This window comes from Grampus griseus (genome assembly GCF_964374135.1).
Source record: "Grampus griseus genome assembly, chromosome: 9".
Lineage (NCBI taxonomy): Eukaryota > Metazoa > Chordata > Mammalia > Artiodactyla > Delphinidae > Grampus > Grampus griseus.
The window spans coordinates 90,343,643-90,487,821 of NC_139003.1; positions in this window are offsets into that span (position 1 = coordinate 90,343,643).

Consider the following 144,179-nt stretch of genomic DNA (forward strand, 5'->3'; position numbering starts at 1 on the left):
AGACTCAGGCACTGCCTTCTGGGCAGCGGCAGGCCTACTGCTAACAACTCCAGCACGCTGTTGTCAGGGAAATACACACCCAGTGTTGTAAGACCACCTGATTCTTTTTAAAAGGCAGAAATACAAATTTTTATATAAAATCAACTGTTTTAAAAGTGGTAGCAACTAATTTAAAAGTGCTGTGTGGTTAGAAGTCTGGGGCTGGTGTCCAAGGCCAGATGCTGTCTAGACCTTGGGCTGCTACTAAGTAGCTACGGGTCTCCTTGGGACTGGTTCCTTACCTGAAAAACACATGTCCAAGTTTCTCTTGTCACCAGGTGTCTATTCTGGTACTTTCATGTAATAAATTTCTTTAATTGTGAAGAAAATGTATCAAAAGTTAATTCTCAGTAAGTTAGAGTACTGAAATAATATCAACATCAGAAAAGACGATCTCAAAACACTGATGCAATCTGAGTCTTGGAGAACTGATTGCTAATTCAGGAGTGTGATCTCTCTACAGAAATTAGTGTCGTTAAATATGCCACATTTACTTAAGTGAACAATTGCCAAGCAATTAGGGACATGAAAGAAGTTTCCATTTTCGAGAGACAGTGCCTCCTAGTGGTCGAGAAAACACACTGGAACCAGCCTGCTCTGGGTTCAAAGCAGGTTCCCCACTTCCTAACTGTGACTTATTCAAGGTACTTCAGGTCTGTGTGCTTCAACTTCCTCATCTGTAAAAATAGGGAATCACAGTTCCTACCTCATAGGGTTATTCGGAAGGTTAAATGAGTTAGCATAGTACTTAGAACAGTGTTTGACACAGAAAGCATCAAGAAAGAATCAGCTGTTGTCACTACTACTGGTGTGAAACATATTAACAGCTAAAACCACTAATCTCCTACACTGGTTGAACTAGCATTTTACTCTAAAATATCCTAAAGAAATTAAACCCAATCTTCATCCTATCAAGGCCAGAATCAATGGACTGCCTAAACAACTCCACTGGCAACTTGTAAATGAAGCCCTAACACGCCACAATTCACAGAAATCTAACAGGGGTCAGTATAGGCACTGCGGGTTAATGCAGTGGAACAGGGGCCATTCAAAATCAAAGGATGTAAATGCCTCATCCTCGGTTTCCACCCCCTTGTGATTAATTACAGCCTTACTGTCTCCACCCGCCAGCTGTATCCTAGCTCACAGGTCTGACCCCAACCGAGGACTACAACAGTCTAATGAAAACTGTGCTTCTAATTGTCCAGCGGGTGATCCTGGCTTGGCTAAGAAAGGCTCTTTTCACTCTCCTCCTTTCTGATTAACTAGATGGCTTTATAAATCCCCTTAATAAGTTCATTTGTGTAACCCAAGGCTTGCTGCCCTTCCTTCCTGCTGCTAAGAGGGCTCAGCTGCTTATCTTTGAATGTGACCCATCAAAAGAGAATTGTTAAATTTTTTTTTAATCTGCTAAATTCACAAGTACCAGTGGTCTCACATCTCCCCCAATTTAGTAATTTTTCGGTATCATAAAGGAAGTCTAAGTGCGTGCAGCAAATCACGACACTGGCAGAAGTCTTTTCTAGTTTATTAAAAAGGCCTTTTTTAAAAAACATTTTTATTGGAGTATAATTGCTTTACAATGGTGTGTTAGTTTCTGCTGTATAACAAAGTGAATCAGCTATACATATACATATATCCCCATATCCCCACCCTCTTGCGTCTCCCTCCCACCCTCCCTATCCCACCCCTCTAGGTGGCCGCAAAGCACTGAGCTGATCTCCCTATGCTATGCAGCTGCTTCCCACTAGCTATCTATTTTACGTTTGGTAGTGTATGTATGTCCATGCCACGCTCTCACTTCGTCCCAGCTTACCCTTCCCCCTCCCCGTGTCCTCAAGTCCATTCTCTACGTCTGCATCTTTATTCCTGTCCTGCCCCTAGGTTCTTCAGAACCATTTTTTTTTTAAGATTCCATATATATGTGTTAGCATATGGTATTTGATTTTCTCTTTCTGACTTACTTCACTCTGTATGACAGACTCTAGGTCCATCTCCCTCACTACAGATAACTTAATTTCATTCCTTTTTATAACTGAGTAATATTCCATTGTATATATGTGCCACATCTTCTTTATCCATTCATCTGTTGATGGACACTTAGGTTGCTTCCATGTCCTGGCTATTGTAAATAGAGGTGTAATGAACATTGTGGTACATGACTCTTTCTGAATTATGGTTTTCTCAGGGTATATGACCAGTAGTGGGATTGCTGGGTCATAGGGTAGTTCTATTTTTAGTTTTTTAAGGAACCTCCATACTGTTCTCCATAGTGGCTGTATCAATTTACATTCCCACCTACAGCGCAAGAGGGTTCCCTTTTCTCCACACCCTCTCCAGCATTTATCGTTTGTAGATTTTTTGATGATGGCCATTCTGACTGGTGTGAGGTGATACCTCATTGTAGTTTTGATTTGCATTTCTCTAATGATTAGTGATGTTGAGCATCCTTTCATGTGTTTGTTGGCAATCTGTATATCTTCTTTGGAGAAATGTCTATTTAGGTCTTCTGCCCATTTTTGGATTGGGTTGAAAAAGCCCTTTTTTAAAAAAAAATTTTTAGTTTATTTTTGGCTGTGTTGGGTCTTTGTTGCTGCATGTGGGCTTTCTCTAGTTGTGGTGAGCAGGGGCTACTCTTCGTTGAGGTGCTTGGGCTTCTCACTGCTGTGGCTTCTCTTCTTGTGGAGCATGGGCTCTAGGCGTGCGGGCTTCAGTAGTTGCAGCATGTGGGCTCATTAGTTGCGGCACGCGGGCCCTAGAGCATGCAGGCTTCAGTAGTTGCAGCCCACAGGCTCGGTAGCTGTGGCTCACGGGCTGTAGAGTGCAGGCTCAGTAGTTGTGGTGCACGGGCTTAGGTGCCCTGCAGCATGTGGGAACCTTCCCAGACCAGGGATTGAACCGTTGTCACCTGCATTGGCAGGCGGATTCTTAACCACTGCGCCACCAGGGAAGTCCACATTAAAAAGCCCTTATGATTGTCTCATCAGCAGTGAATTTGGTAATTGCTAACAGGTCCAGTAACTAACATTCACATAGGTCTTTATCGTTTCTAAATGCTTTCCATATGCATTATCTCATTTAGTCCTCCCAACCACTCTGTGAGGTAGTACTATTATTATTCTCATTTTACAAGCGAGAAAGCTGAGGCTCAGAGAGGTTAAGTAGCACAAGATCACATGACCATTGAGTGTTAGATATGGGCTTGATTCCAGATCTTCAGATATTAAATCGAGTACTCTTTCCATTATGACATGTGTGTCAATCATCGATTGGTTGCCTTTCAGCCCCACACCTGTCCCACTACACTTCATCCTACTGGGGCTAGGAGTTTGCAAACAGTATTTCCATGCTCCTTGACCAACTGTCTCTTCATTCGGTTTTGCTTATTGGAGGTCCTGGTGGGCAATACCAAAGCATGATAAAGACAGAAGATTATTTCTTCTGGTTCAAAATGAGGCAGTTGATGGCAGCTGCTGTAGTAGCAGTAGGGCTGCTATGATTCTGGACTGCAGCAGGCCAGAAAGGCCCAGCACTTTTTTATTGGTTCCAACCCTGTTAGAGACAATACCTCTTGAGCAGAACCAGGATCAAATGTAAGCATCTCCAACCCACTTGCAGCAGCTAGAGTGGGTTCATGGGCTCCAGCCCAGGCATGTTAGCTGCTTCTCATCTAGGTATCACCTCTTCTTCCTTTTTGCTCCTCCAACCCCTCTCCCTCTCTTTTTGGAGCTCCAGCCTTTCCAACACATTCCCTTGTTTAAAATACCTAAAGTGGCTTCCATATTCCCCTGTACTTGGCCTTATACAAATATACCTGCTAAGTGGCAACCCTTCGGGAGAGGGATGTAAAGCAGAAGACATGATGCCCACCCTGCAGAAATCTATAATCTCTCTGGGTAACAGAACATTTAAACTAAGAGTCAACAGGACAAAATATATATATTCAAGGGCTCACAATAAATGGCACGCAGACCATTGTGTGATGGGAAAGCACCTGCGTACTTCGTCACAAACCTGATTTGCTGGGGTAAGGAGAGGGATGGGTACTTGGGTACTTCCTTCAGCATGCAGTCAGGTCTGCTCTCAGCCAGTCCAGAAGCAGCCCCATGTCCAGCCCACCCTTCTGGTCTTCTGAATCACTTCCCCTTTTCTGGACTTCCTGCCCCGAAGCCATCTCTGGTGCCAAGTGGCCTGCCCCATTCCTGTTCAGTTTCCTGTTCATTAACTTCCGGCTCATTACATTAGCATCCCTGAAATCCACATCTGCATAATCATACAGAAGAATCTTTTTGTCTATAGCAAACCAGGGCCACAATCACTACCCATATATAAACTGGGACAGAATGAGCCATTACAACAGAGATTGAGAGGGAGAAAAGGGATTAAATGATTGCTAGACACTCACATTTTTCATCCCTTTTTTTTTTAACATCTTTATTGGAGTATAATTGCTTTACAAAGTTGGGTTAGTTTCTGCTGTGTAACAAAGGGAATCAGCTATACATAAAGCCCCATATCTCCTCCCTCTTGTGTCTCCCTCCCACCCTCCCTATCCCACCCCTCTAGGTCTTAAATCTACTAATTTCACTTTTCTCTCCCCAAACATTAAAGAATTCTATATCATTTGGGACTGAGGTATTTTTTTTTCAATTGAAGTATAGTTAATTTACAATGTTGTGTTATTTTCAAGTATACAGCAAAGTGATTCAGTTATATATATATTTTTCAGATTCTTTTCCATTATAGGTAATTATAAAATACTGAGTATAGCTCCCTGTGCTATACTATATATATATAGTATATATATATATGTAGGTCCTTGTTGTTTATCTATTTTATATATAACAGTGTGTATACGTTGATCCCAAACTCCTAATTTGGGATTGAGTTTTGTTTATTTTTAAAACAATAACTACTCTCTGCTGAGGGCTTACTCTGAACCTGGTACTTCTTTCCTAAACTGTGGGATGTTTTCTCACTTTGCAGATGAGTAAAGTAAGGCCCATAGCAGTTAAGTTCTTCTCCGTTTTCCTTACTTGATACTGACACAGCCAGGACTCACAGTGTCTGATTAGGTTGTCTGACTTCTGAGTTTGTGCACTTGAAAACAACCCTAAACTGCCCATTTCCATGGATGGAGAACAGCACGTGACAACCGCCCAAGTGCCACTATGGTCGTGTCCTGCGCCAGGGGATAGCATCACGGGACAGAGCCTCTTCAGGGCACTGAGGAGAGGCTCACGGGAGGGGATCTGGAGCAGCTTAGCTCTTTTTTTATGTCCTGGGATTCTGCACATCACTCTGTTTGAACAGGGCTCCACTGAACCCGCTGAAGGAAAGCATGGAGCTAGTGCAGCCTTCCTGGAGGTGGTTTGCAAGAAGCAACAGTTACTTCTGTTTCACAGTTATTGGTGGAAATTAGCAGTTCTTCTGATAGTCTCTGACACACTTCAAGGTTTAGAGAGGATGGAAAAAACGAGATGACTCCTCAGGGAACCATGGGTTTTCAAGTAACTGGCATCCTTTTACCCCTGTAACCAATGGGTAAGGCTGGGCCTCTGTAAAATCTTAGAGCTGTGAAAGTTTCTCTCTTGTACCTTCCAGTTATGTACCTTTTCTTACACAGGTGCTAACCTTTCTCTCTCCTTTCAGGTATTCAGTATCCTGATATCTTTCCCAAGAAAGAGCTAAAACGTGGAACCACTAAAGTATTGCATACAGATGAGACCTCAGAGGTTTCATTTCGGCAGAGACCAAAGCTTAAAGTCCCCAGCTTATGCGAGAGTATACAGGTGACTCAGGACACTAATCCTGTGTCTGATACGTGACTGAAGCAGTAGCAGCTCAATAAATATAGCGGTGAATTAAGGAAACCCAACTCTAGCAGGAGAAGTTTAAGTATTAGCCAGTAGGCTGGGAAATGCTTTTAAGAGAGAGGGGGATTATGGGAGACTCCTAGCATCCTGAAATCACTCCATCAATGCAGCATCCAGGGCAGGCCTGGGAGGTGAGGAAGATTTTTTATTGCATTGATAGGAGACACAGTGACTTCAATGTTTGTACCACAAATCACAGAAACAGCAATTGGGAGACCATTAGGAACACTGTTCTGATTCTTATGGTGTTTTTACAACTAGCAAATTAAATGAATTATTGAAAAAAGAACACTAAAAAGTAAATAATGATAATCCCTCTCCCCAAGTAATCTGTTTCCCTCTACCATTAGAGAAACTGCTGTGACTTTGGCACAATTCTTAATGTTATTTATATCTCAAGCAATGCATTACTTTAATCCAAAAGAGAACACTAGGCAAAAAAAAAGAATCACATTTCTTTGAGGACAAGGGTCTTTACTTAAAATATATGTGGCTGGGCCAGTGAAGGGCCTCCTCTGTGTCTCTGCCAGGCATTAGTCACAAGCCAAGTGCCCAATCAGTTTTTGTAAACTTATGATTCGCTTTCATCCCAACAAAGCCCATGTTTGTCACTAGGAGACTTGCTTCTTCGGCTACTGGCTAAAGCATCACTGACATACTTCAAAGATTTGGGGAACAGTTTCTATTCTTTGCGAAGAACATTTGTTCTCTCAAAAACAAATGCTAGATTTGTTCATGTGCTCCAAATAAATGAGAGGAACATTTCTTTTGATTGTTTTCCAACTCCACCTCCGCGTTGAACAATGGAAAGCCACAACACCCTCTCCTCTTGCGAGCAGAATTTGTGAGTGAGCCGAGTACTAAACCGTGACACTGTGGAACCTTGGGAAATCAGAGTGTGACACAAAAATGAGGTGGAATTTCTTTAGCTAATGACATTATCTGACAAAGGGCTGGAACTTTAAACTTTCATAAGACTGCATTCATTAATTCATTCACTGAGCAAATTAAGCACCTACTACATGCCAGGCAGTATTCTTGGTGCTGGGGTATATTAATGAGCCCAACAGACAAAAGGTTTTGCTCTCATGGACCTTATGTTCTAGTGAAGGGAGACAGATAATAACAAAATAAACAGTAAATTATATAGTTTATAAGGTAAGTACTATGGAGGAAAAAATAAAACTAGACAGGGAGATAGGGGTTCCCAGGTATGTGTGTGTGTGCATGTGTGTGTATGTGCATGTGTGTGCATATGTGTATGCGTGTGTGTGCATGTGTGTGTGTGCATACACACAGGTACACTTGCTTACCAGAGGATCAGGAAATGGCTCTCCGGAAAGTGATATTTAAGCAAAGACCTGAAGGAGGGAGCAAGCTATGGGCACACATGCAGGAAGAGTGTTCTAGACTGAGGAACTACTGTGCAAAGGCCCTGAGGTGGCCTTTGTTCAAGGCTGGCTTGTTGAAGCAACAGCAAAGGGGCCAATGTACGGAGAGCAGAGGCGGGGGAGAGGAATAAAAGTGAAGTCAGGGTAAGAGTCTGGGCTTTGCACAAACTTAATTAGGATAAAAAAAACTAAGTATTCTCTAGAATGAAACATTTGACAATGAGATCACTTTAAAAACTAAATACAAATTTAAATAAAATGCAGGTTGCAAAGCCATACTTTATTACTTTTTCAAAAATCTTTTTCTTTTTTGATTGAAGTGTAGTTGATTTTCAATGTTGTGTTAGTTTCAGGTGTACAAAGTGATTCAGTTATACATATATATATTCTTTCCCCTTATAGGTTATTACAAAATATTGAGTAAGTTCCCTGTGCTATACAGTAGGTCCTCAATGATTATCTATTTTATATACAGTAGTGTGTATATGTTAATCCCAAACTTGCCATAGTTTATTACTAATGGTCATATTTAAACAAAAAAGTATGCATTTATCATGATCATTCTCTAAAAGGCACCACTGAAATAACTATAATCTAAGTGGGTGGGAGATTTATGAGTAGATAGTTTTACTGTGTGTTGATTTCAGAATTTGTGGGGCAGGGCTCTTCTGGCCAAAAAGGATAAACCCTCTGCCTGGAATTTTACTACTTGAGTCTAATGATAAGATTTAATTGTTCCTTCTTCTATATCTTCAAGCTATTTTCCAGATCCTTCTATTAAAACACAAACACTGGGTTAGGATGGGAAGGGGGCAGGGAAAAGAGTGGGAAATCACATCTAAAGCACTGGCCAGGTCATTTCGGAGAAGCGGTAGAACTAGGTGCCTTCAAAATCCTGTGTGGATAAGACACGGCTTGGGTTCCTGTGGAAGAGCTCTGGGAGGGAAGAGGCTGGATGGGGAGTGGTGACAAGGTACAAAGAACAAGTGTTAATTGTGACTATTTTTATTCATGTGGACAAATGTCATAGCTGTGAGCAAAGCACACTGACACTAAAATTCCAAGAACTTCTTTTTCAGATAGAATCAGCCTCACAAGAGATAAGAATGGCCAAAACTACTGTAGTACTACCTTGAAGCAGGCAAGCATCCCTAACCATATTATATTGTTTGGCCTAGAATTTTTGTCTTTCTGTAGCACCCACTTATTCTACACAACATGCATGAACATGGGAGAGATATTTAGCACCGCAGGTGCAGTGTAACAACCTTGACAGCCTTTAGATTTATTATTTGATGGAATGGGCAGAAGGGTAATAGCTTTGACTCCCCTATGAGGCCTTATTTGTTATGAACACACAGTACCGTGACCAGAACTCCCAAGGCCAAGGGCGTCCCTTATTAACTAATCGAGCATTCTGGTGGGCACCTCTCTTGCCCAAGCAGAGGTGCGGTGGTGAAGCACACAGGCTCTGGAATTAGACTCACTTGGGTTCTGAACCCCTGTTCTACCATTTACTAGCTGTGTGTCCATGGGCAATGTATTTAACTTCGTACCTCAGTTTTTTTAATCTATAAAATGAGGATAATAACAGGTTACTGTGAGGATAACATGAGATAAAACATGTAAAGTGCTTAGAACATGTCTAGCACTGAATAAGCTTCCTAAATGGTGACTATTATTAATAGTAGGACATAATGGTTTCTAGAATAGGTATCACTGGGAATATTCAATTCCACTATTAAGTTGTTACTGTCTACATACAAATTTAATCCTTCCCAAAACTTCTGTTGGCTTTTTTATAGGCATGAACAGAAAGAAAAAAAAGAAAGAAAGAAAGAAAGAAAGAAAGAAAGAAAGAAAGAAAGAAAGAAAGAAAGAAAGAAAGAAAGAAAGAAAGAAAGAAAGAAAGAAAGAAAGAAAGAAAGAAAGAAAGAAAGAAAAGGAAGGGAGGGAGGGAAGGAGGGAGGAAGGAAGAAAGAAAATTGATATAAAAAATACTGCTTAGGGCATATTCTGATTATTCTCAGTTGTTACTATAACATTGGTAATTTTACCTTATTAAATATTGAAGAAGTACCATCACCATTGGGAAGACATTAAAATATATAATATGAAATTAAACTTGTCTTTATGGAATACAGCCAGAGAGGCTCCCAGATGTTATTTTTACAGTAAACAGCTATTTTCCATAAAGGCCCTCATATCGTACATATATGCCAACAAAACCCAGAAGCAAAGGACAATTGCAGCCCTGGGTAAGATGAGATCCTTGGAGAACATGACTTAGCTCCATGTTGCGCTAAACAAGGAGCAGCAGTAAAACAGGAAGGGGGCAAATGAATGGCAAGAGTCTTCCTTGGTTGAGGCACACAGGCCAGGACAAAATAGAAGTTAAATAAACGGACCAGGCAAAATTTGCATCAGGTCTGGCTTTACAACCTAGAATTTCTTCATTTTCTTTTCTGATTTATTAGAACTAGGGAAGAATTGGTACCAGGCACCTGGGAGGTTATTAGCAACAAAAGGACCGGACCAGTTGAGCTACAGAAGGAAACAAGCAGGGTGCCCCCGTGGCATGAACACATGGCCACTCACTAGCCCATCCCATGTGTCTGGGATAAATGAAAGGAGTACCAAGTCAGATCTGGGATTTTTTTTCTGCTTATCCTATGCACATGAAAAGTAGAAGGGAAATTAGATAATTGTTCTATTTTTAAAAAAACTACAGTTCTTTTCCATTTGATTGGCTGAATGGACGATCAATGGACAGTGGTATGAGTTTTGATTAAGAAATACCTAGAAGTTCAAAATGAAAAATGTATGAATATAAATTATGATTTGGGCATTTAAAATTATGATTCGGGGCATTAATTATGCCAGAATGTGTCCAAAAGTACACATGAATTCCCTCTGCAGCCAACGCATCACTTTCTGAGACGTGTGATTCATCTTAGCATATGCCCCAGGGTTAAACTGTCTTTCATCTAGAAATCTGAAAGAATTATTAAAATGGAAACGTTTCATGGAAATACCACCTCAGTCATTTGGCATGTATCTAACTGGTCACCCTTTCCAAATAGTTATCACAGGACAAAAAAAAAAAAAAAACCCCACCATGAACGTAACAACAGAAACAAAACAATGGAGCTCTTTTCCCTGACACTGGACTCAAATTTGTGTGTTAGTAATAATGACAAATTGTCCCATGTTATTGCTTCAAGAACTGTTTCCAGTGACCCTGGGGAATGCTGTGTACTTGCTTTCCTTCATATTTGCCCTTGGCAAAATTTTCTTTATTCAGATCATTCTCTGAGAAAGTCATTTCAGTCTGAGTTGTATACATTCTAGGCCGCTCGGTTAATAAGAGTTTTTGGCCTTGTGGTTTCTACAGGCAGTTATTCTCTTGAAGATGATTGATGGCGTTAATTCTCCTCACACGTGGTCCACGGGTAACCGGTCCCCTTCTTCAAACAAAGTGTACTCATTCTGAGGACAGCCTGGGAGGACCAGGTATCACTGCTGCCAACCCAGTTCTCTGAGTTCCAGGGATAGGACTCACCTAAGGCAGAGATGGCTCAGCTAGGATTGTACTCATGGAATCATGCGACAAAAGCTCCAAACCATGAAAGGCAAGGGGCTGCTGTTCTCTGGCATCTCTACTCACCAGGCCTGCAGCCTCTCTCCTTGTTTGGGGATCTCGGTTCTCTTGCATCTATACAGAGAGTTTCCTAACAGCTTTCCTCATCTTCAATGTGCTTTCATTTTCCTAAAACACCAATGCCGAATTAACTTTCTCGAAACAATGGTGGGCACACCTTACTTCTCACTCGGGAACTTAACAGGTTCATAACTGAACCTAAGTCAGACTCAGTACAGTATATTCACCATCAGACGTATTTCAGATGCAATAAAATCATGACGGAATCTTCCCTCTTCACCTCAAAAGCAGCCCTTCTGCATTTTCTATTCCGGTCAGTAGCACCACCATCCACCCAGTCTCTAAAGCCAAAGGTCAGGACTTGCTTTCCCTCATTCTTTGTTCCTTTGCTGAGTGGCATATAGGTCCACTCAAATACACTGTAAATGGTCCCCTCTGCTAGGATCCTAGGTCAGGCTCTCTTGCTTCTTCTCATTTCTCACCTCTTACTGGTTTCCGGCTTCCAGTTTCACCCATCTATTCTACATACAGCTGACAGAGTACTTGTTCTAAACTCAGATCTAATCATGTGACTCCCTTACTCAAAATCCTGAAGTGGAATCCCACAACCTACCCCAGACTCCTGGCTCCAACCCGCCTTCACGGCACCTCCAGCTTCTCCATCTTCAACCGTACCAAGCTCTCCAAGTGTACCCACCGCCAGGCTTCTAGTGGTATCTGCTCTCCCTGGAATGTCCCTCTCTACATCTGCCCAGAAGATGCCTACTCGCGTCTCATGTTCCTTCTCAAGGATTTTCCTGATGCCACCACGCAGAGCTGTCACATTTGCCTCTGTATCACCATATCCCTTTATACGCACATATACACACACATAAATATATATATATGTATTATTTTTACCTTTTTGGGACTAATTACACCATACTGCAATAACTGTGCTATATACCTGTCATGTATAGTATAGCCTGCCTGTTACTCTTTTTTTTTTTTTTTTGGCGGTACGCGGGCCTCTCACTGCTGTGGCCTCTCCCGTTGTGGAGCACAGGCTCCGGATGCGCAGGCTCAGCGGCCATGGCTCACGGGCCCAGCCGCTCCGTGGCATGTGGGATCTTCCCAGACCGGGGCACGAACCCGCGTCCCCTGCATCGGCAGGCGGACTCTCAACCACTGCGCCACCAGGGAAGCCCTGCCTGTTACTCTTTGAGGGTGTCTGAAACATAGTAGCTCATGGACAAGTGAATAAATGTTTATTCATTCATGAAAAAAGGAAGAAAGGAACAAACAGCTCTCCAAAGCCACTTTCAACCACATCTTAGGTCTACCTTCTACTTTAAACTGGTTTACTTATTTTGTCCTTTGGCGATGCAAACACCATGGTTATCTCCCATCCCCCTCAAGGCTGCCATTCCCCCACTGTAACATCTACTCTTTTCAATTTAGTTTTTCTGAACTAGTCTTAGAACTATTCTTCCTTCAATGAACAGTTTAAGTTCAAAGTGGTCATAAATCTCTGTTAGCCTCTCAGTACGTAGTAGTCACCACTCCTCTGAACTCCCAGGGCACTTTCAGCCTTTCCCACACATTTAACAGTCAGTAATGCTACTCTGTGCTTTTTTTTTACGCGTAGACCTAGTACATACGTGTGTAGGTGAACGGTTGATTTATATTTATGCAACTAAAGAGTGTGAGTCACAGAAGGGCCAGAGTCATATCTTACAATGCAGACTACATCATCAGAACTTCTCATAGCTCCCTATACACAAGAAGCAATCAGTAATGTTTAATAACGAAGATGGTCATCCTATAGGCACTATATGTAGGTCCTATAGGTTAGTATTTTATTTGTATTAATGAAACCCAAATAACTCCAAAATAAACTTTGATTTATTGGTGAAATATTGGTGAGATTCTAGGTTCAAGTACGGGCAATGGTCCCATAAGTCATTCAGTGGTGATTCAATACCCTACTCGTGCAGAGCTATGTTTGGCTCTCAGTTGAGGAAAATCTGTTTTAGAAAAGGAAGTCTTTCAATTGTTTCCCCTTTATGCAAAGATCTTTGCATGCCCCTCCTGTATGTATTGAATCAAGGCAGCTACGATTCAGTAATAAAAATAATTTGGACAGAATCAGCAAGTCCATTATAAGATAGATACTTGAAATCTACTTCCTCACTAAACTTGGGGGTTGCTCTACAGAAGAAAAATCCTAGTGTGCAAAGGTTTGTTTTCAGGAAAATGAAAATTTTATGTCATGTATTTACCATAAAGCTGCTCTGGGTGGTCAAAAACCATCAGCAACAAACGGAAAGACCCAGAGAGAAAATTCGGGGCAAAGTTCTCTCTAGGGATGACTTCTGGTTTTGGTATATAACAAGTATTCATTTCAACTCAACAAATATTTATAGAGCATGAACTCAGTACCCAGGATGGTGCCAGAGGCTGTCTAAGACGTACTTATTTTTTCCTACTCCTCTAGGTAAGAAAGCTTTTTATTATTTTGCACAAGAAACAAATTGGAAGACCTTTTTAAAATATTAAAGCATATCTATAGTTGGATTCTCTGTAAGAGGGAAATATTACATAATGAAGAAATATTTTACACATACTTTGAACTTAGACTGATATATTTTTCAGCTCATTTGAATAATTTGAATATGGTAGCTGTGTCTAGTTATATTTGTCAAATTCTATTTCTCAGATTTTTTTTTTTTTTTTGCCCCAGGAAACAAAGCCATTTCGGAAACTACATTAACGCCACGTTCTCTGTGCTTACTGACAAAAAAAATAAATACAATAGAAATTGACAGGAACCATTTTCTCTGTGCCCCTTCTCCATGTAGATTGTTCTCTGCCGTCCATCCTCTCTTTTCATAACCTGTTCCTATGGCCTTTCCTTCACAAGGCTAACAGCTTCTGTCAGCAAGGCTTTTATTCAGTACTGTATCAAGAGCTTTGCAGAAAAATGTTCATCATGTTCGCTGCTTCTCTTTGTTTACCCCTTCAATTCTTGTAGAATTCAAGCTAACCAGGAAAACGCATGTCTAATCACAAATGTGAACTCCCTCTTAGGCAGTTATTTTGGTGCATTTCTCTCCTAAACATATCATATAATTAGAGGTTCTGTGAAAATCAAATAAGATGAGTTTCCCCAAATATGTCTTTCACATCAAGTATGTATTATAATGACTCAAACACGTATTTTGCGTACCTTGAGTTCCAAGAGAGGAGCTTATGTATGCCTGCCAAGGAAGTACTTAAATATTTTACTATTTTTCCACAAATATTCCTTGTAAGGCAGACATAACTAAGCATTTTAAAGTAATAGTAAATTGGGGGTTAGATGTCATTAATCAAATAAAAGAAGTCATGTATTCTATGAACCTTCCGAAGTAGACCTCTGAATGGTCTTGTCACTGCTAAGTCTAAATGGAATAAAGAATCTTCACTCAAATCCTATTCTTGAAAATATCAGAATGTCATCGTTCACCATTAATTTCATGCCAATTATTAAATAGGATATTGGTGACACCACTACTTCTCTATATAATTGTTCCATACATGAATTCTCTAATGTATAAAAATTCCTTCTTGCTCAGAATGAACTTGTTCGCTTTTTTTAGAAAAAAATTTTTTTTTCTTAAATAGCCTTTCCTTTGTTAAAATGCTATAGCTGGAACCTCAAGACGCAGTGGTAACACCCACCACGCCGGCACTGCTGGATCACTTCTCTGATGCTCAAACCTTCTCTCACCATTTTAGAACATGGCTTTCTCATCATTTTTGCCATCTTGCTGAAAATTTTGGGGTCAGGAAGTTTTAAAAGTAGCAGTAGAATTCTTATGTCTCAAATAACAAGTATGAGATACTAAACAAATAAAAACTCTCAAACACAAATCTTTTTCAAACCGTGAGACAAGCAGAACCCCATCAAGATGAGACTTTTTGGAAACAAGCTACGAAAAAAAAAGTGGTTTAATGGGAATTCATAATACAGCAAGAAACGTCACAACCCTGAATGAAGCTGACTGGAAACAGAATTACCCTGGCCCGGATGATGGCAATCCCTGCCTCTGGGAAGAGTGGATTTCCAATTAAGTTGCCAAGTTCACCAAATGTCTAATGGGTTGGCCCTTTGCATAACTCTTTCTGTATTATTCAAGTGAAAATTGTACTCCATAGGTATTTTCTGCTTTTTTTTTTCTTTACAAAAACTTTGAGAAGAAGAAAAATGAAAGTCAGGGCAGGATTGCCCATAGGACAGACAGATGGCATCAAGGATTTACGTTTAGCTGGAAGACCATTCCTTCTACAAACCTCACAGTTTTATAGAGTTCCTGCTAGATTTAACATAGAACACTTCTGCCAGAGGAGAATATTCCTGTAAAAAATCTCCTCGATCTGTGGTTTTATTTACAAAGGCGCTGGTGTGAAATATACACCCGGAAGACCCATGTGCAAATGGGCCCACGTGAGCGACACACAGCCGGTGAGACGGCACATCCCGCACACCTCAGGTGCAGCCTCGGCTTGAGGAGGCATCGCAGGAACACATTAATCAACACGTCCAAGGAATGCATTAATCAACCCCGCCCAGTCGGCTGGCATGCCCCATTGTTTCACCGTGCATTGCTAACAAACGCACAGCAGCAATATGAATGTGAATTTCCACCATGCTGCAAGAAACAAAACCCTTTTCAGGACTGGCCCCATGCACCATACCCCACTCGACTCGTTCAATAGAAATCATTCTCTCCTGGATGCGTGCTAGTTTATGGACTTGCTTTTTGCAACAGTCAACCAGAAACAAAGACGCTTTACAGACCAGCTAAGTTTGACAAAAGCTGTAGAAATGCCTTCTGCAGATATGAAAACTTGAATCCTTCTAAGAGCTTTTTTTTTTCTTTGCCTTACAAAACGAATTGCTGTCACGAAAGACAAAATAAAACACAACAAAGCAAAGCAAAAAAAAAAAAAAAGTCCAAGCATCTGTGTCTGCACTCAGATGTGACGGCAACACACTGCATTCCCAGCAGGGGCCTGGGCCTGGCCTCTGATCCACACTGGGATTCATTTTCCTCCTGGGTAGTTCCCTAGATAACGGTCCTGCCAGGATTTGGCTCCCTCCAGAAGCAGCCCCGGAAGAAATGTCCAGATGCTGGGAGGAAGGGATCTGATAAAGCACCTTCAGAACCTGGGCACACAAACCTACCTTTGTGTGTTCAGAGTTCTGTGGACCTGAGCATTTAAGGCTTTCCAGTACTGTTAACACTCAGAGCATCTCACTCAGTAGGTTAGGGGGAGCAAAATATTGATTTGATAATGAGAATGCTGAATGTAAATATCATAATTCGGAATGAATAAGGGATGCCCTTTACTATGATCATTTTGAATAAATGTGCTCCCAGGGGCAGAGTTATTTCAGTAGCGGTTTTACTGCTGGGAGCCAAGGTCACAGGGCAGTGGCTCCCCTCTCTGGTGGTCCAATTCCAGCCCTTCAGTGAGCCCCCCACATTAAAGTTCGTGTTCCCCTGATCCAGCCTTGTCTTGTCACCAGTTCTAATTCTGATGACCCAGAAAGCATTTAAAAGCTGCAAGCCAAAAGTGCAGCAGGGAAAACAAATCCGATCCAGTAAGTATCTGTTGTAAAGATAATCCCATCAGCCCTCTGGTGTATAAATGCTAAGTCGCTACACATATCCAGTACTGGGGTGACTCAGGCAATGTCCTCCTTCTAGTCCCAAAACAGGTATTTCTCCCCACTGGACCACAGTGGGAGGAGAGGGGAGGGATGCATGCAAGTTGCAGAATTCCTTCTACTGACTACCAGCACTGATTGCTACTGCCACAGGACACAATGCCACCCTTCCCATCACTCTCTCACCCACCTCCCACTATCTCCCAACAGAGGATGCTGATGTCTTTCTTCAGACGCCTTTCCACAGCTCTTCCGGAGACAACTACCAAACTGAGCAGCCCGCAGCAGTGGGAGGCAGATAGGGCGGATTTCCAGAGGAAAATGGTTGTGTCTCATAAGAATCACGAGGACAGGATGCAAGGGGCAGAAGGGACTTGATCAACAGAGGCATCTCAATCATGGATGCCGTAATGACTCAGAGATAAAGATCAGGAAGTGTATTATAACTCAACCTCCCTACAGAAACACTGTCCATGGGATTTCACATGCTTCCATCTGACTCCAGGTCACAGGGTGTTACTCAGACTCCATACAGAAATGGAAAACTGAGCAGTACCCCGGGATGGAAGGAAAGAACCTACATCCCCTCTCATTCGGCTTCCAGGAATGCTGCTCTTTGTTAGTGAGCTGTCATTCCACGAAGAAGTTTGCCGGGACCACAGGGGAGGGACGGTCCAAGCTCAGTAATATTTCTGGAGATGCTGTCACTGAGTGGAAAGCTAGAGCTTGCCCTCATCATAGGTCAGGGGAAGACGGAGGAAGTTAATAAGTATCAGAAAAGATTGTTCCGGTTTTCTAGTTGATTCAATACCCCAATTTTAACTGGTATAAAACCCTTTGCTTAGATTTATGTCCCTGTCTTGGTTTTTGGAAGTTCTGGGCTTCCCAGGGTAATTGCTTTTATTTACTTATTTATTCAGGGTAATTGCTTTTATTGATGAGCTTTTCATCTCTAGTTCCGTAGGCAAGTATTCCTTTTGTGGATGACGTTTGTCTCCTAGGTTTGTCTGGTGTCGAGTAAACACGAAATGAAACTTATCAGCCTTAAAATGATCCTGTAGGACAACATTTTGATAGATCTCTATACTGTCAAAAAGTATCCAAAACAGTAGTCCCAGCTGGACTACTGTGTAAATATTGATTCTCATTTACAAATCAACTTAGTCATAAGAGAAAGTCTTTTCACTGTTACCAGTTTTACTGTTATCTACTCAGAATAGAACTACCAGTCTCCTAAGACATCTGCATCATTTAAAAAAGTTAGTACCACGAGTCCAAGGGAGAGAACAACTTTGAAATCATCAACCAAAAACAATCATTAAGTAACTCCAATAACCTGCCAGATTCTCCCTCTTCTACACCTTGCCCAATGGGAACGTGCTTTAAGGCACAGCACGAGCATGATGCTTCTTCAGACTCATCACGGTTACAACCAGGACCCAACCTACATAAGCGCAGCGAGAGCAGAAAACCAGTATTCAGAGTGATTTTGGGGGGTGCCCCCTGCAACTTGGGTTGCTTATAACAATTCCACCATTAACTGTCCCTACATTTCAGCTCAGGGTTTTCAAGTCAGGTAGAAGGCAGATTTTCCTTGGAGAGAACTTACACATTAGTGCTGCTGGTGAACGCGAACGCAGTTTTCACATGCAACTGGACACAGGGAGGGGTAGCACTTTCCAGACAGAGGGATGTGGGGTGTGGTGAGGCTTCACAGACCATGGCTCTGGCTGCCCACATCTTTCGGATACCACAGCCCGCTAGCGAACACGGAAAAGCCTACTGAAAACTCTAAGTAGTTTCCAAAACGCTTTCTATTCTAATGTCAGAGGCCGAATTCTTGAATAGCCCGAGGACGTTCTGAATACAAGTGTGCTTTAGAGTTTCAGGAAGTTCCAGGGCGTCTTTGTGAGGCAAGGGAGAGACACAGGAAGGCAGTCAGTGTTTAGTTTCCACCAGATGAAATCCTCCATGAAGATAAAATGAGATATTTTTGTGGCTCTGCTAGAGCCTAACGACTAAAAGTTCATTGTAGTCATCTGACAAAAGTGCAGCCGAGAAGATAACTGAGAAGAATGTACCGAGAAAGGGAGAATTGAACTTTTTCACTTGTTGCCCTAGAAGACAGAGATCTGAAGTCAAAGAACTCTCATGCAGTGAATGGATGAGAAAATAATGCAACCAGCCAGGAAAACTCCCTGAGGAATCACCTTATGGAGCCCCACTGCTGCCACCTTACAAGGGCACCACGCACACCTTCCCAGCGGCCCCTGTGCTTGCCTTGTCTTTGTGTATATGCCCCCTTTCACTAGAAACCACCATTTACAAATAAGCTCCTGGTCTTTTGGTCTTCCTACTTCTCCTGAGTGTCACACAACATGCTATCTACAGAAGAATCTGCTATCACTTACTGCTGGTGCTGGTGTTTTATGGGTAGGCCACTTTACTTACCACTGAGACAGGAAGACAAGAGTACAGCCATTTTGGAAAAGGACCAGGGAACGGCTTTGAGCAAAATAGGCCTTGGAAGCTAAAGAACAAAGGTCCTGGGGGCCTGAGTCCCATAGAAAAAAACCAGGCTGGCAGGAATAAAAGATGAACCTTATCTCTGTCACACTCACGAGTATACCTAGTTGCAACAAGACTCAACTATAAACTTTATCCTTATCCGTTCCGGTACTTTCTTGCAGAAAATTCTGCCGCGCTCCTTTCCCCGCAAAGAAGTACTCCTTATTCCTGCCAGCCACCACGGAGCCACCTGCTGCCGATCAAGAAGTTTGACAATTTGTGGAAATTATCAGTGATCATGAGACCAGCCCTCTCTATTGTTATAAAAGCAACTAGCCCCTTCTACTCAGGGAGCTGGCCTTCTTTCTTGTGCACAAACTCTCTCTTTTAGTAAAAAGCTTTGCTTGCCTAAGAGTCTTGTGGAAGCGGTACTCACTTCTATGGTACTGCTGTCCAAGGATGTGGAAAGTGTGTGCTGACACCACTGTTACTACTAATTCTTAGTTCCTAACAACTGTGGTTCAGTGTAGGCAAACTTCCACATCCCTGCTAGAATGGAGGGGTCTCTCACGTTGTCTCACCTTGCAGGTGTATTTATTTTATGAAATACGGACACTTGTTGGAGGAGGTATGTCTAGGTATATCAAAACTTTATCAGTCATTTTCCGTTGACGAGGGAGCTTTCAATTAAAAGAGCCATTCATACAACATTCAGGCTCTTTCGGTATTGGTCAAAATTATCTAACTCAGCAATGTTGCTAATCTTTACTCATTTTCACTTTGAGAACTCTCCAAGCAGAACAAAACGTGTGCTATTTGATTCACAAAGCAGCCTCCTTAGTTTCCAGGCTACTGATCTGGGGATTTCTGGCGCGATTTTGAAACATCACAAAAGCTAGTTAGTCATATACATTTAGTTTCAGTACAACATAACGGAAGCAAATTCAACTGAGGCATGAAAAATACAAAACAACATATGGATGGATCAATTTCAGACTTCTCAAGGACAAGGGACAACATCTTGTAAGATTTTACTACCTCAAAATCTTGCCTACAATCTTCTTTTCTTAATTAAATTCCATGGGACTCTACTTGTTAAATAAAACCTATGAGATAAGAGACCTAACTGCTGAACAATCATGCTTTCATAAATTCCTTAAGGAAGCTATTATTGGGTGAGATACAGTTGTCTGAACTGTGTTCCAGATCGTCAAGTAAGATATTTTTCATCAAGTTCAATGGCCTTTGAGAAGGCATCATTGGCCTGGCAGAGTCTGTTCTAGAGCTGATAATTCAAATGATATAAATTGGACTAGGGTGGGAAAGAGATTTACAAAGCAGAAAGCCTGTATCAAAGTAACACTGAAACTTTCCAAACAGACTTTTGTATTACTTGGACAATATGTTCTCAGGAGATTTTTGATAGATGATTGAATCAAAAAGAAAACTTTCTTACAAATAATTCCTTACCGTTTTAAATCTTTCATTCCATCAGAAACCTATTGTTTACTAGCAATGCTTTTATTCTGCTATCTATTTTCTGAACTTTGTACAATTCATGATTTAGAAAAACAAAAATCGTATTACTATGAAAAGACGTGAAGAGCTGGTTTTCTTCCCTGTGTATTTGATCCATCCTCTCTGACATACAGTATGATTCATGTTTCTGCGACCATTATCCCTACTCGCTGTCTTTCATCATACTCTCTGGATGGACAGTATTAAACATGGTGATACTATTACATAAACACATCATTTTATGGTATAATTCCCTTCTTGAACCAATTACTAATTCAAACCTTTTAAGAAGATAAGCTCCTACCTTTGAAGAAGATCTTCTTATTTGAAGGGATTGTTCTTCTTTTGACTTCTTTAAACCAAAAGTCTTGGCATTGCTCTGTGGGTGGAAGAGAGGGGAGAATGTTAACAAGACATTCGTCGTCAATCACAGCAGATTGTCCATACATTAACTCCAACTGACTCCCTGATGGGAAACTCAATTACAGGAGGAGCCCTACAAGGAAAGACAAATTATGAATAGATTTGCCAAAACACATCTCTGCTGGTTTCAATCAAAAGTGACAGCAGAGAAGTGACTAAAACTCTGGTGACCATCCCATTAATGGATCCCAATCGAGAGAGTCACGCCTGGTGCCTTTCTTCAGTTTATGGAAATAGAGGGTTTTTTGGTAATGCATGTGTATAGCGTGGCTAAAATACTTCCATATTGTGTGACTATTATTATTATTATTGAAGTATTTTATTTAGTAGAGTAGGAAATCTTCTCTGTTTGAAAGGTCCCAAGTTTTCAATGAGGGTCACAAAGAAATGATGGGTGCAGCGTAGAGCAGAGAAGACCCACCTGGGCTGTGACAAAGGGCCAGCTATGGACAGTCCAGAGCTTGACCATCTCCAAGTCTCCTCTCCTCAGCCTGAATGTTTCCTTTGCAAATATTCCAGCTGAGAAATAGCCAGCAAAGGACAGCACAGACCGGGAGGAAAACAGTCACAGCTGAGTACATTAGGTCTCTCTTCTTTTTTTTTTTTTTTTGAGACAACCAGTTCAGGGACACCCATGGTTTGCTAAAAGAGGATTTGTGGCTTTTGGGACTTTGGGCTTTTGGAAACAGAAGTCATACTATCAACCTCTGAGAAACCTTTCAGAGAAGAGAAACAAGTGTCAATTCAGGAATTCCTGGCTGCACTCAAATATGAAGACAACTATCAATTGCAAAATGATTCTATTACTAAAATCAAAAGATATGTCCTCATCTCAGATGCTTTAGTTTAGGCACGTGTTACAAAATATCTTCTGTATTCAGTTGCGAAAAGCTTTATCTTAATTACATGTAAAACCACTCCATCGATTCTCACTGGATCTGCCGCAATGACATTTTATCAGGACAAAATGCTAATGTTGCAGTGGTTAGTGATCCTCGCATGGAATTAAAACCAATTTTAGGGTAAATGAGGTTTTCTTTCCTTGTCATTTAGTTCCCACTTACAAAATCTCTACAGGTGTGTAGGAAAGAGTCTACAAGGATTTGAAGCTATTTCTACAATAAAAACAATTCAACCAAATATACTGAACATTTCATATGTATCTGTCAATAGACTGGATAAATACAGATAAGAAAACGGGAATTAAATAAGACGTGTTTCCTACATAAGGGATCGCAGTCCATGCACTGATGGGAAAACCAGAACTACCACCAACCACCATACAATGCAGTATTTATAGAGTATACTATGAAACCACAAAAGAACAATTGATTCTACAAGGGGGCATCAAGGAAGGCGTTCCACAGGACACAAGGCTTGAGTTAAACTTTACAGGTGGGTAGAAAGGGCATTCTGAGGGAAGGGCAGAAACAAAGGAACGGCAATGACCAAGTGGGTGGTATGTCCACACCAGCAGAGCAATGGAGCTACAGGCACAGTGATGGTGGGAGTCCAGGTATATGGCCAAGAGGGGAGGCTACTGAGGTCATACGCTACCAGAGTACAAAGGGCCTTGAGCACCAACCAACTGACAAGTCTGAACTTGAACTTGAGAACAATGCAGGCCTACTGGGGGTATTAGGCAAGAGGAAAGAACAGTTGTCAGTAGTGTAACTGCCCAAGAGAATAGAGATTGGAAAGGGAGGCTGCTTTGGGGATGTTTCAGTCACCAACATACAAGATTCTTGGCTTGTAGGGGTAACCCCTGGCTCTTCTCAAAGCCCACCCCCAAGATGAATCAGAAAACACAGATGGAACACTGATGTAGGGATAGGAACATTGATTTGGTCAAGACATGCAATCCTACTGCAAAAATAATAATAATCTAATTTCACTAATGGAATGATTTTATGACTTTTCATTATCCTAATATGAGTACACCTTTCGAGGTGGAACTTGATCAGGTCAGCATGTGGATGGGGTCTAGTTTCTCTCCCCTCCACCTAGCCATCTCTCCATCTTTCTGCATCTCTCTCCCCCAGGGCAGCTCGACTTGCTTCGGGCCCTGCCCGGGACCTGAGGCAGGTGGGGTAGCCCAGTGCCAGGCCTGACACTAAGGAAACCTGTCCTCCTGAATCCTTTCTTTCTGTTATGGGATGTGGGCCTTCATTAGTCTTCCTCTCCACATTGCAGTGTTAATGTCTGACACTGGTTTGGGCTTAAAGGAATCAGCCCTACTTAATGGGTATTGCTTCCAGGCCATTACTCACCTAGGGGAACGGAGCCTGTTGCCTCTTCTAGCCTAGAGTAACAGAGCTCTGCAGGGGGACTCAAGATCGAGGCTGCAGCTTCTAATGCCTCTGTATTTCGTCTTGCTTTGTCAATGTCCTCACTACAAGCATCTCCTTTGGGTACCACAGAGGTAGAGCAGAAGATAAGCATTATTGGGTCCTCTGGCCAAAATACACCACAATCCTTTATCTCCAAATCATCTTGGTAAGACAGTTACGCTACTCAAAAGGTAGCCTGTTCCTACCTTCTTAAAGGCTCTGCTAAAACAAATTTCTGTGTATGGCAAAATCAACAGAAACTTAGAGAGTGCTTGAGTTTGCCGAACTGACCCCTTTAAAGGCATCTTCACCCCACCTATTTGGTACCCTCACTGTGTCTGAAACACCCACACCACGTTGCTGGGGAGCTGTTGCTGAAAATCTATATCACAGCTGACCGGAGGCTACTGCTAGATATTGGGGAGAGAGTCCAGTAAAGACACAGGTCAATAAAATGAATTTTACTATAACTTTTACCTGGAAGACCTAAGAGAACTAACATGTAATAGGCTACACTGTGTCCCAGACACGCAGGTGATGCACCAGTTCTATAAGCATCATTATTGCTTTGACACAGAGGCAGAAACTGAAGCACAGAGAGGTGAAGTTAATGGCCCTCGACACACAACTGGCAAGTCATACGTTTGGAACACAAGACCACTTCTGTCTGAATTCCAAACTCGGGCTTTTTCTACTTCCTCCTGCGGCTTTTGAGGGAGGACAGGACAAACTTGGGATTGCGGATGCTAGCGAGATGCAGTTAGAGGGGAGCAGGAAATTCTCAGAAAGAGTGGTCAGACTGAGTGGAAGAGCCAGAACTAAGGAGCCAGAAATAAAAGGGTCAAGAGGGGGACCACACCTTGGTGCATGGTGTCAAAACCTACAGGAAGGACCCAAATGGGGAAACTCAGCAGCTGGGAGTGGGAAGTCCCCGCAGCCCTGAGCTGGTACTACCCCCCCACCCCCATGGCCTATGCTTTCCTGCTTTCAGCGACACCTGCTGCACTAGCATTTCTATGTCCCTCTGGCAAGTACACTGTTTACTAATAATGTCTCACAAAGGGGCAAGTATGAAAATACTACTGGGTATGGTATGGAAGATGTTTTGAACACGGATTTTTAAAGAGGAGGCAAAGGAATGTGGTTCTTTTGATAAGTTTGAATCGTTTTCAGAATAATTCAATCCAGGGCAAAACACCCTAAAAAGAACACTTATTACGTAATTTCGCATAGGTATGGTTTCCCATACGCATCATGTGGGAAAATGATTTCATCCTTGCTTATGTGTATTATTGAAAGCCTCATTTTTAACCTCCCTGTGATGATGTAAGCCCTCAAGCCTTTGCAAAGACCACCAAAAGACTATGTACTAACTATTACCATGTCAGCAATTATGCCAAACATTTCTAGGGAATGAATGTTTGTTTGCTACATTCGTTATTCTTGCTTTGACAACTGTGTCAATGGCCTTTCATTGCCCTGAAACATTTAGGTCGACGGCACAGGATAATACATCATTGCGAAGGATTATTTTCCCAATAACAAAGTAACATTAAATTTTTTTAAACCAAAATACAATCAACTTATCCGATTAAATAAACCCAGTCCTAAGTCAAAAGGTCAAGGTGAGATCTGATGTCATTTAAAAGTCGCCTTCAGAAAAGATGAATAACATCTAGGTGAAAAATGTAACAAACCCAAAGGCCATGGTACACACAGTAAAACAATTAAAATAAAAACAATTCAATGGTGCGTAAGTATAATATTAAAAATTTTCTACACTTCAAGAAAGTGAATACTCGTCTTAGCCGCTCATAGAAAAATAACATCATAAAATTCCTAAGAGCTCCAAAATAAATCGAACTATTGATTGGCATTAATTTTTGGCAGGATTTGTTTGTTTATTTTCAAATGAGAATCCACAACCTTCAATACAATCAAAAATCTATGTGGCAAACGCTGTTAGGAAAAAGTATCAGCGAGCAAAAATGCTCAAAATCTCATTTAGTTTATACTCTCTGGCACAATTGTGAGGACATTAAAAATGCTTACTCTTTAGTTGCTGTGGGGTTGATTTCTAAAAACTGGCCTTAGTGATGATAATCTACCCTTTGGGGTAGACTACATCAAAATATCAAGCATCTGACTCCTCAAGCCAATTCTGTTTTCAACTGTGACAATTATTTCCTGTTTATACTCTTAAAAAATAAATATAGTTGATAAACACTTCTGAACGCCAATTCTGAAAACCTTACACGTAACGATATATTTATACACCTGCACTGGTATGTATTTATGTCTCACGCAAAAGTGTTTTGTGCTTTTATCATGAGGAAATGATAGTAATTTACCAAGTTATTTTTAATCTTTGGTCTTAACAAAACTTCAGTAGTAAATCATGGACTAACTCCCAAACTCCTTTTTTTTTAACTTCCTGCCTTTGACATGATTCTTGGACTGAATCTGGGGCTCATTCATACTTATTAACTGGAGAGAAAAGGATAAACAAACAACCCTATTAAAATTGGCATTGATCTTTGGTTTCTCTGGGGTATGCCTGTCATCTAGCAGCCTAATTCAGCTTGGCATGGCAAAAAGCCAAAATCATCTTGAAAGCCGGTTCTCCCCGTTCCAGCAGCCTATGAAACAAAATACATTGCAAAAAGCAGAGAGTATGGTCTGAAATAAAGCAGGTTCTCCAGCTAGTACCTCAAAGAGATGGCGCCCAGAGGGGCCCACCTCTACCACAACCTGGCTGGCGGGGCTTCTGGGGACACGGAGTGCCGACTTCTAATCCCAAGTTTAGCATCAAGTTCAGCGTACTCTTGCAAGACCAATCAACTTGTTGGGACTTGGGACCAGCTCCATGACCTCTTCAATGTCAGGGTGGCGCAAGGCAGGGATCCATCCTGATGGGAGACTTGCAGGTGAACCAGTGTGCATCCGCCCTTACCATTCAGAGAAATGAAACCACTGGTCCCTTGATAAATCAAATTAAACAGATTGAAGATGGACCATCCCCAGAAGCTTTTGAGTGTTTCAAGTGACATCGTCATCTGCTACCTTGTAAACTGGTGCAAACAACCAACAGTGGGCAAATTACACTGATGCTGGATAAATGCCATCTTACCGTCTGTCAGTGCACTGGCCATCATGCTGTCACATACATTACTGGAACATTTCATGGTACCTCGGACATGGCACATTTCATGGTTTTATAGGAGGAATAACTAGAAGTAGAAACCTAGAGATCCAGTGGGAGTACTGCTAGCTGTTCACCAAAGAGCCATTGTCCCTTCTGTCACGGAGAGGGGCTGTGAGGGAGAAGCTCCTGTCCGGGGTCTACATTTCCAGCTCCCCTTGTATCTGGGCAAGACCTTGAGATGTAAGAGAGCTAACATGTATCACTTCTTTGCCCAGATGTTTAGGAAGCAAGTGTGTGTTTCCCACACCTCTTATCTCTCCACTGTTGGCTGGATGTCAATGCCCAATGTGACTTTGGAAATCACATGGCCTGGCCTGTGTCAGTGGAGGTTCCTGAAGGGTGACAGGTAGAGAGCCTTCCCTCCATGCAAATGGTCTACATTACTAGCACTGGACCGTGATATGAGTTAGAAAGGAACTCTAATTCAGTGACATTTCTACAATTTAGGGGATTGTTCCAACAGCTAGCTCTGCTCTATCAGCGTCAGCATGTCATAAACACAATAGAAACTTTAAATTAAATCTGTTCCTTGTTGGTCCTTTTTCTGTGTCTATAATCTAAGAGGCGTAGATTTAATTTTATAATATTAGTCCATGCAGAGCAGTACAGCAAAAGTGATTAAAGGATATTAAATAAGTCCTCTTAAAGACAATTAAAGTAACAGTGTTTTACTTTGTTTAGGGAATAAAAAGCATAAAGGAGGCTGGTTAAACTGTCAATGAATATACGAAGGTCCTAAAAATTTTATATTGCAGATAGTGAGAAACTATTTCTCAACTTCCCTAAATATAAACCAAACAAATACCAAAGATTTACATGATGGTATAAAAAATAACACTGTACCTAGACCACAGGGAAGACTGAAAATAGAGTTTTTGAAACTTATAGTTACCAGTGGGGAAAAGGGAGGGAGGGATAAACTGGGAGATTGGGATTGATATATACACACTAGTATATATAAAACAGATAAACAACAAGGACCTACTGTATAGCACAGGGAACTCTTCTCAATACTCTGTAATGGCATATATGGGAAAATAGTCTAAAAAAGAGTGGATATATGTATGTGTATAACTGATTCACTTTGCTGTATACCTGAAACTAACATAACATTTTAACTCAACTTTACTCCAATAAAATTTCTTTTTTTAAATGGTAGCAGCATAGTAAGTAGTGGGTTAAAACCTCAGCTTTTTCTTTTCTTTTCTTTTCTTTTTTTTTTTTTGGTGGTACGCGGGCCTCTCACTGCTGTGGCCTCTCCCACTGCGGAGCACAGGCTCTGGACGTACAGGCTCAGCGGCCATGGCTCACGAGCCCAGCCGCTCCGCGGCACGTGGGATCCTCCCGGACCGGCAGGCGGACTCTCAACCACTGCACCACCAGGGAAGCCCAAAACCTCAGCTTTTAAAATTCACCATCTCTTTGACTCATTAAAAGCAAATTAAATTTTTTGGGAGAAAAAAAAGAAAATAGAATTTTTGAGAGAATCTCTTAGTAGGCGAGGCTGGAAATCCACTTTTCTAACAGGCACCCCCAGGGGGTTTTGATGTATGTGGTCATGGGCCACACCACGAGCAATGTGGTAAAGATGGTTAGACAGTGAAATACGCCACTCTGTGAGGTTGTCACATTTCCTTCCTAGAAGAAAGCAGAACTCATCCACAGGGTGGAAAACAAACATCGGTCGACAAATATTACAGACCTCTGGGAACCCAGACAGGTAAGACATGACTCCATTCCTTAAGCAGCCCACGGTCTTAGGAGAGTGACTGTGAATGTATATCCGTGTATGTGTGTGTGTGTGTGTGTGTGTGTGCGCGTGCGCACGTGCACACGCGTGCCCATATGCAGAGTAGGTTGTGAGGAACAGGAGGGAACCAAGATGATTCCAGGTTAAATTGGGCGAGATAAGCTCTCACCCTGTGGGTGGGCAGATGTCCTCCAGTGTGGCCCCTGGTACCCCGATCTCTCCCGGGCATGCTTGTCCTGGAACACAGTCTCCAGATAATGTTACCACCAACCAAGATACAGAATGAAACAGAGGCACCCAACCCTATTCAAGAAGCAAAAGCAGTTCACTTTTACATATTTTACATATCAAACTTCCATGTGAAAGTGATGGGAAGAAAAGATGCTAAGGCAAACAAAAAACAATGTCTAAAACCACAAGGCTGTATGGGGAGCTCCTGTTAATGGGTAGTTTCAGTCTGGGATGATTAAAAAGTTCTGGAGATGGATGACGGCGATGATCATACAACAATGTGAGTGGACTTATTACCCCTGAACTATACACTTCAAAATGGTAAATTCTGTTACATATATTTTACCACAATAAAAAAACCACGGCTATAAGAACTAGACACAGCATAGAGAACCGTGTGGATACCAAGGGGGAAGGCGGGGTGGGATGAATTGGGAGATTGGGATTGACATATATACACTATTGATACTATGTATAAAATAGATAAACTAATGAGAACCTACTGTATAGCACAGGGAACACTACTCAATGCTCTGTGGTGACCTAAATGAGAAGGAAATCCAAAAAAAGAGGGGATATATGTATACATATAGCTGATTCACTTTGCTGTACAGTATGAACTAACACAATATTGTAAAGCAACTATACTCCAATAAAAATTAAAACAAACATGGTTATAGATTTTCCTTCTAACTCCATAAGTTAATGAATATAATAGGATAGTTTCCAGAAAAAAAATTCAAAGTACACCTTACACTCATCAATACACTCTGTGTCCTTGAAAAGTCAGGAAAACATTAATTTATTCAACAAATATATATATATATTTTTTTGCGGTACGCTGGGCCTCTCACTGCTGTGGCCTCTCCCGTTGCGGAGCACAGGCTCTGGACGTGCAGGCTCAGCGGCCATGGCTTACGGGCCCAGCCGCTCCGCGGCATGTGGGATCTTCCAGGACCAAGGCACGAACCCGTGTCCCCTGCATCGGCAGGCGGACTCTCAACCACTGCGCCACCAGGGAAGCCCTCAACAAATATTTAATAAGCAACCACTATGGCCCAGACACTGTTCTAGGTACTGAAGAGACAGTAGTGAGCACAGTAAAATCCTGCCCTCATACAGCACTTATTTCTTCATCTCCTCATACACTCAACAAATATTTATTAAATGTCTATCACTTGCCAAGTTCTACACTGGGCACCAGAGATATAATGGTGAAAACACAGTGAAAATATCCACAAACCAGACCCTTCCTTGCCCTCATGAAGCTTCTAGGAGACTGCAGGAGACAGATATTGATTAAATAATCACAGAAATGAGTATAACATATCAACTTTGAAAAGCTGTCAAAGCAGAGATGCATGGAGCTCCTAGTGTGTGGTGATGGGAATTGGCTTCGTCAAGGAGGCTGGTCTTTCTGAAGGAAAGAATGACTGAGCTGAGTTGTGATGAACGGGGCTGGGAGGAAGTGTGGCCTGAGCAGAGCAGAGGGAAAGGGGAGTGGCCCCAGGGAGGCTGGAGAAGCAGGCAGAGGTCCGGCCGTGCGGAGCCGTGGAGATGTTTCAGTCTTTACCTAAAGGACCCTGGGAACCCATGAATGCACTTTAATGAGGCTGGGGGTGGGAAACGAATGATTTCATCAGAAATAAGATTTATTTTGCTGCTCTAACAATTTTAAAATGGCCAACTGAAAATGAGGCCAGAAACAAGTGAATTCCTATACCGTTATAAAAACAGGTGAAACTCTGAAGCTTTCAGATGAAGGGTAGTATTTAACATATCAAAGAATTATCATGATCAGATGAGAAATTAGGAACAGCACTCTTTTTTAAAAATTCTTTAGTGTTGATCAAAACACAGTCTCTCTATTCTATAATCTACTAATGAAGTTGAATTTGATTAAAAGTGAGTCACCTGAATTTGCAAGCCTGGTAAAGTAGGTTGCCTACACTTGATTAATACTGTTTCAAGTGGATACTTTGGCGGAAAAAGGGAAACCATTTGATCAAAGAAATGAAGTGTATTAAACTTCACAAAATGTGATGACTTGGGCTTCTTTCATTAACACGTAAGGTGCAAATGGGACAGTTAACTAAACACTGCACTAATTTGATTAGTATTTAAGAACTTGAACAAAGAATCAAACGCACAGCATTTCTTCATTTAAAATATGGTTATCAGTGCTGATATACACTGTTGAACGGGAAAAAAAATTCAGACTGGCATAATGCTGTGTGCTAAGAGCAGATATATAAGGGAAAAGGAAAAAACTCTACCTTCTGTATATAGTCAGGTTTGCCATATGCTGCCTATTTTAATGTGCACAGATTTAAACATTCAATAAGTAGGCGACAGACATTTCTGCATTTCAAATTCTGGACAAAAACAGGAGGTAAGGAAGCATCAAACTCTTGATTGTGTAGTTGAGCTGGTGTGACCCCTGAACAACATAGTTCATCCCAGACTATCTCTCAAAGTTCAGGAAAGTTGTATAGACTTGACCCATATAATTTGCACAATTCACCTTTTCACCAAATTGTCATGATACAATTCAGATCTGTCAGTTCACTGTTCTGCTTAAATTACCTTAAGAATGCAATGTAGATAGCCAGAAGAATGCTCCCAAGGATGCTTTAGCCACATTTTATTATAAACTACCAAAGCCCCCTTGATTTTATAGGTGCTGGGAACTACGGCTTATTTGCAGAGGTCTCTACTACTATCACTTTTGGGGACATAGCCTTAAATTTAATCTGACTTGATTTAAAACCTAGTAATTACATTCTATCAATTTACACTTTGGTCCTACAAATTTTAAAATAATTTTTAAATTGCATGTGCAAAATTCTTCTGATTTTAAAGCAAAGTTTTAAATGCCCAATGAAGTTGCCCAGTGGTATCAAAACTCTAGTTCATATTCTTAGCAGATGTTACAAACAATAAGTCAGATTGTAAAGAAAGGGATGAAAATGCAGTAAATCAGATTTAGGAACAGTATAGAAGAATGAATGCATTTCCCATAAAGGAAAGGGAGAAAATCTTTTTTTAAAAATTAAAAGTATAATTTGTGCATCTTTTGCTGTTGTTGGCACTAAACCTATCTCACCAGAAAGATGAAATGAGAAGAGGTTTGAAAAACTTGGAAACATTCGAATAAAGACTAGACATTTCTTTTTTCTTTCTTTTTGCTATCAGTTTTCAAAGTTGGCAAGTCCTTTTTGTTTCAAAATTCTCTTTAGATGCTCTAGTTTTCTAGTCTCTTCTTGATACGGGCATGAATTCACAAGCAGTCCCCTCACTTTTACTCTTCCCCACGACTTCCTGAGTAGTTGCCATGCTCATTGAACTGAATTTGAGGTCTTTTCATAATACTGCTCTGGAAGGAGAAAGGAATGAACCACAACAGAAACAAAACTAAATGGGTTCCAAATACAACTTTGATGTCACTTCAGTGATGTTTCCATAATATTGACTAGCACCCAGGACCTCCAAATGAGGACTGTGCCTCCATTTCTCAGTTGTCTATGCAAGCACTAATTTTCAACCTTAGTTGTATTGATTTTTTGAGCCAAAGGGAACTTTCTGAGCATAAAAAGGAAACGAAACAAAAAGCAAAGGAATCAAACAGGATTTCAGTTATGGCTTGGTAGAACCCCAAATCATACCTAAGCCTACCAATATAGATTTCTCCCTAGGAGTATCTGAGTTGAGTGGCCTAATCCTGGTCAATACCAAAATGGCTTTGGGAGTCGCAGACCTCTCAGGTCTCTAAATCAGCCTCCCAACTTGAGAGTTTGAAACCCTGGTCTTACAGAAACCTGAATACTATTAGTTCCAGGTCACTGACCAAAGTTAAGTCCAAATATGAAGTTGTCCATTTAAAAAGAGGTCATCTTTCATGCAACATGCCCTGTATTAAATGAACCATTATTTCTAAATAAAGCAATCAAATTATGAATTCAATAGCTTACCAGGTGACATTACACAAATCACTTCCTCGCTGGGTACAAAACGGAGTTAATAACCCTGACCTATTGCCTAAGGTCTCTGGGAACAATTCATTTAGGAATTGTCTAAGCGCTGTATAAATGTTACTGGCGTTATGAAAGCTTGGTTTTATTGTCATTGGAACACCGCCATCCTAAAAAGGAATTCAGAGGTTTGGTCAGAGGTGAACTAACAAGGCAAGGTCTATGCTAATACAAGTGCCCTCTGACCTTGGATCACTGAGCTTGAAAAATCACACAGATCAGAATGTAAATGAAGTTTGCATTTTCAGAGACACAGTTTTTGTTAATTTCTTTCCTATTCAAGTCCTTTGCTTTGAAAATCATTACTCTGGAAGCAAAACAACCATTCCATTTTCAATTCCCCCCCCCCTTTTTGTTTTGTATTATTCTCACTGCTATCCCCAGCATCATTTGCATTAAAGCATGACACTGAAGGCATCCAAGGCCTTTCTTTCTGAATCAACTATCTGGCACACCCAGGAAACATGCCTGTCAGTAGACATGGGCTGTGCAGAAATCAAATTTCTTTCCTTTTCAGGTTTTTAAAAAATTATGTGATTCCCAGACTGTCATCACTTTTAGAGAAAGTCAGTTCCCTTTCCCCAGTTAAATTTCCATGATCCATTTTGTTTATCTGACAAATAGTTACTGAGTACCTAGTCTGTACCAGGCACTGTCCCAGGTGCTGGAGAGAGCAATGAATCAACAAGGCAGAAATCCCCGCTCTCATGTAGCTTATATTCTAGTGGGTGAAGACAAGTAGAAAGCAAGATAAATAATTCAATAAACAGAATATGTTCGAATTAAAAAAGTACGGTGAGAGGATGGGAGGGCAGAGATGGGGAGGGGTTGACATTCTAAATATGATGGTCAGGGGAAAACTTGAGAAGGTGTGATCTGAGTACAGCTTTGAGGGAGGTGAGTGTGAGAGCTACTGGGGAAGGGTTTTGCAGGTAAGGCGAGAGTTCCAGGGACATGGAAGGGCCCTGAGGTATGAGTCTGCATGTCTGAGAACACCAAGAAGGTCAGGGTGGCTGAAGGGAGTGAGCAAGGGAGACAAAAGCAGGAGATGAAAGCAGAGACGGAATGGGGTACCAGATGAGCTTGGGCTGGTACATCATTGCAAGGCCTCTGGCTTTCACTCTGAGTGAACTGGAAAGCCCTTGAGAGGTTCTGAGAAGAAGAGTGACATGATCTGAGGTCCATTTGAAAGGCTAAAACAGGCTGCATTGAGAATAGGCTGCAGGGGAGCACAGGAAAGACAGGAAAAACAATGTAAAAGGCTACTGCAATAGCTCAGAGCAGATATTAGTGGCTTGATCCACTGGGGGTGGCACAGGGGTAGAGCTTCACAGCTTCCAGTCAGTAATCACATCCTCTTCTTCATCTAGCTGTGGTTTCTTATGTGAATTAGTTCACTCTCTGAGAAAGTAATTTTTCTTTAAAGCATTCCCTTCCATACCCTTCCTGTCAATAATAACGCTTTCCCTCCCATCACAACATCTTAGGTAGGGTCAAAACATGCCACATTTGGATGTAGTCAAGTCAGCAAGTAAACTACAGTTAAAAGATAAACTGAGGGGGCTTCCCTGGTGGCGCAGTGGTTGAGAGCCCGCCTGCCGATGCAGGGGACACGGGTTCGTGCCCCGGTCCGGGAAGATCCCACGTGCCGTGGAGCGGCTGGGCCCGTGAGCCGTGGCCGCTGAGCCTGCGCATCCGGAGCCTGTGCTCCGCAACGGGAAAGGCCATGACAGTGAGAGGCCCACGTACCTCAAAAAAAAAAAAACATAAACTGAGGCATGTTAAAATTGTTTGAGTTTATTATTTGAGAGAAAATCTATTAAAATCAGGCAACACCCAACCTAGCAGCTAAAAAGGGGCTCCAAGGAGCTGTGCAAAATGAAAGACCTTGATAGGCAGAAGGGAGCAGGAATAAGGAAGTTACACCAGGAAAACAGCAGGTTAGTTATTACAAAGTTACTTTCCTTTAGGAGTAGCAGGGTCTATCAGGCAGGTTACCTCACTAGGGCTGACCAGGTAACTCCTCATTGGCTGGTTTAAGATTCCACTTCTGTGCAAATCAAAACTACAATGAGATACCACCTCACACTGGTCAGAATGGCCATCATTAGAAAGTCTACAAATAACAAATGCTGGAGAGGGTGTGGAGAAAAGGGAACCCTCCTACACTGTTGGTGGGAATGTGAATTGGTGCAGCCACTATGGAAAACAATATGGGGGGTCCTTAAAAAACTAAAAACAGAGCTACCATATGATCCAGCAATCCCACTCCTGGGCACATATCTGGACAAAACTATAATTCAAAAAGACACATATGCACACCTACATTCATAGCAGCACTATTTACAAGACATGGAAGCAACCTAAGTGTCCATCAACAGATGAATGGATAAAGAAAATGTAGTAGATGTATATACAATGGAATACTACTCAGCCATAAAATGAAATAATGAAATAATGCCATTTGCAGCAACATGGATGGACCTAGAGATTATAATACTAAGTGAAGTAATCAGACAGAGAAAGACAAATACCATGTGATATCACTTACATGTGGACTCTAACATATGACACAAATGAACTTACCTATGAAACAGACTCACCTAGAGAACAGATTTTTGGTGGCCAAGGGGGAGGGAAGTGGGAGAGGGATGAATTGGGAGTTTGGGATTAGCAGACGCAAACTATTATATATAGACTGGATAAACAACAAGGTCCTACTGTATAACACAGGGAACTATATTCAATAGCCTGTGATAAACCATAATGGAAAACAATTTTTAAAAGAACATATATATGTTGTAAAGCAGAAACTAACACACCATTGTAAAGCAATTATACTCCAATAAAGATGTTAAAAAAAAGAACATATATAATATGTATACATATATATGTATAACTGAATCACTTTGCTGTACAGCAGAAATTAACACAACATTGTAAATCAACTATACTTCAACAAAATAAATAAAAAAAATAACAACAGGTGATACAAAAAAGATTTCATTTCTAGGAGAGCTGAAACTGCAATTAAGTCTCAGTTTGGTGACGTTAGGCTTATTTAGCATAAGTGACTCCATTTTCAGCCTGTTGTCTTTTATTTTTTTGAATTTTATTTTATTTTTTTATACAGCAAGTTCTTATTAGTTATCTTTTTTTTTATTGGAGTATAACTGCTTTACAATCATGTGTTAGTTTCTGCTTTATAACAAAGTGACTCAGCTATACATATACATATATCAGCATATCTCCTCCCTCTTGCATCTCCCTCCCACCCACCATATCCCACCCCTCCAGGTGGACACAAAGCACTGAGCTGATCTCCCTGTGCTATGCAGCTGCTTCCTACTAGCTATCTATTTTACATTTGGTAGTGTATATATGTCCATGCCACTCTCTCACTTCTTCCCAGCTTACCCTTCCCCCTCCCCGTGTCCTCAAGTCCATTCTCTATGTCTGCATCTTTATTCCTGTCCTGCCCCTAGGCTTTTCAGAAACTTTTTTTTCTTTTTTTAGGATTCCATATATGTGTGTTAGCATACGGTATTTGTTTTCCTCTTTCTGACTTACTTCACACTGTATGACAGACTCTAGGTCCACCCACCTCACTACAAATAACTCAATTTTGTTTCTTTTTATGGCTGAGTAATATTCCATTGTGTATATGTACCACATCTTCTTTATCCATTCATCTGTTGATGGACACTTAGGTTGCTTCCATGTCCTGGCTATTGTAAATAGAGCTGCAGTGAACATTGTGGTACATGACTCCTTTTGAATTATGGTTTTCTCAGGGTACATGCCCAGTAGTGGGATTGCTGGGTCATAGGGTAGTTCTATTTTTAGTTTTTTAAGGAACCTCCATACTGTTCTCCATAGTGGCTGTATCAATTTACATTCCTACCTACAGTGCAAGAGGGTTCCCTTTTCTCCACACCCTCACCAGCATTTATTGTTTGTAGATTTTTTGATTATGGCCATTCTGACTGGTGTGAGGTAATAGCTCACTGTAGTTTTGATTTGCATTTCTCTAATAATTAGTGATGTTGAGCAGCTTTTCGTGTGCTTCTTGGCCATCTGTATGTCTTCTTTGGAGAAATGTCTATTTAGGTCTTCTGGCCATTTTTTGATTGGGCTGTTTGTTTTTTTAATATTGAGCTGCATGAGCTGTTTAAATATTTTGGAGATTAGTCCTTTGTCTGTTGATTAGTTTGCAAATATTTTCTCCCATTCTGAGGGTTGTCTTTTCATCTTGTTTGTACTTTCCTTTGCTTTGTAAAAGCTTTTACGTTTCATTAGGTCCCATTTGTTTATTTTTGTTTTTATTTCCATTACTCTAGGAGGTAGATCAAAAAAGATCTTGCTGTGATCTATGTCAAAGAGTGTCCTTCCTATGTTTCCCTCTAAGAGTTTTATGGTGTCTGGTCTTACATTTAGGTCTGTAATCCATTTTGAGTTTATTTTTGTGTATGGTGTTACGGAGTGTTCTGATTCCATTCTTTTACATGTAGCTGTCCAGTTTTCCCAGCCCTGCTTATTGAAGAGACTGTCTTTTCTCCATTGTATATCCTTGCCTCCTTTTTCATAGATTAGTTGACCATAGGTGCATGGGTTTATCTCTGGGCTTTCTATCCTGTTCCATTGATCTATATTTCTGTTTTTGTGCCAGTACCATATTGCCTTGATTACTGTAGCTTTGTAGTATAGTCTGAAGTTAGGGAGCCTGATTCCTCCAGCTCCGTTTTTCTTTCTCAAATGGCTTTGCCTATTCAGGGTCTTTTGTGTTTCCATACAAATTGTGAAATGTTTTGTTCTAGTTCTGTGAAAAATGCCATTGGTAGTTTGATAGGGATTACATTGAATCTGTAGATTGCTTTGGGTAGTAGAGTCATTTTCACAATATTGATTCTTCCAATCCAAGAACATGGTATATCTCTCCATCTGTTTGTGTCATCTTTGATTTCTTTCATCAGTGTCTGAGTATAGGTCTTTTACCTCCTTAGGTAGGTTTATTCCTAGGTATTTTATTCTTTTTGTTGCAATGGTGAATGCGATTGTTTCCTTAATTTCTCTTTCTGATCTTTCATTCTTAGTGTATAGAAATGCAAGAGATTTCTGTGCATTAATTTTGTATCCTGAAACTTTACCAAATTCATTGATTAGCTCTAGTAGTTTTCTGGTGGCATCTTTAGGATTTTCTATGTATAGTATCATGTCATCTGCAAACAGTGACAGCTTTAATTCTTCTTTTCAAATTTGTATTCCTTTTATTTCTCTTTCTTCTATGATTGCCGTGGCTAGGACTTCCAAAACTATTTTGAATAATAGTGGCGAGAGTGGACATCCTTGTCTTGTTCCTGATCTTAGAGGAAATGCTTTCAGTTTTTCACCATTGAGAATGAAGTTTGCTGTAGGTTTGTCATATATGGCCTTCATTATGTTTAGACAGGTTCCCTCTATGCCCACTTTCTGGAGAGTTTTTATCATAAATAGATGTTGAATTTTGTCAAAAGCTTTTTCTGTATCTATGGTGATGATTGCTGTCTTATTTTTAACACTACTCTCCAAAAGCACAAATGGGGCTTCCCTGATGGCCCCGTGGTTGAGAGTCCACCTGCCAATGCAGGGGACACGGGTTCGTGCCCCGGTCCGGGAAGATCCCACATGCCGCGGAGCGGCTGGGCCCGTGAGCCATGGCCGCTGAGCCTGCGTGTCCGGAGCCTGTGCTCCGCAACAGGAAAGGTCACAACAGTGAGAGGCCCGCGTACCGCAAAAAAACAACAAAAAAAAGCACAAATGACTTGATACGGTTCTACTGAAGTTCTCAGTAAAGACACCTGCCACTCTTCAACAAGTACTGCATTGCAGTATAGACTGTGGAGTGAAAGCCTCCCTCTGAAGAAGGTGGCGGGTAAAGAGGGATTGGAGTGGGTAGAGAAGTCTGGGATGAGGCCAGTAGCTCTACAAATGTGCTTGCATTTCAAGTTTATTAAGTTCCATCAGTAATGCACAAAGACATGTTTGGAAGCAAATTGTTATTCTGTTTTCATATGCTCTTATGTGTGTATAAGCCAAAGAAATGCTCACTGCCTTTTAACTCTTGTGTGTGTAAAACTTAGTACTCCTTTTTAAAAATCTTTAGCTGGGGCTACTATAATCAGACACCATGTACCAGGCAAATCTAAGCCCTGAGCCCTGATTGCCAAGAAACAAGGACAGACACTCCCTTCTCCAAATAGAAAGGAGGTGGCTGCACTCAAGCATAACTCCATGTACTCTAGGAAGGTGATTGGCCATGCCAACAGCCAAAGAGAAGATTCTGAAATAGCCCTTGTGGGAAAAGGAGGAAACCACATCACTGTTTTCAACCAACCTAGAGGGAAAGTTCTTGGCAACTTCAGGACCTGTGGTGAAGGAGGAATGTGTAACAAGAGTTCTTGGAGTACCATGGCGTGTTCTCTAGGTAGGTGGGAGAACTCTCACTTCTTATCTGGGTCTCATTTTTTGCAGAAGAATTGAGCATGAGAATTTCTTTTTTTTTTAAATTTATTGTATTGAAGTATAGTTGATTTACTATGTTGTGTTAATTTCTACTGTACAGCAAAGTGATTCAGTTATACATATACAGGTTTCTATATATTCTTTTTCATATTCTTTTCATTATGGCTTATCACAGGATATTGAATATAGTTCCTTGTACTATACAGTAGGACTTTGTTATTTATGCCGAGAATTTCATTCTGTAAATGAAGTGGTATGTGGCCTTTATAAATGGATTATTACTTTAAATAAATTATCTCTTTTATTCATTTTGGGGGACCAGAAAAAAAATACATCTTGACATTTAGAAAAACAAAGTTTTCCTGAGTTTGGGGTCCTATACTGTGTTCTAGTTCCTCCGAGTATTTGCATTGCCTGCTCCCTCATCTCCTTCAGGGTTTGATTCAATGTCATCTTCTCGATGAAACCTTCTGTGGCTGCCATGTCCCAAATGGCAACCTACATTCAACTCCCTATCTCCTTTACCTGCTTTATTTTTCTCTTTAGAACTAATCATCTAACATATTACATATTTGATTGATTGATTCTGTTTATAGTCTTGTGCACTGGAACATAGCTTCACAAGGACAGAAATTTTGTCTGCTTTGCTCATGCCATATTCCCAGTTCCTAGAAAGATGACCAATACATCAACAAATATCTACTGAATGAATGAATGAGTTCCACAGAGTGCATCAAATTAACACAGTGTTAACTTGAAATGTTATATTTAAAAGATCAGTTTTGGCTAGCACATGCATACAAAGTTTTTCTGGAAGGATACACAGGAGACTGAAACTAGCATTTACCTTGGGGGAGGGTTGAGGGGGAGAAATTTACATATTATTTCATAGCTGTGCTATTCACATCTTTAGATCATTGGAATTTTTATTGTCACTGAGATGTCTGGGTGATGTGAATTATGGGCCATTTAAAATTCTTTTTAGGTACACAAATAAGAAATGCTGGAGAGGGTGTGGAGAAAAGGGAACCCTCCTACACAGTGGTGGGAATGTTAAGTTGGTGCAGGTACTATGGAAAACAGTATGGAGGTTCCTCAAAAAAACTAAAAATAGAGTTACCATATGATCCAGCAATCCTACTCCTGGGCATATATCTGGACAAAACTCTAATTCAAAAAGATACATGCACCCCTGTGTTCATAGCAGCACTATTCACAATAGGTAAGACATGGAAACACATAAATGTCCATCAACAGATGAATGGATAAAGAAGATGTGGTACATTTATACAATGGAATACTATTCAGCCATAAAAAAGAATGAAATAATGCCATTTGTAGCAACGTGGATGGACTCAGAGATTACCATACTAAGTGAAGTCAGAAAGAGAAAGACAAATACCATATGATATCACTTATATATGGGATCTAAAATATGGCACAAATGAACATATCTATGAAACAGAAACAGACTCACAGATAGAGAACAGACTTGTGGTTGCCAAGGGGGAGAGGTGAAGGAGGGATGGATGGATTGGGAGTTTGGGGTCAGCAGATGCAAACTATTATATATGGAATGGATAAACAATGAGGTCCTACTGTATAGCACAGGGAATTATATTCAATATACTCTGATAAATCATAATGGAAAATAATATGAAAAAGAACATATGTATATGTATAACTGAACCACTTTCCTGCAAAGCAGAAATTAACACAACATTGTAAATCAACTATACTTCAATAAATAAATAAATAACATTATTTTTGCAATGTTCAACAGTAAGAAAACTAATAAATGTCCATTTAACATTAGTTAACCACATATATGTGTAAAAGACTACACATAAAGATACCCAGTGTATTTGATGAGACATGCAAAGTTAATACACAAAGATACATTGAATAACTCTTCTACTTTTTGAGTGCTCAAAGATCTCAAACATAACAGGATTAACAAATCTGGCTTGAGAGGTATGTTGGTACCAAAGACAAGTGTAGCTAACAAGGACTTCCCAATCATCAGTACGCTCTGAACTCTGAAGAAGGAAGTAGGTGAGCGCATTCTTACAATTTTATTTACACTAATGACATGGTAGCGAGTATTTCAATGGAGGCCAAGGCTTGAAAGCATTTCAGTTCTCATTTGAATTTCAGGGCAAGGCTATTATGCAATAGAGTATCCATAATAAGATTTCCTGAGAAAAACGAAAGGAACTATGAAAAGCAGAGTATAGTCAGGAAAGTCAAAGAGAAGTAGGTTGACAAAACAGAATTAAACTCTAAGAGCATAGTTACTTAAAGAGAAGGAAAATTCAGAATGAAAAGAAGGCAGACATGGCAACTGAATGCAACTTGTTAATGGCAGAAGTAAATACTATTCTCAATACACCTCAGGGAAGCATGAGTCTTGGTAATATAAAGGGACAATTTATTGATTTGATAGTTTCTTTTCTGGAAAGGAATGTAAATATCAAATTTGAGAAAGATGCCCTGGACTCCTGTTTGAAATTAACAGAGCAATGCAAATTTCTCAAAAGAATCCAGGGACAAGGGAGCAAAGCCCTAAAGGGATGAAGACTTGTTTTGCACAGAGAAAAGGAAGGAAGCATGAACCTCATGAAATCATTTTGCCCTTCTCCCTCAATTCTTTCAACATCACTATGGGATTCTGGTACCTTTTTTCCTTTCTTCTCTCACTGGCTTGATTATTCCACTTTCCAGCCAAGGGCTTTGATTTTATTTTTAATCTACCTAACACCAGCTGTTGCCAGAGCCTTCCTATTAAAGGGCTTAGTTCAAAGAGTCTGATCATTAAAGCAAACACTGAGCACATGGAAGCAACACAGTGTTTTGGAAAGAGCGCGGGTCCGAATGCCCAAGTCAGAATCCAGCCCTGCACGTTCCTCGTTGGAGAGCTTGGAGCCCACTGCTGAATCTCACTCTTCTCATCCTTAAAATGGGTATAATAAGACCTGTCCTCTCTAGAGAGGATGCTCAGGAGGATCAAACTAGACAATGCAAACTGAAAAGCACTATAGACGAACGTTATTTTTATGGTGATTTTTATGTTATTTTACTATTCCCAATGGAAAGTATGAACAAAAAAAAAAAAAAGAGGAAACTGACCCAGGAAAATAGCAGAATGTCTTCCAATACACTACTACTCTATGTCTAGCTGTAAGGAAAGTCAGATATCGGGTATTTTCAGGGATGTTTTCAAGGATGCAAAACTTTGTTGCATTAGTATAATCACACCATGTTTCATCTCATGAAGGTCAAAAAACTGAGAGGCATTGAATATAATCTCACAGGTGGTCTCTGAAGATACTTCATGAGCTAAAGCTAACAAATCCAATTATGGCATTTTAAAAAATGGGCTCCTAATCTAGCTTTTCTTATTCTCTTGATCTCTCTGAAATACAGGAGAACATGTGGGAAATTCTTGAGCTAGTGCAGAAAGAATGACAATAGGATTCTCTTTTTAATCAAAAAGGCAAATGGCTAAAGCTTATACCACACTTTGTGCATGGAAAGTACTGCATTACAATATAAAGAACAAGAGGAATGGAGCAGATAAGGGAGAATAAGGCCTGGCTGGAAAACTGTTTTCAGGTAATACAAGTACGGCCCATGAGACCACTAAGAACAAATATCTATACACAGGATACCAAAATACATTAAAGTGACATTAACACATCCTGCTGCTGTACCCTGATAGAAAACAGAAACCTACCAGCACTTACTTTTCCCTGAACTGTGCCCACAGTTGACTAGCAGAAAATACTTGAACTAAATCTGTCATGCCCACACCCAAGTCTCTCTTTTAAGTGTTGAACAAGCTATGTGAAAGACACTGATTTTTGATATAAACTCCACGCACCAGATCAGCACACTAAATGAAACCAAATCAAAGAACAGAGACCAGACAGCTTGAGACCAGCCTTTACGGTTGGAATACAATTCTAAGTTTGGCTTCGGTTTTAAACAGATCATTAAAACGATACCTGAGAGGGGGAACCAAGATCAATCCATCCCAGGAAGCAGTCACACCTTGCTGCCCTCTGTACAGAAGCAAGCACAGATATTACCTTACAGAAGAAGTTATCTTACTGCTTCCCGTTTCTGTCCAGGAGCAAAACGAAAATCTCAAACAGAGCGCCCATCCCAGCCCATTTCTGCAGATAAAACACTGGCATCTGATCCCTGCTGTGGCTGGACCCTGTGCAGTAAAATGGTAAAGTCCTCTCTGCGGTGATCCAAAGCTGCTCAGACCTCCGGGGCCTCCCAGGGTGATCAGCCTGGCTTTGTGGCAATACTATGGGGGTTAAACATTTCCCCATATCCACTGAGAAGCAAAAGAAATCTGATTAGCTGCTCAGTTATTTAGCCAAATGCACAATAGGTTACGGTTTGGTAATACCATTGTTTTAAGAAAGTAACTGCCTTGGGATTAACAGATACATACTACTATATATAAAACAGATAACCAACAAGGACCCACTGTACAGCACAGGGAACCCTACTCAATATTTTGTGACAACCTATATGGGAAAAGAATCTGAAAAAGAATGTTTATAAATATATAGATATAACTGAATCACTGTGCTGTACACCTGAAACTAACACAGCATTGTAAATCAACTATTCTTCAATAAAACTTTTTTTTTTTTTAAAGAAAGTACCTGTCATATTTTCAGCTATAAGGGGAGAATGTAAGGTGTTACATAGTTTCTTCTTTTTTTGAAACCTAGTGTTAACTTGAAACATTTTAGAATTCCTCTCTGGTCACTGCTTAAATATATTCTTTCTTTACAGGACACAATAACTCCTTGAGACGAGCTTGTTTTTTCAGCATCAGGACCTACTTCACAAACATGTGTAGCCTGCCATCCAGATGACTCCCAACAGTCATTTCTGCCTTTTTTCCTATCACGGCAGCCTAGAAACTATGTGCTTCAACTAATGTAATGTGAGATCCTAGTAAAAACAAGTATTATAACTATTTTTCTTTGTTTCCTTTTCCCTACCAACTTATTTCTCGATTTCATTCCTCCCATGGTCATTAGTATTTGCCTATCCAAGCTGTAAAAACTCTAAAAGGTTGGCTATTATTATTCTTGTAAGCCAGGTATTGTTTTTTATTAAGCCTTTATTGAATTTGTTACAATATTGCTTTTGTTTTGGTTTTTTGGCTGCGAGGCCCGTGGGATCCAAGCTTCCGGTTTAACCCACACCCCCTGCATTGGAAAGCGAAGACTTAACCACTGGACCACCAGGGAAGTCCCAAGCCAGGTATTACTGATACATAAGTACACAAATAAAAATAATAAACAGTGAGCAGGTATTTTCATTAGAGTGCTAAATCCATCAGGGTTATATTTCATGTTAAGAAGACCTAAAGAAAGTAATGGAGAGTGTTCTAAAATATAGCATGTATTTTTATAGTAAGACCTCATTGTTGGCATTGCCACAAATCCTTAAGCCACCTGTTTTGGGTAAAATTTCTAATGATTATTTTCAAGCTTCAAGGTTCTCTAGAAAAGCTTCAAGAAAAGAAGTTTATAAGTCATTCACCAGCTATGATTCGAGATTAGAAAGTGTCCATTTACTAGATTTTCAATTACAGCGATTCACTTCCTAGGAACAAACCGAAAAATCTGTTCCCCATTTATTATAGTGACGGTCAGGAACAATGGGTGGATATATTTCTTTGAAGCTCTTTTCAGCGCTTCTTAAGACTTGCTTAGAATCGTGCTTTTCTTCACAAAAGCACAACCAACATGTAACATCATCTCCTTCAAAGCATATTGTCAGGGAAATTAACAGTAACCAGAGCCACATGACCTTGGAAACCCAACCAAGTAGGGACATCAGAGAATCCTGACGGGGTTCTACCTCTGAACATCTGTTTCTCTGTCCTACTGAGCTTTGAATCATGCTTTAAAAAAACTTGAAGAATGTAAACTAATTTTCAGATTTCTTTTTTACTCTTTTAAAAGATAAAACAAGTAGAGGGGGAAAGTCTTTAAAGTTATTTCCTCCTAATGACATATCTGCTGCTCTGTATGTATGTTATTAATGGTACCAGCTGATAGGAAACAGAAAAGAATCAGCTCCCCAAGTCACCAATATGGCACACACTGCTGGGGACAGAATCTAGGCTAGAGAGTAGGACTGCTACTTGTTATCCTTTTGGGTATTTTCCATCATTTCTTGGGAGTGAATGCTCAAAATTTAAACCTTCCCATTGGAAAGTAGAATGTGCCTATGTCTTTCTATTAATATGTTAACGTAACCTTTTATTTTCCTAGTGGGCTATTCCCACAGGTAGAAAAAAGGCTCACACACCAATCTGAAAGAAGGTTGTATTTTAAAGGACAGCGTAAGGACTACTTAAAATGGTGCTTTAAAGGGCAATTGTGTTCTGAACAGTCAGGGCTGAAAGGAGGAGAGACAAGTCTGATTATGCAGCTTGACTGACCGAGCCTAATCAGGATTATTTCAGCACACTGCTTCCCTACAGCCACAGACCCATTAAACGCTAAACGCTTCTGCGGGCCCACATCCCGCTCTGTCTCCCACTGTGGCCTGTTACTTCTCCACAGCAGCCTTCTCAAGACATTTTTTGGTAAACGGAGGTACTGGGTTTAACAGGCTCCTCCAAAGCCATCATCAAATCTGTCATTTTATGACAAGAGTGGGTATTGTCCCACTTTAAAACAGCATCATTGGGACTGCCCTGCAGAAGGGGGCCCTTAGAACTAATTCTTTTACCCTGCAATATATTTTTATTAAGAAAAGTGGAAGTCGACAGCTACGCCTCCTTCCACAAAAGTTGCTCTGGCTTTGAAAACGTAATTTTGCAATGTCTCATTTTAAAATCATGAGGCTATGAACTCTTATCACCCTGCTGACCACATCATTCTCAAAAAAGCTCCAATTTGGGGACCAGGTGACGGCAACTTACAGCATTGAAATGTACATTCTGCTTTCTGTTTCCTGTATCCAATCCTTCAGACTGTCCAGGGACATCTGGACATGTAACTGATTTCTGGTATGTAACTGGTTTTCTGTATGCTGTGACTTGGTACCCATTTTAATTTAAGTACATAAAATATTAGATGTGCTTTGTAACAAATATACTTCATCATTTAAACCTACAATTATGTATCTAAATTTTGATTAAAATATGTACAGTCAGAAAATTTCCGTTTTTTTAAATTGAAGTATAGTTGATTTAAAATGTTGTGTTAGTTTCTGGTATACAGCAAAGTGATTCACTTATACGTGTGTGTGTGTGTGTGTATATATATATATTCTTTTTCATTGTTATTTTCCATTATGGTTTATTACAGCATATTGGATATAGTTCCCTATGCTATACAGTGACACCTTGTTGTTTATCTATTTTATATAGAGTAATTTATATCTGCTAATCCCAAACTCCTCATCAATCCTACCCTCTTTCCCTTTTGGTAACCATAAATTTGTTTTCTACGTCTGTGAGTCTATTTCTGTTTCATAAATTAGTTCATCTGTGTCATATTTTAGATGCACATATAAGTGATACATAATATTTATCTTTCTCTGTCTGACTTACATCACTTAGTATGATAATCTCTAGGTCCATCCATGTTGCTGTAAGTGGCATTATTTCAGTCTTTTTTATGGCTTTTTCCATTATATATATACCACACCTTATTTATCCATTCATCTGTTGATAGACACTTAGGCTGCTTCCACGTCTTGGCTATTGTGAACAGTGCTGCTATGAACATAGGGGTGTGTGTATCTTTTTGAATTAGAGTTTTGTCTGGATATATGCCCAGGAGTGGAACTGCTGGATTATATGGCCACTCCATTTTTAGTTTTTTTGAGGAACCTCCATACTGTTTTCCATAGTGGCTGCACCAATTCACATTCCCATCAACAATATCGGAGGGCTCCTTTTCTCCACACCCTCTCCAGCAGTTGTTATTGGTAGACTTTTTAATGATGGCCATTCTGACTGGTGCGAAGTGATACCTCATTGTAGTTTTGATTTGCATTTCTCTAATAATTAGCAATGTTGAACATCTTTTCATGTGCCTATTGGCCATCTGCATGTCTTCTCTGGATAAATGTCTATTTAGGCCTTCTGTCCAATAAAATTGCAGTTTTTAAAAATTTATTTTCTATCCAAATCTTAAAGTCTGAAATATCACAATGCACATGTAGAATAGTCAACCTCTGTGCCTCTGTATCCTCATCTGTAAAATGCGGATAATACAGGACCCTCCTCATAAAGGTGCTATAAGAATTAAATGAGTTAATATTTGTAAATCACTTAGAACAATGCCTGGCACAGAGCAGATGTTATGTGAGTGCTTGTATTAAATAAATGAAAATAAATCATGTACCATCTATAAATGAGCGAATTATTCTTTCAAAATGGAAGAGTCCTACCCTGAATTCTTAGTTTACCTTCATCATTTTTATCTTTGTCATTATTCTGCAGGCTCTTATATCTGCCCAACTTCACATTCACTGCCAGTTTCCTGCAACATTTTATAAGTTCTCCCAGTGCAGAAATGATGGATGCTTTCCTTCTGAATTCCTTTACAGGAAGAAAAAAAAGGATGCCAATTAGCTAGTTGAATGTGAGATGAAGAATTTTGCTAAAGTAGGCCTAGAAAGCGAATGGAAAAAATGAATTAACTAAGTGTTTCTTTCTCCCACCCTGAAATTCTATGCTAGACCCACAAGCTCACAGGCGGCAGCGGGCATGTTTCTCAAAGCTGTGAATATGCATGGTGGAGACAAGTTAAGTGCCATGTCATTTGGTGGAAGTGTCACAAGAGCCATCTGTTTCTGTAAATACAGTACAGAGACCCAGGAATCCCACAGATAAATCTGCTGGCACAGCAGACTGGCATCCTATTGCTTTTTCATAATTTACTGATGGGAAAAATGCCAAGATTCTAGAAAGGCACAGTGACGCTGAGTTAAGGAGGGAGATTGAGAGAAAATGTTTTTGAGGTGAATTGGTACACTTTTTTTTTTTTTTTTTTTTTTTTTTTTTTGCGGTACGCGGGCCTCTTACTGTTGTGGCCTCTCCCATTGCGGAGCACAGGCTCCGGACGCGCAGGCTCAGCGGCCATGGCTCACGGGCCCAGCCGCTTCGCGGCATGTGGGATCCTCCCGGACCGGGGCGCGAACCCGTGTCCCCTGCATCGGCAGGCAGGCTCCCAACCACTGCACCACCAGGGAAGCCCTGGTACACTTTTAAATATTTCAAGAGAACAGACTCTTTCTGAGCCTATGCACTATAAAAACAACAAAGCATTCATTAATTCTCAGCTCTTTCTCTTTCTCTCAATCCCCATCTCCCTCCCACTCCTGCCTCACCTATTCAGAGTATATACAGATTTTCCAAACCACTGCTTTTAAAAAAGAATTCTAGTATTGTTACAATTAAGAATGATTTTGTAGGACTTCCCTGGTGGCACAGTGGTTAAGAATCCGCCTGCCAACGCAGGAGACACGGGTTCAATCCCTGGTCGGGGAAGATTCCACATGCCGTGGAGTAACTAAGCCTGTGTGCCACAACTACTGAAAACAGCAGGCCTAGAGCCCGTGCTCTGCAACAAGAGAAGCCACCGCAATGAGAAGCCCGCACACGGCAAAGAAGAGTAGCCCCCGCTCGCTGCAACTAGAGAAAGCCCGCGCACAGCAACAAAGACCCAACGCAGCCAAAAATAAATAAATAAAATAAATAAAAATTAAAAAAAAAAAGAATGACTTTGTAAGGGGCTTCCCTGGTAGCGCAGTGGTTAAGAATCCGCCTGCCAAGGCAGGGGACATGGGTTTGAGCCCTGGTCTGGGAAGATCCCACATGCCGCAGAGCAACTAAGCCCGTGCACCACAACTACTGAGCCTGCAAGCCACAACTACTGAGGCTGCATGCCTAGAGCCCGTGCTCTGAAACAAGAGAAGCCACTGCAATGAGAAGCCTGCGCACCGCAATGAAGAGTAGCCCCAACTCACCGTAACTAGAGAAAGCCCACACGCAGCAACAAAGACCCAACTCAGCCAAAAATAAATAAATTTATTTTAAAAAAAAAAAGAATGATTTTGCAAGAAGAGTTTTTGCAAATGAAAGTGGTCAAAACGCTGGACGCCTTTAATAAGAGTACTAAACTGAACCAGAATTTCTTACACACTATATCCCTGTAGCACTTTATATAGAGTTCCTTTATGGCTACTCATACATACGTCAGGATACTATACAACACGCATTTTATTTAAAATGTATGTCTAATCTCACTGCAGTAAAGTCTTCTTAGAATTGTCTTTATATACATGAAACTTTATCAGACAATTTAAAGAACAGAATGGCAATGATGTAATCATAGCTGAAATTGATGGGGTGGGGGAGGGAGGGATTGGGAGTTTGCGATTAGCAGATGCAAACTATTACATACAGAATAGATAAACAACAAGGTCCTGCTGTATAGCACAGGGAACTATATTCTATATCCTGTGATAAACCATAATGGACAAGAATATGAAAAAGAATATATATATGTATAATTGAATCTCTTTGCTGTATAGCAGAAGTTAACACAACATTGTAAATCAACTATATTTCAAAAAAAAGAAATTGGGAAGGATTATAACAAGAACGGATAGAAATGAATAGACAAAAAGGAAGGTCATAAGGAACAGGAAATATATTAGGGGTCAAACCATATGAAATTGCCCTTTTGCAGGTCAAAAGAGGTCAGAAATCAGTAAGGAACAGGAAATATATTAGGGGTCAAACCATATGAAATTGCCCTTTTGCAGGTCAAAAGAGGTCAGAAATCAGTAATCTCACAGGATGCAACCTAATTATTTCCCTGGGATTCTCCACCTCCAGTAACATCCAAATTATTTAACACAAATATAGCCAGGGTTCCCAGAGCAAATAATTTCCATTTCCATCACTGGCTGTAAAACAAGACATTACCATTTTCTGGAAGTTTCAGGTGCTATAAGCAATGACCTCCCAAAGAGCCACCACATATTGCTGATGTGTGGTTGAGTGTCAAAGTAATTTTTCCTGCCTCTTCTCAATTATATATTTAAACACACACACACACACACCCCTTTTCTAGACTCAGTGTCACCCTAACACACATAAGTTCATTTTTCACAATGACTTTACTTCTGATATCTAAAACCTTATTTGAATAATACAGAAGCAATTCATTCATAAAACTAAAATAGAAAGAGGTTTGATAATTCTACTCTAACAAAATCCACCAAAATCACCCCAGCTGGAAGAGATCTTTTTAATCACACATTTTCAAACCTTTTCTGAACTGTAAAATCTACCATCTCTTCTTAAAAATAACCTTAATGAATTCTCTCATTACTGTTATTACAGTGATGCTTGTGGGACACATTAAAAATCAGGCTTCCTTAGGTTATTTTATTAGTCCAAGTACTAGATGAGTCATGAACAACTTTAAGAATCTGTTGAAAGTTATGAAACCCTAACCCAAGAAAATTCAGAAACCCCAAAATATCTATTGTTCATATAATATGAAGTTCAAGAACTCAGGAGTCCCTAAAAGATCAATGCAACTCCCTTATCTGATTTTACCTCTTCTGTTGTCACAAGTCACCCTTCTCTCATCACTCATCTTTCTTTTTCTTAGACAATACTAGAGGAAACAATAAAAAAATCTTACAATCCCATCTCCAAAGTATCAGGGTTTCCTTACAGTTCTTATCTGAGAGAGAGAGAGAGAGAGAGAGAGAGAGAGAGAGAGTGTGTGTGTGTGTGTGTGTGTGTGTGTGTGTGTGTAATTTCAACAAAGCTGAAATCTTGAAATTTTTAAGTTCTAAGCTAACATTATGTCACAAATATTTTCATATTGTTAATAGAATTCAGAACTATAATTTCAAGTGAACACACAACATTCCACTGAAATGCTGTGCCATAATTTCTATCACCAGTCACGAAGGTTTTTTGAAAACTTTTTCTTTTTTCTCCATGTGTAAATGGCCCTAATGGTAATAACCTAGAATCGCACAGGGAAAAATATCACAGTGCATGCAAAGCATTGTCTTATTTATTAGTAGATGCTTAATAATGTTAACTTTTAACTATCACTTCATATCTCACTTTATATCTTTATAATGATCACTTTATGTCTGCTGATTTTATAAATTATTTTAAAATTATGTCACTTTCCTCAGTCTTATTTTCTTACTATTTATCATACAAATCCTCTCCACCTTTCTTTCCTTTCTTCGTTGTAAACTGAAAAGGAAAATGGAAAACAAATATAATTATTTGGTAAAGAAAAACAGTGCAATGAAATGAACAGAATAGAAAGACAAATCTGGAAGCAATTTTGTTTACCTGTAACTCTTTTATCCAGGACTTTCCACTAGCTTTTTCCTTTCCAAGTTCATTGCATATATTCTATTTCATATATATGTATGCATGTGTGTGCATGTATATCTATCCACGCCTGTAAAGCTTACACAGTTCCTTGACTGTTTTTATTCATAACCATATCCCCAAATATACTGTATGTTCTAGTTGGCATTTCTAAAGCCCACTGCCGTACAAAGCCACCCTTTTAAAGTGAAAAAAAAATAACCGCAGAAGAAATAGGAAAACGATGAGATGTTTGCTCATCTCTGGGAAAGAACACGGGAGGTCCTCCAAGATGAGAAGAACAGGATAAGCAAAGGTGAGGGAGGGTAGACCTGGCCTGACCGGGAAAGAGCATGGATCAATACCGGGCTTTGTCATCTGTAGTCAGCATGGGAGGTGACCGGCATGATCAGATCACAGTCTCGCCTGACACGGAGGCGTGACCCACTTGGACAGCCTGTGTCTGTGAGTCACTCGTGCACACGTTCACGTAGGGCTTGCTGCTAAACATCTCCCTCCCCAATGGATTTCTTTCAATCATTTCAAAACAAATACAAAACAATATCTAGTAATCAAGAGAGGATAAAATGGGATGCCCCTGATATAGTTAATATTTTAGATCAGATGAGCAATGAGAAATGAAGAGATAAATTAGAAGAAGGGGAACTGTGCCCATTTTGCTATTTATATCTTAGGACACGGTTACGTAATTAAAAAGTGTCATTTCTTGGATCCTTCTATCACTGCTTTAGGCACATGTTCATCTATTAACTAATTTAATCCTCGCAATAACATGATGACGTTATTTCCAATTACCCCCACCATTTTACAGAAGAGGACACAGAGAGTCAGAGAGGTTAAGTGACCTGCCTAAAGTCACAGAGCAAGAAAACTGTGGCTTTGGGATTGGTGAGTGTACACACCTGAGTGGTAGTGTTTAGTGTGCATTCCTTTAGACCACAGGTACCATCACAGCACAATCTGTATTAAACTTCAAATTGACCATGTCATTCAAATCATAACTCACAACTGGGCTTTATAAAGAAATCTATGCTTCTGCAACTGATGCATTTCCCTTCACAGGACAGATAGGAGATTCTCTATTTTTTTCCCCTCCAAGCAGAAAGAAAATAGAATACAAGAGAGTGGATTTCAATTCCACACCTGGCTGGTTCATGTCCCACCAGCCTTTTAAAATTTTTTTTAGTTTTCACTGCAAAGATAAGGGGCTGGCTGGCTGCCAAATGAGGGAAAGTAACTTTGAGAATGCTCAAGAGATCACAGATTTGACTATTTTGATCCCTCTTCCATCCCTATGGGATGCGGAAAGTGTTTAGTTGCTTATCTCACCCAGAAGTCTCCAAAAATATGGGCAAGGTTTTGTCCCCTTAAAGTTAATTCCAGAGTGGTAGAGTGAAAAAATGCTCTTTACTGCTTTTCAGATTTACTTTCTCCACCAGCTGAAGCACAGAAATCTTAGTGTAGCTACAAACTGACCGCACAGTGTCCTCCCCGGCCTCAAACTATTACATATTCGTCAGAAAGATACCAGCTCACACATAGGACGATGCATGACTCCACATCCTTCTATTAATGGTCCACTGCTTCCCTTTGTTGCTAAACTCTTTTTCCTCTTTCTACTTTCCCCAAGCCACAGAAGGGGATACCACGGATGGGGATGAATATCAAGAACAAAAGTATATTTTCAATTACCTATCTTTCAATCAAAACACTAATTCTGAAAATGCCTCTCTCCCATCTATTTGATTTAAAATGACCTACACACAAATGGAACCCCATAGACCTGTTTTGTTCTGGTCTCTATATGAATTGCTTGCAGTCCATGACCTCGGCTTCGTTCAAATGTTCTCTCTCTAGTTCGAAGTTTTGCTGACCTTATTTTCTGTAGTTAATTACTCATATTTAAAAGGTGGTTTAATACCACCCAACTCATTTACATACCAGAGGCAGGCAATCCATGATGGGACTATAAGTTTCTTCCACCCTCTATGTGCCCCCTTCCCGCTGTCTAATCCAATTTTAAGCTCTCTGTGGTGGAGCATCTGTCATCTGGTATGTTTGTATCCATTTGTATGCAACCAGAAGAATGGATAGAGTGTTTTCAAAATCTAATAAGGAAAAGCATAGAAGGCTTTGAAAAGGATGCAAACTAGAGAGATAGGCTGATTTTAAATTATCTGTAGGAACTAACAGCTAAAACTATTTGCCTTTAAAACAATATGTTCATTTTTTTTAAGTGCTAGATGCTGATTGCAAATATATTAAAAGTTACAAGATCTTCTGGACTTGCTTTCTCCACCCTCAATACTGTGCTAGCCAACCACACAGCTTCCCAGATCCTTCTAGGGTTCACTAGAAGCTTACAAAAGTTCTAAAGGATTTTTATATGAAGAAAATATCCACCTGAATGCTATGTAGGTCCACTAAACTCAAGCTCTCTCATCATCCTGATACAACTTAAAAATTTTCTAGATACATTGAAAACTCTAGTAAAGACCTAAATGTAGAATCATTTTTACCTTTTAAATGATAGCTTTCTAATCTCTTAAATAATTATAATTGGGTTTCCCTGGTGGCGCAGTGGTTGAGAGTCCGCCTGCCGATGCAGGGGACACGGGTTCGTGCCCCGGTCCGGGAAGATCCCACATGCTGTGGAGCGGCTGGGCCCGTGAGCCATGGCCGCTGAGCCTGCGCGTCCGGAGCCTGTGCTCCGCAAGGGAGAGGCCACAACAGTGAGAGGCCCGTGTACCCCAAAAAAATAATAATAATAATAATTATAACAAATAACTATAAACCATTAAATACATTCCTTTTTAAATTAAGAGAGAATTTTAGTTTAACTAGATAAGACATAAAATCCTTAGAGGGGCTTTTCTGGTAAATTATTAATAATAAAAAGAAATAATAATAAAAATAAACATTGTATATTATACTGAAAAGCTGGTCAACACATCTGATGTTTCCATAACTCATTTTTGCTGTTATGGAAAATCATAGCACATATTGCTCTCCTAAAGTGGCAGAGATTCAAGCCAATGAACAGTAAAATTCAAGGAACTGTTCATAGGCTTTAGTATTACTGACATTTTGTTCCATTAAATACCAATTTCCTAAATACTTACAGAATGACGATTGTGTGAAATGTACCATTTTAGGGGCGGCTGGGGATAGACTGAAATTTCATAGTAGGAGAAGCCACTGAAATTATTTAGTTTACCTTTCTCATTTTATAGTTGAGAAAAACCAAAGTAGACAGAGAGGATCCGAAGCTGGGGGGTGAACAATAAAGTCTTAACCTTATTTCTAAACAAAATACAATGTTAGAAATCAGGGCCTCATTCTTGCTGTCTTTATTTATATGAACAAGAACAGGGAGACGCCAAGAAGGAAGGTTTGATTTTGACTCTACCCAGAGAACAGGATTAAACCCAATCTAGGGAAGATTTCGTGAAACAAATTAGCAGTACCTGATGAACTGAGGATGAGAAATATGGGCCGCCAGGATAGATTTTATGTTTTATAAAGAAGGAAAGATGGTAAATTCAAATAGCAAACTGATCCTTTTACTGTTTATATTGTACACAGACATAAGAGAGAACGAGTGTGAGAGTATGAAAGAGTATGGATTCCAGGTTCCGCTATGAACCTTTGTGTGCTGTGTGATGCTGGTTAGTTACTCTACCTTTCTGGATCCCAGTTTCCTCGATTATTCAATGAGGTGTCTGACTAGGTAATTACAAAGATTAAATCTAGCACAAAATTCCCAAAATCTCATGGAAAGAGTTTTGTCTCAAAATAAGGAAAACCTGCCTAAGTACTGAAGTTGTTCAAAAATGACATGCACATCATTATAATTATTCCCCAAATCTCCTTGAAAACCAATCCACTGGCTCCCTGCTATGGACTCAATGTTATGCCCGACCCTCCCAAATTCATAGGTTGAAGCCCTAATCCCCAATGTGATGGAGATGGGGCTTAAGGGAGGTAATTAGGTCATAAAGGTGGACCCTTCATGAACAGGATTAGTGCCCTTATAAGAAAAGACATAAGAGAGATCCTCTCTTTCCAGGCCATGTGAGGTCATAGCAAGCGGGAGTCTGCAAACCAGGAAGAGACTCTCACCAGAAATTCAATTGGCCAGCATCTTGCTCTTGGCATTGCCAGCCTCCAGAACTGTGAGTGATAAATTTCTGTTGTTTAAGCCTTCCAGTCTGTGGGGACTTCCCTGGTGCTCCAGCGGTTAAGAATCCACCTTTGAATGCAGGGGACGTCAGTTCCATCACTTGTCGGGGAACTAAGATCCCACGTGGCGTGGGGCAACTAAGCCTGTGTGCCACAACAAGAGAACCTGTGTGCCGTAACTACTGAGCCCACACGCCACAACTAGAGATCCCATGCACCGCAACTAGAGATCCCATGCACCGCAACTAGAGAAGCCCATGCACTGCAACAAAAGATCCTGCATGCCGCAACTAAGACCTGATGCAGTGAAAGAAAGAAATAAAATAAATATTTTTAAAAAAGAAGCATTATGACCTGACCTTAAAAAAAAAAAAAGCCTTCCAGTCTGTGGTACTTTGTTACAGCAGCCTGAGCTGACAAAGACAGTCCCCAAACCTATGTCATACCCTAGCAGCTGCACCAGTCCAATAAAGCAAGAACAGGGGGTGTGTGTGGGGAGCCCAGGAGTCAAAGCTGGGGAGCAGATAGAAGCAGCCCATGCCAACTGCTATGGCCTGTAGAAGCCACTGATGGACATCAACCACGAGATGGTAAGATTTTTATTTAGAAAGGTTTCTTTGATGGCAGTGTGGAGAACAGGACAGATTTGAGACACTGCTGGGGAGACTAGATGTGGTAGCTCAGAAAAGAAATTATGCAGGTGGAGAGAAAACAAGGCTGTGGAATTTATTTTAAGAGGCAGAGTCAACATGACTTAGGAAGAGTAAGAGGAATTCACAGACATCCATCCCAATCCCTTTATTTTACGGATGAGGAAACTGAGGGCTAGAATTTACTTGTTTAAGAATCTAAAACTAACTAGTGGCAGAACTGAAACTAAAATTTCAGTCTCCTACCCCAAACACTCTCCCCGCCTGCCCACACCCTGCAACAGAATACACTATTTAATACTTTAAAATGTTTTTCAGGGGAAGGAGCCATATTATCCTCCTTAGCATTCATTTTCCTCACTATGAAACAGATCTGTATAGACTAAGTATTTTGTCTTCCCTCATTAATCCATTTTCTACTCACTCCAGTCAACTAGATGGTTAATTCCATTTGGGTGATTTATACACACACACACACACACACACACACACACACACACACACACTTATTTTGAGACTTAAACATTCTTCCCTCCTACCACCTACTCAGTTGTAAACAGAGGACAGAAAGTACTCGGTTTGATATCACCTCTTACGGGGATGGTGTTTTTCTGGCCAAAATACATGAAATTTGGAAATACTAAGGGGTAGAAAGGCTGGAGTGTGAGTAAAGACAGGCTTTCTAACATCCAGAGCTGTGCCATCCAACCCAGCAGCCACTAACTACATGTGGGAACAGAGCACTTGAAATGTGGTTGGTCTGCATTGAAATGTGCTGTATGAGAGCATATATGCCGGGTTCTGAAGATTATTAGGAAAACCAGAATGTGCAGGATCTCACTAATTTTTTAATATTCATTACATGTTGAAATAACATTTTAGATACACTGGGTTACAACAGCCAGGACATGGAAGCAACCTAAATGTCCATCAACAGAGGAATGGATAAAGAAGATGCGGAACGTATATACAATGGAACATTACTCAGCCACAAAAAGGAACAAAATAGTGCCATTTGCAGAGACACGGATACACCTAGAGACTGTCATACACAGTGAAGTAAGTCAGAAAGAGAAAAACAAATATCATATAATATTGCTTATGTGTGGAATCTAGAATAATGATACAGATGAACTTACTGGCAAAGCAGAAATATAGACACAGATGTAGAGAACAAACTTATGGATACCAAGGGGAAAGCGGGGGTGGGATGAATTGGGAGATTGGGATTGAAATATATACACTACTATGCATAAAACAGAAAACTAATGAGAACCTACTGTATAGCACAGGGAATTCTACTCAGTGCTCTGTGGTGACCTAAATGGGAAGGAAATCTAAAAAAGAGGGGATATATGTATATGTATAACTGATTCACTTTGCTGTACAGCAGAAACTAACACAACACTGTAGAGCAACTATACTCCAATAAAAATTTAAAAACTAATTTCACCTGTTTCTTTTTACTTTTTTTAATGTGGCTGCTAGAAAAATTAAAATTCCACATGTGACTCAAATTAAATATCTTTTTTTTTGGCTGAGTTGGGTCTTTGTTGCTGCGTGCGGACTTTCTCTAGTTATGGCGAGCAGGGGCTGCTCTTCATTGCAGTGGGTGGGCTTCTCATTGTGGTGGCTTCTCTTGTTGCGGAGTATGGGCTCTAGGCATGCGGCCTCAGTAGTTGTGGCACACGGGCCCTAGAGCACGCAGGCTTCAGTAGCTGCGGTGCGTGGGCTCGGTAGTTGCTGTGCGTGGGCTCTAGGGTGTGCGGGCTTCAGTAGTTGTGGCGTGCGGGCTCAGTAGTTGTGGCTTGCGGGCTCAGTAGTTGTGGCTCGTGGGCTCTAGAGTGCAGGTTCAGTAGTTGTGGCACACAGGCTTAGCTGCTCTGTGGCATATGGGATCTTCCCGGACCAGGGATCGAACCCGTGTCCCCTGCACTGGCAGGCGGATTCTTAACCACTGTGTCACCAGGGAAGTCCCTCAAATTAAATTTCTATTGGACTATGTTACTCTAGAAATGTACAACATAACTAGAGAAAGAAAATAACATTCATAAATAACATCGTAGCTGCCAGGCAGGTGGTAAAAAACGGCTGAAGAGATAAATTCTGTCTAAACTAGTCAGGAATCACGCTCCAATCCCCCAAAGCCTGAGAAAGAAAATCCCAATAAAATAAAGTCCTGGTTTCCATCTCAAATTCTAGAATGAGAACTATCTCCTGAGAGTTTGATCCAAGAGAACCTTCTAAGGTTATGAATTCCTCAACTAATCTTCAATCCTCAAACCCTGCAAGTTCGTAAGTTGAAGGAGTATTTTCCTAACTCTGAGGGATCCAGGACATATCTAACCAGGGTTCCTTTAAGCCAGAAACTCTTGCTTGTCAGGACAGAGCCTAACAGAAAGTTCTGAGCTGCTTCCAAAAATGTGAGGAATGCTTAAAAGGCTGGTGCATGAGACGCTCTCCTTGGTACTGGGACCTCTGCTTCTGGTTGAGCTCAGTCTTGGCTCTGTGCCTGCGGGCTGAACCCCTGCGCCTTATTTGCTCTGCTTGAACACCCCCATCTCCATACCCTCTTCATATTTCAATCACTGCACTCACCTTGTCCTGTGAGGGTATATTTATGCACTCATCTCTTCCACTGGACTGAGCTCCTTAAGGCTAGCAACTGCATTCTATATTCATCTTTGTACACCAAGTACAGAAGCTGGTATGAAGTAGGCACTCAATAAATAATGTTTAGCTAATACTTTTACCTGTGCTACTTAACGATCTGCTAAGTGTCCTCTGCTGGGCTGCACCAAGTGTAGGAGAGGCTTTAAGAAAGACACTTGAGATGCAATTTTTTTTTTTAGGCAGAGATGCTGTGTGTGTGCGTGTGTGTGTGTGTGTGTGTGTGTAGGAGACACAATGGAAAATTCCAGAAGAGGGAAAGAGAAAGATCAAAGACCCAGAGGGGTAGCAACAAGGTATGTTCAGAACATGACAAGCCCTGTTAAGCTGAGTTTGAGGGCTGTGAGGGAGGGGTGGGAGAAAAGCCTTATCTAATGACTAAGGAAATTGCTAACCTCAGGCAAGGAATACAAGCCTCAGAAAGATTTTATTTACGGTACTGACAGCGTAAAAGTATTTGAGGGAACAATGGGCTGTGGGGAAGAGGATCCGTGGCAAAAACAGCAATTAAATAGTTACCAGGATAATGAAGGGGGGAAGGGCACCTTGGGTTTGATTTTATGGGTAGAGTTTGTAGAAAATTAGAACTGGGAAGGAAAGTCTTTAGGAGAAGGCAAGGAGTGGGGGAGCTACCTGAGGGGAGGGATGTATTGGCAAAAGAGCATTTGGGAAAGTTCTGCTATGTGACCAGCAAAAATTCCGACACACAAAAACTAAACTACAATCTAGACGATTTTTCAGAAATTTCACAATTGGGCTGATGTAACTGAATGTTACTCTATGTCCTAGAGATTGGCCAAGGAGAGCACCAGCGCACCAGGTTATAGCCTGGTTGCATTTTATTTTATTGCTTTAAGCCTCTTGGCTCTGACTTTCTGCATATTCAAGTCACTATACTTGCTACTGCTCTTTAAGTGTGCACTCAGTTACTTGTTCTTAGTCAACGATCCCATCTGTTTTTAGATGCTGTCTGCTACCTATTTCATCCTTTTATTATTAATGGTTGGGTACCAATCCTGTGTGAACAGGAAGCACTCTCCTTTACCATAAGAACATCTCTTACTGAAATATTTCTATTTCTCTGCTTTAAGCCACAATAGCCTGTCACCCGGATCGTTACAGCAGCCTCCCAGTCCAGCTCCTGTTTCTCCTCTTATTCCCATACAGAGGCCACAGAGGTCCTTTAAAATAAAACCAGATCACACATACTGCTCAAACCCTCTAAAAGCTGCCCATGATATTCAAAATAAGCTCCCAATTCCCTGCCGCGGCTATGAGGTTCTACGCAACTGGGCTTTTGTCTGCCTGACCAAAGGCATCCCCTGCCATTTGCCCCACTGTTGACTACGCTTCACGCATAATGGCTCCTTTAGTTCCGTGGACTCAACAAGCCCTCTCCCAGTTCAGGCCTTTACACTAGCAGGTCCCTCCGCTGCAGATGCTTCCCTTGGGTCTAAGTGTGCTTCAGTCCTCAACATTCAGGTTTCTGCTCAAACGTCACTTTCTCAAATGCTCACGTGTCCCACCTCCCACCATACTCTCTAACATGGCATTCCTCCTCCCATCTCCACAACTTTGCTCCACTTTCCTTCCTTCATGATATTTATTATAATCTCAAATTACTGTTCAACAATCTTGAGATGCTCATTGGTGTTCCTCCAGCATCTCCTTGGCACTCACCCTTCCAGGCACACTGATGGCTTCCTACTGTCAGCATCTGCCACTCTCCACCTGGAGGGTTTCCCTGGAGTGCTCGGCCCCTGTACAGGGCAGTCCTAAGAACCGGGAGCTGACACGTGACCTGAGTGGACACTCATCCAATGACCAATAGGAGTAGGTAGATAAATGTCCCAGCCTTCTTATCACGTGCTTGGGACAACATTGAGGCATATTCTAACCATCTCCCAAAGCTCACGATGGGACTGAGTTCCACATGCCCACAGGTAATAAGGTAACCTGCTCAGTATTATACCCCAATTGGCTTTCTCTCTTTCCTAATCTCAAGGCCCCACTCCCATCGGTGCTTCCTGGGACCAGCTCCCAAATAAATTATTTGCACTCAAATCCTCATCTCAGAGCCTTCTTTTGGGGACCCAGCTTCTTTTTATCCTTTTCTTCTCTTCTCTTCTCTTCCCTTCTCTTCTCTTCCCTTCTTCCTCTCTCTCCCCACCCCTTACAATTGAATATCTTTGAAATTACAATCAACTTCCAGTAGATGGTTTGTCATAGTTTACTTGGTAGTGTCAAATGACAAAATTAAAACAATTTAGTAACAGGTTTGATGGCCTTTATTCAAGGGGAAACAATCCACAAACTGGGGAAGTACAGTGCCTCATAAGCAGCGGTGCACTGTTCCCAAGGGATTTGGGGCCAGAGTGGGTTTTATAGAAAGAGGCAACTCAGAAGTAAGGCATGATTGGCTAGGAGGTCGGGCATTTCCTTGTAAGGCGAGCAGGTCCTGTTCTCTAGAGTAAGGTAAGTTAGCTAAGCTGAGGTGATTGGTGTAAGTTAGGATTCCCTGACAGGTGTTTCCTGTAAGTGCAGGCTGACTTAGGTTTAGATTTGTGACATGGGCTGGGCCCCTGGGTCAGCCTCTGTTTCCTAGGTCCCTATATATAAATTAACTTCATCAGTAACATCTTTCTTTTCATGATGTTACATAAAAGAGATTACTTGTCAATTACTTGTTGACTGGGACCCCTGGTAGACTACAGACCACGCAGAAGCTTGTCTGTTTTGATGTTTATTCTCCACTCTATTCCCGGTATACTGAACAGTACCTAGCACAGAATAGATGCTTTATTACAACACTTGATCAAGTGTGGAAGGGAGGGGATAATATCGCCTCCCTTTCAAAGCCACAATGCACTCCCCAGGAAGACAGGACATCGAAGTCCTTTATAGAGCAGACTAGCTTCATCATGGGACTGCAAAGGACCAAGAGGCAATGCTGGTGGCTGCGAGAAACAACAGCACTATTGGGCTGATCAGATAAGGGCTCTCTCTACTGAGCACAGCATTTGGGATAGACTTTAGGATTGGAGTTCCTAAGACTTCGTATTTGTTTCACTTTAGTATTTGACAACTCAGAAGGAGGGGTGAACCTGGGGAGGGAGATACTGGACTTACTGCCGCTATGACAGGTTTAAACAATCCATTAGGGACTTCCCTGGTGGCGCAGTGGTTAAGAATCCACCTGCAATGCAGGGGACACGGGTTCGAGCCCTGGTCCGGGAAGATCCCACATGGCGCAGAGCAACAAAGCCTGTGGGCCACAATTACTGAGCCTGTGCTCTAGAGCCTGTGAGCCACAACTACTGAGCCTGTGTGCCACGACTACTGAAGCCCGTGCACCTAGAGCCCGTGCTCTGCAACAAAGTGAAACCACTGCAATGAGAAGCCCGTACACTGCAACAAAGAGTAGCCCCCGCTTGCCGCAACTAGAGAAAGCCCGCACGCAGCAACGAAGACCCAATGCAGCCAAAAATAAACAAATAAAATAAATAAATTTTAAATAAATAAATTTAAAAAATACTCTTTAAAAAAAACAACAAAAAGACAATCCATTAAAGATTTGCAGAGATGACACAGAAATTGTAGCTCAAGACTGTACAGCAGGTTATCATTTTTTGGCCTTTTAATAAGCGATTTATGGTTATTTTTGGAACCAAATGGAATAGAAGCTTAAGAAAATAAAATATTTGTCTTTTTGCATCTCCAGTGCAAACACTGCCATGCAATTATGTGGATGGTACAGACCTATTAGTCATCCATTGTGAGGGCCCTAAAAGACAATCTCACAAAAAAGCAGAGACAGCTGTGCCGTCACCCTGAGAGTGCCTTGGGGCCTCAGGGACCCCTCTCAAGCAGAGATTAGAAGACCACTCACTCTCTGGCAGTGGAATCGTTTAGTCCTTGACTGGCACTAGTAATAAGGCTGCCATTACGTGGATTATTATTATTATTATTATTTGTAAGCATGGCCTATCCCCTAAGAATTGATCTAAGACTACCTCTTTCTGCACAGGTCATCAAAAGCTTGCAAAGTTAGGTTGCCAGACAGGTAAAATTGTAAGTTTTGCTAACTTGGGACGCAAGATGTTGCATCCTATTATCAAATCCCTGGAGCCCACCAGTCCATTAAAATAATGAGACTTGTAATGTCTCTCCTGCAATATTAAGAGCATCTTAATTATTTAATCTCCAGTGAGTGGCAGACATATAAATTTTATGCATAATCTAATCAGAGAAGTACTGACCAGTGTTCTTTGTTAAAGTCAAAGAGCATTTTCTTTCAAAAGTGACCCTTCGTACGCCAGCAGCAGAACTACTCAAGAAAACAAATATGACAGAGTGCCAGATTTGCTTGGAGGCCAGAAACACTGTTCTGTGATACAGGTTTTCATATTTACAATTCTATGGAGGAAATAGATTTTTCATGTGACACTTTTGGGAGCTGCTGTAAAAAAAAAAAAAAAAAAAACCACCCGTAGAAATCATTTTTTTATATATTGTAAAATTTTTTCTGACAACGTTTTACTTGACAGGTACTAACAATAAATATGAATCCCATCTGGGAGCAATGCTTAGATAGGGAAATGGTGATCAAGAGAAAATGCCCATGTTTACACACATATGTCTTCCTTCAGTAAAAAATGTACTTAACGCACTTGGTAGCGGCCCCCGTATTATAAAAATATTCCATATTTCTACAATGAAAAAATAATTGAAAGTAAAAAGAGAAAGTTGATTGGTCAAAAATATAGCTCTCCTTACATTTTATATTTATTTTTACCTAAAATAAATGTTCTTTTTATTCCCTTTACACAAATTCATAAATATTTGGGCTCATTCAAAGAGGAGAAAGCAGTGAGGCTCAGACTATAATGAGAAGCCTGAGAACAACGGTGGCTCATTTTTTTAATGATGATCAACTCTTATTTCCCCTTGGGGGAAAAAATCTGGTCCTCCCACAAACATTCTGATTTCAGTAAAGAGAATGGCTTAGTTGTTTAAATTCAAAAAACTAGAAGTCAGCCTGACTTGTTCTCTTTTCCCACACCTATTTCTCTACAGTAGTCACAGCTATAAAATGTAAGCTAAAAAAAAAAAATCCCTAACATTCACCCACACAGCTAATCCACCAGCAAATCCCATTGATTATGCTTCAAAAATATATCCCAGATCCATCAATGTCTCAGCAACTCTGCTGTTACCACCGCAGCCAAGCCACTATCATTACCTGCCTTGAAGATTGTAACAGCTTCCACTTTGGCCTCCTAGGGTCTGTCCTCCATGGAGCACCAGAGTCATCTCCTTAAAATATAAACCACATCATGCCTCCCCCATTCTGGAAATCCTTCACTGTTTTCCATTTTCTCTTGTATGAATTTATGATCTATCCCTCGCTACCAGAATATAAACTTCTTGGAAACAAGCACCTCTTCTGTCTTATTTTCTACTATACCCTCAGCTCCCAGAACACATGGCAGCTGTGCAACAATTATTCGTTGAAAGAATGAATAAATGAACAAGTTCTTCACCATGTGTCAGGTACTGGGCAAAGCACTTTCCATGCACTGTTGCTTTTAATCCCCAGCAGCTCCATGAGGTAGGGACTGTTATGATCTCCACTGTCCAGAAGACCGCTGGGTTCATAAACTAGGAAGTGGAGAATTGTACAAACCCAGGAAGTACCAGCACTTCGCATAACTCTGTTTCCAATGTGTGATGTTACATTGGTCATTTACCGTTTTCGGGTTTCAGTTTCCTCCCATGAGGGAAAAGTATCAGGTACCTATTCCTCTCCAAGTTTTATATAAGTCAGGGAGTCCTTAAAAATAATCACAGAATCATGGAGCCGCAAGTTATTTTAGATAGTCTTCAAAGTCTAGCTCCCAATTCCACTAGATATTGCTGAATGAAATATGCAACAGTGCATAAAAACGTACACATTTAAAATAGATTTTCCAAGGAATATATAACTGGTTCACTATTAGAAAATACATTAAAACAATTCACTCTATCACAATATTAAAGGAGAAAAATCATATGCTCGTGTCATCAACTGCAGAAAAATATTCAATAAAATTCAATACTTACCCAAGAGAAAGGTTTTAGAAAATCAGAATTAGAAGGGAACTTCTTTAGCCTGATAAAAGAAATTTACCAAAACCTTAGAGTAAACATCACAGTTTATAGTGACATGTAAGAAGCACTGCCTTTAAAAGCTCAAGAACAGGGCTTCCCTGGTGGCGCAGTGGTTGAGGGTCCGCCTGCCGATGCAGGGGATACGGGTTCGTGCCCCGGTCCAGGAAGATCCCACATGACGCGGAGCGGCTGCGCGTGAGCCATGGCCGCTGAGCCTGCGCGTCCGGAGCCTGTTGCTCCGCAACGGGAGAGGCCACAACAGTGAGAGGCCCGCGTACCGCAAACAAACAAACAAACAAAAACCTCAAGAACAAAAAGAGGATGACCTTTATCACCACTGCTAATCAACAGTGTACTAGAAATGTATGTATCCCTCCTTCTTCTAATGGTCCAACAGCAAAATATTATGTGGCCACGGTCCAAAAATTTGTTTAACCACGAGCTGAAAAAAGATTAATTGTTAAAAAAAATTATTACAGCCTGCCAAAATATACATTTTTCAGGCCAAAGAGGAGCCTGAGGGCTTGACTTAGATTCATTTATAAATCACATGCACAACACAATGTATCAGAGATTCTGAACAAATATTCAAAGTTCTGTAGTAATGTTTTCCCCTCCCCCTGCTAAGGTGGCCCATTTAAGACGGGAAAGCATGAAGCTAAACTATTATTCCCTTGGCTAGCAAGGTCCCCCTCCACTTGAAAAGGGTAAGTACGGCGGGAATAGTACCATATCATCCATAAAAACTGCCTTGCTCTGACAGACTGTGTGTAAGAAGCTTATAAAGGAAATCTTAATAAGCCAGTTATGAACATCACAAATATTCCTTTTCCCCCACAAAATGTTCTTCGGTCATGCTTTCTTTTTAAGGGTTCAGAAGTTTCCTGCCACCTTCTTAGTATTCCTCCGTAAAATAATTTATTTTTTTCAGGGGGAGATGTTGGCTTTAGTTTCATAAGTTTCACTTGGAAGCTTTGCCAATGTCAGGTGATGTCGAATTTGCATTTACAGACAGATGCCCCTGACCCATGATGCACCGGCTCCTCCTAAAAGATGGTATCTCTTGAGCTAAGTCAGACATTTATGCCTAATGACTGCAAAACTACCAGATCTCCATTTCTTGAGCTTCAGCCTACTTCCTGAACACTGTAAGTCACTCCCTCCTGTCAAGGGGAGCTGGTTTACCCTATTAGCAAAACCAATTGAGTACCGCCTCTGGGCAGCATCAACGTACCAGATGCCTCGGTTGAGAATTACTACTGCCTGAGAACAAAGTCTGAAGGCACTGCCAGAATGACGACATCCTAAAACCCCAGGAGTTGGAAGATTTTAATGGGGAAAATGACTTAACAGACGGTATGAAACTGTTTAAAAGTCATTCCAGGAGCTGTCATGTTCTTTTTAGATTTGCATAGATATGTTTATAAGCTCAGGACTTGACTGATAGCCACCAAAATTTTATTTATTGCCTGTCATATTTCATCTCATTCATCATACCTTACAAATAAGACGTAGGGTATGTTAGAGGTTTTTTTTAAAATGCTGAGATAGCTTCCCCTCCCCAATATTCCCCATTGCCCCATACCCTCCGATTAATTCATCCATCCATCCATTTCCATCTATATGTACATCCATTTAAAAATGCTTATCTAAGTTCTGTGGGTGAAAGAAACAAGGCAAACGTAAGTCTTGCCTTTAATGGAACTTACAGGCTAAAGTGGGAACAGGATGTTGACAAACAGTGCCAGGCACATTGTAAACACCACAGATATAGATGAATGGATAAAGAAGATGTGGCACATATATACAATGGAATATTACTCAGCCATAAAAGGAAACGAAATTGAGCTATTTGTAATGAGGTGGATAGACCTAGAGTGCTGGCAGAAGACCTCAGACTTCCCAAAAGGCAAGAAACTCCCCAGCTACCTAGCCGTGTGGCTTAAAGGGTCTTGGTGCTCCGGCCGGGTGTCAGGCCTGTGTCTCTGAGGTGGGAGAGCCGAGTTCACGACACTGGCTGACCAGAGACCTCCAGGCTCCATGTAACATCAAACAGCGAAGGCAATCCCAGAGATCTCCATCTCAACGCTAAGACCCAGCTCCACTCAACGACCAGCAAGCTACAGTGCTGGACACCCTACGCCAAACAACTAGCAAGACAGGAACAAAACCCCACCCATTAGCAGAGACACTGCCTAAAATCATAAAAAGGTCACAGACAACCCAAAACACACCACCAGACTCAGTCCTGCCCACCAGGAAGACAAGATCCAGGCTCATCCACCAGAACACAGGCACCAGTACCCTCCACCAGGAAGCCTACACAACCCACTGAACACACCTTAGCCACTGGGGGCAGACAACAAAAACAACAGGAACTACGAACCTGCAGCCCACAAAAAGGAGACCCCAAACACAGTAAGTGAAGCAAAATGAGAAGACAGAAACAGCAGATGAAGAAGCAAGGTAGAAACCCACCAGACCAAACAAATGAAGAGGAAATAGGCAGTCGACATGAAAAAGAATTCAGAGTAATGATAGTAAAGATGATCCAAAATCCTGGAAATAGAACGGAGAAAATACAAGAAATGTTTAACAAGGACCTAGAAGAACAAAAGAGCAAACAAACAATGATGAACAACACAATAAATGAAATTAAAAATTCTCTAGAATGAATCAATAGCAGAATAACTGAGGCAGAAGAACGGATAAGTGAGCTGGAAGAAAAAATAGTGGAAATAACTACTGCAGGGCAGAATAAAGAGAAAAGAATGAAAAGAATTGAGGACAGTCTTAGAGACCTCTGGGACAACATTAAACCCACCAACATTCGAATTATAGGGGTCCCAGAAGAAGAAGAGAAAAAGAAAGGGACTGAGAAAATATTTGAATAGATTAAAGGGGAAAACTTCCCTAATATGGGAAAGGAAATAGTCAATCAGGTCTAGGAAGTGCAGAGTCCCATACAGGATAACTCCAAGAAGAAACACACCAAGACACATATTAATCAAACTCTCAAAAATTAAATACAAAGAAAAAATATTAAAAGCAACAAGGGAAAAACAACTAATAACATACAAGGGAAGCCCGATAAGGTTAACAGCTGATCTTTCAGCAGAAACTCTTTAAGCCAGAAGGGAGTGGCAAGACATATTTAAAGTAATGGAAGGGAAAAACCTACAACCAAGATTACTCTACCCAGCAAGGATCTCATTCAGATTCGACAGAGAAATTAATACCTTTACAGACAAGCAAAAGCTAAGAGAATTCAGCACCACCAAACCAGCTTTACAACAAATGCTAAAGGAACTTCTCTAGGCAGGAAAAACAAGAGAAGGAAGATATCTACAATAACAAACCCCCCAAAATTAACAAAACGGGAATAGGAAAATACATATCGATAAGTACCTTAAATGTAAATGGATTAAATGCTCCAACCAAAAGACATAGACTGGCTGAATGGATATAAAAACAAGACCCGTATATGCTGGCTACAAGAGACCCACTTCAGACCTAGGGACACATACAGACTGAAAGTGAGGGGATGGAAATAGATATTTGACGCAAAAGGAAATCAAAAGAAAGCTGGAGCAGCAATTCTCGTATCGGACAAAATAGACTTAAAAATAAAGACTATTAAAAGAGACAAAGAAGGACACTACATAATGATCATGGGATCAATCCAAGAAGAAGATGTAACAATTGTAAATATTTATGCACCCAACATAGGAGAACCTCAATACATAAGGCAACTGCTAACAGCTATAAAAGAGGAAATCGACAGTAACACAATCATAGTAGGGGACTTTAACACCCCACTTTCACCAATGGACAGATCAGCCAAAATGAAAATAAATAAGGAAACACAAGCTTTAAATGATACATTACACAAGATGGACTTAATGGATATTTATAGGACATTCCATCCAAAAACAACAGAATACACTTTCTTCTCAAGTGGTCATGGAACATTCTCCAGGATAGATCATATCTTGGGTCACAAATCAAGTCTTGGTAAATTTAAGATAATTGAGATCGTATCAAGTATCTATTCCAACCACAATGCTATGAAACTAGATATCAACTACAGGAAAAAAATCTGTAAAAAATACAAACACATGGAGGGTAAACAATACACTACTTAATAACCAAGAGATCACTGAAGAAATCAAAGAGGAAATAAAAAAATACCTAGAAACAAATGACAATGAAAACATGACAACCCAAAACCTATGGGATGCAGCAAAAGCAGTTCTAAGAGGGAAGTTTATAGAAATACAATCCTACCTCAAGAAACAAGAAACATCTCAAATAAACAACCTAACTTTACACGTAAAGCAATTAGAGAAAGAAGAACAGAAAAACCCCAAAGTTAGCAGAAGGAAAGAAATCATAAAGATCAGATCAGAAATAAATGAAAAAGAAATGAAGAAAACAACAGGAAAGATCAATACAACTAAACGGTGGTTCTTGGAGAAGATAAACAAACTTGATAAACCATTAGTAGGACTCATCAAGAAAAAAAGGGAGAAGACTGAAATCAATAGAATTAGAATTGAAAAAGGGGAAGTAATAACTGATACTGCAGAAGTACAAAGGATCATGAGAGATTACTACAAGCAACTCTACGCCAATAAAATGGACAACCTGGAAGAAATGGACAAATTCTTAGAAAAGCACAACGTTTCAAGACTGAACCAGGAAGAAATAGAATATAAACAGACCACACAAGCACTGAAATTGAGACTGATTAATAATTTTCGAACAAACAAAAGCCAAGAACCAGATGCCTTCACAGGCGAATTCTATCAAACATTGAGAGTAGAGCTAACACCTATCCTTCTCAAACTCTTCCAAAATATAGCAGAGGGAGGAACACTCCCAAACTCATTCTACGAGGCCACCATCACCTTATACCAAAAGCAGACAAAGATGTCACAAAGAAAGAAAACTACAGGTCAATATCACTGATGAACATAGATACAAAAATCCTCAACAAAATACTAGCAAAGAGAATCCAACAACACATTAAAAGGACCACACACCATGATTGAGTGGGGTTTATCCCAGGAATGCAAGGATTCTTCAATATACGCAAATCAATCAATGTGACACACCATATTAAGAAACTGAAGGAGAAAAAGCATTTGATCATCTCAATAGATGCAGAAAAAGCTTTTGACAAAATTCAACACCCGTTTATGATAAAAACCCTCCAGAAAGTAGGCATAGAGGGAACTTACCTCAATATAATAAAGGCCATGTATGACAAACCCAGAGCCAACATCGTTCTCAATGGTGAAAAACTGAAACTATTTCCTCTAAGATCAGGAACAAGACAAGGCTGTCCACTCTCACCACTATTATTCAACGTAGTTTTGGAAGTTTTAGCCATAGCAATCAGAGAAGAAAAAGTAATAAAAGGAATCCAAATTGGAAAAGAAGAAGTAAAGCTGTCATTGTTTGCAGATGACATGATACTATACATAGAAAATCCTAAAGATCCTACCAGAACACTACTACAGCTATACAACGAATTTGGTAAAGTAGCAGGATACAAAATTAATGCACAGAAATCTCTTGCATTCCTATACACTAATGATGAAAAATCTGAAAAAGAAATTAAGGAAACACTCCTATTTACCACTGCAACAAAAAGAATAAAATACCTAAGATTAAACCTACCTAAGGAGTCAAAAGACCTGTATGCAGAAAACTATAAGACTCTGATGAAAGAAATCAAAGATGATACAAACAGATGGAGAGATATACCATGTTCTTGGATTGGAAGAATCAACACTGTGAAAATGACTACTACCCAAAGCAATTTACCCATTCAATGCAATCCCTATCAAACTACCATTGGCATTTTTCACAGAACTAGAACAAAAAATTTCACAATTTGTATGGAAATACAAAAGACCCCGAATAGCCAAAGCAATCTTGTGAAAGAAAAATGGAGCTGGAGGAATCAGGCTCCTGGACTTCAGACTATACTACAAAGGTACAGTAAAAAGGACAGTATGGTGCTGGCACAAAAACAGAAATATAGATCATTGGAACAGGATAGAAAGCCCAGAGATAAACCCATGCACATATGGTCACCTTATTTTTGATAAAGGAGGCAAGAATATACAATGGAGAAAAGACAGCCTCTTCTATAAGTGGTGCTGGGAAAACTGGACAGCTACATGTAAAAGAATGAAATTAAAACACTCCCTAACACCATGCACAAAAATAAACAAAAAATGGATTAAAGACCTAAATGTAAGGCCAGACACAATAAAACTCTTAGAGGAAAACATAGGCAGAACACTCTACGACATCAATCACAGCAAGATCCATTTTGTCCCACCTGAGAAATGGAAATAAAACCAAAAATAAACAAATAGGATGTAATGAAAATTAAAAGGTTTTGCACAGCAAAGGAAAACATAAACAAGACGAAAAGACAACCCTCAGAATTGGAGAAAACATTTGTAAATGAAGCAACTGACAAAGGCTTAACCTCCAAAATTTACAAGCAGCTCATGCAACTCAATATCAGAAAAACAAACTACACAATCCAAAAATGGGCAGAAGACCTAAACAGACATTTCTCCAAAGAAGATACACAGATAGCCAACAAACACATGAAAGAATGCTCAACATCACTAATCATTAGAGAAATGCAAATCAAAACTATAATGAGGTATCACCGCACACGAGTCAGAATGGCCATCATCAAAAAATCTACAAACAATAAATGCTGGAGAGGGTGTGGTGAAAAGGGAACCCTCTTGCACTGTTGGTGGGAATGTAAATTGATACAGCCACTATGGAGAACAGTATGGAGGGTCCTTAAAAAGCTAAAAATAGAGCTACCATACGACCCAGCAATCCCACTACTGGGCATATACCCTGAGAAATCCATAATTCAATAAGAGTCATGTATCACAATGTTCACTGCAGCGCTATTTACAACAGCCAGGACATGGAAGCAAACTAAGTGTCCATCGACAGATGAATGGATAAAGAAGACGTAGTACATATATACAATGGAATATTACTCAGCCATAGAAAGAAACGAAATTGAGTTATTTGTAGTGAGGTGGATGGACCTAGAATCTGTCCTACAGAGTAAAATAAGTCAGAAAGAGAAAATCAAATACCATATGCTAACACATATATATGGAATCTAAAAAAAAAAAAAAAAAAAAGTTCTGAAGAACCTAGGGGCAGGACAGGAATAAAGACACAGACGTAGAGAATGGACTTGAGGACACGGGGAAGGGTAAGCTGGGACGAAGTGAGACAGTGGCATGGACTTATATACACTACCAAATGTCAAACAGATAGCTAGTGGGAAGCAGCCGCATAGCACAGGGAGATCAGCTCGGTGCTTTGTGACCACCTAGAGGGGTGGGATAGGGAGAGTGGGAGGGAGATGCAAGAGGGAGGAGATATGGGGATATATGTATATGTATAACTGATTCACTTTGGTATAAAGCAGAAACTAACACACCATTGTAAAGTAATTACTCCAATAAACATGTTAAAAAAAAAAACATAGGAACCAACTGAAAGAGCTCTCAAGAGCCAAAATGGAAACAATTTGAGAAATACGAAGAATAAAGCAGTATTGGATTATAATGCATAGCGTAGAGTCAATATGCATGAGTGCATAGCAATATAAATAAATAATTGAATCAATTTTAAAATGAATGGAAAGAGACAAATTTCACATACAGAAAAACTGCAAGTAATTTATGTAGATACTCCATCTTCAAGGAGGTGGAGCCTACCTACCTACTTCTTAAATATGAACTCATCACAGTGACTTTCCTCCAAAGGGTACAGTATGGAAAGGTGGGGAGGGGCGGCAAAGGATCACTTTACAGTGGAGAGACTTGACAGTCACTACCTCAGCAGGGTGACTGAGGTCAACATCAACCTCGACGTCGAGTTGATAACGTGTACCCTGGATATGATGTGATGAAAATGGTCTTCTATCATCGTGGGCTTCCGTCCCCAAACCAATAACCCCATTCAAGTAAAACATCCAACAAATACCAATAGAAGGACATTTTAGAAAACATCTACCCACTACTCCTCAAAGCTGTCAAGGTCATCAAAAACAAGGAAAGTCTGAGAAACTCAAGATGAACCTAAGGAGATACAACAACTAAATACGCGGATTCCAAATGGGCTCCTAGAACAGGAAAGCAACATTATTAGGTAAAAATCCAGGGAAATCTAAATAAGTACGAACTCCCTAATAGCGTATCGCTATTGGTTCACTAATTGTAACAAATGTACTGTACTAATGTGAGATGTTAATTATCAGGGAAACAGGGTGTGGTGTTTACGAGAATTTTCTGTACCATTGTAGCAAGTTTTCTGTAAATATGAAAGTGTTTGAATAAAAACATTTTATTTTAAAACATGGACAAAGGATTTGAACAGGCATTTTTCCAACCAAGTTACACAAATGGCAATAAGCACATAACGAGATGCCCCATCTGAACACTGAAGATGTGAATAAAAGAACGCAACAAAAATTTATAATTGCTTCAAATTTAAATATCTTCTCTAAATTCAGAGGTGATTTAATTTTGTTTTCTGTGAAAATGCACTTTCTTTGGTTATTTGTGGGGTTTGTTTTGGCCTAAAATTGTGCTTTTCCTTGTTGGATATTTAAGTAACACGTAAAGGTTTTAGGCATAATACACTGGCCCTCTGTGTCAGCAGGTGGTGCATCCATGGGTTCAACCAACCATGGATAGAAAATATTTGAGAAAAAAATTCCAGAAAGTTCCAGAAGGCAAAACTTGAATTTGCCACACGCTGACAACTATTTACAAAGCATTCACATTGTATTAGGTATTATAAGTAATCTAGAGATGATTAAAGTAAATGGGAAGATGTGTATAGGTTATATGCAAATACCATGCCATTTTATATAGTAAAGGATTTGGCCATCCATAGGTTTGTTACCCAAGGGGGTCCTGGAAGCCATCTCTCTTGGATACTGAAAAATGACTGTACATATCAGATTCATTACTTTGTGTCACTCTGGTTACTAAAAAAACAGATAGAGGTGTATTTAAAGACAACTACATATAAAATTTATAACCCTGCCATTGAGCCACTAATGCAAAAGGCTTGTGAAATTACATATTCTGAATATTTGCTTATTTTTAAAAGTTATATAGGAACATATCTGTTTCCCAAACAGAAGTTTACCTATGTAATGCAGAGATGAAAGACCAATTCCACTGTCAGATAACCTGAATTTAAAATCTCAGCTCTGGCTCTTTAGTCAAGTTATTTAACCTCTCCAAGTTTTCATCTCCTAGAAATAAACAGCTGGATGTAGCAGAACAGTTATACTGCTGGAATTCACACCCAGATCTGTCAGATTCCAACTCACTGGATTATACCTAATATAATGATCCTTTATTGTCTTAGAATGAAGCCTGGGAGATCACTAAGTAAACCCTGGACCAAAAGACTAAAGATTTACCAACCTAGATCAAAAGGCATTCTCTTCCATATTATTTTTGTGCCCTGGAACAACTGTATCCAAGGATAAATGAGAAGAAACTAATAAAGTAATTTAGGGAGGAGATATCATAAACCAAATCCCAAATGTTAAAATAACATTTCTTTAATTCTGCGGCAGTAAGCTACCTTAACTAGGATGGGAAATAAGGAAGGCGAAAGTGGCTTTCTCAACTTTCAAAGGGCAGGGAAGTCACACAGATTATAACATTAGAGATGCCTGTAATAAAATGTGTCTTCTTGACTCCAGTCAAATATTTTGATTACTACACCCAAAAAGCAATTGTCTTGAAATACTATTCTGTTAAAACTCTTGGGTTCATATATTTAACACATAAAATTGAGTAATCACATTAGATAAAATTATATATATAGCATTTTCATTTAATATTTATACCCGATTTAAGCTTGAAGGAGGTGTTTGATTTATTATGTGGCATCTTACAAAACACCTGAGTTTTTAAGGCTGATTGATTCCAAAATTAATAACTCAAGTTCTATCTATAAGGCTCTTACATCATTCACTAAGATTTTAAAAAATAAATAAATCCATTGTTTGCTCAGTAACAGAATTATCTATATGGCAACCCATAGGAGTTTGGGGCAGGTATTTCATAGGCAGAGTTAAGCTAGATTTGGGGAATTTGCTGAAATTTTTCATATTTAATGTTTTTGCAAAGCATGATCTTATCTCTAAATTCAATTTCCTTTTCTTGTATATCTAAAAGCAGATTCTCAACGAAGAACTATGTGAAAGATCATATTTTGTAAGTGAAAATACTTGGAGGAGTAAAGAAAAGTCTTTATACAAATGCAAGGTGTCATATAGATATCCATTCATCCAAAATGGTTGGGAAATGAGAAAATCCAGTTAGATCAAATATTTTCATTTCTAAACATTACCATACAAACCACACATTGATTATCTATCAATGTCAAGCAACTATATTAAAAAGACCCAAGTACAAACACACTGTACAGTTGCACATTTTTCTTTCATGTTTTGAAGAAGTTCAGAACCTTACTGTTCCTCAGTATCACTATGATGCCTTTTAATCACCATACACAGTTTGATGAAAATGCACTCATTGTTTGAGCTTTGAGGCTGACTTGCTTCCAAACAGAGGGGGCTTAACAGGATTGTTATTTTTATCATGATTCTCACCAGGTTTCAGATGTTCTGCCTGGATCCCACTGTGGTATATTTAGCACCTGCCCTTCCTACAGCAGCCTGGACCACACGGAATCACGCTTTCACACCCCACTCACCACGGCTGAATACAGGATCTAAACCCTGAAACACAGTTCCCGAAGGATTAATTTCTACTCCCAGAAATATGGGGAAAACAGTTTTTCATGTGACTTGACTTACCAAATGAAGTTTATGAAAGCTTGTCAAAAGCCATGTGACTTGCTAAGTATACACACACACAGAGATACACAGAGAGATACACACACACACACACAAGCTCAATGTTTCTTAAATAAAGTAAGAAATATTCTCCATTGAAAAAGTGAAAGGATTTTCAGGGACTAGACGAGCAGCTTGTATTTTAAACGTCCCTCTCCAGATCACACTTCTGTGTATGTTTGGTTTGTAACAATAGCCCAGTAAATGTGACCAGACGTATATTGCACTTAGATGTTGCTATGGAACCCTCTCCTCAGTGAAAATTAAATTTCTCCATCTGTTTGCATGACTGTATTCACTGCAGCACAGAGGGCCAGCTGATCTAACAAACACCCCACGGAACAGATTCCTCAAACCAGAAGAAAAACAAGCACAAAGTGAGCAAATACCATGAGACAACCTATAATTCTGAAAGACTCAGTCTCCAAAAGGCACCCTAGTGTTGATAAAACTGGTGGAACTTTATTTAGGGACACCCTCTCACGCGGGCAACATAGGATATAAACTTCTCAACAGTACAATGAATACGACCTGCTATAAATCCAAATGTTGAATTGTCCTGTGATGAACTAAAAAAGGGCGGCATTTAACAGATAAGTTGGTCCTGATTTGGGCTGTATTTTAAAAACACCAGAAAGATAATAAACCATAAAAAAATACTAAACTGATTCCATGTATTTCCCCACTTTGTAAAGCCAACTTGAAGATACTTCAGGAAAACAGAATATTGCGATACGATGAATACAACTTTAACTTTAATTGTGTAACTTATCACACATTTATAATGTAATTCATGTTAGCAAGTCCCAGAATTTTCAAAGGCTATAAGCCTATTCCAATTAATTCTAATTATCTGAGTAATTCTATATTCATAGGATTATAATTACTAGACTCTAAACTTATCTACCCACGAAACACATGAATTTTATGACACCAATTTATAATTCTTGATTATTTCCAATATTAAATTTGTAAATTCATCAAAATAGTATATAGAATGAATTACCGACAATATACTATTGGAAAAGTTTTAAAGTATTTCATGAAGTAGAGTTCACTAACAAGTCCTTGAAAGTGTTTTCCTTTAAAAGATTAACAAAATTTTCAATTAATTTATTTAAATTCTGTTCCTAAAGAGAAACCAACAGATATTTATTAACTCATTATTTTTCTCCTCTTCAAATATTTTTTGTTCCCAATAGTTTCTTAGCTATTTGTTCATACTATGCTTGCAGGATTTGTTTTCTTTCATAAAGGTAATTTTACTATGGACAAGTTTTCTTTCCCCTTAGTAGCCTAAGAAGTCCTGAGAGCAAAACATTATTGGGCCTTACATAAAATGTTTGTTAAAATGAGTTATCCATCTTTGACTTCTCCCATACCAATGAACTTATTTTCTTATGATAAAATGTATGTTTGCTCATTCACTGTAACATATAAACTTGTACGAAATTTTCCTTTTGAAGCCATAATGTTTCAGGTGTTCAGGAAACAAAAATTTAAAAGAGGGTATATAATTTTTCAAAGTCTTGAACTTGACCTCTAGCATCATTTGGAGAACACGCTATCTGATAAATAAAATAAGCAATTTTACCTGACAATTTTATAGTAATCAGAACTAAGTTGGTTTTTTTTTTTCAGATTTCTTAAGATTCAAAAATTCATTCCAGCTGTCTGAAAATACTTAGAATCATTCACCCCAGTGGGACTGCTGACTTCTTTTCTGGACTGGGTGAATGATTCAATCATATTTCTCTATATCTTACCATATTTTTTTAACATAAGATTATCTGAAGGTATCTCAAAGATATAATGTGATTAATGCAAACAATTACTGGGAAGGAATTAAATATAGTACTACAATCTTGGGAAAGATCCAACCTTGAGCCAGTGTTTTCCAAAGTTCCAAGTTAAAGCTGTTCTAGACAATCTGGGTTTGGAGGACATGATTATTTACTTGGAGGGCTTTCTTTTCATCTTACTTCTTATGTCAAATGTCTTAGACACCCTCAGAAATAAAATCAGAGAGTCAGGCAGCAGAGAATGCTGTCATGTATGGATTAAAGACTTCCGCTGTTTTCTGGTCCCACTATAAAAGTATCATTTCCAAAGATAAGAGGCATGAATGGCAAAGAAAAAGTATTCTTTTAAGAGTTATTAAGTAAATATGAGAAGAATATTTGATCAAAATTTTCTTGGACAATTAATTAGCAATCAGCATGCCATTTCTACAAACATTAACAGAATCATAACTTTTTCAGATAGCCAAATATTTCATTCATTAGCCCCCCTCTTTCCTTGATATTATAATAAAGAACTCTTTCTGTGTTTTGCAAAGTAGCAGCAAAAGTAGAATGGATAAAAGTCCAACATTTGCTGCATCTATTTCTGTAACACATCTCCCACATTATACATACAAGCTTAAGCTTCCAGACTGTGGTTAATTTTAAATCTAGTCAATATGGCAGCCCACCCACGTTTCCAGGCTTAAAATATAACGTCTTTCATAACTGCTTCTTCACACCTTGCAGAATTCATACATGCTTGCCCTCATACTAAGGATATTTCTCCAACCAGCTTCTGCTTACATCATCCTCCAAAGATTTGCTTGGTTCTTTTGTACTGATGTTATCTACTGGAAGTGGATTTCCTCCGCAAAAAAATGAGTAATCTGTCACATGCTACAGATGTACATGAAATAGAATTCTAGAAATGCCTTCTGCCTCCTATAAGGACAAAATTTGGTTTTTCAGATGAAAAGTAAAACCAAGGATAAGATATTCTGAGATCTTAAGCAATCTTAAGTTATAAGATGAGAATGAATTTTACCTAGTAGATGTCAGACACAAACCTGCTGGTCATAAAAACACCTTAGTGGAACAGTTACGGTAAGAAGGCCATGAAGAAAGGGGAAAATTGGGCTAAAATTTATTTTCTTGCGATGAATATTCTCCTATGTTGCTGATAGGAAAATGAATTATTTCATTTGGGGAAAATAATATTACAGTGTTTATTAAAATCCAAAACATACATATCTTTTGATTCAGCAACCTGACTTCTGGTTGTTTTGCTGAAAAAAGAGATGCAAACACTAACATGTAAAGACACCCTATATTGTACTTATGTTTAATTGAACATATTTGTGGTGGCAAAAATTGGAGAAGAAACCCGTTTTCCATAAATAAGAGAATGGCTGAATAAATTATGGTACACCATGGATGATCACACCATTATTTTTAAGCATGACTTAGAATTACTTGTTTATAATGGTGGATGGCCATTATATACACTGTAAAGCAATTCTGTTTTGATGAAACAAATTAATAAATAAATCTCCCTGTCAACTTGAACTTCTGTGCATCTTATTGAGTAAAAAGAGTTAAAAAATTACATTCAGCTGATGACGACATTAATAAATAAATAGATGTTAAAAAAGTAAAATAAGATTTATTTCCTTGGACATTTCTTGAAAAAATGGGAATAGGAACTTTGTTGCTTTAGTTCTTGGTCAAGCAGACTTTCCCTTTCTATCATTTTGCTACTACAGAGACTCTAGGGGGAAGGGGGAAAGAGGAAAGAGGAGAGGATGAGAAGGTCTTTGGCCCCCTCTATACTTCTCCAAGTGGCCTACGTGAGTAATACCCTCAGGATCCTCTGATGGTCATATTTGAAGCAAGAGGCTCTCATAAGCCTTGGGCCTGAGCCACCTGCCCTGGCCCAGTTTACTACAGACTTCTGCTTTAGTTTATCAGCACAAGCCTAGCTTTTCACAACAGAGTAGAACTTGATTCCCAAGATTCTGTTCCTTATGCTGAGATAGTCCTTGGGAATCTCACAGGATGCCAAGGCTATATTCATGCGTTCCTGCATCCCAGGCACAAAGCATCCAAGAGAATGACAGTCCCTATCGTGAACAAGGAAAACAATAATGTGGCTCTTCCACAAAGCAATTAATGTGACCAACAGACACAAAGGCCACATGGCTGGCCAGCTCACAGCACAGACTCCAGAGCATGGAGGGCGTGCTAATGCACAGATGTGTCTCCAGGGCTGCCCTGGGGGAAATGACAGGTTTCCTCTGTAGCTTCAAGAGAACCTGATGCCATTAAAGCATTCTCTAAAGTTTGGGATAAGTAAACATATTTTTTGTAAATTTTTAACAACTGCTTACTGAACATCCCCAGATGCAAGGCGCTAGGATGGCCACGGGGAATATACAGATGAGTAAGATGCTGCCCTTCATCCAGAAGCTTAGCCAGCTGGAGCTGGAGCTCCATTAATATAAGTTACACAGATGGCATGGAGGAGGTGCTGTAATAGAAGCCAGGTACTTTGGAAACGCTGGGGCAAGAGGGTTAATCCTGAATTCAGAAAAAAAGCAAAGGCTTTGAGGGCCAAGGAAACAACCATATAAACAAAAGCATTTTAAACTACAATTGAAATGGATAAACCACAAGGTTCTACTGTAGAGCACAGGGAACTATATTCAATATCCTATGATAAACCATAATGGAAAAGAATATGAAAAAGAATATACATATATATGTGTGTGTGTGTATAACTGAATCACACTGCTGTACAGTAGAAATTAACCCAACATTGTAAATCAACTATAACTCAATAATTTTTTTAAAAAACACAATTTAAATGCATCAAGAAGTCTCACTCTTTAAATAAACTTCTTAATAATTTTCTGGTAAATGTGAAAAAGCCTCTTCAGAAAGAGGCAGAAGGACACTGACGTGAACAGAACCTCTGTACTGGGATCCAGACCTGTTCAGGGGACATGGGAGCTGCTGTCTCTTACTTTCAGTTGCAGACCCGAACCTACCATGAGGTGGAGTCGCTCCTCCCACAATGGGTTCACGCTAAAGCATGGGGGCCAGAAGGGTGAAAAATGGTGACAGACCAAAGTCATTTACGGTTGCCAGTGTGCTGATGCTGTACCAGAAAATCCTGCACCAGGCAGGCAAAGGAGCCACTGAGCATGCAACTGCCTTATCCACGGTACTACGTAATAACATGAGAGCAAGGCTTGTGAACTGTAGAGCTACTGGTGACTACTGGGATGTGAGCAGACCACCTGCATTCGGACTTGAGGTGACTGAAAGGCAACTTCCAAAGTACCGCGTGGGTGGAGGATGTTTAATGACGTTCCATGGGAAGTGTCATGGCAACCACATTTATTCTAAATGGGGAACACATTTAAACTCAGATTTTAAGATGGTCATCTTCTGGCCAAGCAGGTTTTTAAATGTCTTTCCCATCAATAAAGAGGCAAAAAAGGACAGTGATGCCAGCAGAGAGGAACACAGCCACCAAAGAGAATTAAGAAACAGCCTCCCAAGGCAATAGAAATGAAAGCAAAAATAAATAAATGGGACCTAATCAAACTTAAAAGCTTTTGTACAGCAAAGGAAACCATAAACAAAACAAAAAGAGAACCTATGGAATGGGAGAATATATTTGCAAATGCTGCGAATGACAAGGGCTTAATTCAAAAATATACAAACAGCTCATACAACTCAATAACAACAAAAAAACCCAACCCAATCAAAAATGGGCAGAAGACCTAAATAGACATTTCTCCAAAGACATACAGATGGCCAACAGGCACATGAAAAGATGCTCAACATCGTCAATTAGAGAAATGCAAATCAAAACTACAATGAGGTACCACCTCACACTGGTCAGAATGGCCATCATTAAAAAGTCTACAAATAACAGGGACATTCTTGGTGGCACAGTGGGTGGGAATCCGCCTGCCAGTGCAGGGGACACGGGTTCGAGCCCTGGTCCAGGAAGATCCCACATGCTGTGGAGCAACTAAGCCTGTGCACCACTAATACTGAGCCTGTGCTCTAGAGCCCGCGAGCCACAACTACTGAAACCCGCAAGTCTAGAGCCTGTGCTCCACAACAAGAGAAGCCACCGCAATGAGTAGCCTGCGGACCACAAAGAAGAGCAGCCCCTGCTCGCCGCAACTAGAGAAAAACCTGCGCACAGCAAGGAAGACCCAACGCAGCCAAAAATAAATAAATTAATTAAAAATTTATTTTTAAAAAAAAGTCTCCAAGTAACAAATGCTGGAGAGGATGTGGAGGAAAGAGAAAAGAACCCTCCTACACTGTTGGTGGATATGTAAATTGGTGCAGCCACTATGGAAAACAGTATGGAGGTTCCTTAAAAAACTAAAAATAGAACTACCATATGATCCGGCAATCCCACTCCTAGGCATATATCCAAAAAAGACAAAAACTCTAATTCGAAAAGATACACGCACCCCTATGTTCATAGCAGCGCTGTTCACAATAGACAAGACACGGAAACAACCTAAATGTTCATCAACAGATAAACGGATAAAGAAGATGTGGTATATATACATAATGGAAAACTACTCAGCCATAAAAAGAATGAAATAATGCCATTTGCAGTAATATGGATGGATGTAGAGATTATCATACTAAGTGAAGTAAGTCAGGCAGAGAAAGACAAATACCATATGATATCACTTATATGTGGAATCTAACATGTGATACAAATGGACTTATTTACAGAACAGAAATAGACTCGCAGACATAGAGAACAAATTTATGGTCACCGGAGGGGAAAGGGGGTGAGGGAGGGGTAAATTAGGAGTTTAGGATTAGCAGATACAAAGTACTATATGTAAAATAAATAAACAACAAGGTCCTACTGTAGAGCCCAGGGAACTATATTCAATATCCTGTAGTAAACCATAATGGAAAAGAATATGGAAAAGAATATACATATATATATATGTATAACTGAATCACTCTGCTGTACACTTGAAACTAAGACAAGATTGTAAATCAACTATACTTCAATAAAAAAAAAAGAAACAGCCCATCCAGACCAGAGAGATAGAGAATTGTTTCACATAGCCATTTTCAAAAGCAGGGAGCCAGTAGTTTGCCATGAACATTGGGGAAAAGGAAAGCCTCACATTAATGTAATCTGGTTCTTAGTACTTAAACACTATTCTTGAAAAGTGCATAGGTTAAGAGTAACCTATAACCCATGAGTAATTAGGGCTCTGAATTAAGAAGCCTCCCAGTAGAACAAAACCAAAGTGGACCATGCAGGACCTGGAGGAGAAGCTAGTCTAACCAGACTCAGTCACAGTCACTACAGGTTACCTATCACTAGACCTTGGTGAGGAGGAACTGAGAACTGGTCAAAATCTAGCACGCGGGCTTCCCTGGTGGCGCAGTGGTTGAGAGTCTGCCTGCCGATGCAGGGGACACGGGTTCGAGCCCTGGTCTGGGAGGATCCCACATGCTGCGGAGCAACTAGGCCCGTGAGCCACAACTACTGAGCCTGCGCGTGTGGAGCCTGTGCTCCGCAACGGGAGAGGCCACAACAGTGAGAGGCCGGCGCACCGCGATGAAGAGTGGCCCCCGCTTGCCACAACTAGAGAAAGCCCTCGCACAGAAACGAAGACCCAACACAGCCAAAAATAAAAATAAATAAATTAAAAGAAGGCTCAGCATTAAAAAAAAAAATCTAGCATGCATACTCAGAGTTTGTGGCAAAGAGTTAGGTATACTGCATCACTCCAATTACCAAGGCAGTGTCTCACAGCATCCCAAGCAAAGAACCTCAGTGTTTAATGTCCGGATACCTGGAGCAAGATGATAACACTACCTAAATATTGTATCAACGCTCTGTTCACAAAGGGAGCAACAGCAGGACCTCTGGATTTCTGGTGGAGTGTTCTCCTGATGAAGCACGCTTCTATGTGAGCTTGCTCAAATTAGAGCAGATATTAAGCATGTATAGAAAAATGATGTATCCAAACTATCAAATGAGATTTCAGTTGAACAAACCTTTCCTGAGCTATGTGTAGGATGCTGTGTCAACCACTGGGATTACACAGACGAAACAAACGCCGTGCTCCAAATGCAAGGTAAGCCCATGAGGAAAAAGATGCCATGAGACGGAACAGGCGCCCGAAGAGAAGCAGAACTCAGAACATAGTGTGGGACTGGGTAAGGTCATGGTCAGTGACCAGGGAGAGGTTGAAGAAGGTGTCTGTGAGCTCCAAGGAGAGACACATAGTGACCGCCAAGAATGACAGCTCTGCAGCTCTAGACATCAAATATTGATTGAGAGTCAGCGCAGGGACTGGTGTAGGTGCCAGGAATTAAATATACTAAGTGAAGTCAGTCAGACAAAGACAATTATCAGAAGATATCACTTACATGTGGAATCTAAAAAAATGATACAAATGAACTTATTTACAAAACAGAAACAGACTCAAAGACATAGAGAATGAACTTATGGTTACCAAAGGGGAAAGGAGGGGGAGGGATAAATTGGGAATTTGGGATTAACAGATATACACTGGTATATATAATATAGATAAACAAGGACCTACTGTATAGCACAGGGAACTATATTCAATATCTTGTAATAACCTATAGTGAAAAAGAACCTGAAAAAGAATATATATATATTTTATATATATATATATATATATATATATATATATATATATTTGAATCACTTTGGCCCAGGGACAGCTTATCCCTAGAGAGACTGCCGGAACTGGTTATCTTAGAATAGAGAAAAGTGGTGATTTAATGAGTATCTTCAAGACTATGATTTTTTTAATTTCTAGGCTCATTTTGAGTAGTTTTAAACCCTCAGAGGTCATACAACAAGAAAAAAGTGTGTGTATATAAAAAACAAAAACAAAAGTAAATAAACAAAAATATTATCTCTAACACCAACTATCAGAAAGCTAGAGGCAGGGAACCCAGCCACACAGCCCAGACTGCTTGTCTCAGTAGGTTTAGCTCATTTTCAGTACTGATAAAACAATGCCTCTTTTTTTGACTGTGGAGCCCCTAGCTAGTGGTACACGTAGCTATTTACACGCCTGTCTCCTCCTGGTAGACCATGAGCTGTGTGAGGGCTGTGACACAGAAAGTGACACACAGAAGTCGCTCAGCATCTGAGTGTTGAATGAATGACTCTATACAGCACCTAAAGCACCATTCGCTCCCCCCAAATAACTAATCCCTACCTTTAAAGTCCTTCAAGGGAGAATGTGTCACAACCTCTAAGAATTCACATGTTCTTCCACATGATGCACCTTAATGAAAGGCTAATGTTAGAACATTTCCTTGCTGTATGACCTCTGAAGGCTTAAAACTATTCAAAATAAGCCTAGAAAAAAAAATGATAGTCTTGAAGATACTCATTAAGCCACCACTTTTCTCTATTCCAAGATAATCAATTCCCACAGAAAACAAGACACAAGAGATAAAGGGACCGGTGTCTCTCTGGAGACATTTTGAACTTCGCCAAACCACAGTTTATCTTGAGCCCTGATCCGATACACAATCAAAACAAGAATATCACGATTACTTAACCCCATAAATATCATTATGCTTAATAGAGTCTTCATTCCACTGTCCCCCAAACAAGTTTTTCTATGCCATTGGGTAGGCACAAGCATGTAAAGTTTAAAAAAATGTCATCTGTCCCATCTCTTGGAGAGGAAATAATGAGAACTGAAATGGCTAAAGGGCAAAAGAAGTAACAAGAGGAGAAAACACATCTGAAAGGATCTAAGAACTTACTAATGAACCCCAGAAACACTTAGAATTGACTGTGTTAACCCGATGTATTGTCGATGGTTAGTCTGATTTTGATGTTAAGCTGCTATTGCCTCAAACATTCCAGGGATTCACAGTGAACCTGAGATGGACATCTGTCGGTGTTTGGTTGCCTCATACCCAAGCCTTGTTTCTAAGGGCACCACACAGTTCTTTCAGGGTTGATTCAACTTCGGGTATAATCTGGAGCGGCTCTGAATCCAGTTCCCTGACCTCCCCTCCCCCTGCCACGGGGCAGCTACGGAACCCACACTCGATCAGTCAGATACCTGCCTGGGATTCAAGTCCTGAGCAGAGTGCCTAGGTGACTAAAACGACTGAGGTTCATCCATTTGATCACCATCCCCCTGACCAGACTGCTCTGCTGTAAGATAACATTATTCCTGCTTCCTGCTCTCTGGAGGGGAGCCGGTTCCCGCCATATTCAAGTCTGGTGACTGAGACATCCTGTAAATTCTGTGCTCTCCTAGTGGCCATCCAATAAACGGCCTTTCCTTTAGGTTAGTCAAGGCTGGGGTTTTGGTTTGTTTGTTTGTTTTTGCTACCCTAAATTTTTAATATTTTCACATTACGTTATAGTCAGCCTTTTTTGGTCTTTACTTTTTACTTTATTGTTTTTTATTGACGTATAGCTAATTTACAATGTTGTGTTAGTTACAGGTGCACAGCAGAGTGATTCAGTTAGTCATATAAACATATATTTAATCTTTTTCAGAATCTTTTCCATTATAGGTTATCACAATATACTGAACATGGTTCCCTGCGCTATACAGTAGGTCTTTGTTGTTTATCTATTTTATATACAGTAGTGTATATCTGTTAATCCCATACTCCCATTTTATCCTCAGTTTCGTTATGAGTAAGACGAATGTGGGCTAGTACTTGCTGTCCTCCTGGGAAAGGGTGAGTGTAAGGCTGCGGGAGAGGCAGGATACCTGTTCTCGTGTTACTTTAAAATCATCTGGCAGCCTGAATCTGCCAATGAGTATATGCAAACCGTGCTGGGGAACTCCTGCCTCATTCTCCTTTCCTACTTTCTTTTTCTCTGTCCCAGTTAAGGCCCAGTTAAAGATGAATGTTAGGCAGGTTCATACTGAGAAACTGGTGAGAGGACCATCCAATGTCTTTCTATAATCTGTCTTAAATCCTAGCAAAACTCAATAGTTACAACAAAGCTACTGTTGAGCAATTCTTTCCAAAATAATGTGTGACTAGGTGATCTCTCAAGTGATAGTCTGTGGGCTATCTTAGTAGCGCTAGCAGCGCACTGAAAACAGAGAGTTAAGAGAACAACATTAATGGAAACTGAATGGAACATACAGACTTACACCTATCTGCATAAAATAGTCTCAAAACAGAAAATCTGAGCATCAGGAAGCTCCTAGCAGGACAAAAAAAACAAAACAAAAAAAAACTACTTAGCAAACAAGACAATTCCCAGCTGTAGCACTTTCACATTTGGGAACCTGGTTTACAGTCTTGTGAATAGAAAGACATATGAAAAGAATAATTAAAAGACATCAGAGATGAGTGTCAACAAATGCGGCTATAAATATCTTCCATGAGAATGTTGAATTTCCTTCGGGAAAGTATTAGAGAGTGGATAGTATTAGTTAACAATGGGAGAGATCAAAATTAAGAAAATGGAGGTAATATTCCGGAAACCAAAGCAATCCCAGGAGTTTCACAGTGTTATTATGGCCTCACCACTAATCCCAGAGACTCAAGAAGTCAGAAAGGTTTTTGGACGGATGAGAATACTGCTGCCCTTCAGTCCTCCCCACAGCAAGAGTGCCAGCCTCTTTCCTTACTTACCAACATCAGAGCAATACTGTTTCAAATACTGTTGACAATAGGAAGCATTTTAAATGCTCAGAATTGCCATTCCCAGCAATATAGCAAACTACATAGTTTGAAATCCAAATAAACACCAAAATATTCTGGATAAAGTATAAAAGACAATCTTGTAAAAGAATAGCTGAGCTATAAGTAATTAAAATGGAAATATCAGAGGATAACAGAAAAGTGAAAACACTCATCATTAAAGGTTAAGCCAGAACTGAAACCAGTAACTACTTTAAAGGTATTTTTCCATCACCAATTTCTGGGAAGGAGGGGGAGGGTGGAGGTGTCAAGAGTACAGGTCTTATACAGATGGCCAACAGGCACATAAAAAGATGTTCAGCACCCCTAATTATTAGAGAAATGCAGATCAAAACTACAATGAGGTATCACTTCACACCTGTCAGAATGGCCAACATCAAAAAGTCTGTAAACAATAAATGCTGGAGAGGGTGTGGAGAAAAGGGAAGCCTCCTACACTGTTGGTGGGAATGTAAATTGGTACAGCCACTATGGAGAACAGTACGGACGTTCCTTAAAAAACTAAAAATAGAGCTACCATATGATCCAGCAATCCTACTCCTGGGCATACATCTGGAGAAAACCGTAATTCGAAAAGATACACGCACCCCATTGTTCACTGCAGCACTATTTACAATAGCCAGGACGTGGACAACCTAAATGTCCATCACTGGATGTATGGATAAAGAAGATATGGTACACACATACAATGGAATATTACTCAGCCATAAAAAGAACAAAATAATGCCATGTGCAGCAACATGGATGGACCTAGAGATTGTCAGACGGAGTGAAGTAAGTCAAAGAGAGAAAGACAAATATCATATGATATTGCTTGGATGTGGAATCTAAAAAAATGGTACCAATGAACTTATTTATAAAATAAAAATAAACTCACCAAGCAAACTTGTGGCTGCCAAAGGTGGGGGGAAGAGATAAACTAGGAGTTTGGGATTAACAGATACACACTCTTATGCTTAAAATAGATAAACAACAAGGACCTACTATATAGCACAGGGAACGATATTCAGTATCTTGTAATAACCTATAATGGAAAAGAATCTGAAAAAGAGTATATATGCATATGTATATATACACACACATATGTATATGTATAACTGAATCACTTCGCCATACCCGTGAAACTAACACAACATGGTAAATCAACTACATTTCAATTAAAAAAAAAAAGAGTATGGGTCTTGGATCTGTATCAGGAGAAAAGTCAAAATAGAGGCAACTGCATGAAAACTGGATTCCCAAGGGCTCTGCCCTTTTTGAAGTAGAAAAAAAGTTCACCATATAAAGGGAAATGGCCAAGAAAACTGTCCCTCTTGACTCTGATGTTGAGTGAAGGATAAAAAAGCCTCCTTGAAAAGCTGTACTCATAAGCCACCAGACCCTCCCCCTCTGGGATTTCAGGTCCTAACTTACACTCTGCATGATTACCAGAAATCCAAGGCCAATGAATTAATTTAAGCCAGTCCTATTTCCCTTAAAACAAATCGAAATCTTCCACGGAGAAACACACCCTCAAACCAGACCTTACAGAATTCCCACAGATAACAATTTAAAAAAATTAGATGATATGAAAAAGCAAGACACCATGAGTGAGAGTCAGCAGAAAGAATACATGGTACAACCTGTCAAGACTTCACGTGTTGGAATTATTAGAATCAAAATATAAACTGTCTGCTATCAAAAACATTAAAGAGGAAACTGAATACATAAGCAAAGAATATGAGACGATGAAAATGAAGCTGATGTGAAAAAGAACCAAACAGAATGTTCTGAAATAAAAAAATATAATTATTCAAGTGAAAAATTTATTGTGTTGGTCAACTAGCTAATAAGACACAAAACTGGGAAAATAACCAGCTGAAACAGAAAAAAAAACTAAAAAAAGAAAAAATGTGTAAAGAAGGTTAAGAGGCGGGACTTCCCTAGTGGTCCAGTGGTAAAGAATTCGCCTTCCAATGCAGGGGACGCGGGTTCAATCCCTGGTCGGGGAACTAAGATCCCACATGCTGCGGGGCAACTAAGTCTGTGCACCTCAACTACTGAGCCCATGTGCCTCAACTAGAGAGAGAAAACCTGCACACCAAAACTAGAGAGAAGCCTGAGTGCCGTAACAAAGAGACGGTGTGCCACAATGGAAGATCCCACATGCCTCAACAAAGCTCCCATGTGCCACAACTAAGACCCAACACAGCCAAAAACATAGGAAAATAAATAATTTTTTTAAAAAAAGTAATACTGAGGAATTGTATTGAGACAAAATTAAAAAGAAAAAAAAGGTTAAGAAGCATGAAGGGTAAAGTTAAAGGAATAACATATATAATAGGAATTCCAGAAAGAGATAATATTGAGAATGAAGGAGAAAAAATATGTAAAGATATCATGACTAAGAGTTTTCCAGAATGGATATAATATACAAACTCCCAGCTTCAGGAAGCAGAATAAATAAAAAGTAGGATTTTTTTTAAAAAAGCACAAAAATAAATAAACTAAACATAGAATACAGTAAAACTTCAGAATTCCAAAGGCAAAGAGAGAATCTGAAGAGTAGTCAGACAAGTCAGCCAGCATAGTGAATGAAGAGAAGGGACGGTGAAAAAGGAAGAAGGAATAGAAAAGATAAGGGAAGAATATTATGGAAGAGAAGGGAGGAAAATGGGGAAAAAAACAGCTGAAACCAAAACAGTGCTGATTAACAAACACGGGGCAGAGTGAAAGCTGAAAAAGCCTGAGGCCACTGCGAGGTAGGGGCTGCTCCTGAAATCTGATATTAAGCCTGAAAGACTAATGCAGTTCCAGATTGGTAGCATCCAGATTCCGGACAGAAAGAAGTTAATAAAATCCTCCTTACGATAGGTCTCAGGATTCCCAGGTATGAAGTTCATTCTATTACAACCTCGTAAAGAACACCACCAAACATAGAACAACTACCACGAAGGAAAGCCAGCAGAACAACAGATCCAGATGCCCAAAGATGTCAAATATTATAATGATCAGATACTAATAAAAATTATCATATCTGAAATGGTTTAAAAAATTTAAATGGTAATAAAACTCACAAAGGAATTTACAATGCAATATTACTCACCCTTAAAAAAGGAAAGAAATCCTGACATATGCTACAGCATGGATGAACCTTGACGCCATGATGCTACGTGAAATAAGCCAGACACATAAAGACAGATATTGTAGGATTTCATTTATCTAAGGTCCCTAGAAAAGTCAGGTTCATGGAGACAGAAAGTAGGACGGAGGTTGCCAGAGGCTGGGCGGTGGGGGAGATGGGGATGTTTAATGGGGACAGAGTTTCAGTTTTGCAAGGTGAAAAGAGTTCTGGATTGGCTGCACAGCAATGTGAACATACTTAACTGAACTGTACACTTAAAAATGGTTAAGATGGTAAAAAAAAAAAAAGTTTTAGTGTATTTTACCACAACTAAAAAAATTAAAACACAAAGGGTAAAATGTTATAAAGTTGACCAGACAGATTTACAAAATAACATGAAACTTCTGAAAATGAACAATAAAATCAACTAACTTAAAAAAGTTTCTTTAACTCAATACATGATAAACATCATATAAGACACAGCTAAAAACAGTATTATTTAAAAGAAATAGAGCTCAATAAATGATCCATAATACAGCACAGGCAAAAGAAAAATATGAAAGAGAATTTAAGTCATAGAAAATAAAATGAGAAGGTTTAAGTAAGTCTAGTTAGAGTTTCAAAGGGGAGGAATGAAAGTGAGGGAATGTTCAAAGAAGTAATAGCTACACTTTTTATATATGGGAAAACTGAGGCACAGAAAGATTAAGTGGCTTTCCCAAGGTTCCAAGCTAGCACATGGTAGAGCCCAGACCAGAATCTAGGCAATCTGTTTCCATAGTAAACGGTCCTGAACACTGAGCTATTCTCCCTCTCTTTTGTATATGGGTAATATTCCATTCTAAAAAAAAAAAAGACTTGAAAAGGAGAAAAATGGTTGGCATTAATGCCCCAAGGACTAATGCCATTAAAAATGTTTCGCAAAAACCTAAGTATGTTGTGTGTGCATCTATATATGTGTGTGAGTGTAACAAGAAACACGCATCGAAAAGTTAATAATCAGGGCTTCCCTGGTGGTGCAGTGGTTGAGAGTTCACCTGCCGATGCAGGGGACACGGGTTCGTGCCCCGGTCCGGGAAGATCCCACATGCCACGGAGCGGCTGGGCCCGTGAGCCATAGCCGCTGAGCCTGCGCGTCCGGAGCCTGTGCTCCGCAACGGGAGAGGCCACAGCAGTGAGAGGCCCGCGTACCGCAAAAAAAAAAAAAAAAAAAAAAAAAAAAAAGTTAATAATCATTTTACCTGCCTTATTTTATTTTCTTCACATTTTTCTTCATTTTCTAAATTATCTGCAGTGAATGTGTGTTACTTCTATATTCAGGAGGATAAATCAACATTATTTAAAAATACTCCTGCCCTTGGCTTTTTTTTAAAAAAAACCATATATCCTAAATCACATGGTAAATTGCATAGGAAGTCTAATTACATCTTGCCTGGCAGATAACAGACAACTCTTGAGTGTTACTAGGTTCCAAAAAAAGGGCCTCCATTTTGTATCCGAAGGCAAAGAGTGTTTTAGATTTCAGCAAAAATTTTAAGAGCCTGGCACAGACTTGCTTCGGGCTGGTCTCAACATGCGCAGATTTATGTGGCTTTGGGGCAATGCCACCCCTATCCAAGGCAGAAAGGTACCCAGGAGGGGTCCTCTGTCCACAGCCACTAAGGTGAATAAGGAGAGACACAGGCGGAATTTGATGCAACGATCAAGAAACAGACTCACGATACAAAGAAATTAGCTGCCTGATTAGCAAGTTTAGAAAAACAGCCCCTAAAAGGGTGCGTGCGTGTCCTGCTGACACTCAGGAAAGCATGGGAGGCTGCAAAGGGGGTGCATGAAAACTGCTAAGTGTGTGAGCCCGCGGGGTCACCTAACAGTTGCATCTGTTTTGTTTTCCAGAGGAAGCGGGGAAGGAACGCATTTCTGCAAAGCAGAGCTTTCTTGAAAGTGGGGGAAAAAGCTCTACAGACAGAAAATGGTAGAGTTGTTACCCAGTAAACAAAGCACTAACTAAAAGGGCAATCCATGGAAATACTGGGTCAATCCCCTGGCATCTAAGGGCCAGCGCCCAGCCTCAGGTTTTTTGTGTTTTTTTTAATTGGGGTATAGGTGCTTTACAATGTTGTGTTGTGTTAGTTTCTGCTGTACAACAAAGTTAATCAGCTTTATGTATACATATATGCCCTCCCTCTTGGACCTCCCTCCCACCCATCAAGATCACCACAAAGCACTGAGCTGAGCTCCCTGCGCTATACAGCAGGTTCTCACTAGCTGTCTGTTTTACACAAAGCAATGCACATACGTCAATCCCAGCCTCCTGATTCACCCCACCCCCTCCTCCACCATGTCCACACGTCTGTTCCCTACATCTACATCTCTATTCCTGCCCTGCAAATAGGTTCATCTGTACCATTTTTCTAGATTCCACATATATGCTTTAATATATTATATTTTTCTCTTTCTGACTTACTTCACTCTGTATGACAGTCTCTAGGTTCATCCACGTCTCTACAAATGACCCAATTTCATTCTTTTTCTGGCTGAGTAATATTCCATTTGAAGTGAGGGTGGGAACAGCAGGCTCCCCCTTCCAGTAGCCCAGGCATAGTAACACTGTTATTAACAACTTAATACACCAAAACAAAAAACATATTGACTTTCTAAAGGTAATAACTCCAAAACTGCCCACTATCAGTTTCTACAGAACAACCGGAAGAGCACCGTGGAACACACATGTTTCATAATCTGTTACCACCACTCCTCGGGTTACTAGCTTTGTGGATTGGAGCAAATCACTCACTTTTTCTTAGCTTTGGTTCCAGGCTTGTAAGATGGATATAATAACACCTGTCTCACAGAGCCCTTGTGAAGATAAGGTGAGACAGTGGATACATTGCCTAGCGCAGCGCTCCTGCTAATGCTCTGGAAATACTCTTTCCACTCCTGTCCCGTTTACTCACCCGCTGAGCCGCAAGCCACACCACACACACACACACACACACACACACACACACACACACACACACACACACACACACACACACACACACACACACACACACACGCAGAGCCTGTGCCTCCTCAGAATGATGTAGCCTAGGAAAACAGCCTTCAAAAGTCACTCCTGTGACTCACGACCTCCAAAATAAAGATGAACAACTCAAGTGTATTAAAGTGAGTAGTGGGAGCTATCTTTTGCTTCAGATTTCACTTAAAAATTACAAATTACCGAATAGTAGCTGGAAAGGGAAACTGCTAATGAATATTTATGAAGTCCGCTAACCAGAAACAAAGACAAAAGCTGCCTTTTCTTGTCACATTAAAGTGAAAACAAACAAGACATGGAAGAGGTAGCTGGGGGGCCCAAAATGAAACTTTCATTTCAGGGACTAAGACAGGAATTCGAAGTCTGATAAAGTATATAGCTGGGACAGGGGGATACACAACCCCTAAGAATTCTAATGAACACAGTCCGCAGGGACTCGAATGGAATTCCATCTTGAACATCCAAGGGCAGTCATTTGGCTAATGGTGAACAGATCTAACTCTTGGCTTCCAAGCCAAAGAAGGCTGAAAAACTTAAATAAAAATTAAGAACAAGAGGTTGAGAAATGTTTCTTTTTAATGAAGTACAGTCTCATACTTTATCAACTTCAGTTTTTGCCAAAGACAACCAACCATAAGTCATCCTTGGGCCAATAACCTGGTGGAAAATAGTGAATAGAGACTGAAATGTCTTGGTTACTTTATGCTGGGTATGTGTGCTTGGTTTTTATCTCTCTTTTTTTTTTTTAATATTTATTTGGCTGTGCCGGGTCTTAGTTGCAGCATGCGGGATCTTAGTTGCACCATGCAGGATCTAGTTCCCTGACCAGGGGTCGAACCCAGGTCCCCTGCACTGGAAGCACGGAGTCTTAACCACTGGACCACCAGGGAAGTCCCTGGTTTTTACTTCTGAGTTTCACTGAAGACTGAGTGGGGCAACTGAATTTCTTATTCTGAAAAAACGAACATCATCATGATACATCACCAAGAGTCAGAACTTGGAAGTAAGTACATTTGGTTTAAGAATAGGCAAAAAAAGACAAAAAAACAAAAAACTTTTGAAGGGCACAAGCTAGGCTGGGGTAAAGGAAAGCTTTTCTTTCCATGTAAGTTTGAAGCTTTAAAACTGGACTACAGTGTATGAAACTTATGAAAAACCTGAAAGTAACTAAAAATCTATCAGATCTGCTCAAGATCTCTTCAAAGAAAAGGGAGATTTGACAGAAGAGATTTGATGGCGGCAATAGGAACAAAAATTTTAAAACCTTTTTCATGTTTGTACCTCAGAGGCTTATTAAACCGTTCTTATATTACAGTACTTCTTCCACTTTAAAGTATGTATGAATCCCTGGGCATCTTGTTAACATGTAGATTCTGATTAAGCAGGTCTGGGGTGAGGCCTGAGCTTCTGCATTTTTAGCAAGCTCCCAGGTGATGCCCACACAGCTGGTCTGTAGATAACACTTTCAGTAACAGTTTAGTAAATAAAATAGAAGCCAGAAGATTTGAGTTTCAGTGCCTGCTGTCACCTTAACACATTAAGATGTGAGGGCATGGCCCCAAGCTCAGTTTTCTTCTTTTTTTTTTTTTTTTTTTTTGCGGTACGTGGGCCTCTCACTGTTGTGGCCTCTCCCTTCGCGGAGCACTGGCTCCAGACGCGCAGGCTCAGCGGCCATGGCTCACGGGCCCAGCCGCTCCGCGGCATGTGGGATCTTCCCGGACCGGGGCACGAACCCGTGTCCCCCACATCGGCAGGTGGACTCTCAACCACTGCACCACCAGAGAGGCCCCCAGTTTTCTTCTTTGATAGATAATAGCTTACCTTGATACCTTATGGGTCATTGTGAAGTTCAAATTAAAGAACATGCAAAAGCACTTTGTGAAGTGCAAAGAACAAAGAATAGCAGTATTATTACAGTTATTAAAAAGATCATAAAGGATAAATAACTTGCTGATGAACGCAAAGTGAGAGGCAGAATTAGGCTTAAAACCTATACCATCTGGTCTTAAAGTTCTTTGAGTTTTAATGTGTTGCAACTTAAGGTAAGTTTTATTTCCATCCATGTTGCTGAAATGTATTTCCAGAATACATTTCCCTTCTTATCTTAATGCATATATTACATTGAAAATTTACATGTGGGGATGATCCCAGCATGCCTATTTCCCCAGGCGAGTGGTGGTCACACTGACTGCTGTACTGTTCCCTGATGCCCCAGGGGGCGAACATAATACTATGCACACACAGTCTACATAACACCATTGTCAAACTGGGTACAATGTATTGTAGACTCGTATAAATGCCCACCCGTGCAAGAGAATTTCAACATGGTCCTGATTACTATGGGCTGGAGTAATTGAGGAAGGCTTTGTGGATGAGGTGTGCTCAAAAGGAACGGAATGGCTTGGATAGCTTAGAAAGGCAAAGCTGACGCTGAGCAAAATCAGAGAGGAACTCGATTTCATGAGCTGCTTGTGAGAGCACACACAGTCTCAGGCTCTGTATTCGATAACCAGATCAAGACAGTCTTACGTTTGAAATTGACATGCACACACTGCTATATATAAAATAGATAACCAGGGACTTCCCTGGTGGTCCAGTGGTAAAGAATCCGCCTACCAGTGCAGGGCACGTGGGTTCAATCCCTGGTCCGGGAACAAAGATCCCACATGCCAGGGTCAACAAAGCCTGCGTGCCACAACTACAGAGTTTGCGTGCCTCAACTAGAGAGCATGCGTGCTACAAACTACAGAGCCCACGCGCCCTGGAGGCCCTGTGCCACAACTAGAGAGAGAAACACCGCACGCCACACCTAGAAAAGCCCACACGCGGCAAAGAAAATCCCGCATGCCTCAATGAAGATCCCACCTGCCGCAACTAAGACCCTACTCGGCCAAATAAATAAGTAAATAATGAGTTAAACATTGAATTCAAAAAAAGTACGATAGAAATGTGAGGCAATATAAGAAAAAATAGATAACCAACAAGGACCTACTGTATAGCACAGGGAACTCTGCTCAATATTATGTAATAACCTAAATGGAAAAAGAATTTGAAAAAGAATAGATAGATACACGCATATGTATAACTGAATCACTTTGCTGTACACCTGAAATTAACACAACATTGTTAAACAACTATACTCCAATATAAAATGTTAAAAATATATTTTAAAAATAAAATATTAAAAACATAAATTATACAGGTTATTTCACAGAGGCCATATCTCCCCAGATAATGAAACATTCTATCTCTTGAAGTAGTAAAATAAAAGTAACACCTGCTAATAATAGAAAAAAGTATCAGCCATAGTTACACCACCTTTAAAGGGCCAATGTTAACATTTTGGTGCATTTACATCCAGTCTTCTTTGATGCGTATACATTGTATATTTGCATAGAGTGTATATATACATACATATATATATATATATATATGAAAATATGAAACTGGAATCATATTGTTTGTACAGCTTTGTACTCTGCTCTTCTAAATTAACTTGTTAATAAAATTTTCCAGACTTCAAAAACAAAAGAAAATCTTTTTTTAAGTGTCTTTTTTTTTGTTCTTTGGGTTTTTTAAATTTATTTTTGGCTGCGTTGGGTCTTCGTTGCTATGTGCGGGCTTTCTCTAGTTGCAGTGAGCGGGGGCTACTCTTCGTTGCCGTTGCCGTGCCCGTGCTTCTCATTGCAGTGGCTTCTCTTGTTGCAGAGCACAGGCTCTAGGCATGCAGGCTTCAGTAGCTGCAGCACGCGGGCTCAGTAGATGTGGCACAGGGGCGCTAGAACATAGGCTCAGTAGTTGTGGCGCACAGGCTTAGTTGCTCTGCAGCATGTGGGATCTTCCCGGACTAGGGCTCGAACCCGTGTCCCCTGCATTGGCAGGCGGATTCTTAACTACTGCGCCACCAGGGAAGTCCCCAAAAAAGATAATCTTGTGTTAGAACACCGAGGCCATCTCCACTGCTGCGGCAGTGGGGGAGGCCAGGAATACCGGGGTAAAGGTTGTGTATGTTTTCCCTCATGAGACAGAGAGCCATTTGAAGAGTTTTAATATGGCAGTAACAGAAGGAATGAAATTGGCTATTTCAATGGGATATACCGCGGAGAGTATTGACGACATGGGATCAGTAGGAATACATGTAAAACTCATGTTTCCATTAATGGATGCATTTAATCAAGTGAAAACTTAAACAGAACCTCTATCTACCTGTGTATGCTTAAAAAATTAAAATAATCAATGAATTAAAGCAGAGCTGCTATACACATATTGTTGGCTGTCACTAGCAGAGTTAGAAATTATTATTTGGTCAGTCTTACTTAATTTGAAACCTCTAACTTCCTACTGGAGTACAATGCAAATCCCAGACATCATATAATTTTACCTATAAATTCTTCACCCAAGAATCTTTCACAGATAAGAATGCAGCACCATTACTGCTATTAGCAAAATCATATAATCATAATCCTTATACTGATAGCTAAATAATATTCACTTTGTTAAAATTTTCCCAAATAGCTCACAAATATTTGATGTTTCAGACTTTTTTGTTTTTCTCTTCCCTTTATCAATGGAATTTTAGATTAAAAATTATTTAAAATAAGACTGCTTTTAACGTGTTTGTGCATGTTTTAAAAATAAATAAATAAAGCAGAACTGCTTTAGGTCAAGGTGTGATGGGGCCCCCAGGCTGGGGGCCTCAGAGGTTGAACCCTCAGGGGTTGAACCCTTAGGTCTGCTGGGTTTCTTTTGAGAGAAGATACCATAGTGTGATGAGAATCTACAATAGGATGCTGCGATTAGAGATCCAAAGGGAATCTGTGCAGATATAGTTCTATGAGAGAAGAACAGACCATTTTTGGCTGTGATGGAAGCCCAGGCAGGCATTTTGGCCCGGAGTCCAAGGCTCCTTCTCCCACCTCATTCTGTCTCTGCCTATGACTATTTGACAAGACATGCCAAGGAGAAAATGCAAAATCCAATATACTTACTAGTAACTGAGAAACATCTTAGTGGCTTCCTCTTATCTTTCGACTCTGAGGACTTAAAAGAACATTAAAAACCTAGTCCCCTATCTTTAATCTTATCTCTAAGCCATTAATTGATTGAAAAAGATGTTCTCCAAAGTTCCACACTTCTTGCTGGGGTTCTAAAGCCCTTCAGAGTGATTTAATACTCATGAGTGCTCATTTTAACAATGTCATGCCAAGATCCGAGTCTCAAAAGAACTTACCCTGGATATAGATAAATGGCCCAGGATGGTAGGCTTTAGTTTATTTTTATATAGAATATAAAGAGATGACATACAGTGAGATTGAAAATTGTGATAATACCTGTCAGATTTTTAAATGGACAGAAAGACACCTATTCAATGAAAAAGATTTACTAAATTATCAGAGAACCACATACGAGGTGCCTATGAACATTTTCAAAGATACCATAAAGAAATTTAGTTAAAAAGAAAATGAAAGTGGTCAAACAGTAGTTATCTTCCATTTGCAAAACAGAACATATGTGTCTGAGTTTCTAGGAAGCATCATTTCTGAAATCTGATATCAGAGAATCACAGAGTTCAGAGTTCTCTATAAATTCTCTGGGAAGCATCTCAGTGATTCAGGACTGAATGTTGTCTTGTCTTTTTTTGAAGATTTTAAAAAACATATATTTTACAAGCCCCTTCCTGTGTTTTATTGCCCAAGAACAGAGGAATTCCCTTAATACAAACCCAACTATCTTCCTCCTTTAATTTATGTCCGTTTTCTCATGTTCTGTCCTCTGTGAACATGGACAAAACACATCCAATAGTCCCCTCATAAAAGACTTCCACTTACTTGAAGCTAGAAGGCAAGTTACCTGTCAATCTTCCAATCTTAATTCCAGAGCCTTTCATTTTTTTTCCCATAGGACTTTCTACTCACCTCTTTCATGACTTCAGGTTCCCTTTAGAACCCTGCCCAGTTTCTTCATGTACTCAATAAAAGAAAACTAACAATGAGGAAGAATTATTTAAATGTACAGGTGGTGCATCTTTGATTAACCTGATCCTCTACTAAAATAAATATTGTCATAAAAATGACATTAAAATACATTCTGGGGGCTTCCCTGGTGGCGCAGTGGTTGAGAATCCGCCTGCCGATGCAGGGGACACGGGTTCGTGCCCCGGTCCAGGAAGATCCCACATGCCGCGGAGCGGCTGGGCCCGTGAGCCATGGCCGCTGAGCCTGCGCATCCGGAGCCTGTGCTCCGCAACGGGAGAGGCCACAACAGTGAGAGGCCCGAGTACCGCAAAACAAACAAACAAACAAAAAAAACATTCTGTATTGTAATCAACTGGTCGGAACTACTGCACTATTTATGGATTATCTGCAGGCAATTACAACAAAAGCTATAATTTATGAAGAGCTTCCTGTGTGCCGGGCACTGAATACTTGCTATCAAATCCTGGCAACAACTCTAAGAGGTTGGTATTGTTATCCCCATTTTTCACAGGGATGGTGTGGGCTAGACTGTCAGAGATCTTGATTATGACTCTAACGCCAGTGTCTTTTCACAGTGGTCTACAGATACATGATCACACACTCACACATGTATGCAGGGCATGGTCCAGGTATGGGGGCGGCTGCAGGTCAGGCTTCCTGGAACCAAACTCTGAGATGAGCATTTACATGTGGGGGTTTCATTGGTGAGGGCTCCTGGGCTCAACATATAGGGTAGAGTGAACAAAGCATACAAGGCACTGGGAGGAGCTGGACTGTAGTGCGGTCACAACAAAAGCCCCGGGTGATCGTACAGGCCCTACAGCCTTGTCCTGAATTGGGGCAAGGACCTTTGTGTCCCCAAATTGACCAGCCATTGAATGTACGCTGCCGCCCTGGAGCAGGGAGGAGAATCTTGCGTGAGGCAGCTCTCTTTAGCTAACAGCTAAGGGTAGCCACCAAGGAGGGACCCAGCTGTGAGCTCTCAGCAGTCAGGATCCCCAGAAGCTGGGGAAAGAGTACCTCAGTCCCGAAAGGGTCAAGGGATCTGGGTGACGCATCACAGCTCTACTACAGTGACTCTATTTTTGGATCCCCAACTTAGGATATGGTTCTGGGTACCTGTTTACGGGTTGGTAAGTTACAGAAATTATGTAGCTTTAATGTCAAAGAAATCAAACAAATAAGGCAGAGGTGGGAAAAGAGACTACAAATACGGCTTTGGTTTATGGGTAGGAACTGAAAAATATCTATCTCTTGCCTTTCCGTCGCTTTCTTCACCTTTTTCTGTCTCTGTCCCTTTGCCGTGTCACATTCTCTGTATGATACACATACACTAATACGATGACTGGAAACTTTGATAGCAAAGAGGGGAAACAAAAGAGAGAGAATAATCTGAAATATTGGTAACAGATAATTATTACCAATAGTGGTAAGTGGATATCATCATTTTTGAATAGTTCTGTCAACGATAATACACATGTCCTCTGAAGGAAGATGTCACAAAGGATGAATAAACCCTATTAGTCGTTCTGCATCCTCAGTAATGTTTTTATCCATAATCTTTCCTCATAGATTTTATTTTCTAAACCATATTAAAAAGACATAATTGCCTCAGGATGGTTCTTGCCTAAAAAAAAAAAATACAAATATTTGTACTACTGATCATTGAAGAGGACGTTCTATTTCATTTTCTATTTTATAATGAGAACCATCAAAAATGTTTATAAAGTTTAAAATCAAAATTATGCATTATTTATTGTTCTCTATCCATTATGGAGAAGCTTTTTAAAAGCTAGAAAGCCAACAACTAGCTGGAATGTCTCATTAGGACATGAATTTGAAACAGATCCCCAGGGGATAACGAATCCAGCTTATATTACAGGAAAATGTGAAGAGTATAAATTCATATTATGCTGCCTTGCTATTCTATTAACGAATGCAAAAATAAATTCTCTAGTCATTTTAACATGAGCAGCAAGATATTAGCGCAGAAGCCAGAGTTCAAAAAGTTAATGATAAATCTGAATCAAGAGTAATTTCGAAAGGACTCAAACGACAAAAGGCAGGGGAGAGTGAAAATTCAAATGCAGCAGGACATTATCTGATTAGAAATCCGCTGGCATTGTCCTCCATCGAAATGGCCCACAAATTGCTGATGTCTGTGACCTCTACAGTGGGATTGAATTTGGATCCCAAAGCTGGTGGCTCAGCATTTCCTGTCCCCTCTCTTTTCAAAATCCCACACTACAAAAGGGCATAGGGTAACACGTTTTACTGCTAAGCATGATTTGAGCCTGTTGGAAGACTGCCCATTCAAAAGTGTCACCCTGGCAACTCACCGATGGCTTTTACCTTCAAAGAGTTTGCCCTAAACAACCCCCTCCGGCGGAATTCTGTATTCTACCCACAGGGTAGAAGGAAGGCAGTCTTGAATATTTCAAAGTCTGAGTACTTTTAAGTGGCAACTCCAAAGCTCACATAAGCGCTATCCATTGCTTTGCTGGCATAATGGTACGTGAAATACTCATTCTGGAATCTGAGCAGGAAGCAGCCACCCAATACTGCTGTCCACAGTAAGATGAGCTCCCACGAAGCCAAACAATGGTGGTGAAAGCTGACTTGCCCTTTCCCAGCCATCACACCTTCTTCTGTTCACTGTCTACAGAAGCTTCCACACCTGTCCATCTCTGTTCATGTCGTCATTCTGCTCAAGGTGGCCAAGCTACGCAGAGGGCAAGCATGTCAAGACAACGTCTCCCCATGGCTCTCACCCGTTACCAAGCGAAGGGTGATTTACCTGTTTCCCATCCACGATATACTGTCTCCACTCCTAGTTCCATAAACACAAACTGCCAAGGGTCTCCTGTTTTGAAAACATCGTATTAGTCTGTGTCTATCCCACAAAGACTATGAGTGAGACAGGAAGGCAGAAAAAGAGACAGACCAAAATGGGGAGACGTATTTCTTGGGCTCTGCACATAAGCAACTGGAAACTCCTTTTGTGACTGGCAGCTCTCAGGAGAGTGAATCACGTCGTGTACCAGCACCCTGATGACTTACAGCCCACTGGTTTCACGGCAATGACTGACCATTCTGTGAATTTCAGAGAATAATTCATTGTCCTTCAGACCACCTCCAACTTGCACTCGTGTGACGTCATTCTAAGATACACCAACTCAGCATTTCCATGGATTCATCTTCTATACATGAAATTCACTGGGTCTTTGACCCAAACTGAAATAGCTTCTGCTTAAAAGTGTTGTCTTTAAAATACATGAGGAGTGCCTTTTTTAATGTATGAACGCTATCTCTTATTAAAAAAGGGGAAATAAAACTGGAAAAAAAAATAGGTTTCAGAAAACTGGGCTGTGTGGCCAGTGTTTGCCATGTTAGTTAATGTGCCTAACACATTGGTACTGCAAGTACCTACTTGGAAAAAATTGACTTGATAATGCATTGAGATGATAGTCCTTTTTTAATTGGAGTTTAAACATAGGTGATTTTGATTCTCTTTCAATCCTTCCTTTTAGCAGTGGAACCAGTACAGAGAAAATAAAGGCCGCCAGAAAACAAAATCCATGCTAAAAAACTTTTAGGTACAAAAATAAAAAATAATAAAACCTTAACCAGAGCCTAAAACAGTAAAGCAAAATCTGTTGAACATAGAGTGATTAACCAAAGCATATGCCATCAGTGTGAACTGATTTACTGAATTCAATTTCCTATTTTAAGACACATAGGTAATCTCACGGTTCAATAAAGATTTGGAAGAAGAAGGAAAATACTAAAGTGGAAAGGACAGAATGAGTTCCAAGAGGCCAGGGCGCCGGCTCCAGCTGTCAACACTGAGCAAGTTACTTAATTTTGCTTCAGATGAATTGTCTTGTGTATAAAAATGGAAGTGACATTAACTGATCTTGAAAGTTTCTGGAAGGATGGTAGAGAAGTGAACTAGAAGGAGGAAAAAAGGGGCATTTTGTAATTTTCCAGCAGGTCTTAAGGAGAAAAAAAAAATCAGTAAATTAATTAAGGCCATGGTAATCGAATCAAATTCACTCAAAATAGCACTATTGTAAGTATTATTTGAATTTAAAATTTTTACCCATGACAGTCCCTCAAAGAAGGCTCTGAGTAATGTACTTCAAAAGTCTAACTCGGATAGACTTGACCTCAAACAGTGCAGCCTCTGTTACAACAGTCTTCCTTAATGACATTCTGGGTTTATGCCGGGAAGACCCAAAGGCTGGGACCCTGGCACCCCCCCTCTGGAGAATGCGAGAAAGATCCTACTCAGTCTTCCATAAGCAATGCTCAGATCCTGGGCAGAAAAATGAACGTGAGGAATTGACAAGAAGCCTCGATGTATACAGAAAACGAACTAAACTTCGGAAAGCCAAGCACTTTCCTTAAATAATTTCTATAACCACTGTGAATTAAAATGGAGAATGGCACTCGTTTGTAAGTCTCCCACATTTTAGAGTTTACAAGGTTTTTCAAATACTGGTTGAAATTTCCTTTCATCAAACTCAGAAGGTCACAACATTTGTCATGAGGAAAAATCCTAATTTATCATGCCAAGAAAATAAGGCCAAAAAGTACAGATACAAACGATATGATAGGTAATGGCAAAATAAAATGAAAATTGAGAATGTGTTGAGTTGTGTGTGTGTGTGTGTGTGTGTGTGTGTGTGTGTGTGTGTGTGTTTGGCCATGCCACGCAACCTGTGGGATTCTTAGTTCCCTGACCGGAGATCGAACCCATGTCTCCTGCAGTGGAAGCATGGAGTCTTCACCACTGGACCACCAGGGAAGTCCCAGGAGTTGTGTTTTAAGTGTAAGAATGAATAATAGTGAGGGCTTAAGTACAAAATCAAATTCCTATTTTTAACTATTGCCTGTAACTCCCAAGTCAATGTTGCTAGCCCTGAACCCTCCCCTAACCACCACACTTAAACTTCCAACTGCCTGGTGGATATTTCAACCTATCTTTGAAATATATATGTCCCAAATATACCTCAACGTCCTCTCCTCTCCAACAGTAAGTCCGCTTCCCTCCTAATCCCCTTGATGACATCATCATGCTTCGGTCACCCAAGTCAGAAACCTGCCAATCCCAAGTCCTAACATGTTCTTGCTTCCAATGCCCAAACTATCACCAAATCCAGAATACTCTAGCTCTTTCAAATTTCACTCTCTCTATTCCTCACTGCTTCTACTCTAATTCTAGCCCTTCCATCTCTTCCCCAGATCATTACAAAACGGATCTTCCTTCCTTCAATCTGGCTCACCTGCAACTCTTTTTCTATACTTTCTCCAGGGTAACACACCTAAAACGCCAATGACTGCCAGTTTAAAACCCCTCAGGGGAAAAGGGAACCCTCTTACACTGCTGGTGCAGCCACTATGTAAAACAGTATGGGGTTCCTTAAAACACTAAAAATACAGTTACCATATGATCCAGCATTCCCACTCCTCGCATATATCCAGAGACAACCATACTTCGCAAAGACACATGCACCCCAATGTTCATTGCAGCACCATTTACAATAGCCAGGACATGGAAGCAACCTAAATGCCCATCAACAGATGAATGAATAAAGAAGATGTGGTACATATATACAAGGGAATACTATTCAGCCATATAAAAGAATGAAATAATGCCATTTGCAGCAACATGGATGGACCTAGAGGTTATCATACTAAGTGAACTCAGACAAGGAAAGACAAATATCATACGATATCACTTATTTGTGGAATCTAAAAAAAATGATACAAATGAATGTATTTACAAAACAGAAACAGACTCACGCACACAGAAAACAATCTCATGGTTACCAAAGGGGAAAGGTGGGTGGGGAGGAATAAATTGGGAGTTTGGAAATTATCAGATACACACTACTATATATAAAACGGGTAAACAACAAGGTCCTAGTGTATAGCACAGGGAACTATATTCAATATCCTATAATAAACTATAATGGAAAAGAATCTGAAAAAGAATGTATCACTGCTGTACACCAGACACTAATACAACATTGTAAATCAACCATGCCTCGATTTTTAAAAAAACCCTCAGTGCTTACACTTACACACACACACATACACACACACACACACCCCCCACACACACCCATACCTGTGGTTCAACAATCCTGAAAACGTATTACTTCCACATGTGGGTTTCACACACCTATCCCACCGCCCCTGCCTGCAATGCCCTCCTCAACCCCACCCTGCTCTTTACCAGGCTAACTCCTAGTCATCTTTCAAGGGCCATTTGAGGGGTCACCTTCTCTAGGAAGCCTGCTTTTACACACACAATCTTCCAGCCCCAGGCTGCCTTTGATGCCTTTTCCATTTCCATTCCTTAGTGTACTCTCGATATATTTATATCATATTGGAGTTGGTCACATTTATTTATGCATTTATCTCTGCAACTTACAGATATTCCTTGAAGGGTAGGACTTATCACCTTTGCTTTTTGAGATCCTAGCAAAGTTTACTGAATCGAAATAAAAATGAACCAAACTATAGAGGAAAACAGATTGCAGTGTATGAGGGTATTTGGAGGGTTATAAATGTTCGGAAATAGTCATTGTTTTTCTTACTTATGCAAATAATACATCATGGTTTACAAAGTGCTTTCACATAAGTTATATTGTTTGATTCTTAAAACAATTCTAGAAGGCAGGGTAAGGCAGAAATGAAGGCTGAGGGAGACCCCAAATGCATAAGAAATTTCTCCGGGAGAACAAACATTACTAATTTTTTTAAGGGGTGTGTGTGTGTGTGTGTGTGTGTGTGTGTTCAAGTAGGTCTTCATAGATCTTCATTTCACAGCTCCAAACTTTAAATAAATTCCTGTTCAGTCAAAATAGCCAATTGATTTCCTTCACCACTACTAAAAAAAAAAAAACTCCTGCAAAACAAAAACTCTCAATTCTTTACCAAGAATTATCAATAACCTATTCCCTTATTCACTCTTTTCCAAGAAGCAGATCTTGGAAGACAGAACAGCTCATTTAGACTTCTAAAGACAAAGAGAAAACTGTTTCACTCTTACCTTCAGAAGATCCACTGGGCCTGGAATCTCCTGAAAGTTTCCCTGATTTTGGAAGCCGTCCTTTTCCCGGGATGCCAATTCCCTACAGCAGCTTTGGTCAAAGTCTTCAGCACACAGGTGTGGAATATCACGAAGATTTCTGAAAAGGAAAAAAACAGAACAGTGTAAACTGTTTCGGGTTAGCTAATTCTATTAAGCTGAGATTTCGTTCAACTATCCTACTGAAACTGACAAGGGGAACTTAATACGTATTCAAGTCCATGATGAATTTTAACCAAGCCTTACTGTAGTTACAGACATCAATGTCTAAGAAACTTTAGGTAATTTCATTGCAACGGGTAATGAAAAAAGGTAACACAATTCCAGTTACATTTTGGTACAGGATAGTAGTCTGAATGACCCCTAAATAGCAAACAACTGCACACACAAATCAAAGAGGGCAAAAAGGCACTTGATCTTATTTTACTTGAATACTTCATGGGAATACATGGTGCTTCACAATCACATCAACAAACAGGCCGCAGCTGGGGAGAATCTAATACAGATTGAAAAGAACAAAAATGAAGAACGAAGTATTTGACGAAGGCTGACGATCTCAGTGAGGAGCGCAGCTATGCAATTACATTTCAGAGGTGGCTTTGAAGGTGCTGAGAAAAGAAAGCATCTGAGAATGAAGGTTTCAGAACACATCGTCGTAAGAAAACAAGCAAAAGGTTAAGGTAGAAAAGCAAAGAATGAAACTTTAATTAAACGGAAGCCAACTAATAGTGTTTGAATAGTGTGTTTATTTAATACCTCACTTTTATGAGAAAGAGTGAAAAAAAAATCACAGAAAAAAATTGTTCAGAAGACCTCTTTTAAACCAGAACTTCGGGGCGGTATACAGGGAGAAACGAGGAAAGCAGGAAGTCTAGACCTGCCTTTCCCATTCATAGTCTGACCTCAGGCTTGCTAAGTGCTTCTCAACCTTGTGGACACCTTTGCACCACCAGGAGAGCTTTTTAAAAAATATCAGTGGGGCTTCCCTGGTGGCGCAGTGGTTGAGAGTCTGCCTGCCGATGCAGGGGACACGGGTTCGTGCCCCGGTCCGGGAAGATCCCACATGCCGCGGAGCGGCTGGGCCCGTGAGCCATGGCCACTGAGCCTGCGCGTCCGGAGCCTGTGCTCCGCAACGGGAGAGGCCACAACAGTGAGAGGCCCAAATCAGTGACTCAGCCCCATGCAGCCAAAGAAATCCCTGACCAATTACATCAGAAGATCAGGTAAGATGGAACCGAAGCACAGGCATTTTTTTCAAAGGAGAGAAAGTCAGAGACATTCTTTGATGACTCATTCAGAGCTAAGAGTTCTGTCTTCTCTACACAATTTGAACCTGATCACTCAATTTGCTTTTAAAACAAATACGGTTTAAATTAATAGTATCCAAAATTTTCAAACCCTAAAAAATTAAACAGTTCCCCCTTTCGAATTATAGTTTTCTCCAGATATATGCCCAGGAGTGGGATTTCTGGATCATATGGTAACTCTATTTTTAGTTTTTTGAGGAATCTCCATACTGTTTTCCATAGGGTTCCCTTTTCTCCATACCCTCTCCAGCATTTATTTGCAGACTTTTTAATGATGGCCATGCTGACCAGTGTGAGGTGATATCTCACTGCAGTTTTGACTTGCATTTCTCTAATAATTAGCAACGTTGAGCATTTTTTCATGTGCCTGTTAAGACATGGAAGCAACCTAAGTGTCCACTGATGGATGGATAAAGAAGATGCGGTACAGATAGATAAATACATAGATAGGTAGGTAGACACACAATGGAATATTACTCAGCCATTAAAAAATGAACTAATGCTATTTGCAACAACATGGATGGATCTAGAGATTATCATATTAAGTGAACTAAGTCAAAGACAAATATCATATATCGCTTCTATGTGGAATCTAAAAATAGCATACAAATGAACTTACCTACAAAACAGAAATAGAAAACAAACTTATGGTTACCAGGAGGTAAGGGCAGGAAGGATAAATTGGGAGATTGGGATGGACATATACACACTACTATGTATAAAATAGATAAGTAATAAAGACCTACTGTATAGCACAGGGAACTCTACTCAATACTCTGTAATGACCTATATGGGAAAAGAATCCAAAAAAGAGTGGATCTATGTATGTGTATAACTGATTCACTTTGCTGTACACCTGAAACTAACACGACACTGTAAATCAACTATACTCCAATAAAACATTTTTTTAAAAAGATAAATACATAAATAAATGAATAGTTCCCCAATTTTCGAGAGGAGGGAACTAGGGCTCTGAGAGATATACTGACTTCGGCAAGGTCCAAGGGAAGCAGCAACACGAGGATGGAATCAAGTTTCCAGGGAGGATAAACGCAGACCCTGAGCTGGGGCCCGACCCTATTTTGGGCTGGGCTGGGTATGACAGGACCACATGGGGCCACACTGTTGACGAGGGCCTGATGCTACTGACTTGCTAGGCACAGGAGAGCATAACCTCAGGGTTCCCACCCCTTACGGACTAATGAAGATAAAAATAATCCTAGGAGCTGAATTACTGAGCACTTTGTATGAACCCTACATGGTGCTAAGTGCTTTAATCCTCACAAGAACTCTCTGACCTAAGTACGATTATTAGCCCCAATTTATAAATGAGGAAACTGAAGCTGAGAGTGCTTTGTCTTCTCTCCAAAATGGTGGAACTGGAATTGTAACAAAGCTGTTCTCTCCCCCGACCATGTACTGCCTCCAGGGAATGCAGTAAACAGGCAGCTGGAAGCAAGGCTACTGTGCCCTGTATCTGCCCTATCTTCTCTTTGTCACAAGGCATTCTCACACTAGAAAATGGAAACAGAAGCACCCTGGAGTCTTCTCAGTGCTTTCAGATTTTCTCCGATTAAATAACTAGTTTCTGTTGTTTGGGAAAGGATGAACATTGTACGGAATGATTTTTCTTCTCCCTGCACGCACGCGCGCACACACACACACACACACACACACTCTCTCTCTCTCTCTCTCTCTCTCTCTCTCTCTCTCTCTGTCTCTCCCAAATTAGTAGAAGCTGAATGGTGAGATTTAATGCCACTATTTTGGGGACTTCAGCTCAGACAACTGTCAGAAGAGTCACCACTGAAATCCGTCCTAAATGATTCAGTCCATCATGACATGTGAATTTAAAAGCTTAACTGAAATCTCTGGAACATCATTTACAATTCCTTAGGAAAAAAATGTATGAAACATTCTTATACTCATCTTCAAAATCTTAGAGAAGTATCTTTGTTGCAGTTTGCTGGCCCAGTACATTTACATTATGTAAATGATTTCCTTTCTTTAAACAGCACCGTTATTGGCTATAATAAAATCTAATTTACGAATATTCCCCATATTAAACATGTTTTATTTAAGAGGCTAATGCAAAAGCATTACTGCTTCTGACACCTTAGGCAGATCCTAGTTACACTGTGGCAAAATCATCTTCATAGCTCAGTTAAAAAATAACGTGAAAAGCTGGTTTTCACTATACACTTCTGGGAAGAAATAAAAGAGTGACAATAAAAATGAAAACACAATTTTGAGAACTGGAAGGGGCCTGGAAGGTATATCCAATCATCTATCTGCCTACGGCCTATTCCATTTTCAGGGAACTCTGTATGGAGTCGCATCTCTTCCTCTGTAGCTTTCACTCCTCGGTCCCAGTTCTGGCCCTTGGACAGATCCAGATTCACGTCCTAGTGTAAACTTCCCCAACCTCAGCTCATCACTGCTCAGAAAAGCAGGGATCACCTGCTGTTTTAGCAGAGGTGGCCACTGATAGGACCAGGGGTAAGGACCTGCCTCAAGGGCATCCACAGAGGCTGGTGGATGACAGATGAGGTCGCTTTGCGCCAAGGTCTCTGCCCTAGAAAAGAGAAGATAATCAAATTAACTCGCTCTGGGATCTGGAGTGGATATTGGGAGTCAGAAGAGAACCTATTGAATACGCAAAGGTGAGCAGAAAGGCCAGTAGAGAGACGACAAGAGATAAGACTCATTCCCTGCAGTAGCCTCCAACCCTGATAACTTCCCACTTCCCATATCCAGACAGACATCGGTCCCTCCTCTTAAAGGTGCCCTGTTCTCTGCAGCCCCAAATGCCCAATACTTATGGACTAATACTGGGGTGCCTCATTTACCAGCCATTCTTATAGCTGCGTATCAGGTTGACAATATCTCCATTATTTTTTTGTAGGTATTTTTGTTAGAACCAAGAGAAGCCTTTACTTGCACCCCATTAATATTTCACCTTTTCTTCTTACACTGGAGGGGTTTTTTGTTTGTTTGTTTTTACTTTTTTGGCCATGCCACACGGGATGTGGGAACTTAGTTCACCAACCAGGGATTGAACCCGCACCCCCTGCATTGGGAGCACAGAGTCTTACCCACTGGATCATCAGAGAAGTCCCCTATGTCACCTTTTTAGAATGGAGTTCATCATTACAACTTGCCAAAAACATCTGACGTCTCAATTCTGCCCTTCCAAAATACGTTACGGCTTTCACCTCCGTGTCATCCACAGATGAGACCAGCATGCCATTTAGAATGATGATCATGCTATGACACGATACGGAATTGGACACTATTTCACAGAGCCCACGGTGGTATAAAAAACAGTGAAAACCAAACTGTTAATAAATTAAAATGAATTTATTTTAGTCTCGAGGTCACTCTTTAAAATTAATAATTACCAATTCTCCAAACTGACTGCAAATCATCCTGAAGATATAAATAGTTACATAAACTGACACGACCAAGCTGTTCATTTTGCTGGGTAAAGGTTTTAACGTGTACTTGGTAGAGACTGCAAAACCCAGAAGAATTAGGCTTTAGCATCATTGGGGAAAATTAGGCCACACTTGAGATAATTGGCAACTTGAACTTTGTGGTTATAGAGTAATTACCCGTGCAGCAGACCAAGAAGTTATATTTGAGAAACATACTGTGAAAACAGAGCCAAGCTTGCCTCATCCTTCCCTGAGGCAATCATGAAAATCAGCAGAAGCTGTCATTTTAGGTATCTGGTATACCCCTGTCAAAGTGAAATTGTTCTCCAAAGATCTCAACTGCTTTGTCTAACTTTGCTTTCAGTAAGTCACATGGGATTTCTCTTTACAGTAAAAAAAAATCCCACACACATCTGGGCACCTAATTTACTACAAAGGAGGCAAGAACATACAATGGAGAAAAGATAGCCTCTTCAATAAGTGGTGCTGGGAAAACTGGACAACTACATGTAAAGGAATGAAATTAGAACACTCCCTAACACCACACACAAAAATAAACTCAAAATGGATTAAAGACCTAAATGCAAGGCCAGACACTATAAAACTCTTAGAGGAAAACATAGGCAGAACACTCTATGACATAAACCACAGAAAGATCTTTTTTGACCCACCTCCTAGAGTAATGGAAATAAAAACAAAAATAAACAAATGGGGGCTTCCCTGGTGGCGCAGTGGTTGAGAGTCCGCCTGCCGATGCAGGGGACGCGGGTTCGTGCCCTGGTCCGAGAGGATCCCACATGCCACAGAGCGGCTAGGCCCGTGAGCCATGGCCGCTGAGCCTGCGCGTCCGGAGCCTGTGCTCCACAACGGGAGAAGCCACAGCAGTGAGAGGTCCACGTACAGCAAAAAAAAAAAAAGAGAGAGACATGTACCACAATGTTCACTGTAGTACTATTTACAATAGCCAGGACATGGAACCAACCTAAATGTCCATCAACATATGAATGGATAAAGAAGATACGGTATGTGTATACAATGGAATAGTACTCAGCCATAAAAAGAAACGAAATTGAGTTATTTGTAGTGAGGTGGATGGACCTAGAGTCTGTCATACAGAGTGAAGTCAGTCAGAAAGAGAAAAACAAATACCATATGCTAACACATATATATGGAATCTAAAAAAAAAAAAAAAATGGTCATGAATAACCTAGGGGTAAGACAGGAATAAAGACATAGACCTACTAGAGAACGGACTTGAGGATATGGGGAGGGGGAAGGGTAAGCTGGGACAAAGTGAGGGAGTGGCATGGACATATATACACTACCAAACGTAAGACAGATAGCTAGTGGGAAGCAGCAGCATAGCTCAGGGAGATCAGTTCAGTGCTTTGCGATGACCTAGAGGGCTGGGATAGGGAGGGTGGGAGGGAGGCTCAAGAGGGAGGGGACATGGGGACATGTGTATGCATATGGCTGATCCACTCTGTTGTACAACAGAAACTAACACAGTACTGTGAATCAATTATACTCCAATAAAGAGATCTATTTAAAAAAAATCTCACATTAAAGGGCTTTTAAAGTTCTTGTGTCGGCTTTCCTTAGTTTTTTCTGTCTCCACCATGACTGTCAGGCTTTCAAGCTGTAGTTTCTCATGGTGGTCAGCATGCCTGCCTAGAGCAATCAAACCCATCCTCATGGCTCCAATTGGATACTTCTGGTCTTCCCAGGGCCGACTCTGCATAAAGGAACACTAGAAAGCTTCATGGGGAGGGCCTAATGGACCCGTCTTAAAGAAAGCATGACTGTATGTGTACATTTCATGTCATCTCTGTTGACCATGCAGAGGCCCTCTTGGTGTGCTGCTTTTTTTTCTCAGATGTGTTGAATTGTTAAACTGTTCACTTGACAATCACTGTCAAGGTCCACCAGGGGCCAGGTACAGCCCTGGGAGCCACAAGAAACACAAAGGTGACTTGAGACTAGACAGCTTCTGCTCAAGGACAGAGATGAGAGGCCATAATACCACCTTGGGTTGTACGGCACTCGGTGGTTTATTTTCCACAGAAGTAATCTCGCTTAATACAGAAAAATAAGTATGCTGCCTGACATTTTACAGATAAAAATAAACTAAGAGCAGGTGACTTCTCAGTGATTCATCCCAGCCAGTAAGCGGCAAAGCCAGGACTCCAGAAGCAAGCTGTGTGATTCTGAGTCGCGTTACTTCCACCAACTCACAGGTGCAATCATGGCTTACGCAGATAAAATGACTACGTAAGCAACATATATTGCATGCTTATTCCACACTGGGTATGTCTGTTAACTGGCTGGTAAATATTTGATCTTCATAATAACTTTACGAGGTGGGCAATCTTATTCTCCCCAGAGGGGAAAACTAGGCACAGAAAGTGGAGTCATGGCCCGAGTCTGCAGGGCCAGTCGGTGACAGAAAGTGATAAACACCAGAACGGTGCCACCCAGAAGAAGTGTGGAGAAAGTCATTGGATCTGTTGCTAGGAAGGATGCTAAGAAAGTTCTGGAACGTTTTCTAGCATTTCCAGAACAGTGAGACTTTTCTTCTCTTGTAAATCCTGTGAGAAGACACTGGCATCAGAGATGAGAAAAAGATGGCAAATCCAAGAAAAGAAGTGTGATGCTCCCCCCTCCCTCCACCACGGCTATGGTCGTGCGAGGGATCTGCGGGCGCAGACAGCTTCTAGCACGTGAATACCATCTGCTTCTTGAATACTCGCTGTGTATATTTTCTGTTATTTCAGATTCTTTGGACAGATCACACCGCTTGAGCAAAGCAGGAAGAAGAGACCCTTGGCATTCGTGACCTTCTGTTTGTGCTTGGTGACTTTACAGTGACTGCCTGGGAGGCTCGTGCTCTGACAGTTTGCTGGGACACCAGTTTGCATCACACAAAGTTGCCGCGGCTCGGCACTCACACCTCAGTGGGAACCACCGTGCTCAGGTAGGAAAGGAGGGAGCCAGTAAGAAAGAAGCCAGTAAGAAAGAAGTGCTTCAGCCTTCTTTTGACATGTGAGTGACTTCTGACATGTGAGTGCGGGCCAGATGTGGGCTAAGGGCCTCCCAGACAGTACTTCTCTTAAGCCTATAAATAATCCCATAAGGTGGCCGTTGTCATAGCAACTTTCTACATGGGCATATTGAGGCCCAGAGAAGACCAGTAATGCACCCCAAAGTCAGAGAGTTTGTCTATGTCAAATATGGGATTGCACCCGGACTGTGTGACTCTGTGCAGTGGCATGCCTCTTCTATTTCTGCTGAAGTTATTAAACAAGCAAACAAATAAACAAAAGCTTTGTGAGGAGGGGAAGACACTAGGTGAGAGAGTAAACTAGTTAATGTTGGAGAGGTAGTTCACTTTAGATGTGAGGTTTATGCAAAAAAGAAACCACAGGGCACTTGGGGGAAATTCTTCCACAGAAAAAGCCAGGAGCCTCTACAAACATTTCTATACTGTTGAATTTATTTATTTTTTAAAATTTATTTACTTATTTATTTTTGGCTGCGTTGGGTCTTCGTTGCTGCGCGCGGGCTTTCTCTAGTTGCGGTGAGCGGGGGCTACTCTTCATTGTGGTGCGTGGGCTTCTCATTGTGGTGGTTTCTCTTATGGAGCACAGGCTCTAGGTGTGTGGGCTTCAATAGTTGTAGCACGTGGGCTCAGTAGTTGTGGCTCACAAGCTCTAAGCGCAGGCTCAGTAGTTGTGGAGCATGGGCTTAGTTGCTCTGCGGCATATGGTATCTTCCCAGACCAGGGCTCAAACCCATGTCCCCTACATTGGCAGGTGTATTCTTAACCCCTGTGCCACCAGGGAAGTCCCTTGGATTTATTTTTTTAATTTATTTTATTGAAGTATAGTTGATTTACAGTGTTGTGTTAGTTTCTGGTGTACAGAGAAGTAATTCAGTTATACATATACATATATATTCTTTTGCATTATGGTTTATCACAGGATATTGAATATAGTTCCCTGTGCTATACAGTAGGACCTTGTTGTCTATCCATTCCATATATAATAGTTTGCATCTGCTAACACCAAACTCCCACTCCGTCCCTCCTCCACCTCCCCTCCCCCTTGGCAACCACAAGTCTGTTCTCTATGTCTGTGAATCTGTTTGTTTCATAGACAAGCTCATTTGCGTCACATTTTATTAGATTCCACATATAAATGATATACTATGATATTTGTCTTGCTCTTTCTGACTTACTTCACTTAGTATGATCATCTCTAGGTTCATCCACGCTGCTGCAAATGGCATTATTTCATTCTTTTTCATGGCTGAGTAGTATTCCATTGTATGTATGTACCACATCTTTATCCATTTAGTTGTCGATGGACATTTAGGTCACTTCCATGTCTTAGATATTGTAAATACTGCTGCTATGAACATAGGGGTGCATGTATCTTTTTGAATTATAGTTTTGTCCATTTCTGCCCAGGAGTGGGATTGCTGGATCATATGGCAACTCTACTTTTACTTTTTCGAGGAACCTCCAAACTGTTTTCCACAGTGGCTGCACCAATTTACATTCCCACCAACAGTGTAGGAAGGTTCCCTTTTCTCCACACCCTCTCCAGCATTTATTGTTTGTGAACATTTTAATGATGGCCATTCTGACTGATGTGAGGTGATATTTCATTGTAGTCTTGATCTGCATTTCTCTAATAATTAGTGATGTTGAGCATCTTTTCATGTGCCTATTGGCCATCTGGATGTCTTCTTTGGAGAAATGTCTATTTAGGTCTTCTGCCCATTTTTTGATTGAGTTGTTTGGTTTTTCCTTATTGAGTTGTATGAGCTGTTTGTCTACACTCTTTTTTAAAAAAAAGGGCTTCCCTGGTGGCGTAGTGGTTGAGAGTCTGCCTGCCGATGCAGGGGACATGCGTTTGTGCCCCGGTCTGGGAGGATCCCACATGCCGCGGAACGGCTGGGCCCATGAGCTATGGCCGCTGAGCCTGCACGTCTGGAGCCTGTGCTCTGCAATGCGAGAGGCCACAACAGTGAGAGGCCCACGTACTGCAAAAAAAAAAAAAAATTAAAAAAAAATTTATTGAAGTATACTCTTCAAATTAGAGATGCCCAGAAGTCTCAGAAATCAGTCCCCATAGGGCCTGCTGTGTTCCTAGGAATTCAGAGGTGGAGGGAGGACCGTGTCAAAGGCAGGAATATACCTGGTGCAGTGCTGGGGATGTGTGTGGCCGACAGGAATACTGTGAAGGGCAGGTCAAGTGCCTGGGGCGTCCAGAGGAAGAAAAATGTTCTCCTGGCTGGGATCAGGCAGTAAATACTGACAACCTCATTGAGAAGCTGGCAGTGAAAGAGAGGGAGGAACAGAATGGTACCTCTAGGGAGCAGCAGAGATGAGAAGTGGGTTTTGGCCAGAGGAGATTTGAGGTCATTTATAGGCTGAGGAGAAATGTAATTAGGAGAAACTGAGAGAGAATGAAGCTGCAAGTGGCAAAAGCAGTGGACAGTGCCAAAGCCAAGGGCAGCGCGCAGGGACACGCACTGGGAGGCGGGGACTTGCTATCACACTGCAGCCACTTTACCTCCATCTAAGTGGTGGGTGCACTCATTTCATGTCTCCTCCCTTGTTGGAGAGAACACTCCTCAGGCTGAAGCACCTCGGGAAATGAATTTTCTAGAACCAATGGGACAAGCCCATATGCAGAAACCTGCTAATTTGCATACTGCCCCGCCCTCTTGTTAAACAATAGTTGGAGTCAGTCGAAATGAAAGGAAATGCCCACACGCCTCAACAGTAATACACATGTTTTGCAACCTTGAACTTGAATTTAATAGATCAAACAAATCTGCTTGGGTGACTGTGAGATGCAACTGGACTCGTTCCAACTTGACCAGGGCTTTATTTATTTTGCTTAATGCCAGTCATTTATGCAAATCGCTTAACAAACATGGAGTGAGTGCCCGCCTACGTGGGAACGCACCCCACTTCCAAGCTGGGACGCTAACGGTGTTTATTTTTGCCCCTCATTTTGACTGCATTGTTTTAGACAGGGTTTTATTTTATTTGGGGAGAACTTCTGCAGGTGCTTTTAATAATATGTTTTTCTAATTAAAAATGTCTTTTCATTTTCCAAAATATGAAAAGTTTTAAAATATTAAAACCAAATGTTATCTTCCACCCCAGAAATAAAAAAGTGGCAATGTTTTGGTGTATGTCTTCCAAGTGTTTTATTTTTCCTAATGCATGTGTGTGTGCATATACATTTTTCAAATTAGAAGTGGAATCATACAGGACGCACTGAGTTAGTAACCTGCTGTTCTAACTTAATAATACAAAATGAACATATTCTACAAAATCATTTAATGTCTGCATGATATTCTAGCATATAAAGAAATCATTTTCATTTAACCTACTTCCAAATATTGGCCATTACTGCTCTTCCATTTGGTTGACTTTTTTATATCATTTTCTAAAGAGATACTATTTTACCAGCACTGGCTGAAAAACAATCAGTAAAACTCTTACCGTTGATATGTGGAGCATTATTAAAAGTTCCATTTCCTTCAACAGGATTTGTGATCAACTGAACTGAGAGGGTTTCAGGTTGGGTGTGGGCTCAGAGAAGCAGCAGCCCACGTTCCCACCTGGCTCCCACCGTCCCCATCACAGCCCTGCTCTGGCCAGATTTTCGATACATCTGCAGTTTGGCAATGGGTGGTCTGCTCAATTACATATGATCAGAGGCACTGGCTGACTCTTAGGTTATTATTAAAAGCTTGACTTTTCCAATGAACATATCAGAGCAGGAAAGGCGGACACATCGGTCCCCAATCCCTGACTATGTGTGGAGACAGTCCTTCGTGGGATGGAAAGAAATTTTAAGGGAAACACTGTTAATCTGACATAAAAATGATAATGTTTCTTCTTGTCTTCACATGGTCAGATTAGGCCTCAAAAAGAGACATATTATGTCTCAAGAGAAACAAAGGGCTAGGTTGTGAACTTATAACTATTTTCATTGGTGTTACTATTATTAAATATTAGACGAGAACAGCTATAACAGCTCACGATTCTGAGTCTCATCTGTAGTAGTTCTCCACCCCCCTGGCACTTAGGAATCCACAGATGATGTGTTCACTACCGCGACTGTGGCTATGGTTTCACAGGTGCACACATATGTTAAAACTGATCAGATCGTTCATTGTAAATATGTGCAGTTTATTGTAGGTGAATTGGACCTCAGTAAAGCTGTTAAAAAATTAAGACCCCAGGTACCCCAAACTCACCCCTGAGATGCTGATTTAACTGGTCTTGAGCAGTTCTCCTAATGTGAAGCCAAAAAATCATTGATCTAATATAAAACGAATCTTCCCAGAGCTAATAAGATGCTAAATTGATATAACTGACATGAAATGGCAAGAGAATTTTTTTTTTTTTTGCAGTACACGGGCCTCTCACTGTTGTGGCCTCTCCCGTTGCGGAGCACAGGCTCCGGACGCGCAGGCTCAGCGGCCATGGCTCACAGGCCCAGCCGCTCCGCGGCATGTGGGATCTTCCCGGACCGGGGCACGAACCCATGTCCCCTGCATCGGCAGGCGGACTCTCAACCACTGCGCCACCAGGGAAGCCCAGGAGAATACTTTTAAAGAAATGATTCTATCATCTTCAAGTACAAGACTATATATCTGCTTTTTTCAAAGTGCTACCCAGCTAAGAAATTTAGTCTTGCTTTAAGACTTTGTAATAATTAATTAATCAAATTTTAAAGAGCCTACTGCGTACTAGGGACTATTCTAGGCAGATCACAGATCATGTAGAACCGATATTGTTAAGAGGCCAACATTCTTTTAGGTGGATTTAAACTAGATTAAATCCACAAACTAGTTGAAACATTGATTTATCTAGGAAAAACTAAATACACAAGACGTCAAAATGAACCTGTTATGGCCCCAAAGGTCGATCACGGATTCTCTATGACAGCAGTTCAAATCCAGGAGGCTTTGCTCTATTTGCCAAGCCACTGAGCTGGGCACAGGCTTTTTAGCAAGAATGTGGGAAAAGCTGTCCCAGAAAATTGGAAGCTTCCTGCCAGAGGGCACCACCATCCCCTCCGGACAGCAGAGGCTCCATGCCAGGTTCCATCTATAGATCCCAATATAGCTTCACATCCATAATAAAATAGCCAAGCCCTCTTATTATGGAAAATTCATATTCAGTATTCACTCACATATGTCTTTACCCTGTTATTAACGTGAAACTTCGAAGATAATTAGTGTTGGCTCTGAGCGCAGTTTGGAACTGCACCCAGCTGGAAAGGGGCCATGGAGCATAGGGTCTCACTCCTCACCAAGGCTGAGCACGCTCGGAAAGGGATTAGAAGAGAAAGGAATGGAACCAGTCCTCATTCAGAAAGAAACAATCTCCTTGAGCTAACTGGGCTGACTGTGGGTGGTGGTGAAGACAGAGCTGTGGTTGTCACAGGCATGGTCCTTCTCAGTTCCTGGTCACCCCCAGCCTCCATAAGACACAGCAAAATGAAATCAGATAAATGAAGCACCCTGGGTCGGGGAAGGAAAGAGAGGCGTGGCACGTCCGGGGAGCTGCTTGTGATGAGGCAGGAACACCTGAGCAGCTGAAAAAGGTGGACGAGGGGCAGCAGACGGTCCCAAGAGAACACGACCCCTTTAGTCAGAGAACGAATGAATGAACGCCAGGCAGGAGTTCTAGAACAAGGCTGAGGAGTGTGCAGAGTACCGACAGAAATGTAAACTGGGAAAAGGTATGGGTGCCAGGCTGCTGACTACTATCACCACTTCAGCTGAAAAGAAGCAATACTGACGTTTTTTACTCAGCAGAAATGGATGAAATATTTTATATCCCTTACAGGAAAAAAAGCAAGAGCAGCTTGTAAATTACCATCAATAACCTGCTCGATGCCTTTCACGGCTCCCTCCCTGCTAACAGCCTGCTACATTCATACTAAAAACTGGGGCTACGGGGCTTCCCTGGTGGCGCAGTGGTTGAGAGTCCACCTGCCGATGCAGGGGACACGGGTTCGTGCCCCGGTCCGGGAGGATCCCACATGCCGCGGAGCGGCCGGGCCCGTGAGCCACGGCCGCTGAGCATGCGCGTTCGGAGCCTGTGCTCCGCAGCGGGAGAGGCCACAACAGTGAGAGGCCCGCGTACCGCAAAAAAACAAACAAAAAAAACTGGGTCTCCTCTTGACACTTCCCCCCCCGAAGGTCCCCATCTGTCTGACACCCCCAGTTGGCCTCTGTGCAGAGTCTCTTTAGATCCATGCCTACATCACTCTTCAATTCCCTTTTCACCCCTGACGTTTCTCAGGTCACCCCAGACTCCTCCAGGTACCATGCCAGAGGACCAGGTCACTCCATCTTCATCCCAGTGCCCAGCTCAGGGGTTCAGGAACCCAGTTTTATTTTGGGGGGGGGTGACATGAAGCCTTAGTCACACCCCCTTCCAATGCTCTGGGTGTTTGAACATCACATTATGAGGGATCTGTGATGGACCCTCATTACAGTGAGAAATTCAACTTTAACAAAACCTCCCCAGGCAAAAACAAGTCTCACACCCCATAGAAACTGTGAACACAAGGCCATGTTTACTTCAACTTCCTAGATAAATAATAGGCATCGACTTATGGAGGAAATCTGGATTCTTACGCGATGCATATCAAAATTTCTAGTTTGCAGTACCAAACTTGAACCCCCCACATTTATATTCTGCCTATTATATCTTTCTTTTTAAAAAGCTATATTTGATTGATTTCCCACTCAATCAAGATAGGTACGTGTCCCACCCTTTGGCTTATTTCTGCCACTATCCTTGGTTGGTTTTTAAATCACAAAATAGAGTCACAGATGTAGAAATCAAACTTACGGTTACCAGGGGGGGAAAGAAAGGAGGGAGGGATAAATTGGGAGATTAGGATTGACATATACACACTAGTGTATATAAAATAGATAACTAATAAGCACCTACTGTATAGCACAGGGAACTCTACTCAATACTCTGTAATGGCCTATATGGGAAAAGAATCTAAAAAAGAGTGGATCTATGCATACGTATAACTGATTCACTTTGCTGTACACTTGAAACTAACATGACATTATAAATCAATTTTACTCCAATAAAAATTTTTTTAAAAATCATTACAAAAAGCAGAACACTAAGCCATGAAAAAACAGGCAGACTCAAGAGAACCTGTTCAGCACATAGATTTCTGACTCACGAAACTCTCAAATCCAGATTCTTATGTTGCATTTTAGTCCCACCGCTGCAACTGAGTAGCCCTTGAATTTCAAGTTAGCAAATGTCATTAAAGTATAGATACAAAAACATCAGCCCATGTGTATAAACTAAATAGCCCAGAATCAAATTTTGATCTGTTTCCTTGTAGTATGATTTTTATCATCACACATGTATTTCACCAAATTTCTTAAAAAGAGCAACCCCATAATAGTGATTTCAGCGTAACTTAATACTCATCATACAGACCCTTAAAACATCACAAGCCATTTCACATGAAGCCTGGAGGATAATTTTGGAGAAGAGATGAAGGTGAAACATGAGAGCGCTCTTTAGTAATCTGATGGGTTTCCAGGAGTAGAGAGGTTGGCAATCCTCACCGCCCACGAAACTCCCAGGGGCACTTGCAGAAATGTGTTAATGCTTGGGCCCCATTCCCAGTGACTTAATTGGTCTAGGGTGGGAACTGGGCTTTGATCAATTTTTGAAGCTCATTCTAATGTATATTACAGTCAAACCTTCCCTGGAGGTAGATGTTACCTCAATAGAAAACTAACAACTTTGTAACAAGCAGAGCTGTCCAAGGAAAGAACAGGTCACCTCATGGGGGACGAGTCTCCCTGTCATAGCAAGTGTGGATGAAGGGGTTACACGTCTGAGCCCCCCTCAGGGACAGTGGAGAAAGGGGATCTAAGATCTCTGAAACTTATTTTTTTTCTTCTGTACTAGTTCGACCTAGGGTCATTATTTAAGTGAGAGCAAGAAAAGAAAAATGCCTCATTTGCAACACCATCTTTGGAACAAAAACAGTTTGTCTTAAAATCTTTCATATTGTCCACATAAGACTTGTTAATCTGTACAATAATAGCAATTGTATTCTGTTTTAGTATTATTTTAAGGAAATTTCCTTCCACACTGAATTATTATATTCTAATTTTTGATACTTTTTTTCCAACTTTCTACTACTTCAGCCTATAAAAGATCTCTTTTTAATAGTTGGCATTTGTTTTGATTCAATTCATAAAAAAGGATTCCTCATCCTAAATGTTCTGTGAAACATCACTGGTACAGAACTATCTGTGGCTTCTTTTTTTTTCCTTTTTCATTCTTAAGCATTAACATGAAAATTTCCTCTGACCCCTTCTGAGAGATGAACTTTGGTTCTTATTTTACTTGTTTATTTTTTAAAATTTTATTTTTGGCTGTGTTGGGTCTTCGTTGCTATACACGGGCTTTCTCTAGTTGCGGTGCATGGGCTTCTCATTGCGGTGGCTTCTCTTGTTTTGGAGCACCGGCTCTAGGTGCGTAGGCTTCAGTAGTTGTGGCTCGTGGGCTCTAGAGCGCAGGCTCGGCAGTTGTGGCGCATGGGCTTAGCTGCCCCGCGGCATGTGGGATGTTCCCGAACCAGGATTGAACCCGTGTCCCCTGCGTTGGCAGGTGGATTCTTTGTGTTTCTTGGCTGCGTTGGGTCTTTTTTTTATTTTTTATTTTTTTTAATTTTTTTGTACATCTTTATTGGCATATAATTGCTTTACAATGTTGTGTTAGTTTCTGCTTTATAACAAAGTGAATCAGTTATACATATACATATGTTCCCATTCTCTTCCCTCTTGCATCTCCCTCCGTCACACCCTCTCTATCCCACCCCTCCAGGCGGTCACAAAGCACTGAGCTGATCTCCCTGTGCTATGCGGCTGCTTCCCACTAGCTATCTACCTTACGTTTGGTAGTGTATATATGTCCACGCCTCTCTCTTGCTTTGTCCCAGCTTACCCTTCCTGCTCCCCATATCCTCAAGTCCATTCTCTAGTAGGTCTGTGTCTTTACTCCTGTCTTACCCCTAGGTTCTTCATGACATTTTTTTTAATTCCATATATATGCGTTAGCATACGGTACTTGTCTTTCTCTTTCTGACTTACTTCACTCTGTATGACAGACTCTAGGTCTATCCACCTCATTACAAATAGCTCAATTTCGTTTCTTTTTATGGCTAAGTAATATTCCATTGTATATATGTGCCACATCTTCTTTATCCATTCATCCGATGATGCATTGGGTCTTCATTGCTGCTCATGGGCTTTCTCTAGTTGTGGTGAGTGGGAGCTATTCTTTGTTGCAGTGTGTGGGCTTCTCTTCTCATTGCGGTGGCTTCTCTTGTTGTGGAGCACGGGCTCCAGGTGTGTGGGCTTCAGTTGTTGCAGCACGCGGGCTCTAGGGCACACGGGCTTCAGTAGTTGTGGCACACAGGCTCAGCAGTTGTGGCTCGAGGGCTCTAGAGCGCAGGCTCAGTAGTTGTGGCGCACGCGCTTAGTTGCTCCACGGCACATGGGATATCCCCAGACGAGGGCTCGAACCCATGTACCCTGCACTGGCAGGCAGATTCTTAACCACTGCGCCACCAGGGAAGTCCTGGCAGGTGGACTCTTAACCACTGTGCCACCAGGGAAGTCCCGGTTCTTATTTTAAAAGATGATACCTTTGGAGTTTTCCCCCCTTAAATTTATTTATATATTTACTTTTTTTTTTTAGAGTGAAAGCAGATTTATGTAGGGAGATACACACTCCACAGACAGAGTGTGGGCCATCTCAGAAGGCGAGAGGCCCAGAAATATGGGGTGGTTAGTTTTTATAGGCTGGGTAATTTCTTTCTTTTTAATTTTTAATTTAATTTTTATTTCATCCTGGAGTATAGTTGATTTACAATGTTTTATCAGTTTCAGGTGTACAGTCCCCCCTTAAATTTAGACAAGGGAACAGATGCAGAAGCAAACAGAATACAAAAAGGAAGTCCCTTCATGTCCCAAACCTTAGTTGGATTTTTTTTTTTTCGGTTTTGCTCGTTATTGTTTCTTAAATCACTGGGATGACAATTATACATGCTCTTTTATAACTTACACTTTCAGTGTCTTGAGATCCTTCCATGCCAGTACACAAGGGTCCCATTTTTAACAGCTACATAACACGATGTGCCTTAGTTTGTTTTCCATTTCACTGTTGACAGATATTTAATTTGAAGCCATTTTCACTATTAGAAACAAAACTGCAATGAAGAATCCTGTAAATATATTTATGTCTATATAAATTCCCCTCAAACTGGAATTTCTGGGTCAATAATTTATTTGCCTTTCAAATTTTGATTAAAAAGTATCCCAAAAGGCTGTGATTATAAGAATGTATAAGAAAACTGTTTCTCCACCTCTTTGCCAACACTAGATACCATCAACTTTAATTTTTCCAATCTCAGAGGCAAAACCCCAAAGTTTGGAGTATAAGCCAAAGTATAAATAGCAATTTTCTAGATTGGTGTTATATTTTTCTTTTAATTATGAAGCTAAAATATCACAGCAGATATCTAAAATCTACCCCAAAACCTGGAACTGTACTCAAGATTCTAAGATCCCAAAAGACCTTTGCAGACAAGATCTTCCTCTTTATCAATCCTTACCATTACAACCTTCAAAAGACTATTCAAAATTCACCTCCTCCAGGAAGCCTCCCTTGATTACTTCCCTGGATCTTACTTTTATTCTTCTACTCTGATCCCTCAACACTTATGTGTTTAGTTTGTGTTGATTCTTAAATCTCCCTTTGTATCTCCCAATAATACCAGTAAAGTAGAAACATAGGAGGCAATTAACCAACAGAAGTGAATGAAGATTTGTTAAATATTTAGTTATTCAGCCAATATCTATTTATGGGGTGCTGCATTGGACCTGGCCTGCCCCTCCCCACACTGTTCCTCTGGCTGCTTGCTCCATATACAGTCCCTGCCCCTGGGGCCATCTTGTCTCCCTACACCACCAGCTGTCTCTGTCTCCCTGGGAGGTGGGCAGGGAGGGATGGCTCTGGCTCAGCCTCTGTCACGAGCACCGTGACTGGTGCTACAGAGGCTCTGGCACCCTAGTCCACCCTAACTGTCAATGGACTACCAGCTGCCACCATTTCAGGATCCCCAGGAAGCACCATGCTGTGGGGTATAGGGTCTGGCTTCCCCACAGGCTGATCAGAGGGGCTGGGCCATACCACCTGGAAACAGGGACTTAAAACCCAATGGGGTGACCTTGGTCAATGAGAGACAGGACAGCAGAAGGAGCTGGAAGATCAATTCCTTGCCCTTCCTTCCCGTGACAGACTGTTGTGAGGTACAGTAGTTCCAAAGACCTGTCTGCAAGACAACGTAAGTTACAGAGCAGCCAGCTGTGCTTTCCTGAGAAGCTACAGGCAGCGTGGTAACAGGTTATTGTGTTTGTGTTTTGCTTCCCCTATCCCCTCACTATTGCTTTTCTGGAATTGCAGCTCCTCCCAAAGCCCTCCCACCTAAATTTCGCCTCACACTCTGTTTTCTAGAGAACTCAAGCTAAGCCAACCCTACTAGCTCCACAAACACTGCACTATACACTAGACTAGCCTGGGAAGGGGTACGAAAGACAGAAAGAAGAAACCAAACCTGCTTGGGGAAGCAAGACATCTCCACAGGTAACGATAAGTGAGAAAGACGAAGTGAAGGAAGGGAATAACCAGAATGAATGAGATAAAGGGACAATTTGTGCAGAGGATTAGGAAATGGGAACTACTTGAATACTATGCAGTATTCTTTGTACAGTAAGTCCCCTAAATACGAACCTTCAAGTTGCGAACTTTCAAAGGTGCGAACGCATTATAAACCTATTACAGTACAGTTCTATATAGCCGGTTGTGTTAGTTGGGTACCTAGGCTAACTTTGTTGGACTTACGAACACACTCTTGCAACAGAACTCATTCGTATGTAGGGAACTTACTGTATAGTGCATACAATAAATACAGGAAGTATTCACAGAGAAAAGCAAAAGCATCAGCTCTCACCTACAGCCAACTGCTCGGGAAGAGGGGGAAGGGGAAGGTGGGAGGGTGATCCCTGGAGAAGATCCCTAGTGAGCTAGGATGGTACAGCTGCAGCAGCGGGTGTATGCTGGCGAGAAAGAGGAGAGAATGCTAAGAAGTGTCTCCCTGGAGCCAAGAGCTTGGTGGGGAGAAACAGGACCAGTGCCACATTCAGAGCAGAGGGCTGTGGAACACGGGGCACCGGGAGGGGTTCTGAGGGTGAAGGGCATTCCTCACTCTGCATATTCCCAGAGAAGCAATCAACATCCACTCCCTTTGTCTGGAAGGTAAAGCATATGTAGAACCTCTCCAGCTTCTCCCTACTCCCTCCTTCACACCTGAGTCATCAGCATGCAGAGTTTGGGAGAAGAAACTGAGTCTTTCTGGCCACTCTTTGGATCCACCACTGTCAACGAGAGTGCCTTTTCTGCTCTACCTCTAGTGGGACCGGGAGGGTGAGAATGTCTAAAGGGGTACAAGTACCAGGAAGCCCTTTGTGGCCACATGTCTAACCATTTCTCCAATCAGCTTTCAGTGGAATAAAGCTGGCATCACTCTGTCTCCACCTATCTGGTTTCTGTGTTGTATTTCTCAACGGGTATAAACTCAGGCTGGGAGCAGAGGACAGGAATATTACGACCTCCTAAAACCTCAAAAGGAGACTCAGACCCGTGAAGCATGATGCACACAGAAACCTGACAAAAGAGGTAATAAATGCTTCTTAAATTAAGTGGTTGTCCTGCATCCTAATTTCTGCCCACAGAAAGGAGATAAGAGAGTTCTGTGCCTTCCAGCAGTTTCTCTTATACGGCTCTTCTTATCCTCGAGGGTTTTTTTTTGCAGGGGACTGCTATATTTCTGCCATGGAGTTTCTTTTTCCTCTGAGAGACACCACAAACATTTCAGAAACGTTTCATTTGTTTTCTCCACCCCAGAAGAATGACTCTTCCAGCACAGAACGGGGCCAGCAGCGCACGAGAGCCCATCCTCTATACCAGTGTGACCCAGATATTCATCCTCGTCTCACAAGGATGACTGCAGGAGATTTAAACACTGTATTTGCCTTAAACAAAACTGCAGATGCAATTCTAGGAGCAAGACAGAGACACAGAAAAGACATCACATTTCTTTGAGAGAGTACCATCGTGTCTATTTGAATCAGTCTTTTACAGATGTTTTGAGACATTCCAGTAAAACTGACATGGTTGACAACACTAGATGGAATTGCCTCTGGGAGGAAAGAAAGAAAAGATTAAACCTTAAGCATGTGGCAAAGCAACCTGCTTTATCAGATCTATGCTTCCTTGTCCCGTCTCTGATCAGAGAGATATTTCTGTGACAGCAGGTCACATGTTCTGGCCAGAGGGCAATCATATAGGGATTTTTTTTTCTTTCATTTTATATCTAATTGCCTACCCCTTTGGGAAAAAAGCGAGTAATAACCAAAAAGAAAAAAGAAAAAGAAAGTCTTTCTTTACTGGACAGATTAATACCCCAAGGAAAAATCTTGGGTTTGTATAATACGCTTTTCATGATTTGAATTTCATATCCATTTAGTTGAGGGCCTGGGATCTCCTCCCACAAAGCAGAGGGAAACCAGTTAAAGAGAAAGGAAACTTGAATGAAATTTCAGTCACCGCAGAGCAGTTCACACATCCTGTTAATTACTATCGCCATTCATAATTAAGGGAGTTTCCTTGTGGACCTTACTAGCTCTACTATCAAACAGCACCTCATTTTATGAACTGTGAAAGAGGCTGCGGGTTATGACATCCCCTCCCATTTCAGTACCATGCTGTTAATTTCTCGGCTCAATTAACTGACAACATCACAAACACACATCCTCCAAAGACGATTCCTAGTTTGGGGCCATCCCTTTTCAGATGTCATTATTTGTTGTCATTGGCCATTTATTCCCATTTCCCATCTTCCCTTAAAGAGTACCTGACTGCTCAGCCATAAAAAGAATGAAATAATGCCACTTGCAGCAACATGGATGGACCTAGAGATTATCATACTAAGTGAAGCAACTCAGAAAGAGAAAGACAAATACCATATGATATCACGTATATGTGGAATCTAAAATATGACATAAACGAACTTATGTACAAAACAGACTCACAGACATAGAGAACAGATATGTGGTTGCCAAGGGTGGGGGCAGGGATGGACTGGGAGTTTGGGATTAGCAGATGCAAACTATTATACATAGAATGGATAAACAACAAGGTCCTACTGTATAGCACAGGGAACTACATTCAATATCCTGTGACAAACCATAACAGAAAAGAATATGAAAAGGAATATACATGTATAACTGACTTTGCTGTACAGCAGAAATTAACACATTGTAAATCAGCTATACTTCAATAAAAAATAAAAAAAAAGAGTAACTGACTGAATGCCTCGTGATTCTCTGCTTTGGCCCACAACATGTTTCCCACAATTTGATCAAATAACTCTGGAGGTATTTCTAGGGAGACTTTAAGATAACACCCAACTGCAGCCTACTGTAAGCGCTAAGGAGAAAATAAATAATTTTCTGATAACTGGGGTAAATATGCTAGCAATTCAACTGAGAGTTCACAGCACAATCACCTATAAAATTTTTTTCTTTTTACTCAGACATCCAGACATCAACCCCCAAACCTGTGGGCACCAGACAAGTGACTTCTCTTCTTCTTTTACAAGTTGCAGAGGTGACACATCTGCATGTTTCTGGTTAAACACCACCAGCTGAACACTCACTCATTGCTCATCTTTCTGATATTATGGCAGCCTTGAGCCAAGAATGTGCACAGAAAGACGGGAGCAATCATCAATGTCTCACACCGAACTGCAACCACAGCCTTCTAGCACCGAAAGCTGCTGTCACTAACGCTGGGCCAGTGGGTTCATGTTGATATCAGGAGAGAAATAAAAGGATGACCCTCTGGAAGCCACATCCATAGAAGTTGTGACACAAAGAACAAGAAATAACCTCCAGGTGGCTGGGAGAGGTGCAGTCACCTACTGCCTTGAGAGGGGTGGTACCAAAGATCTGCACTTCCTTGGTCTGCCCCAAAGTTCAAGGCCAGTGCAAGAGGACTTGCTGACATATTTCTGAACTAAAGCTTCGCTCACCAAACAAAAGATTTCTGTGCTTCCGTTAAGCACACACCCCCAAAGCATATTTTGAGAAGAAAGACAGGCCCACTCAAAGAATAGATGCAGGGGCTTCCCTGGTGGCGTAGTGGTTGAGAGTCCGCCTGCCGATGCAGGGGACATGGGTTCGTGCCCCGGTCCGGGAAGATCCCACATGCCGTGGAGCGGCTGGGCCCGTGAGCCATGGCCGTTGAACCTGTGCGTCCGGAGCCTGTGCTCCACAACGGGAGAGGCCACAACAGTGAGAGGCCGGCGTACCGCAAAAAAAAAAAAAAAAAAAAAAAAAAAACAGAATAGATGCAGAAGGGCCTCTGCATTGGGGGCACCAATGGCTGGTGTGATCATAGGAACAGAGGTCTACTGAAGAGTATGGTAATAAGTGGAACAAGTGATGACACTCCATCTTGAAGTGTTCCACTCCTCAGCCTGAGCGATAAAACTTGAATTGGTCCAATACATTGGCTGGGAAGGGAGATTTTTATCTAGTACATATCTGGTATGTACAGTCACCCTTGTGAAAACACTCACTAATACCTAAGTACTTAAAAAGTACACCACCGTCTGCATTTTCAAGTCACAGTCAAGGTCAAAACTTAATTTCGTTGGTTAAAACATTTAATATAGAGACTGGTTCAAGATCTGGGAGTAGAAGGACGTGCACTCACTCCCTCTGGCGAGGGCACCGCCAGAGTGCTCACAACTACCTGCTGAACAATCGTCAGCAGGAAGACACTGGAACTCACCAAAAAAGACACCCCACATCCAAAGATAAAGGAGAAGCCACAAGGAGACGGTAGGAGGGGCAAGATCGCAATAAAATCAAATCCCATAACTGCTGGGTGGGTGACTCACAGACTGGAGAACACTTATACCACAGAAGTCCACCCACTGGAGTGAAGGTTCTGAGCCCCACGTCAGGCTTCCCAACCTGGGGGTCCATCAATGGGAGGAAGAATTCCCAGAGAATCAGACTTTGAAGGCTAGTGGGATTTGACTGCAGGACTTCGACAGGACTGGGGGAAACAGAGACTCCACTCTTGGAAGGCACACACAAAGTAGTGTGCGCACTGGGACCCAGGGGAAGGAGCAGTGACCCCAGGGGAGACTGAACCAGACCTACCTGCTAGTGTTGGAGGGTCTCCTGCAGAGGCAGGGGGTGGCTGTGTATCACTGTGGGGACAAGGACACTGGCAGCAGAAGTTCTGGGAAGTACTTCTTGGCGTGAGCCCTCCCAGAGTCCACCATTAGCCCCACCAAAGAGCCCGGGTAGGGTCCAGTGTTGGGTTGCCTCAGGCCAAACAACCAACAGGGAGAGAACCCAGGCCCACCCATCAGCAGAAAAGTGGATTAAGGTTTTACTGACCTCTGTCCACCAGAGCAACAGCCAGCTCTACCCACCACCAGTCACTCCCATCAGGAAACTTCCACAAGTCTCTTAGATAGCCTCATCCACCAGAGGGCAGACAGCAGAAGCAAGAAGAACTACAATCCTGCAGCCTGTGGAACAAAAACCACATTCACAGAAAGACAGACAAGATGAAAAGGAAGAGGGCTATGTACAAGATGAAGGAACAAGATAAAACCCCAGAAAAACAACTAAATGAAGTGGAAATAGGCAACTTTCCAGGAAAAGAATTCAGAATGATAGTGAAGATGATCCAGGACCTCGTTAAAAGAATGGAGGCAAAGATCGAGAAGATGCAAGAAATGTTTAACAAAGACCTAGAAAAATTAAAGAACAAACACCTAGAAGAATTAAAAAACAAACAAACAGAGATGAACAATACAATACTGAAATGAAAAATACACTAGAAGGAATCAATAGCAGAATAACTGAGGCAGAAGAACGGGTAAGTGACCTGGAAGACAGAATGGTGGAATTCACTGCCTCAGAACAGAATAAAGAAAAAAGAATGAAAAGAAATGAAGAGAGCCTAACAGACCTCTGGGACAATTAAACACAACAACATTCACATTATAGGGTCCCAGAAGGAGAAGAGAGAGAGAAAGGACCCGAGAAAATATTTGAAGAGATTACAGTTGATAACTTCCCTAACAAGGGAAAGAAAATAGCTACCAGGAAGCGCAGAGAGTCCCAGGCAGGATAAACCCAAGGAGAAACACACCAAGACACATAGTAATCAAACTGACAAAAATTAAAGACAAAGAAAAATTATTGAAAGCAACAAGGGAAAAACGACAAATAACATACAAGGGAATTCCGTAAGATTAGCAGCCAACCTTTCAGCAGAAACTCTGCAAGCCAGAAGGGAGTGGCAGGACATATTTAAAGTGATGAAAGGGAAAAACGTACAACCAAGATTACTCTACCCACCAAGGATCTCATTCATATTCGATGGAGAAGTTAAAACATTTACAGACAAGCAAAAGCTAAGAGAATTCAGCACCACCAAACCAGCTTTACAACAAATGCTAAAGGAACTTCTCTAGACAGGAAACACAAGAGAAGGAAAAGATCTCCAAAAACAAACCCATAACAATTAAGAAAATGGTAATAGGAACATACATGTTGATAATTACCTTAAAGGTGAATGGATTAAATGCTCCAACCAAAAGACACAGGCTCGCTGAATGGACACAAAAACAAAACCCATATATATGCTATCTACAAGAGACCCACTTAAGACCTAGGCACACATACAGACTGAAAGTGAGGGGATGGAAAAAGATATTCCATGCAAATGGAAACCAAAAGAAAGCTGGAGTAGCTATACTCATATCAGATAAAATAGACTTTAAAATAAAGAATGTTACAAGAGACAAGGAAGGACACTACATAATGATCAAGGGATCAATCCAAGAAGAAGATATAACAATTATAAATATATATGCACCTAACACAGGAGCACCTCAATACATAAGGCAACTGCTAACAGCTATAAAAGAGGAAGTCGACAGTAACACAATAATAGTGGGGGACTTTAACACCTCACTTACACCAATGGACAGATCATCCAAAATAAAAATAAATAAGGAAACAGAAGCTTTAAACGACACAATAGACCAGATAGATTTAATTGTTATTTCTAGGACATTCTATCCAAAAACAACAGATTACACTTTCTTCTCAAGTGTGCACAGAACATTCTCCAGGATAGACCACATCTTGGGTCACAAATCAAGCCTCAGTGAACTTAAGAAAATTGAAATCATATCAAGCATCTTTTCTGACCACAACGCTATGAGATTAGAAATGAATTACAGGGAAAAAAACATAAAAAAAAAACCCCACACACATGGAGGCTAAACAATACGCTACTAAATAACCAAGAAATCACTGAAGAAATCAAAGAGGAAATCAAAAAATACCTAGAGACAAATGACAATAAAAACACGATCATCCAAAACCTATGGGATGCAGCAAAAGAAGTTCTAAAAGGGAGGTTTATAGCTATTTATAGCTATACAAGCCTACCTCAAGACACAAGAAAAATCTCAAATAAACAATCTAACCTCACACCTAAAGGAACTAGAGAAAGAAGAACAAACAAAACCCAAAGTTAGCAGAAGGAAAGAAATCATAAGGATCAGAGTAGAAATAAATGAAATAGAAAAAAAGAAAACAATAGCAAGATCAATAAAACTAAAAGCTTATTCTTTCAGAAGATAAACAAGATTGATAAACCATTAGCCAGACTCATCAAGAAAAAGGAGAGGACTCAAATCAATAAATTTAGAAAGGAAAGAGAAGAAGTTACAACAGACACCACAGAAATACAAAGCATCCTAAGAGACTACTACAAGTGGCTCTATGCCAATGAAATGGACAACCTGGAAGAAATGGACAAATTCTTAGAAAGGTATAACCTTCCAAGACTGAACCAGGAAGAAATAGAAAATATGAACAGACCAATCACAAGTAATGAAATTGAAACTGTGATTTAAAATCTTCCAACAAACAAAAGTCCAGGACAGGATGGCTTCACAGGTGAATTCTATCAAACATTTAGAGAAGCGCTAACACCCATCCTTTTCAAACTCTTCCAAAATATAGCAGAGGAAGGAACACTCCCAAACTCATTCTATGAGGCCACCATCACCCTGATACCAAAACCAGACAATGATATGACAAAAAAAGAAAATTACAGACCAAAATCACTGATGAATACAGATGCAAAAATCCTCAACAAAATACTAGCAAACAGAATCCAGCAGCACATTAAAAGGATCATACACCATGATCAAGTGGGATTTATCCCAGGGATGCAAGGATTCTTCAATATACGCAAATCAATCAATGTGATACACCATATTAACAAACTGAAGAAGAAAAACCATATGATCATCTCAATAGATGCAGAAAAAGCTTTTGACAAAATTCATCACCCATTTATGATAAAAACTCTCCAGGAAGTGGGCATAGAGGGAACCTACCTCAACATGATAAAGGTCATATATGGCAAACCCACAGCAAACATCATTCTCAATGGTGAAAAACTGAAAGCATTTCTTCTAAGATCAGGAACAAGAAAAGGATGTCCACTCTCACCACTATTATTCAACATAGTTTCGGAAGTCCTAGCCACGGCAATCAGAGAAGAAAAAGAAATAAAAAGAATACAAATTGGAAAAGAAGAAGTAAAACCGTCACTATTTGCAGATGACATGATACTATTCACAGAGAATCCTAAAAATGCCACCAGAAAACTACTAGAGCTAATCAATGAATTTGGTAAAGTTGCAGGTTAAAAAATTAATGCACAGAAATCTCTTGCATTCCTATACACTAATGATGAAAAATCAGAAAGAAAAATTAGGAAACATTCCCATTTACCATTGCAACAAAAAGATTAAAACACCTAGGAATAAACCTACCTAGGGAGACAAAAGACCTGTATGCAGAAAACTATAAGAGACTGATGAAAGAAATTAAAGATGATACCAACAGATGGAGAGACATACCATGTTCTTGGAAGGAAGAATCAATATTGTGAAAATGACTATATATTACCCAAGGCAATCTACAGATTCAATGCAATCCCTATCAAATTACCAATGGCATTTTTTACAGAGCTAGAACAAAGAATCTTAAAATTTGTATGGAGACACAAAAGACCCTGAATAGCCAAAACAGTCTTGAAGGAAAAAAACGGCACTGCAGGAATCAGACTCCCTGACTTCAGACTATACTACAAAGCTACAGTAATCAACACAATATAGTACTGGCACAAAAACATTTAGAGAAGCGCTAAATAAACATAGACCAATGGAACAGGATACAGAGCCCAGAGATAAGCCCACACACCTATGGTCAACTAATCTATGAGAAAAGAGGCAAGGATATACAATGGAGAAAAGACAGTCTCTTCAATAAGTGGTGTTGGGAAAACTGGACAGCTACATGTAAAAGAATGAAATTAGAACACTCCCTAACACCATACACAAAAATAAACTCAAAATGAATTAGAGACCTAAATGTAAGACCGGACAGTATAAAACTCTTACAGGAAAACATAGGAAGAACACTCTTTGACATAAATCACAGCAAGATCTTTTCTGATCCACCTCCTAGAGTAATGGAAATAAAAACAAACAAATGGGACCTAATAAAACTTCAAAGCTTTTGCACAGCAAAGGAAACCATAAACAAGCCGAAAAGACAACCCTCAGAATGGGAGAAAATATTTGCAAATGAAGCAACTGACAAAGGATTAATCTCCAAAATATATAAACAGCTCACGCAGCTCAATATTAAAAAAACAAACAACCCAATCCAAAAATGGGCAGAAGACCTAAACAGACATTTCTCCAAAGAAGACATACAGATGGCTAAGAAGCACATGAAAAGCTGCTCAACATCACTAATTATTAGAGAAATGCAAATTAAAGCTACAATGAGGTATCACCTCACACCAGTAAGAATGGGCATCATTAGAAAATCTACAAACAACAAATGCTGGAGAGGGTGTGGAGAAAAAGGAACCCTCTTGTACTGTTGGTTGGAATGTAAATTGATACAGCCACTATGGAGAACAGTATGGAGGTTCCTTAAAAAACTAAACATAGAATTACCATATGATCCAGCAATCCCACTACTGGGCATATACCCAGAGAAAACCATAATTCAAAAAGACACATGCACCCCAATGTTCATTGCAGCACTATTTACAATAGCCAGGACATGGAAGCAACCTAAATACCCATCGACAGACGAATGGATAAAGATGATGTGGTACATGTATACAATGGAATATTACTCAGCCATAAAAAGGAACAAAATTGGGTCATTTGTTCAGATGTGGATGGATCTAGAGACTGTCATACAAAGTGAAGTAAGTCAGAGAAAGAAAAACAAATTTCATATATTAACGCATGTATGTGGAACCTAGATAAGTGGTACAGATGAACTGGTTTGCAGGGCAGAAGTTGAGACACAAATGTAGAGAACAAACGTATGGACACCAGCGGCGGCGGGTAGGGATGGTGGTGGGATGAATTGGGCGATTGGGATTGACATGTATACACTGATGTGTATAAAATTGATGACTAATAAGAACCTGCTGTATAGAAAAATAAATAAAATTTAAAAATTTTAAAAAAATAAAAGAAAAAAAAGATGTAATTGTGACTGATGACATAATCAGATATCAGAAAGAGCTGAATCTCTCCTCAGAAGACTGGTTTGAGATGACATAGTGCTATAAGCACATGAAATAGCAAATATAAAAGATACGACGTGATGGTCGGTGCAGGAAATAGGTTGATGGACCTTCCTTTTGGTATATTTGACTTTTGTTTCGTTTAAATGACAGGATGTGTTGGGGTTTATTATAACTTTGCTGTTTAACTGTTCACTTTATATGTTATAGAATAAAGCTCACTTCTCTGGAAAAATAAAAAAATAGAAAAAATAAAATTAAAAAAACAGGGCTTCCCTGGTGGCGCAGTGGTTGAGAGTCCGCCTGCCGATGCAGGGGACACGGGTTCGTGCCCCGGTCCAGGAAGATCCCACATGCTGCGGAGCGGCTGGGCCCGTGAGCCACGGCCGCTGAGCCTGCGCGTCCGGAGCCTGTGCTCCGCAACGGGAGAGGCCACAACAGTGAGAGGACCGCGTACTGCAAAAAAAACAAAACAAAAAAAAACAAATGTAACTAAAACCTATAAACTCCAAATCTTCCGAAGATGAACTGAGAAAGAATGTGGAAGCATTCTGTAAATGGAAAATCATTATCACTATTCTTGTTATTTTAGTTATAAAATCACTTGAAGAATAAAAAAAGCAGGACACAAAATTAACATACACTATGACTCCAATTCTTTTTTTTTTTTTTTTTTTAATAAAAGACTTAGGAGTCATTCCCTCTGTACTGCAGATTGGGACCTGAAACTAATCAATTCACAACTCAAAGAAAATCAGTGGGGTAGTAACCACTGACAGAGTAAATCACTCTGCTCTTCAATCACCTTGCTTTCGGACCAGTCTGCACAGCTTATTATGAGAACTCCGTGGCTTTAGTTACTGTTAGCATCTTAGGAGTTCACAGAGCCTTCTGACCTGCCCTATGGAGATTAATGACATTGAATCAATCACATTCCATCCAACGGGAGGAAAAAGATCTGACGAAATGACAGCAGCCCCTCCACCGAAAACGGGAGGTAAGTTTAAGACAGGCTGTATCACACAGAGTGGACCAGCAGCAAGAACAGGTCTATGGGAAGCAGGGGTTCCAACCTCCTCTGCCGTAACAGGACCTTTTGTAGATAACGCCCACTCCAGGGCCACTTCACGAGCTCATATGCCTGCAGGGTCAGAGACTGCTTCTCGCTTCTCTTTTCTGAGCTGCAACAGTACCAACACAGCCTTCAAACACTTCCTTCCATCCTCAAGTCAGTGCTTCAAATAAATTGTATCTCGACTGAATGTTCTAAGGTCAAAGTCCTATGTCACTATAGTTAACATACATTTATTTAGTGCTATATGCCAGGTGCTGCAATGAGCACTTTACACGCATTGTCTCATTTCAAAGACAGCTTTGAGAGGCAGTACCATCATTATCCCCAGTGGTGCAGCCACTACGGAGAACAGTATTAAAGAACTTCCGTTCTTTAAAAAATAAAAACAGAGCTACCATATGATCCGGCAATCCCACTCCTGGGCATATATCTGGAGAAAACTTTAATTCGAAAAGATACACACACCCCAATGTTCACTGCAGCACTATTTACAATAGCTAAGACATGGAAGCCACGTAAATGTCCACTGACAGAGGAATGGATAAAGAAGATGTGGTATATATATACAATGGAATATTGCTCAGCCATAAAAGGATTGAAATAGTACCATTTGCAGCAACATGGATGGACCTAGAGATTATCATACTAAGTGAAGCCAGAGAGAGAAAGACAAATATCACATGATATCACTTATATGTGGAATCTAAAAAAGAAAAGAAAAAAGATACAAATGAAGTTATTTACAAAACAGAAATAGACCCACAGACATAGAAAACAAACTTATGGTTACCAAAAGGGAAAGAAAGGGGGGAGGGATAAATTAGGAGTTTGGGATTGACATATACACACTACTATACATAAAATAGATAACCAACAAGGACCTACTGTATAGCACAGGAACTATACTCAATATTTTGTAATAACCTATAAGGGAAAAGCATCTGAAAAAGAATAGATATATATATATTTATGTATAACTGAATCACTTGGCTATACACCTGAAACTAACACAACATTGTAAATCAACTATACTTCAAGTAAGAAGAAACCAAGGCTGAGGGAATCTAAGCTGAGCTGGGGTCTAGCCAGGTCTGTATGCCTCTGGCCCAAACTCTCTTGTGTATGTGAAATATTTCACATGTCTGAGAAGCAGAGTATATAATACACATTGCCCAGCTTGACACAAATATACTTAAATGATACAGGTAATCCTTGACATAAAAATACATTTTAAAGTATAATGGAGTTTCTCTATCCAAAAGAAAGGGGCAATAGGGAGATGAAGATGGAAGGGAATCTATAACCCCATAAACAAAGTCCCGTAAGCACAGTGCCATCACTGAGAAGGCGCTTCCTAAAAGTACACTGGACACATAACAACATTTTCTTATTCAAATATGACAGAGAGGTCAGGAAAGATCAACTGATTAAAACAGGACTCTCAGAGGGGGCGTTATTCGGCCATGCTCTGTAGTGAAAGAGCTATCATTCAGCCCCTCCCCCTGAGCCCGGGAAGGTCCTCTCCGTTCAGCTCCCTTGTGCCCCACCCCCAGGCTTCGCCTTCAGCATCCAAGAGAGGATGCTGTTGGAGAGACTGGAGTACTGGGGACAGCATCCTTCCTCCTGCCCAGCAATCTGAATAGGGTGCAAAATAGAATGTAAGACAGTAGTTGGCTATGGACAGGAGTGCGGAGGATGGAGTTGGGAATAGGAATTCAACTAAATTGGTGATGCTCTGCTTCTTAAACTGGGCAGAGAGGATGGTGAGGCTCACTGTACCATCCCTTATCTTTTTATGTGTATGAAATAATTATATATACGTAATACACAGGGCAGAGGTAGCGGAAGGGAGAAAAAAGTTTAGGGTGAGTCGAAAAGGGGAGTAAATAATAGCATAAGAAAGATGAAAGTTAAGAAGGAAGAGACTATGAGGGGAAAAAATCGGGGTGGAGTGGGTACAGAGGGAGGCTGAGGCAAGAACACAGCCCTCAGTGGGGATCTTTTTTTTTTTTTTTTTTTTTTTTTTTTTGCGGTACGCGGGCCTCTCACTGTTGTGGCCTCTCCCGTTGCAGAGCACAGGCTCCGGATGCGCAGGCTCAGCGGCCATGGCTCACGGGCCCAGCCGCTCTGCGGCATGTGGGATCTTCCCAGACCGGGGCACGAACCCGTGTCCCCTGCATCGGCAGGCGGACTCTCAACCACTGCGCCACCAGGGAAGCCCAGTGGGGATCTTTTAACAGAACTAGGAGAAAATCACCAGAGTGAGACAGGAGAAAAGGACATAAAGACATCAAAATGAGAAAATGATGAGCAAATAATGGGATCAAAATAAAAGGGAATTTCTAATGTGACTATATGCTTTGAGCTTGCTTTAAAAGGGAACTTCAGAAGTTCAAACATGAACATTCTGATTGACGAGGCTCCAACATAAAATCAAAGGGTACCTCAGCCATTGCATGAGTCAATATTCCAGATAACACACTTGTCACTTTAAGCTCTGAACCTTATTTTTGGTGGAAGTCTTGCTAAGACATGCTGAGCTTCATGGTCTTCTTAACAGAATGTAACCTTTGCTTTCTCACTCAGGGTCACCAAAGACATCAGCAATACACTCAGGGGCTACTGCTGTCTACAGCTGGACACTTCTCTCACCAGGCAAGAGTGGGAAATACCAGAGAATAAATACACTTAGTTACAGGGAAGCCATATAACTGAGACATGTCGACATTGGAGTGTAGAAATCGCCCGTCTGGAAGTCAGTCTTCAAGTTTTCTCCTACTAAACGGAGTGACAAGTCTTACATCTAATTAACTGCTGTCACCACCTCTTCTCCACATGCTTTTCCCTCCTTTCCAAGCCACCAGATGTATCCCAAATGTGCCCCAGGGCAGTTGTTCTGATTACCAATCACATGCCTCTGAAAGCCCAGCAACCTTACATCCGTGCACTCGTGTAAAAGACAAGAAGCATCATCCTTCACAGTCACAAATCTGAGGACCCCAATTTAGCCCAGTGTGGACTGACCGTGGTTAAGAGCATGTCATGCTTCCTACCAGGAACGGAGCATCAAACAGAGTGTGGGAGAAGGGAATGAGCTAGAAATTGCCACTTCAGCCCTGCCGGGGCTTCTCTGCAAAGTAGCCAAGATGGCAGCCTTTCTGTCCTCTGAGAAAGATGGGGTATTGGGAAAACTGCCTGTTCTGTGGCTTCCTGGAAGCCCCAGAGAGAATGGAGTCAGTCGCGTACACAGCTGGCATCTCAGACTGACAATTACAGCGTGTCTACTAATCATCTGAATAAAGGAAGGGTAGCCTGTCAGGCAAGAAAACAAAGAAGCGTGGAAGCAGAAGGGGACCCTTTACATAGGACGATGAAACACATCATTTTCAAACTTCTTAGCTTTTGTTGGTGGGGTTTACACTACGATTCCAGATTTTTAAAATTGAATGTACGATAGTACTATCTATAGCAAGTGTGCAATGGTTCTCAAAGGTGCCAAGGGTTTTCAATGGTTCTCAAAGCAAATAGTCATTCCAGTGAAACTGATCATGATTTATTCTAACACGAAAATATCAGGGGAAAGGGACATACCGGAAATCGATTCTCCTTTGAGACATATAATTGTTAAATCTCAAACTCATATATTATTTTTAAGCAGTAGGATGACTACAAATGTAGCATATGTACTACATTAGAGTTTTTGTTTTGTTTCACCCACAGCCTTCCTCAGTCAGGGTTCCACTTAATTCTGAGAGAATTAAGTTCTATAAAAAATGATTTGCATGATGATTTTCTCAGTCCTCTGGAGGATGGTACCTAGCTAGGGCATAGATGGTAAGATAATACATTACATTCAAAGAGTGCCTTAAGACCTTAGGGTTTGACAAAGTCCACAAACTCCCCCCCAGATTTCATGGAAATATTTTGTAAGCATGTGCACAGGAGCAGTTTTCTGGGGTGAGGGGTCATAGCTTTCACTAGGTTCTAAAAATGATCATGACCCAAAAGGGTAAGAACCAGTATCCTAGAATATTAGCAAGATTATAAGAAAAGGTATGGTAGAAAATAACTCAGCAATGTGAAACATTCAAAGATAAAGTTGTGGGGGTTTTTTGGGGTTTTTTTTGCGGTACACGGGCCTCTCACTGTTGTGGCCTCTCCCGTTGTGGAGCACAGGCTCCGGACGCGCAGGCTCAGCGGCCATGGCTCACGGGCCCAGCCGCTCCGCGGCATGTGGGATCTTCCCGGACCGGGGCACGAACCCGCGTCCCCTGCATCGGCAGGCGGACTCTCAACCACTGCGCCACCAGGGAAGCCCCCAAAGATAAAGTTTTATTTTCCAAATGTATATTTCATGTACCTTTCCAAATTCATTTCTGATTAGTTTTTCCCTATGCATATGGGGCTTGAGACCCCTGCACAACTCTAAAATCCTCTCCTACGACTCAGCAAAATGGGATTCTAACCCTGGACGAGGTGACATGGGCGTGTTTTTTTAAATCAGGGGGGTTTACTTGTGGCAGTTCGGGAGGCTTCTGGGTTCAAACTCATAGGGTGTTTATTATCCTCACAATTTATTAAGTGAGTCTGTCAAGATATGTAAACATATCACAGCCTCAAGTTATTGCCCCAGATTTTACAGTTCTTAGATATAGTTAAAGCATACACCCTTCCCCTAATAATCACATCAAAATTCGAGGTTATAAAATAAAACAGAGGTGCTTCCCTCGTGGCGCAGTGGTTGAGAGTCCGCCTGCCGATGCAGGGGACACGGGTTCATGCCCCGGTCTGGGAAGATCCCACATGCCACGGAGCGGCTGGGCCCGTGAGCCATGGCTGCTGAGCCTGCGCGTCCGGAGCCTGTGCTCCGCAATGGGAGAGGCCACAACAGTGAGAGGCCCGCGTACCGCAAAAAAAAAAAAAAAAAAAAAGAAAAGAAAATAGTAGCCACACAAAGATGCAGAACTGTCACATCAGCCTGCCCGGTTCCACTGACGCTACTGGCAAAGCATGTGTTGTTCTCATTATCAAGACAAGTTAAATAAACTGTTGATACTGTACTTGTCCAGGCCTATCATGGGCAGAAATGGGTGGAGAGCAGACCAGGCCTCAGGGAGCAATGAATTCCCAAGGAATGCCTCAATTTCCCTGCAAAACCGAGCAGTGCAAAGCTCTGAGCTTTCCCAGTGTCACTCCTGCCCCTACTTTTCTTTAGGATGTAGATTAGGTGGCTTAACCTGTGGTCTTCTTTATTTACGATGAAAAATTTTAAGCTGTCTACTGCACAAGGATGGCACGACTGCATTAATTATTTTCAAGAGTGAAGTGAAATCTTCAAGGAGGTATGGTGGATGACTCCAATCATGGTGATGATTCTGTGTCTCTCTAGCAAAAAGATATGTACGTCTCTGTCATCAGGACTAAACAGGAAGCAGAATGTGTACATTTTTAGTTGTATGTTCCCTTTATGAGCTGAAGCTACATGACTATTTCCCATTTTATATTCTCTTATATCTGTGCACCCATCTCCCCCGAGACTCAAGATGCCACCTGTGGACAAGGTAACATACTTTAGTCACGGTTACACCCTAGACAGAAGGTTTAAACAGAGTGAGCACTTGACACTTTTTCCTTTTCCTTTTAATTGTATGAAATATTTAACCAAATGCCCTTACAGTTGATAAAGCTTTCAAGTGCATGGTGCCCATATGGGAAGGCCATTTTACTCTGACCCAATGAAATTGGCACTGTTTTTCTTTCTCTGAGCGGAAGCCTCATTCAGGGTAGGGCTGAAGCCCTCTACCTTCAAAACCAGAAAGCCCACGAAGCGGGCACAATACCAGCTACCTGTTGATCAAAGGAGGACCGGACTTTTTCCCCATCAGCAGATTAAGACCACCTGTCATCTCGTCTAAACAAAAGGTACACAAGCTTATCTCATTAAGCAATCAAAGCAGGACATTATTGCCATAACCCAAAATAAATACTTTTGATTATTTGCTGTTTTAAAAACATCTGTAAAACAAGACTGGACTTCAAAACCCAGAGGTAGGGGCTTCCCTGGTGGCGCAGTGGTTGAGAGTCCGCCTGCCGATGCAGGGGACGCGGGTTCCTGCCCCGGTCTGGGAGGATCCCACATGCCGCAGAGCGGCTGGGCCCGTGAGCCATGGCCGCTGAGCCTGCGCGTCCGGAGCCTGTGCTCCGCGGCGGGAGAGGCCACAACAGTGAGAGGCCCGCGTACCGCAAAAAAAAAAAAAAAAAAAAAAAAAAAAACAGAGGTATTGATGGCGGGGGGTGCAAAGAATATGCAAAACACTGTGGAATGTTCAAATTATATACGGATCCTGCTTACACACGGCAGTTTAATATTCCTTAAACTACACTTTTATCGCCTCAGTTATCTAATCAAAATCTGTTTCCTAGGCATATGATCTGGAGAAAACCATAATTCGAAAGGATGCATGCACCCTGATGTTCACTGCAGCACTATTTACAATTGCCAGGACATGG